This window comes from Pan troglodytes, chromosome 11 (genome assembly GCF_028858775.2).
Source record: "Pan troglodytes isolate AG18354 chromosome 11, NHGRI_mPanTro3-v2.0_pri, whole genome shotgun sequence".
In the NCBI taxonomy this organism is placed as follows: Eukaryota; Metazoa; Chordata; class Mammalia; order Primates; family Hominidae; genus Pan; species Pan troglodytes.
The window spans coordinates 9,912,407-10,051,586 of record NC_072409.2 but is presented as its reverse complement, the minus strand read 5'-3'; the positions used below and the strand labels follow the sequence as shown (position 1 = coordinate 10,051,586).

The window sequence follows — 139,180 nt, the reverse complement described above, 5'->3', positions numbered from 1 at the left end:
CTGGGTTCAAGCAATTCTCCTTGCCTCAACCTCCCGAGTAGCTGGGATTACAAGTGCCCACGACCACGCCCTGCTAATTTTTGTATTTTTCTAGTAGAGATGTAGTTTCACCATGTTGCCCAGGCTGATCTTGAACTCTTGACCTCAGGTGATCAGCCCACCTTGACCTCCCAAAGTCCTGGGATTACAGGTGTGAGCCACCACGTCCAGCCTGAGTATGGGCTTTCTTTTCAAAATAATGAAAATATAAAATGGCTTGTTGTGATGGTTGCACAATTCTTGAATATACTAAAAGCTGTTGAATGATACACTTTAAGTAGGCAAATTGCATGGCATGTGAATTACATCTCAACAATGCTGTTATGGAAAAAAAAGAGACCGGGCGCAGTGGCTCACACCTGTAATCCCAGCACTGGCCGAAGCGGCTCACACCTGTAATCCCAGCACTGGCCGAAGCGAGTGGATCATGAGGTCAGGAGATCGACACCATCCTGGCTAACACGGTGAAATCCCATCTCTACTAAAAATACAAACAATTAGCCGGGCATGGTGGTGGGCACCTGTAGTCCCAGCTACTCCGGAGGCTGAGGCAGGAGAATGGTGTGAACCCGGGAGGCGGAGGTTGCAGTGAGCCAAGATCCCGCCACTCTGCCACTGCACTCCAGCCTGGGTGACAGAGCGAGACTCCATCTCAAAAAAAAAAAAAAAAAAAAAAAAAGATAAAAAGAGAGGGATGGGGCTCAGGAATCCCACCTCTGCCACTTACCTGCTTGGCACATGACTTCATACCTCCCAACCTCAGCTTCCTTAACCAATAAAATAGGAAAAATAAACATCTCCTGGGTCTTTTGTGAGGATTAACTGAGATAATACATATTATTATTCCCATTTTATCAAGGAGGAAACAGGCCCAGAGAAGGGAAGTGACTTGGGTGCAGATGGCACAGCTGGTGGGTGGCAGGTGAGAGACTCAGGCCTGGGTCTCATGGCACCACCCCATCTTTTAGCATTGTGTAGAGTGGACCAGGGTCTGCACACTCCAGCCACCCCTTCACCAACACTCTCTTCCATCTCCCTCCTTCTCTTGGGCTCTGGGGCCCTGTCTCCCCACTGCTCACGCTCAGAACAAGTGGAGGTGGCTGAGTCCCCCCCAGAGCACAGGACGCCCTCTCCCCCAGCCCCCACCCTGCTCCCCTCCTGGGGCCATGATGCTGTCTTGCTTTTGCTTGTAATAAAGAAAATATCTCAGCTACTCTTCCATGGTTGCTTGGCAACCCCGAGGGGGGTTGGGTGGGGGGGACCAAGGGGAGGAGGGATGGGGGAGGATTCTGGAGCCAATCTGGAGACAAAGAGTAGGATTTGGGTGACATGGAGCCTGTTCTTAGTGCTAACCTGGCCTGGCCGGGGCGGCGGGTGGGGGCAGCGGGCTTCCTCCCACCCCAGTGTCTCACACCAATAAATATGGATTAGGGAAATGGGCTGAGTTTTTCCCACGGGCCTGAAAGGCCGCATCTGACCTTTCTACCCCCTTTATGTACCAACGTGACAGTCAGAGACAGCAAAGAGCAGGACCCCCTGAGATGCCTCCCCCATGGCCTTCTGACTTGGGGAAACTTTTCACCCTCCTCCTTCCCCTGGCCCCAGACCAGGTCACAGCTCTGCCTGGGCCCTTGTTCCGGGGATGAGGAGGAGGCTGGTTTTCAGGTGGGCGCCAGGAGCTCCCATCCTCAGTGTCCACTCCGGGCCCTGCTGGCCGTGACCGGTGCAGAGCCAGGCTGTGAGGCCCTGGACTGGTTAATGACGGCCCTGCCTGCCTCCTAGACAGTCCTCTGCTCTGTGGCTCCCCCATCCTGTCCCTGCCCCATCTCTGCCTGGGCCTCCTTCATCAGGAGCCCTGTCGTCCGTGTCCCTTTGCGTCCCTCTCCTCAACTCCTTCCCACCACCCTCTTCTCGACTTGGTTTCCCTCTTTCTCTCCTCCTGCCCGCCCCCCACGCCCCAGTCGTCCATGAAACTAGGAAGCCCTTGTGGCTGAGGTATCTCCTGCAGTGAAGAGGGCAGGAAGGGTTGTGGAGGGGAAGGTGGGGGCCGTGATCTCACTCCCTGGTGCCCTGACTTTCTGGTCGTTGGCCGGGGGTGGGGATTGGCTGCTCTGAATGGAGTCAGTGTAGAGGCAGGAAAAGCAAACACCTCCGTGTGGGCCCTGCTGGCAGTGGATGGGAGCGGTCGGGGGGCAGGGGCCTGGGCTCCTCTCAGCCTCCTTGATCAGACCTCTCCCCACTCCTGAGGCTCCCTGTCTTCCTGGACCCTTGGCCTACAGTGTCCAGAAGGAGAGTGGGGTGAAGGTTTAGGGGCAAGCCCTCTGGGAGACGTCTTTGCTCAAATCTTTCCCTGCTCCTCTGCCCAACCCCCAGCCAGTGCCCTTCCTGCCCAGCAGATGCCAGGAAAATCTGTGCCCAGGAAGGGCGGTCTGGCACCTGAGGGCCCCGCCTGACCAGTCCTTCTCAGCAGCAGGAGCTGGGTGGGAGTCACCTTATGCCAGAGACGCCCCAGCAGTGCCATCCACCTCCTGGGCTGAGGAGTACCCCCAAGAGGCTCTGCCCGGGTGAGTGCTCCTCTGGCCCCACAGCCAGGCAGTGAGGGAGGGAGAGGTTGTCCATGTCGGGGCTCCCCAAGACCCCCACAATCTCCGTGAGTCCTCATGGTTCTGTGGCCTTTTCTGTTGTGACTGTCTCACCCTCTGTCTGGGACTCGTGTGTCACTGATGGTTTGGTGAGGGGAGCTGAAGGGATGGTTAGAGAAGCTGGAGGAGAGGGCTGGGAATGTGAGGAGGTAGGAGGGGCTGGAGTCTAGGGTATAGGACTCCTGGATTCCCAGCCAGGTTTTTGTGTTTTATTTTTATTTGTATGATTTTTAAATTTCTGTTTTAAAAGATGAGGTCTCTCTTGCATGGAATATATCTTTATATTAAAAAAAAAAAAAGATAAGGTCTCACTATGTTGCCCAGGCTGGTCTTGAACTCCTGGGCTCAAGCAATCCTCCCACCTCAGCCTCCCTAAGTGCTGTGATTACAGGCCTGAGCTACCGCACCCAGCCTAGCCAACTTTCTGATTAGATTTGTGAAATCACAGAGGCTGCTGTAATGGTTTCCTTTTAACACTTTGGATTCTAAAAGACCTTTGGAATGAGCTCAGAGAGAGTTAGCAGTTCATCCCGGGTGACACAGCAAACTGGTGGTACTCAAACCCACCAGGCCCCCTCATCACACCGCAGGCTGTTTGTGTTATGGAAGCCATCTTTGACCACCTCTCTCTTTCCCTCTCCACATGCAGTTTCCCCCTGAATTTAAGAGGCTGAGGGGTGGAGGGAGCCGACTCTGCCTAGCACCTCCAGGCCTTTCCTTTCTGTTCTCTCTCCAGGCACCATGCCCAGGGCCCAGCCTAGTAGCAGGAGCAGCCCCTGCCTGGGCCTCAGAGCGCCACAATCTCCTCTGACTATCCCTGGGAAGCCGTGGTTGGCTTTTGCCTTACATCCCCCAGAGAATGGCGTCTTTGTTCTTGGTGTCTAACCATAGTCCCTCATGTTGTCTTTAAAGCCCAACCACTTCCCAAAAAGCAAGGTCAACAGCTGACTGCATACCACAGCACCCCAGTGGTGCCTGCTTTGAGGTGGGACCTGGCTGGGGGGACCCTGCCGAGTAGAAACAGGCATTCCTCACTGGGTCAGGCTCTGTTCTGAGGTCGTCCACGTACCTTGCTGAATGGTGGTCACCACATTCCTGCAGTGTGGAGTCAGTTTTACAGATTGGAAAACTGAGACACAGAGCATTGAAGTGACTCATCTGTGGACACACTGTGAGAAAAAGAGCTGGGATTCAAGCCCATAGCTTGGCTGCAGAGCCCAATCCCTTAAACGTTCTTCCATAGTGCCTCTGATTCCTAGGAGGCCTCCGCTGGAGGTCATTGCATTCAATCCCCTGCATCTGGGTGTCTACCCAGGCCCACCTCTGTTCACAGATAAAAATCAATCAAGCTTTTTTTTAAATAAACTTTATTTTTATTTTTTGAGACACAGTCTCACCCTGTCGCCCAGGCTGGAGTGCATGGCCACCATGCTTGGCTGATTTTTGTATTTTTTGTAGAGATGGAGTTTTGCCATGTTGCCCAGGCTGGTCTTGAGCTCCTGGGCTTAAGTGATCCACCTGCCTCAGCCTCCCAAAGTGCTGGGATTACAGGCGGGAGCCTCCCAAAGTGCTTGTCCAACCTCGTTTTTAAAGGCAACTGCAGCTGGGCACAGTGGTTCACGCCTGTAATCCCAGCACTTTGGGAGGCCAGGGAGGGCTGATCACAAGGTCAGGAGTTGAGAGACCAGCCTGGCCAATATGGTGAAACTCCATCTCTACTAAAAATACAAAAATTAGCCAGGCGTAGTGGCGGGTGCCTGTAGTCCCAGCTACTCAGGAGGCTGAGGCAGGAGAATCGCTTGAACCCGGGAGGTGGAGGTTGCAGTGAGCCAAGTTCGCGCCACTGCACTCCAGCCTGGGCGACAGAGTGAGATTCTGTCTCAAAAAATAAATAAATAAATAAATAAAGGCACCTGCTCCAAGGGTGGAATTTCCCCTGGGGATAAGCAGACATTTCTTTATTCATAGCCTTCTGGCAGGGAGGGAAGACCCTCCCAGCCAGAACTCACCATGTCCAGCTGCCTCGTTGTTCCTCTCTCCTTCCCACTGGAGTATAATTTCAGGAAGGAAGCGGCTCCGCCTTGAGTATTGGCTCCACAACCTCCAGGCTGTGTGGCGCTGGACAAATGACTCAACTTCTCTGAGCCTTAGCTTATCAAGTGTAAAGTGGAGCTAATTATACATCTGCTTTGTGAGTCTGAGAAAGTTTACATGATAAAAGGGTATGAAGGTCTGAAAGGGCTTAGTGAGCACAGTGCATGGCACCTCTGAAGTGCACAGGACCAAGTGGCAAATACTTCTTCTCACTGCATCCTGAGGGGTCGTTCCCAGACCCTGAGATCCCACCCAGCCACAGCCAAGTCACCTTCTGGGTTGTCTTACTTAGCCATAGGATTGTCCCTGTTCCCCTGTCCCCTCCCTAGTCCGGGTTCTGGCCTCAAGAAAGAAGGCCCTAGGGGTAAAGGAGTTGGAGGAGGGGGCCTTGGCAGCACCACCATCACCACTGTCATCATCCTCATTGAAACCCTTCTACCTGCAAGATCAGAGCCTCGTGCTTTTGGCCTTATAGTTTAGCCTTCTTTCTACAGATAGGGAAACTGAGGCCCACAGGGGGGAAGGACTTGCTCAGGGTCACGTAGCAAATTGGTGGTGGAGCAGGAACTAGCTCTCAGGCCTCCACATTCCCGGTTGGTTTCCCCTGTCTCTTCTTGATGACTGCCCACCTCAAGTCCTCCCCTGGTGTGCCTAGGGTGTGGGGCCTGGCACCCAGTCCTGCCTGGCAGAGCCTGGAGAGAAGTGAGCTGCGGTTGGTGGAGTAGTCGCAGCGGCCCGGCGCGTTCTCAGCCCGGCTCTTTGTCTGCTGCTTTGTGATGGTAAGTGCTGCTCCTAAATCAGTTCTGTGACACTGTTATTGTTGCCCAGGGCGCAAAGAGTCTAAACTTTTCCCCTGAGGTCAAGAATGTGGCTGGTCCCCAAGCCGCCCAGAGCAGAGGCCTGGGTGGCTGGGGGTGGGGATGGGGCCTCGCCCCGAGCTGGGGCGAGATGTTGGGGGGAGGGGGTCAGCGGGAACAAAACGCTTTGAAATGCCTCCTCTCCATCACTGCCAACATTGTCCGCTGCCCGCGGGGGGCCTGGCACCGCCTCGCCGGGGCTCCGGCCCCCAGCCCTGGCCAGGCGCGGCCCGACATCTGAAAATGGACAGAAGGTTATTGTCCCTTCCCGCAGCCCTTTGTCTGCCCCAGTTCCAGATGTCTAGGCTGGGACCAGGGAACTGACCCATGGTGGGCAGGGGGGGAGGACAAAAAGGGAGAGCACGGGTCACTGCATCCTGAGGGGTCGTTCCCAGACCCTGAGATCCCACCCAGCCACAGCCAAGTCACCTTCTGGGTTGTCTTAGCCCTGAGATTGTCCCTGTTTCCCTGTCCCCTCCCCACTCCAGGTTCTGGCCTTGAGAGAAGGCCCTAGGGGTACAGGAGTCAGAGCAGGGGACCTTGGCAGACTCACGGACGGGGCTGAACCCAGCTCCACCCGGTAACTGTGTGATCTTGGACAGGTGTGGCCCTCTCCCAGCCTGCTTTCCCCATGTGGGGACCACGGACCAGGTTCATTCACAGGTAATGATGGAGCCCTCCTACGTACCAGCTCTGAGCTGAGCACGGGGGCACGCGGTGGTGGATGGGCCACTTGGATCCTGCCCTTGACCATTGTGGTTAAATAGAAGAGTAACAGGCAGCATTTCCCACCCACTACCACTGGGTCAGGTCCTGGGCTAATCACTTCATCTGCGTCATCTCATCCTTTCCATAACAAAATCAAAGATGCAGAGGCATTTTTCCTGTCTCCATTTTCCAGCTTTGGAGACTGCTAGACTCTGAGAGGTCCTGTCACTTGCCCAAAGCCAGGCAGTCTGGAGGCAGCAGAGCTGGGATTCTAGCCCAGGCCGACCGTAGCCACCAGGAGGAGTAATTCGCTAATAAATACTTGGAAAGAATCGAGCACAGAACCTGACACAGCTCCAGACTCAGAACTGGTGGTGTTTACTCCATGCATAGAGTGTCCCCATTCCACAGGTGGGGCGACTGAGGACAGGGAGAGAAAGCCTGGGGCAAAAAGCTCCAGGGAACTTAAACAGTAACACCAACAGCAGTTCCAGAGTCACCAGGGCTGGCCAGAGTGAGACAGGCAGACTTGGTTTCCAACCCCAAACCCCAACTCTGGATGAGCTTGGCAAGTGATTTATTTAGATTCTCCGTGCCTCAGTTTCAAGGTTTCCTCTTCTGTAAAATAAAAATATTCCCAACTGGCCAGGCATGGTGGCTCACACCTATAATCCCAGCATTTTGGGAGGCCAAGGCGGGCAGATCACTTGAGGTCAGGAGTTCAAAACCAGCCTGGTCAACATGGTGAAACCTCATCTCTACTAAAAATACAAAAATTAGCTGGGCCTGGTGGCACGTGCCTGTCATCCCAGCTACTTGGGAAACTGAGGCAGGACAATTGCTTGAACCAGGGAGGTAGAGGTTACAGTGAGTTAAGATGGTACCACTGCACTCTAGCCTAGGCGGCAGAGCAAGAATCCATCTAAAAAAAAAATTAAAAAAAAAGATTTCCTGACTTCACAGGGTTGTCGTGAAAATCAAGTTATATAATACATTTAAAGCACTTAGCAGGCTGGGCACGGTGGCTCATGCCTGTAATCTGAGCACTTTGGGAGGCCAAGGCAGGTGGATCACCTGAGGTCAGGAATTGGAGACCAGCCTGACCAACATGGTGAAACCCCATCTCTACTAAAAATACAAAAATCAACTGGGCATGGTGGCGGGTAATCCCAGATACTTGGGAGGCTGAGGCAGGAGAATCGCTTGAACCCGGGAGGCAGAGGCTGCAGTGAGCTGAGATCGCGTCATTGCACTCCAGCCTGGGCGACACAGTGAGACTCCATCGCCCACCGCCAAGAAAAGCACTTAGCAGATGCCTGGCGCACAGCAAACGGTTAATGATAGCTATGATTATTATTCTGAATAAGGTTAACATTTATCCCTTTGAGCCTCCTGCTGGGTTCACCTGAGGACAAGGCTCTGTGGAGTGGGGCGGGGGTTAGGAGTTGTTGAGGGGGGTGGGGATAGCAAAACTTGGTCTTCTTGGGGTCCCTAGAAGTCCCGAGATGGGCTAGTTCTGTGGGTCAGGGGGAAGCAGAAGGTATCAGGGCTGAGAGAGGGAAGGGGCTGCCTGGGCCCAGAGGAGTTAACAGCTCCCAGGACCTGGCTCAACAGGGCTGCCACGCTGCAGCCACAGCAACGATTTTAGCGGAGGAGCCAGGACTGCTTCCTGATGGGCAAAACAGCTGGCTGCCCAGAGAAAACAGCTGGCCTGGTCCCAGCCTCCTGAGAACAGAGGCAGAGCCTCAGAGGAGGACAGCTGCACATCTGGGATCCGGGGAGAGGAGGGCATGGCCAAAAGGGAGAGAGAGGGTGGTCCGTGGAAGTGTGTGTGGGTGTTGGGTGGACCCCCAGAATGAGGGGGGCTGAGGGCAGATTCCTAGAGCAGAGACCAGGGTGTGCTAAGTCTAAGCAGAATGGGCAGGGATGCCTCCAGCTGGGCTTTGAGGGTGTCAGTTTTCCCTCAAATAGGAAAGATGAGGGGCAGGGGAGGATATTGGGGACAAGCCTCTGCTCAGCCCTGGGTCCTCTTGGAACCGGGCTTGGAGCCGGAGGTGGGGAGGGTGCCCAAGCTGAGCTCCTGGATTCCCATCTGCCGAACTGCACCCAGAACCAGGAGTGGGGTGCGGTCCCATCCTCTGGCCAGGATCCTGGGCTCCCTTGGCCACAAAGCAGGACAGGGGACCAGAGATCCCCCAACTCAGGAGACATGAAGCTGGCAGCTGGTAAGAGCATGCAAGCATCCTCTCTGCTTTGGGTCCCCATTTCAAGCCTGTTTGACTGCCAGGCCATGAGGACTCCCAATCCGGGGGCCCTACCTGGGCCCTGGGGCACCCCCAGGCTGCCCCTACCCATTGGCAAGGAAGCAGCTCCTGGGACCTCAAATGAGGTGGGGCAGGGTACGCAGAGGGTTAATGGGGGTGTGGCCAGAGTCCACTGGACCAGAGCAGCCTACCAGGGTTCCTGACCCCCAACTCCCAGTGGCCTGATACCCCTAGTTTCTCTTTGACCCAAAGGGGCTCTTGTAGCCCACCTCCCTAACATCTAGGAGTAGGGGTTGGCCCCCAGTTTGAGTCTGCCAGCCTCAGCTCCCCTCTCCCTGGTGGAGCCATGCTACAAAGTCTTTGCCGGGGGCAGGCAGGCCTTGAAACTGAGGCTCCCAGCGGGACGAAGGCGCTGGGGAGGGGGACGGTTCTTGCAGGGTCTCTACTCCAGGAAGCCAGAGTCAAGCCTGAGGCGCTGGCGCCATCACCTGGATTTGGTCAGAACTACAATGGCTGAAGTGGGTGAGGATGCTGCAGGCAGAAACCGGCAGCCCCACCAGGTGTCAACCCCATAGGATCTGGATCGCGCTCAGCCAGATGGGTCCGAGCAATCATTTTTTTCCAGGCATGACCCAGCTAATGAGGTCTTAGGCTCCACAGGACAGCACTTTTTTTTTTTTTTTTTTGAGACAGAGTTTTGCTCTTGTTGCCCAGGCTGGAGTGCAATGGCGAGATCTCGGCATACTGCAACCTCTGCCTCCCAGGTTCAAGCGATTCTCCTGCCTCAGCCTCCCGAGTAGCTGGGATTACAGACACCCGCCATCACGCCCGGCTAATTTTGTATTTTTTAGTAGAGACAGGGTTTCTCCATGTTGGCCAGGCTGGTCCCAACCTCAGGTGATCCACCCGCCCCAGCATCCCAAAGTGCTGGAATTACAGGCGTAAGCCACCGCACCCGGGCTTTTTTTTTTTTTTTTTGATGGAGTCTTGCTCTGGCCCAGGCTGGAGTGCAGTGGTGCGATCTTGGCTCACTGCAACCTCCGCCTGCTGGTTCCCAGTCCAAGAAATTCTCCTGCCTCAGCCTCCCAGGTAGCTGGGATTAGAGGCACGTGCCATCATGTCCAGCTAATTTTTGTACTTTTAGTAGGGATTACACGTCTGTAATCCCTGCACTTTGGGAGGCCGAGGTGGGTGGATCACGAGGTCAGAAGTTCAAGACCAGCCTGGCCAAGATGGTGAAACCCTGTCTCTAGTAAAAATACAAAAATTAGTCGGGCATGGTGGCGAGCGCCTGTAATCCCAACTACTCGGGAGGCTGAGGCAGGAGAATCCCTTGAACCTGGGAGGCGGAGGTTGCAGTGAGCCAAGACCATGCCGTTGCACTCCAGCTTGAGTGACAGAGTGGGACTACATCTCAAAAAAAAAAAAAGAAAGAAAGAAAAGAAGAGAAAAGAAAAAAAGAAAATCCAAAACCTTGCCATATGGCTGGGCGCAGTGGCTCATGCCTGTAATCCTAGCACTTTGGGAGGCTGAGGTGGGCGGATCACCTGAGGTCAGGAATTTGAGACCAGGGTGGTCAGCATTGGCAAAAGCCCGTCTCTACTAAAAATACAAAAGTTAGTCGGGCGTGGTGGCAGTTGCCTGTAATCCCAGCTGCTCAGGAGGCTGAGACAGGAGAATCGCTTGAACCCAGGAGGCAGAGGTTGCAGTGAGCCGAGATCGCACCATTGCACTCCAGCTTGGGTGACAGAGCGAGACTCCTTCTCAAACACAAAACCAAAACCAAAACCCTGCCATAGTTTCAAGGCACTGGGTGACCTGGCCGTTCCTACCTATTTTACCTCACGTCTTACCATATCCTCTTGCTCACCTTGCTCCAATCACACTGGCCGCCTTTCGTGTTCCCACCCCGGGCCTTTGCTCTACCTGTTCCTGCATCTGGAACACTCTTCCCTCAGATCTCCCCTTGATTAACTCTTCCTTTTGTTCCAAAATGTCTTCCCTGACCCCTCTGTCTGAATGTTGCTCGACTCCCAACTACTCTCAGTTCTCTCTCTCTCTTATTTATTTATTTATTTATTTATTTTTGAGCCAGTGTCTGCTCTGTTGCCCTGGCTGGAGTGCAGTGGTGCAATCTCAGCTCACTGCAACCTCTGCTTGCCGGGCTCAAGTGATTCTCCCACCTCAACCTCCTGAGTAGCTGGGACTACAGGTGTGCACCACCATGCTCGGCTGATTTTTGTACTTTTTGTAGAGACAGGGTTTCACCATGTTGGCCAGGCTGGTCTGGAACTCCTGAGCTCAAGCAATGTGCCTGGCTTGGCTTCCCAAAGTGCTGGGATTACAGGTGTGAGCCACTGCCTTCAGCCTACTCTCAGTTCTTGATCATGTATTTCAATTTGTTCATGGCATTTACCATTCCTTGAAATGATCTCTTCATTGATTGTTTTGCTTGTTTCCTGTTTCTCCTCACCAAAATGTAAGGAGCCTAGGAGCAGAGACTGCTTCTGTTTTGTGCATCTCTGTATTCCCAGCCCCTAGCGTTCCACCTGCACATAGCATGTGCTCGGGAAATAGTTGCTGAATGAACGGGATCATACAGAATGACCTGTAGGGATATGTCTCCCAGACATGGCATCAGGGAAATCTTTGCAGAGAGAGGAAGTTTTGGCTGAGACTATAGGACCCAGAGTATAGAAGCTGCCCAGGAAGGGAAAGACCAATCCAGGCAGCGGGACCAAGGGAAAAAATAGAAAAGGATGTGGGAAGGTCCAAAAGCATGGAGTATTCTGGAAACTGTAAATTGTGCAATTTGGCTGGAGCATAAGGTCGGGTCAGGGGGAGGGCTTGCAGACCAGAGGAGGTGCAGAAGATGCAGGCAGGCCATGAAGGGCCTTGTTGCCCCTTGAGGGGTTGAGCTCTGTGCTCAGCGGTGGCAGCTCTGAAGGGAGTTATTGTCAGGCATTTTAGAAAGGCGTGCTGGCCGGACTCAGTAGCTCACACCTGCAATCCCAGCACTTTGGGAGGCCGAGGTGGGAGGATCGCTTAAGTCTAGGAGTTCAAGACCAGCCTGGGCAGCATAGTGAGATCCCCGTCTATACAAAGTAAGTAAATAAATAAATATTAGGTATGCACCTGTAGTCCCAACTACTCAGGAGGCTGAGACGGGAGGATGGCTTGAGTCCAGGAGTTCGAGGCTGCAGTGAGCAATGATCATGCTACTGCACTCCAGCCTGGATGCAGGTATGAGGAGGAAGTGTCCACTCGGGGGAGTGGTTGGAGGACTCTGGTCTCTGCAGGATCCACCTTGATGTGTGTCAAGCAGAGAATGGAAGGAAGTGAAGAGTGAGACAGGGAACAAGGTTCACATTCACCATTCAAGGGGCTTGGAGGAAGAGAGTGAGTTATGGCCACAGCTAGAGGCCACAGGGGTGCCTTGGTGCTTTCTTATCTTTGGTTGTGGGAGATCCAAGTCCTTTGATAAGTGGAAGGAAGGGCCTAGAAGAGAGGGAGGATGGGGATCCAGGAAGGGTGAGGGGACCAGGTGTAACCACCCAATGGGTTCACCTTGCTTGCTGCCTAGACAGAACCGATTTATCAAGACAGGGGAGGCCGGGCGCGGTGGCTCACGCCTGTAATCCCAGCACTTTGGGAGGCCGAGGCGGGCGGATCACGAGGTCAGGAGATCGAGACGACGGTGAAACCCCGTCTCTACTAATAATACAAAAAGTTAGCCGGGAGTGGTGGCGGGCACCTGTAGTCCCAGCTACTCGGGAGGCTGAGGCAGGAGAATGGTGTGAACCCGGGAGGCGGAGCTTGCAGTGAGCCGAGATCACGCCACTGCACTCCAGCCTGGGTGACAGAGCGAGACTCCGTCTCAAAAAAAAAAAAAAAAAAAAAAAGACAGGGGAATTACAAAGGAGAAAGAGTAATTCACACAGAGCCGGCTGTGCAGGAGACCGGAGTTTTATTATTACTTAAATCGGTTCTCCCCAGTCATGTGGGGATCAGAGTTCTTAAATATAATTTGGCAGGTAGGGGCTTGGAAAGTGGAAAATGCTGATTGGTCAGATTGGAGATGGAATCATAGGAGGTGGAAGTTAGGTGTTCTTAATGTCTTCTGTTCCTGGGTGCGATGGTAGAACTGGTTGGGCCAGATTACTGGTCTGGCTGGTGTCAGCTGATCCATCGGGTGCAGGGTCTGCAAAATATCTCAAGCACTGACTTTAGGTTTTACAATAGTGATGTTACCCCAGGAGCAATTTGGGGAGGACCCAAAGGCTGCATGACCCCTAAACTGTAATTTCTAATCTTATAGCTAGTTTGCCAGTCCTGCAAAGGCAGACTGGACCCCAGGCAAGAAGAAGGGTCTTTTTGGGAAAGGGCTGTTATAAATTTTGTTTCAGAGTCAAACCATGAACTGAATTCCTTCCCAAAGTTAGTTCAGCCTACGCCCAGGAGTGAACAAGGACAGCTTAAGGGTTAGAAGCAAAACAGAATCAGTTAGGTCTGATTTGTTCCGCTGTCATAATTTCCTGAGTTACAAATTTGCAAAGGCGGTTTCACAGGGGCCGTTCTGTTGAGGAGGGGTGTGCCTCCTGAGGCTGGCTGAGGGCAGAGGTGGAAGGTTTGGAGGCTGGAAATGAGAGTTCCCAGGTAATGGCTTCTATTTTCTCCAAAAAGTAGTAGAGAGATCTTTGCTGGGGGAGAGGGGCAGTGGAATGGGGGCTTGAGAAGACTGGAGGCTTTGTTTTGTTTTGTTTTGTTTTTTTGAGACAGAATCTCACTCTGTCACCCAGGCTGTAGTGCAGTGGCGTGATCTCGGGTCACTGCAACTCCCACCTCCTAGGTTCAAGTGATTCTTCTGCCTCAGAATCCCAAGTGGCTGGGGCTACAGGCATGTGCCACCACACCTGGCTAATTTTTTTTTGTATTATTACTATTTTTTTTTTTTTTTGAGACGGAGTTTCGCCCTTGTTGCCCAGGCTGGAATGCAATGGCGCGATCTCGGCTCACTGCAACCTCTGCCCCCCCGGGTTCAAGTGATTCTCCTGCCTCAGCCTCCTGAGTAGCTGGGATTACAGACACGCGCCACCATGCCCAGCTAATTTTGTGTTTTTAGTACAGACGGGGTTTCTTCATGTTGGTCAGGCTGGTCTTGAGCTGCCGACCTCAGGTGATCCACTTGCCTCAGCCTCCCAAAGTGCTGGGATTACAGGTGTGAGCCACTGCCCCGGTCTTTTTTTGTATTTTTAATAGAGACAGGGTTTCACTGTGTTTCCTAGGCTGGTCTCGAACTCCTGGCCTCAAGTGATCTGCCCACCTCAGCCTCCCGAAGTCCTGGGATTACAGGCATGAGCCACCGTGCCTCAATGACTGGAAGCATTTGAAATGCCCTGAGGGGAGTGGGCAGGGGACACAGGGAAACAGGATTCTTGGGCTGGGTGAGAGCCCAAGTGAGGGTAGAGACCCTGAGTTTGCAGTTGCCCCAACCTGCCCCAAAACAAGATGGCTATTGGGTTTTCCAGGCAGGTGTGATGGGAAAACTCTGAGGCAAGAAAGTTAGTGACAGGCTGGACTACTGGGGAGGGTGGGAGGACTGGGGGGAAGAGGAGGACTTGAGGCCAGGGAAGAATCAGGAAGCTCCCTGTCTTAGTCCGTTTGGGCTGCTATAACAACATATCTTAGACTGCATAATGTATAAACAACAGAAATTTATCAGCCGGGTGCAGTGGCTCACACCTGTAATCCCAGCATTTTGGGAGGCTGAGGCAGCTGGATCAACTGAGGTCAGGAATTCGAGACCAGCCTGACCAACGTAGTGAAAACCCATCTTTACTAAAAATACAAAAAATTAGCCAAGCATAGTGGTGTGCGGCTGTAATCCCAGCTACTCAGGAGACTGAAGCAGGAGAATTGCTTGAACCACCCCCCAACCCCTGGCCAAAAAAAAAGAAATTTATTGCTAATAGTTCTGGGGGTTGGGAGGTCCAAGGTCAAGGCGTCAGCAGATTTGGTGTCTGGTAAGGGCCCGTTCCTCATACCTGGGGCCTTCTAGCTGTGTCTTCATGTGGCAGAAGGGGTTGACAAGCTCCCCAGGCCTCTTTTTTTCTTTTTGAGATGGAGTCTCGCTCTGTTGCCAGGCTAGAGTACAGTGGCATGATCTTGGCTCACTGCAACCTCCGCCTCCTGGGTTCAAGCGATTCTCTTGCCTCAGCCTCCTGAGTAGCTGGGACTACAGGCACGCGACACCACACCCAGCTGATTTTTGTATTTTTACTAAAGATGGGGTTTCACTATGTTGGCCAGGATGGTCTTGATCTCTTGACCTCATGATCCACCCCCCTCAGCCTCCCAAAGTGTTGGGATTACAGGCGTGAGCCACCGCATCCGGCCCCCAGGCCTCTTTTATAAGGGCACTAGCCGCATTCAGGTGGGGTAGCCCACCCAATCAACTCCCAAAGGCCCCGCCTGTTTTTGGTTTTTTTTTTTTTTTGAGACGGAGCCTGGCTCCATCGCCCAGGCTGGAGTGCAGTGGCGCGATCTCGGCTCACTGCAAGCTCCGCCTCCTGGGTTCACGCCATTCTCCTGCCTCAGCCTCCTGAGTAGCTGGGACTACAGGTGCCCGCCACCACGCCCGGCTATTTTTTTCTATTTTTTACTAGAGACAGGGTTTTGCCGTGTTAGCCAGGATGGTCTTGATCTCCTGACCTCGTGATCCGCCCGCCTCCGCCTCCCAAAGTGCTGGGATTACAAGCGCGAGCCACCGCGCCGGGCCGGCCCCGCCTCTTAATACCCTGACATTAACATTAGGTTTTCTTTTTTCTTTTTTTTTTTTTTTTTTGAGACGGAGTCTCGCTGTCGCCCAGGTTGGAGTGCAGTGGCGCGATCTCGGCTCACTGCAGGCTCCGCCTCCCGGGTTCACGCCATTCTCCTGCCTCAGCCTTTTGAGTAGCTGGGACTACAGGTGCCCGCCACCTCGCCCGGCTAATTTTTTGTATTTTTAGTAGAGATGGGGTTTCACCGTGTTAGCCAGGATGGTCTCGATCTCCTGACCTCGTGATCCGCCCACCTCGGCCTCCCAAAGTGCTGGGATTACAGGCGTGAGCCACCGCGCCCAGCCAACATTAGGTTTTCAACATGTGAGTTTTGAGGGTCACGGACATTCTGACCATAGCACCCTTGGACCAATAGGACAGGGAGAGGCTGTGGAATGACTCTGGGGTGGGTGAAGTAGGGAACACTGCTTTGCTTTAGAAAGGGAATCCCTCTTCTGGGGCTGGGAGTGGCTTCCCGCAGGGGACTACCGTGCAAGGGAGGAGGAATCTGGCATCTCTCCAGAATGCTTCTCATTGCAGGGCCGCTGGCCTAGAAATGGCCTCAAATGGAAGCTGCCACCCGATCCTGGTGGAGGCTTTGGAGCTAGGCTAGAGATCAGGACTCCGGGGTTCAGTGCGCACGTGCTGCCCCTGCACTAGGTAAGTTCCTTCCTCTATGGACCTTCAGCCCTCCCCTTGCAGTGGAGATAGTGTGCACAGCCCTGGCTCCCCTCCCTGACCCTGGGAAAAGGCTGAAGGGAGACCCCGTGCTGTTCCTAGGAAAGGAGATCTTCCCAGCGGTGGGAGGGTGAAGGGGGAGCCTCCCTCTCCTCCAGTCCTGTCTTCCCAGCCCCAGGGCGGAGCTCTACCTGTGTGTCAGGCTCCACGCGGGAAAAGCTGCCAGTGCATTCATTCTCTCGAGGAATCCCTGCAAACCCTCCCAGATGGGTGGCGTTATCAGCCCGATTTTACCCGAGAGGCTCCTGAGGGAAAGGGACCTGTCTGAGGTTGGTGACAGACACCCAGTTCGATCCCATCTGTGGTGCCGCCAGGCCGCTCCCTTTTCTGCTTCTCTCCCGAGAGGCTGCAGAGTCCTTTCCCTCCCAGCAGGGTCCTAAGGACCCCGGCGGTGCTCCAGGGGAGCCAACATCCCCTGCTTTGGAGGACGGACGGGTCGGGTCGCAGTGAGCAGCTCCGTGGTGTCCCCTAGTTCTACACTCAGACCAAGAGAGGGCTGTGAGGGCTGTGCTCTTTTTTTTTTTTTTTCTTTTTGAGACGGAGTCTCGGTCTGTCATCCAGGCTGTAGTGCAGTGGCGCGATCTCGGCTCACTGCAACCTCCGCCTCCCGGGTTCAAGCGATTCTCCTGCCTCAGCCTCCCAAGTAGCTGGGAGTACAGGCACCCGCCACGACGCCCGGCTAATTTTTGTATTTTTAGTACAGATGGGATTTCACCATGTTGGCCAGGCTGGTCTTGAACTGATCTCAGGTGATCCTCCCGCCTCGGTCTCCCAAAGTGCCAGGATTACAGGCGTGAGCTACCACGCCCGGCCTGGCTGTGCTCTCTTAAAGGGCCGAAGCAATGCGGGTGCTGGCGACCGACGCAAGGAGGTGACGCACAGGGGACTTAAGGAGCGGACCGCCGCGGGAGGACGCGCCCAGGTCAGGGGGACTCCCTCTGCGCCCCCTACGCTGGGTCTCCGGCCCACGCGTGGCCCGGCTGGTCTGCGGAGCTAGCGCCAGGGCCGCCAGAGGGCGCCCGGGGCGGAGGATGGGGCGGGAGCTGGGGAAGCCCGGGAGGTGGTGGCCGAGTGGGCGCCGCCCCTCTGGGTCTGCGGCTCAGGTCGAAGGGTCGGCTGCGTGGGCCGGGGAATCCGGATTCCGGGGGTTCAACGCCCAGGGGTTCCATGAGCCGCTACTGTTCTCGGACGCCCGGCCGGCCCCGACGCACTCGTCCTAGCACCCCTCCCCTGTCCGGTCCTCCGGCCCCTCCGCCGTCGCCCCTCCGGGGTCTAGCCGGGCGGGGCTGCTCCAGGGTCGCGGCTGGCGCGGGTCCCCGGGCCCTGGCCCTCCGGTGCCCTGGGCCAAGGACAGAAAACTTGAGCATCCACGCGCAGGGGTGGGGAGCAGGATCCCACTCTGGGGGTGCACTGCCCCGCCCTCTCCGGGTCTGCCTCGGCCCCGCCCGGGCCTCAGGCCCCGCCCCCTCCCCTCCGCCGGCCCGAGAGCCCCGGGGGCCGCTGCAGCCGCCCAAGCGCCCGCCATGCGCGTTGCCCCCGCCGCGCCGCTGCTCCAGCTGCTGCTCCTGCTGGGGCCGTGGCTGGAGGCTGCGGGCGTTGCGGAGTCGCCGCTGCCCGCCGTGGTCCTTGCCATCCTGGCCCGCAATGCCGAACACTCGCTGCCCCACTACCTGGGCGCTCTGGAGCGGCTGGACTACCCCCGGGCCAGGATGGCCCTCTGGTGAGAGACCCGGGCATTGGCACCGAGTGGGCACCTAACCCCCAGCTTCGCAGATGGCCCCAGCCCCCGGCGGCCCTGTCTGCTCGCTCCCTGCCCAGACACCACCTAGACAGGCCCCTCCCCTCACAGACGGCCCTGCCAGCCCGAGCCGCCAGAGAGGACCCCGAGCCCCCTGCTGGGAGACGACAGACCTCTGAGGCCACAGGCCGACGCGGGACACCCACCCCTCCTTCTGGTCCCCTACTCCTTCCTCTTGGGGCCTTCCCTGGGTGTAGGTTGGGCCCAGCCAGCCCTTTTCACCCCAGCCTTCAGGGCCCAGCTCAACCCCAGTGGGACCTGTGGTTGGCTGGATTTGAAGAGGAGCAGACAGGAACCTCTGAAGTCCACTGGGGCCCAACGTGGCAGGGATCGACCACGCTGGAGGCTTCCGGGCACAGGTTGGGGGTGCCATCAGCACTGGGCTCCGGGCTGTGCAGGGGAGTCACACCGGCCCCCCCACCGCCCCCGTGCTGGGGCCAGCTCTCTTGGTAGATCTTGGTAGAGGGGCGGGATCCTGTCAGCCAAGGGCAGTCCCCCTTCCTGGAGCCTCTCCCCTCTGGCATCTCTGTACCCCCAGGGCACTGGGATCGAAGGCCACAACCCCTGGTCTGTAGACACCAGAACAGGGAGGAGTCCCTGGCTGAGGTTGGGGGTAAACTGAGAAAAATGACAAGCCACCCTCTACAACACACCACAGTTGGGCTGGGGGGGGTGGAGCCCTGGCCTGGGGAGGCCGCCCACAATTACCACAGTTTGGGAGTTTGTTAGTTCCCACCCCTGTAAGACTTGACACGTAGTCTTCATTTCTGGGGAATTGGCTTAAAGGGGCAGCATCACCCAAAACCTGGGCACTTGGCTAAACCCCCACCTCTGTTATGGGGGCCCCTTCCCCAGGAGAGGGGAGGCTGTGCCCCATGACAGCAGAGCTTGGACCCATCTGCATTCTTAGGGACGCTTAGAGCATGGTTTGGTCCTTATTACAACCTGGGGGTGGAGGAAAGCAGCAGCTCTTCTGTCTAGTCCCCATTCAGAGAGGGACAGGGGCTGGCCTGTGGTCACACAGCCACAGGTCACATAGGTAGGTATCTGCCCACCTAACGAAGGTAACCAGGGAATGCGCCAGGTGTGATCCTTAAAGTCAAGGTACTTTTCATCTTTCAAAATGCATTCGTTGGCCAGGCATGGTGGCTTACGCCTGTAATTTCAGCACTTTGGGAGGCCGAAGTGGGCAGATCACCTGAGGTGAGGAGTTCAAGACCAGCCTGGCTAACATGGTGAAACCCCATCTCTACTAAACACACAAAAATTAGCCGGGCATGGTGGTGCACACCTGTAATCCCAGGTACTCAGGAGGCTGAGGCAGGAGAATCACTTGAACCCGGGAGGCGGAGGTTGCAGTGAGTCGAGATCATACCACTGCACTACAGCCTGGGCGACAGAGCAAGATTCCATCTCAAAAAAAATGCATTCTTCTTCTCTTATCTTCGTCCATGACATAGGCAGGACAGCTTAAATTATAGAGGGAGGACATGAAGCCCAGAGAAAGATGGGACTTGCCTGAGGTCACACAGCAGGTCACAGAACTGTGGTGGGGACCTGGCTGTGCTGCCTCCAGCCTCTCTGCTGTAGCACACCTACCCTTCACTGTTCCAAGGAGAGCTCGACCTCAAAGGTGTTAGTGCTTTGGGGTCAAGGCTGCCTTGGGGTTCAATCCTGTGGCTGTGCCCCCTCAGCCTTTTTTCTTCCCGTCCCCAGGTGTGCCACGGACCACAATGTGGACAACACCAAAGGTGTTAGTGCTTTGGGGTCAAGGCTGCCTTGGGGTTCAATCCTGTGGCTGTGCCCCCTCAGCCTTTTTTCTTCCCGTCCCCAGGTGTGCCACGGACCACAATGTGGACAACACCACAGAGATGCTGCAGGAGTGGCTGGCGGCTGTGGGCGATGACTATGCTGCTGTGGTCTGGAGGCCTGAGGGCGAGCCCAGGTGGTGATCTGAGGGGAAGGGTGCTGGGGAAGATGGAGAACAGCTGCAGCCCAGAGAGGAAAAGGGACAGCCCAGAGCCACAGGCTCCAAGCCAGGGCTCTGTCCACTGCCCTGCAGAGAGGGAGGGGCATGTACCCCATGGGAACATCTCACCGCTCTATCCCCTCAGGTTCTACCCAGATGAAGAGAGTCCCAAGCACTGGACCAAAGAAAGGCACCAGTTTCTGATGGAGCTGAAGCAGGAAGCCCTCACCTTTGCCAGGAACTGGGGGGCCGACTATATCCTGGTGAGGAAGTCTGGCTAGAATCGGGCTTCTGAAAGGTGGTAGTATCCGTCCCTGATAGAAATCTGGGTATAGGCTGGGCGCAGTGGCTCACGCCTATAATCCTAGCACTTTGGGAGGCCAAGGCAGGTGGATCACCTGAGGTCAGAAGTTCGAGACCAGCCTGGCCAACACGGTGATACCCCATCTCTACTAAAAATACAATAATTAGCTGGGCGTGGTCGCAGGCGCCTGTAATCCTAGCTGCTTGGGAGGCTGAGGCATAAGAATGGCATGAACCTGGGAGGTAGAGGTTGCACTGAGCTGAAATCATGCCACTGCATTCCAGCCTGGGTGACAAGAGTGAAACTCAGTCTCAAAAAAAAAAAAAAAAAAAAAAAGAAATCTGAATGTGACTGACCCACCCGAAGGCTGGATCCTTCAGCAGGCTATCTGGGCCAGAGCCCAGACCAGATGTTCAGATTGGATCCCTATGTTAAAAGCTCAGACTAGGTACTAAGCCTTGACCCCTCAGATAGATCCCGTTGTATATACTTTACTGAGCCTCGATTTCTGGGCTAGAGCCCAGGGTATAAATTGAGCCTGGATCTCTGAACTAGAGCTCAGAGTAGGTGTTTGGATCCATTTTCTAAGCCAGATCCCAGATAAAGGTCTTAGATCAGTAACTCAGGTATAATCTCTGGACCCAGTCCCTGAGTCAGTGCCCCAGACTAGAGCCTTGGTCCAGAAACAGATGTACTGAGTTTGTTAGACCTCTGTAAGAGCATTCCCACTGGATCCTAGGAGCCACGCTGGGTCTCTGGCAGGACCACTCAGTGAACTCCTTGGGGGGCTGCAGCCCAGGCAGGGCTGGAGCCTGTGACGTCCCCTCCTCAAAGTTTGCAGACACAGACAACATTCTGACCAACAATCAGACTCTGCGGCTTCTCATGGGGCAGGGGCTTCCAGTGGTGGCCCCAATGCTGGACTCCCAGACCTACTACTCCAACTTCTGGTGTGGGATCACCCCCCAGGTGAGGCCGGGATGGGGGCCTTGGGTGGATTGAGGTCGTGGAAGGAGGGACGTGGAGAGCAGAGAGCCTGAGGCCTTGGGGTCTGTGGGCAGGGGCAGGGGAGCCCTCTCACAGCCCAAAGCATCCCTTTTCCCCAGGGCTACTACCGCCGCACAGCTGAGTACTTCCCCACCAAGAACCGCCAGCGCCGGGGCTGCTTCCGTGTCCCCATGGTCCACTCCACCTTCCTTGTATCCCTGCGGGCTGAAGGGGCAGACCAGCTTGCTTTCTACCCGCCACATCCCAACTACACTTGGCCTTTCGACGACATCATCGTCTTCGCCTATGCCTGCCAGGCTGCTGGTGAGGACCAGCCCTCCTTTAGCATTCCTTGGAGGCCTCTGCACATTTGCACATGCTATTCCGGCTGCTTACCATGCCCTTCCCTACTCTGCATTTCATCCTGTTAACTTATGAGATACAACTTTGGGTCATGAGTTTTCTTTTCTCTCTCTCTCTCTCTCTTTTTTTTTTTTTTTTTTGGTGTGATCTCGGCTCACTGCAAACTCTGCCTCCCGGGTTCAAATGATTTCCTGCCTCAGCTTCCCGAGTAGCTGGGATTACAGGCACCCGCCACCACACCCAGCTAATTTTTGTATTTTTAGTAGAGACGGGGTTTCGCCATGTTGGTCAGGCTGGTCTCAAAACTCCTGAGCTCAGGTGATCCACCCGCCTTGGCCTCCCAAAGTACTGGCATTACAGGTGTGAGCCACCGCACCCAGCCAGTGGTTACTTTTAAGATGAAAGGTTTGTTGTTGTTGTTGTTGTTGTTGTTGTTTTTGGGACAGAGTCTCACTCTGTTGCCCAGGCTGGAGTGCAGTGGCCAATCTTGGCTCACTGCAAGCTCCGCCTCCCGGGTTCAAGCCATTCTCCTACCTCAGCCTCCAGAGTAGCTGGGACTACAGGCACCTGCCACCACGCCCGGCTAATTTTTGTATTTGTAGAGATGGGGTTTCACCGTGTTAACCAGGATGGTCTCGATCTCCTGACCTCGTGATCTGCCCGCCTCGGCCTCCCAAAGTGCTGGGATTACAGGCGTGAGCTACTGCGCCCAGCCAAGATGAAAGTTACTAGAAAGAGTTTGGGTATGGCCGGGCAAGGTGACTCAGACCCTAATCTCAAAGTCTTGGGAAGCTGAGGCTGGAGGGGAAATCACTTGAGCTCAGGAGTTCGAGACCAGCCTGGACAACATAGCAAGACCTCATCTCTTTTCTGCCCTTTTTTTTTTTTTGAGATGGAGTTTCGCTCTTGTTGCCCAGGCTGGAGTGCAATGGCGTGATCTTGGCTCACTGCAACCTCTGCCTTCCGGGTTCAAGCAGTTATCCTGCCTCGGCCTCCCGAGTAGCTGGGATTACAGGCATGCACCGCCACGCCTGGGTAATTTTGTGTTTTTAGTAGAGACGGGGTTTCTCCGTGTTGGTCAGGCTCTTCTCGAACTCCTGACCTCAGGTGATCTGCCCGCCTCAGCCTCCCAAAGTGCTGAGATTACAGGCATGGGCCACTGAGCCCAGCCCAGCCTTTTTTTTTTTTTTTTTTTTTTGAGACGGAGTCTTGCTCTGTGGCTCCCAGGCTAGAGTGCAGTGGCGCAATCTCAGCTCACTACAATGTTGACCTCCCCCACCTCAGCCTCCCACGTAGCTGGGACCACAGGTGCACACCACCATGCCCAGCTAATTTTTGTATTTTTCGTAGAGATGGGGTTTTGCCGTGTTGCCCAGGCTGGTCTTGAACTCCTGGGCTCAAGTGATCTGCCCCCCCTCAGCCTCCCAAAGTGCTACGATTACAGGCATGAGCCACCGCCCCCGGCTGCGAGATCCCATCTCTACAAAAAAATTTAAAAATTAACTTGGCGTGTTGGCCCACGCCTGTAGTCCCAGCTTCCTGGGAGGCTGAGGTAGGAGGATCGCTTGAGCCCAGGAGGTAGAGACTGCAGTAAACTGTGATCGTGCCACTGTACTCCACCTTGGGCAACACAAGATGAGACCCTGTCTGAAAAAAAACAGAGAGTAAGAAAGTGTTTGGGTTTGGATGGAATAAATCCAGTCCTGGCCAGGTGCGGTGGCTCACGCCTGTAATCTAAGCACTTTGGGAGGCCGAGGCAGGTGGATCACGAGGTCAAGAGATCGAGACCATCCTAAGATGGTGAAACCCCGTCTCTACTAAAAATACGAAAAATTAGCCAGGCATGGTGGCGGGTGCCTATAGTCCCAGCTACTCGGGAGGCTGAGGCAGGAGATTGGTGTGAACGCAGGAGGCAGAGCTTGCAGTGAGCCGAGATCGCGCCACTGCACTCCAGCCTGGGCGACAGAGCGAGACTCTGTCTTAAAAAAAAAAAAAAAAATCCAGTCCTGAGGATGAGAGGGAGGGGTGGAGACACTGATGTTGGAGTGAAGCTCTTGAGAAGGCTGCAGAGAATATGTAATTCCGACCCTGAAGACTATCTGGTGCATGGAGAAGAACTTTGCAGGTGCTCAGGGTAAATTAGAGGTGACGATTTAATCAAGTAATCAGTGGCAGCTGGTAAGGAGGATGTTGTAATTCTTTGTTTTGTGCTGGAGAAGTCTGCAGTGTGCAGACATGCAAGAAGAAATCTTACCAAGTGCAAAAAGTGAGTGAAGGTGAAACAATTGGAGGGGAAAACACAAGAGGAAACAAAAGCATTCTGTTATTTTTCATTTGCTAGCCCTACTTCAAGTGACAGCCGTTGTTAATTGGTCAATGGTTTGAAGGAATTCAGTCTCTAACAGCCAGATACTACATCCCGGCTCTGGGCCAGGCTCTGTGCTCAATGCTGGGAATAGGGTTAGCTTTTATTTGTTTTTTTGTTTGTTTGTTTTTAAGACAGAGCTTTGTTCTGTCGCCTAGGCTGGAGTGCAGTGGCGCGATTTTGGCTCACTGCAACCTCTGCCTCCCGGGTTCAAGTGATTCTCCTGCCTCAGCCTCCTAAGTAGATGGGATTACGGGCGGCCACCACCACACCCGGTTAATTTTTGTATTTTTAGTAGAGATGGGGTTTCACCATGTTGGCCAGGCTGGTCTTGAACTCCTGACCTCAAATGATCTGCCTGCCTGGGCTTCCCAAAGTGCTGGGATTACAGGCGTGAGCTACTGTGCCCCACCTGGGTTAGCTTTTTAATTGGCACTGTGTGCCTGCCCCTGAGGATAATTATAATAAAGGTAACAAATATTGGCCGGGTGTAGTGGCTCACGCCTGTAATCCCAGCACTTTGGATGGCCTAGGGTGGGTGGATCACTTCAGGCCAGGAGTTCGAGACCATCCTGGCCAACATGGCGAAACTCCGTCTCTACTAAAAATACAAAAATCAGCTGGATGTGGTGGTGCACACCTGTATTCCCAGCTACTCAGGAGGCTGAGGCAGGAGAATTGCTCAAACCTGGGAGACAGAGGTTGTAATGAGCCAAGATCGCACCATTGCACTCCAGCCTCGGTGACAGAGCAGGACTCCATCTCAAAAAAAAAAAAAAAAAAAAAAAAGGTAACAAATATTGAAGCCGGGGGAAGGTCACTCTGGCTGCCAGGTGAAAGACATCGTGGAGAGGAGCCCCAGAAGGTGTGAGGTGAAGTGGAGGGGTGTGGGGAAAAGGCGATAGCCCTTGGATCCAGGTGGGGTGGTGGGGATCAGGAGAGGGTGTGAGGTGAAGTGGAGGGGTGTGGGGAAAAGGCGATGGCCCTTGGATCCAGGTGGGGTGGTGGGGATCAGGAGAGGTGGGGGGATTTAGGAGACAGAGCAGTGGGGCTCACTGGCATCCTGTGGCTGTGATGGGTAGGAGTTTGCCTGCTCCTGCCTCACCTTGATACCCTGAGGGCAGGGACTCAGTCTTGCTCACTGCCGTAACCCTGGCTCCCAGCGGGTGCCCTGGACAGGTATATTGAATGAATGAACCATTTCAGTAGAAAGACCCCTTAGATATTGTGTGAGCCAAGCCCTTTCTCCCTCTGGTCCCACAAGTGGGGAAACTGAGTCCCAGAGAAGACTGACATGTTGGGTCACTGGCAGTGCTGGGCCTAGGACCTCTCAGCTGGGTTCTGAGAGCCCCACCCTCCACTGCAGCTCTCACTCAGCCTGTCTCTGCAGGGGTCTCCGTCCACGTGTGCAATGAGCACCGTTATGGGTACATGAATGTGCCGGTGAAATCCCACCAGGGGCTGGAAGACGAGAGGGTCAACTTCATCCACCTGATCTTAGAAGCACTAGGTGAGGGCTGGGGAACTGTTCCACCCACCTGCTGCCGGGGCTCCCTGCCTCCCCACGGTGCCCCTTTCCCTAGGCCCTGGACAGAGCGGGCATTGGCCTTGGGGTTCCAGCTTTGTCCCTAACTCGTTCCATGACTCTGAGAAAGTCCCTTTCCCTGTTGGGCCTTAGTCTAGCCTCCCTACAATGGGGGCAGGTGGATCCTGTGATCTCCGAGGTCCCGTCCTGTGGGGTGTTCTGCCAAAGGGGGCAGGAATGAGGCTGGGGGCTAGGACTTCAGGGTGACTGCTAACAGGAGTCAGTAGGGACTCGTGCTTGGGGTGTGCTTCCCTTTGCAGTGGACGGCCCCCGCATGCAGGCCTCAGCTCATGTGACTCGGCCCTCTAAGAGGCCCAGCAAGATAGGGTTTGACGAGGTAAGTCCCCCAGCCTGTGGGCTCGCTGTTAGGAGGTGGATGGGCCCTCCTCTTCCGCTCCCTTGCACTTACCGCCCACCCCCCTGCCTCCTCCAGGTCTTTGTCATCAGCCTGGCTCGCAGGCCTGACCGTCGGGAACGCATGCTCGCCTCGCTCTGGGAGATGGAGATCTCTGGGCGGGTGGTGGACGCTGTGGATGGCCGGTGAGCCTGCCTGGGAGGGGGCCCTGTGCGCTTGGGGGAGCAGTGTGGTCCATCTCCTAGCCCGCTAGGACTGGGAAAAGCAGACGGGTTGAATGAGTTTCCTGTCCCAGGTAGTATCCAAATAGGGTCTGAGTAATATCCTCTCAGGGAGTTCCGGAGCAGACACACGTGGGAGAAGACGCCCTCCTGCTGCTCACCAGAGGAGGAGAGCACAGTGGCTGAGGCTCCAGGGCCTGGGTTCCAGCTCTACCAGTTACTGAATGAGTGACCTCCAGCCAGCTACCCCCATCTCTCAGCCCGTTTGTATAAACAGCAGATAACTGTGCCATTCTCTTAGGGTTTTGTGAGTTTAGTGAAGTTAGCCAGGGCCGGGCACGTAGTTTTCAAAGGCTTAGGTGTCTCCCTTATTATTACTCTCCATCCTGGACTTGAGCTACTGATGCGTGGGGATTAGGAAAGGCCAGCCATGTTCCCCCGAGGAACCCAGAGGCTAGGCTTCTCCAGCCACCAGGGGTCCTATGGCCCCATATGTCGGCTGCCATTTGCTTCAAGTACTCAGCTCTTTTTATTTTTTTTTTAGAGACAGGGTCTCCGTCTGTTGCCCTCCGTCTGTTGCCCAGGCTGGAGTGCAGTGCCACAAACATGGCTCACTGCTGCCTTAAACTCCTGGGCTCAAGTAATCCTCCCACCTCAGCCTTCTGAGTAACTGGGACTATAGGTGTGCACTATCACATCCAGCTAATTAAAAAGAATTTTTTTTTTTTTTTTTTTTTTTTTTTTTTTGAGGCAGAGTCTCGCTCTGTCGCCCAGGCCTGGAGTGCAGTGGCACAATCTTGGCTCACTGCAACATCCGCCTCCCAGGTTTTAAGTGATTCTCCTCCCTCACCTCCCAAGTAGCTGTGATTACAGGCTTGCATCACCACACCCGGATAAAAAAAATGTTTTGTTTTTTTTTTTTCATAGAGATAGGGTCTCACTCTGTTGCCTAGGCTGGTCTTGAACTCCTGGCCTCAAGTGACTGTCCTGCCTCAGCCTCCTGAATAACTGGGACTACAGGCATGCACCACCATGTCCACCTAATTAAAAAAAATTTTTGACTGGGCACGGTGGCTCATGCCTGTAATCCCAGCACTCTGGGAGGTTGTGGATGGATCACCTGAGGTCAGGAGTTCGAGACCAGCCTGGCCAACCAACATGGTGAAATCCCCTCTCTACTAAAAGTACAAAAATTAGCCAGGCATGGTAGTGGGTGCCTGTAATCTCAGCTACTTGGGAGGCTGAGTCAGGAGAACTGCTGGAACCTGGGAGGCAGAGGTTGCAGTGAGCCGAGATTGTGCCATTGCACTCCAGCCCGGGCCGACAACAGTGAGACTCCGTCTCAAAAAAAAATTTTTTTTTGAGAGATGGGGTTTTTCTCTGTTGCCCAGGCTGGTCTTGAACTCCTGGCCTCAAGCAATCCTCCCACCTTGGCCTCCCAAAGCACTGGGATTACAGGTGTGAGACACCACATCCCCCGAGGTCTCTTGACCATAGGCTATCCATCCTTTGCTTGGGCCTCTGCCCAAGAAGTATCTATCATGTTCCCACATGCTTCCTAGAGTGCCTCCCTCTCAGGCAGCCCCCTACCATCCCACCCTTTCCTCAAGGGTCACCCCTGTCTTATCATATTAGGACATGTCCTAATAGTTATCCTTTCAGAACTCCCGAGGTGGCTGGGCGTGGTGGCTCATGCCTGTAATCCCAGCACTTTGGGAGGCTGAGGTGGGTGGATCACCTGAGGTCAGGAGTTCGAGACCAGCCTGGCCAACATGGTGAAACCCCATCTCTACTAAAAAAAAAAAAAAAAAAAAAAAAAAAATTAGCTGGGCACCTGTAATCTCAGCTACTTGTGGGGCTGAGGCAGGAAAATCACTTGAACCTGGGAGGTAGAGGTTGCAGTGAGCTGAGATGGTGCCACTGCACTCCAGCCTGGGCAACAGGGGCTCCAGTTCCCCAGGTCCAGTCCCTTGACAGCTTCAGGTCACACAAAGGAGTTACAAGGCAGAAACCTTCTTCAAACCCGACTCCAGTGTGACTGTCCCCAACATGCACAGGCCTGGCCCCTCTGGAGGGGTCTCTGGCAGGCACCCCTCACCCCGCCACACCTGTGTCCCTCAGGATGCTCAACAGCAGTGCCATCAGGAGCCTCGGCGTAGACCTGCTCCCGGGCTACCAGGACCCTTACTCGGGCCGCACTCTGACCAAGGGCGAGGTGGGCTGCTTCCTCAGCCATTACTCCATCTGGGAAGAGGTGAGGGTGCCTGCTTCCTCCACCCACAGCCTTCGGGGAGAACGGGGCCAGTTTGTTCTATTCACTGCTCTGTGAACGAGTGCGTGAATGAAGACATTCATCAAAACCTGGCCAGCAGCTTTCAATCTCCTCTGTGTTCAACACCCCAGTGGGCACCACTAAGCGGTGCTTGTTTTCATTCTGCAGTCTCTCTTGAGCATCTACTATGTGCTAGGAGATATTCTGCTCTGAGAACACAGAGGAAGACAGGAACAATGCATGTCTGCTCCTTCCTACAATAAAGGGATCCCCCTGGGGCTCAGGGACCAGAGCGGGATTATGGAAATCAAAACCAAGCTTGCAGTGGAGGGGAGAGGTATGGGCCACTTTGAGAGGTGCCTCGTGTGGGAGGGGGTCAGAATGGACCTCACCATTGAGGGGCCGGGAGAAGAGGCTTCTAGGCAGAAGAGAACAGTGGGTGCCAAGGCCCTGAGGCAGGAAGGTGTTTAGGAGCAGAAAGAAGGAAGCCTGGGGCTTAGCATGTGCTCAGTACTTGGCCAAGAAGCCTCAGCCCAGGGGCTGGGAGTGTGAGCGCAGGAAAGAGGTTGCTGGACACGGCAGGAGAGAATGGGAACTGGACCCTCCAAGGGCAGCCCTTCCAGGAGATGGGACATGGATTCCTTGTTTGTATTCTCTGCTATAGCCAAATATATGTGCACGTGTATGTGAGCTTTATGGGTTTTTGTTTTGTTTTGTTTTCTGAGATGGAGTATTGCTCTGTCACCCAGACTGGAGTGCAGTGGCACAATCTTGGCTCATTGCAACCTCTGCCTCCTGGGTTGAAGCGGTTCTCCTGTCTCAGCCTCCCAAGTATCTGGGATTACAGGCATGTGCCACCACACCTGGCTAATTTTTCTATTTTTAGTAGAGAGGGGGTTTCGCCATATTGGTCAGGCTGGTCTCGAACTTCCAACCTCAGGTGATCTGCCCACCTCGGCCTCCCAAAGTGCTGGAATTACAGGCTTGAGTCACCATGCCCAGCCTATGTTGGCTTTTTTACCGTCCCTGAACAAATTGGAGGATGACGTGGTTCACTACTTTTTTTTTTTTTTTTTTTTTTTTTTGAGACAGGGTATTGCTCTGGCACCCAGGCGGGAGTGCAGTGGCGTGATCTTGGCTCACTGCAGCCTGGACCTCCCGGGCTCAAGCAATTATCCCACCTCAGCACCCCCGAGGAGCTGAAACTACAGGCGCGCACCACCACACCCAGCTAAATTTTGTATTTTTTGTAGAGACAGGGTTTCGCCATGTTGGCCAGGCTGATCTCAAACTCCTGAGCTCAAGTGATTCCACCCACCTCAGCCTCCAAAAGTGCTGGAATTACAGGCATGAGCCACCGCTCCTGGCTTCACTACTTTCTGAACTGATTTCCTTTTCACAGAAGTTATCAAAAGTAGTTTTCCAAAAGTTATTCCAAAGTAACTTTTCCAAAAGTTATCAAAAGTACTTTTTCTTTTGGATATTCGGGGCTGGGGTCTTCCCACCCCCCACCCAGCCCAGCTTCCTTTAGAAAATAGCAGGAGGCCAGGCCAGGTGCGGTGGCTCACGCCTGTAATCCCAGCTGAGGCAGACAGATCACGAGGTCAGGAGTTCAAGACCAGCCTGGCCAACATGGTGAAACCCCGTCTCTACTAAAAATACAAAAATTAGCCTGGCGTTGGCCGGGCGCCGTGGCTCACGCCTGTAATCCCAGCACTTTGGGAGGCCGAGGCGGGTGGATCACGAGGTCAGGAGATCGAGACCATCCTGGCTAACACGGTGAAACCCTGTCTCTACCAAAATTACAAAAAAATTAGCCAGGCGTGGTGGCAGCGCCTGTAGTCCCAGCTACTCGGGAGGCTGAGGCAGGAGAATGGCGTGAACCCAGGAGGTGGAGCTTGCAGTGAGCCGAGATTGCGCCACTGCACTCCAGCCCGGGCGACAGAGCAAGATTCCGTCTCAAAAAAAAAAAAAAAAAAAAATTAGCCCGGTGTGGTGGTGGGCACCTGTAATCCCAGCTACTTGGGAGGCTGAGGCAGGAGAATCACTTGAACCCGGGAGGCAGAGGTTGCAGTGAGCCAAGACCATCTTTTGATGGGAACTGCAAGCCACTTCCCTGCCCCCAGAGAGTCGGGCTTCTGGGCCCAGCCACCGTCTGTCATGCTTGCACTCAGGCAGCTGGAGGAGTGGGAGGGGAGATGGCTCCTGGTCTTGGCCATGGCTGCCTTGGCCTCCACTGTTCCTGCTCCTCTTCCATGCAGCCCCCTGACTTGGGGGGCCATTTCACTCCAGTCTGGGCAACAAGAGTGAAACTTCGTCTCAAAAAAAAAGGAAAATTGCAGGAGGCCAAAGTGACAAGCTGGGCCCTGGTGTTCAGCAGATGCGGGTTCATATCCCAGCTCTGCCACTTCCTGGCTGTGTGTCCTTGGTCAGGCAGTTTCCCATCCCTGCATGTCCACCTCCTTCCTGCGATTGAGGATCATCATCTCCTGCCTCCTGAGGGCCCCTGCAGATACGCAGTGGCACAGCCCTGGGGCACAGTAGCACTCAGGGAATGTAGCAAGGGCCACGGTTACCATCATGATTCTATCTGGAGATCCTCAAATGCCAGAGCGAGGTTGGGATTTCCAGTCCCAGGCAGTGGGGCCCCCAGCAGGCTTTGGGGCAACTGCATGATGTGGCCAGGCCAACTGAGGCCAGGCAGAGGCTGTGAGCTTCAGCGTGGAGGGAGGGGGATAGTTTAACTCTGAAGAGCCATCTCCCACCCCATTGTGTGCCACAGGTGGTTGCCAGGGGCCTGGCCCGGGTCCTGGTGTTTGAGGATGACGTGCGCTTTGAGAGCAACTTCAGGGGGCGGCTGGAGCGGCTGATGGAGGATGTGGAGGCAGAGAAACTGTCTTGGGACCTGATGTAGGCAGCCTGCACCCTCAGGGACAAGGGGGCAGGGTGGGCCTCCGGAGTCTGCCTTTTCCTGCTTGGGACCCTGGCCGGCCCATCCCCTGAGAGCCTGGCCCTGTAGGAGCGGGTGTGGGAGGGTCCCATGACACCCAGGACCTAAGTGACTCCTGGGCCCCTTGGTGTCACTTACAGCTACCTCGGACGGAAGCAGGTGAACCCTGAGAAGGAGACGGCCGTGGAGGGGCTGCCGGGCCTGGTGGTGGCTGGGTACTCCTACTGGACGCTGGCCTATGCCCTGAGCCTGGCGGGTGCCCGCAAGCTGCTGGCCTCACAGCCTCTGCGCCGCATGCTGCCCGTGGACGAGTTCCTGCCCATCATGTTCGACCAGCACCCCAAGTGAGGCTCTGATGGGGGCCGGGCATGGCAGGGCAGAGGCGTCCCCTCCAGGAACTCACCTCAGTCAGCAGGAAGTCCCCTCACCTGGCAGATGGGGAGACTGGGACTGGCAAGGCCAAGCCACTTAGCCCAGGTCACCAAGGAGTGGCTCAGCCTAGCCTTAGAGTCAGACCAATCTCGGTGTGTATTTTGCACAGTGCATGCAGGCTTTTTTTTGAAATGGAGTCTTGCTCTGTTGCCCAGGCTAGAATGCAGTGGCATGATTTTGACTCACTGCACCTTCTGCCTCCCAGGTTCAAGCAATTCTGCTGCCTCAGCCTCCTGAGTAGCTGGGATTACAGGGAAGTGCCACCACACCCTGCTAATTTTTATTTATTTATTTATTTATTTATTTATTTATTTATTTATTTATTTTTGAGATGGAGTTTCGCACCGTCACCCAGTGCAGTGCAGTGGCGCGCTCTTGGCTCACTGCAACCTCCGCCTCCCAGGTTCAACTGATTTTCCTGCCTCAGCCTCCTGAGTAGCTGGGATTACAGGTGCCTGCCACCACACCAAGCTAACTTTTTTGTATTTTTAGTAGAGACAGGGTTTCTGCATGTTGGCCAGGCTGGTGTCGAACTCCTTGACCTCAAGTGATCTGCCTGCCTGGGCCTCCCAAAGTGCCGGGATTACAGGCATGAGCCACTGTGCCCAGCCTCAATTTTTGTGTTTTTAGTAGAGATGGGGTTTTGCCATGTTGGTCAGGCTAGTCTTGAACTCCCGACTTCAGGTGATCCACCCGTCTCGGCTTCCCAAAGTGCTGGGATTATAGGCATGAGCCACTGCACTCGGCTGCATGCAGTTTTTAATCAAATGACTTTCTTGTTCTCAGCCTCTGTTTCCTCATCTGGAAAATGGAGGTAGTAGAAGTCCCACTGCTCAGGGCCGCTGTGAGGACTAGATGGCGGGGAGTGAGGTGCTTTGGGCAGGCAAGGTGCCTGGCTCCGGGCAGGCGTGTGTCCGGGGAGTAGGGGCCCGCCTCAATCCCCCTGAGCTATCCTCTCACCTTACAGCGAGCAGTACAAGGCACACTTCTGGCCACGGGACCTGGTGGCCTTCTCCGCCCAGCCCCTGCTCGCTGCCCCTACCCACTATGCCGGGGACGCCGAGTGGCTCAGTGACACGGAGACATCCTCTCCATGGGATGACGACAGCGGCCGCCTCATCAGCTGGAGCGGCTCCCAAAAGACCCTGCGCAGCCCCCGCCTGGACCTGACTGGCAGCAGCGGGCACAGCCTCCAACCCCAGCCCCGAGATGAGCTCTAGGTGAGGCCGGGGCGGGAAGAGGCCCCAGCCCCATAGACCTTGGCTTGCTCTCCCCTTTGATGGCATAACTGTGTCTGAGGCTGTTTTCCCCTTCTCAGCCTTCTCTCTCCCTCTCCATCTCTAGCTTTGCCTTTATGTTTGTTGTTGTTGTTGTTTGTTTTTTTTTTTAGACGGAGTCTCGCTCTGTCGCCCAGGCTGGAGTGCAGTGGCGTGATTTTGGCTCACTGCAACCTCTGCCTCTCGGGCTCAAGAGATTCTCCTGCCTCAGCCTCCCCAGTAACTGGGATGACAGGCACCCACCACAAGGCCTGGCTAATTTTTCTATTTTTATTTATATTAATTTATTTATTTTGAGATGGACTCTTGCTCTTTTGCCCAGGCTGGAGTGCAGTGGCATGATCTCAGCTCACTGCAACCTCTGCCTCCCGCGTCCCGGGTTCAAGCAATTCTCCTGTCTCAGCCTCCCGAGTAGCTGGGACTACAGGCGCCCACCACCACGTCCGGCTAAATTTTGTATTTTTAGTAGAGACAGGGTTTCACCATGTTGGCCAGGCTGGTCTTGAACTCCTGACCTGAGGTGATCTGCCCGCCTCAGCTTCCCAATGTGCTGGGATTACAGGCGTGAGCCACGGCGCCTGGCCTTTTGTATTTTTAGTAGAGACAGGGTTTCATCATGTTGGCCAGGCTGGTTTTCAACTCCTGACCTCAAATGATCCAGCCGTCTCGGTCTCCCAAAGTGCTGGGGATTACAGGCGTGAGCCACTGTGCCTGGCCTCTGTGTCTGTCTATAATTGTACCTTCAGCTGTCTCCGCATCCCTCTCTAGCTTTTTCCCTCTCTGCCTGTCTCTGCCCCTGTTTTCCTATATCTGTCAGTGTCTGTCTGATTCTGTCTGACTTTAATTCTCTTTCTCTTCCTGCTCCTCCTGTCCCACCAGGTCCAGGTGATGACTGCAAAGCAGTGTCCAGGAGCAGGCCACTACTGCCCAGAGAGCAGAGGAGGAGGTTGTTGGCAGGGACTGCAGATCCTGTCAGACCTGGCCACCACCTTGGGCATGGCCACTCTGCCCTCTGGACCTGTCTTTCATCGGGAGAAACCACTCAGAGATGGATCCCATTCCCTAAAGGTCTCACAGCAAAGGAGCAGGACTCCCAGGCCCCTGTATCCTGCCTGGCCTGATTCAGGGCCTCGTGGCCCCCAGCTTCTGTTTCAAGCTGGGCAGACCCCAGGATCCCTTCCCTCCCTAAGGACTCAGCTGAGGGGCCCCTCTGCCCCCTTCTACCTCCACCTCAGCACCCTCCCCCAGCTTGATGTTTGGGTCTCCCCAGCACCCTCCTCCCTGGCCGGTGCAAAGTACAGGGAGGTAAAGGAGGACCCTTGCAGACCTGTTGCCCAGCACACAGTAGGCCCTCAATAAAAGCCATTTGCACTTTAAATATATATATATATATATATACACATGTATGTATGTATATATATATACATGTATATATATATATATACATACATGTGTATATATATATATATACATACATGTATGTATATATATATTTTTTGACACAGGGTCTCCCTCTGTTGCCCAGGCTGAAGTGCGATGGCACAAACCCAGCTCACTGCAGCCTCAACCTCCTGGGCTCAGGCAATCTTCCTGCTTCAGCCTCCCACGTAGCTGGACCACAGGCACATGCCACCATGCCTGGCTACATTTTTTTTTGTATTTTTTTTGTAGAGACTGGGTTTTGCATGTTGCCCAGGCTGGTCTCAAACTCCTGGGCTCAAACAATCTATCCACCTCGGCCTCCCACAGTGCTGGGATGAGAGGCGTGAGCCACTGCACCCTGCCACTTTATATATATACATATATATACACGTATATACGTATATATACACGTGTATATACGTATATATACACGTGTATATACGTATATATATACACGTGTATATACGTATATATATACACGTGTATATACGTATATACACGTGTATATACGTATATATACACGTGTATATACGTGTATACGTGTATATATACGTGTATACGTGTATATGTACGTGTATACGTGTATATGTACGTGTATACGTGTATATGTACGTGTATACACGTATATATACATATATACATGTATACATAGATACATGTGTATAAACATATACATGTATACATATATACATGTATATATACGTATATATACATGTATATACGTATATATACATGTATATATACGTATATACACGATACGTATATGTACATGTATATACATGTATATATATTTGTTTGTTTTTAAGACGGAGTCTCGCTCTGTCACCCAGGCTGGAGTGCAGTGGTGTGATCTCAGCTCACTGCAGCCTCCGCCTCTTGGGTTGAAGCGATTCTCCTTCCTCAGCCTCCCTAGTAGCTGGGATTACAGGCATGCGCCACCACGCCCAGCTAATTTTTGTATTTTTACTTTATATTTTTTAACTCATGGCTGAGCCTCTGCATCTCAGCTGGCCTGGGAGGAGGCTTCCTGATCTATGGTTGAGCAATTGGAGGGACAGAGAGGGGAGGACAGGTGAGGAGTCAGGCCGATCCAGCATCACCTCTGTGCTGGGTGATCTTGGGTGGGTGCCATCCCTTCCCTGGGCCTTAGTCTACTCTTCGGTCATTGTGGCTGGTTGGGTATAGAGTGGCCTGGCCTGAGCCCGGCTCACAGTGAGTGCTCACCTGTTGGGGCTGATGTGGTCATCCCCGAAGTCATTACCAGCCTCACCTTGCTGGTCAGGGTGGGCCCAGCCAGTCCAAGGGCTGCTGATGTCCCCCAGCCCTTTGGATCATCTCTTGTGCAGCTGAAACCCTGGCTTAGGGGAAGAGGAACCGCCTGGGAGGGGCTGGGGGAGATCCTGGGTTCCCCTCTGGCACTAACCAATGTGGCCACCAGAGGGCGCGAGGTGGCAGAGCCTGGACTTGGCCAGGACGCTCTCTGCTGGGTTGGGGCCAACACCAGGAAGGAAGCATGGGCCATAGGGAAGCTCCTGTTGGTGCTGGGGCAACCCGCAGCAGCTCTGCGTCTTCTGCTCTTCTGATGGGAACTGCAGGCCTCTCCCCTGCCCCCAGAGAGTCGGGCTTCTGGGCCCAGCCGCTGTCTGTCATGCCTGCACTCAGGCAGCTGGAGGGGTGGGAGGGGAGATGGCTCCTGGCCTTGGCCATGGCTGCTTTGGCTTCCACCCTTCCTGCTCCTCTTCCATGTGGCCCCCTGACTTGGTCGTGTGAGCACTCCAGTCCTGGCAGAGCCTGACAGGCACTCCCTGAGGTTGGGGTATCCCTTGGCTCTGTCCTGGGGTTGAGGTCCAGGACCTGGCACGGCTGTGAGAAGGACCTTGGGCTGGAGCTGTGGACTCGGTGCTTTATTCGTTCTAAGATGAAAGTCATTCATTCTGGATGGCTATGACCTTGAGCGACTCAATTCTCTCCAGGCTCCAGGTGTCCCCTTCATTCATTTGTTAACCTTTATTAAGCACCTCCCATGGGCCGCAGTCAGGCCCTGGGGATTCAGCAGTGAATGAAACTGACAAAACCCCTGACCTCATTAAGCTGACATTCTTTTTTTTCTTTTTTTTTTTGTGGCGGAGTCTCACTCTATCACCTTCTGTCACCACACCCGGCCAAAACTGACATCCTAATGAGGGATGCAGACAAAAACAAGGAAAGATTAGAGGGTGTGAATTGCTATAGAGAAAAATGAGAAGCGGGGAGATACAAAGTAAGATCTGAGAAGTTAACACCTGAACAAAGACGCAGGAGTGGGCCAGGCATAGTTGCTCACGCCTGTAATCCTAGCACTTTGGAAGGCCTAAGCAGATGGATCACTGGAGGCCAGGAGTTTGAGACCAGCCTGGCCAACACAGGGAAATCCCATCTCTATTAAAAATACAAAAATTAGCCAGGTGTGCTAGCGGGCACCTGTAATGCCAGCTACTCGGGAGACTGAAGCAGGAGAATCACTTGAACCTGGGAGGTGGAGGTTGCAGTGAGCTGAGCTTGCACCACTGCACTCCAGCTTGGGCGACAGAGTGAGACTCCATCTCAAAAACAAAAGACTTCGCCAGGCAGGGTGGCTCACACCTGTAATCCCACCACTTTGGGAGGGCGAGGCAGGTGGATCACGAGGTCAGGAGTTCAAGACCAGCCTGGCCAAGAGGGTGAAACCCCGTCTCTACTAAAAATACAAAAATTAGCCAGGTGTGGTGGTGGGCGCCTGTAGTCCCAGCTACGTGGGAGGCTGAGGAAGAGAATTGCTTGAACCTGGGAGGCGGAGGTTGCAGTGAGCCGAGATCAAACCACTGCACTCCAGCCTGGGTGACAGAGTGAGACTCTGTCTCAAAAAAAAAAAAAAAAAAAAAAAAAAAAAAGACTTTAAGGAGGGGAGGGGCTGAGCCTTGGGGATAGCAAAAGGAAGAGCTTCCAAGCAGAAGGAACAGCATATGCAAAGGTCCTGAGGCAGAAGCAGGACTGACAGTGCAGAAGAGAGGAGGACCAGTGTCTAGAGTTGATAGAGCCAAGGTTGGGGCCAGAGCAGGGATGGCCATGAAGGCCATTTTGGCTTTTACTCTGAGATGGAGCCCCCAGAGAGATGGAGGCAAAGAAGTAACCATCTAACTTACATTTTTACATGATCACCCTGGCAGAGATGTGGTGTGATCTCATGTAGTGTTATAAGATCACACCAGCTACTGTGCTGAGAATAAACTGTAGGCAAGTCCATGGAAGAAACAGTGAGACCAGTTAGGAACCCACTGTAATAATTCAAGCATGGCTGGGTGTGGTGGCTCACGCGTATAATCCTAGCACTTTGGGAGGCCGAGACGGGTGGATCACCTGAGGTCAGGAGTTCGAGACCAGCCTGGCCAACATGGTGAAACCTCATCTCTACTAAAAATACAAAAAAGTCGGGCGTGGTGGTGGGTGCCTGTAATCCCAGCTACTCAGGAGGCTGAGGCAGGAGAATTGCTTGAACCCGGGAGGTGGAGGCTGCAGGGGGCCTAGATCGCACCATTGCACTCCAGCCTGGGCAACAAGAGTGAAACTTAGTTTCAAAAAAAAAATTAGCTGGGTGTGGTGGTGGGCACCTGTAGTCTCAGCTGCTCAGTAGGCTGAGGTAGGAGAATCTCTTGAAGCCGGGGGCGGAGGTTGCAGTAAGCTGCAATCATGCGATTGTACTCCAGCCTGGGTGACAGAGACTGTCTCAAAAAAAAAAAAATTGAGATCCAAAAGGGTATGTCAAGTAAGTAGCTGGATACACAAGTCTGGAATTCGGGGCCCCAGTCTAGGCTGGAGATAGAAGCTTGGAACCCCTCAAGCTGTATACTCCTCCACCACAGGAACCTGTTAAAAGGCATATTCCTGCCCGCTCCCAATTCTCTGAAGGTTCTGATTTAGTAGGCTATGGGTGAGGCCTGACTTTTTTTACTCTCTCTCTCTCTTTTTTTTTTTTTGGTAGAGACACAGTTCTCACTATGTTGCCCAGGCTGGTCTCAAACTCCTGAGCTCAAGTGATCCTCCTGCCTTGGCCTCCTAAACTGCTGGGATTACAGGCATGAGCCACTGCACTTGGCCTTTTTTATTTTTGTTTATTTATTTTTGAGACAGGGTCTCACTCTGTCTTACTCTGTCACCCAGGCAGTGATGTACTCGCCAGAGTACAGTGGTGCAACCACAGCTCATTGCAGCCTTGACCTCCTGGGCTCCACTGATCCTCCTGCCTCAGCCTCCCAAGTAGCTGGATCTCTAGGACCGTGCTACCACCCCTGGCTAATTTTTAAATTTTCTGCAGAGGTCAGATCTCGGTATATTACCCAGGCTGGTCTTGAATCCTGAGCTCAAACAATCCTCCTGCCTCAGCCTCCTAAAGTTCTGGGATTACAGGTGTGAGCCACCAGGCCAAGGCTGGTGTTTTGTTTTGTTTTGAGACGAGTCTCCCTCTGTCGCCCAGGCTGGAGTGCAGTGGCGGGATCTCAGCTTACTGCAACCTCCACCTCCTGGGTTCAAGTGATTCTCCCGCCTCAGTGTCCCAGGTAGTTGGGATTACAGGCGTGAGACACCACGTCCGGCTAATTTTTGTATTTTTATTAGAGACTGGGTTTCACCATGTTGGCCAGGCTGGTCTTGAACTCCCGAGCTCAAGCAATTCCCCCCACCTTGGCCTCCCAAAGTGCTGGGATTACTGGTGTGAGCCACCACGCCTTACCAAGGTGATGGCTTTTATAGAAATCTGTTCCCTGACTTTTTAAGTAGCGAGTGGTACCTTCTCTTGTAAACTCGAATTGTAAGTGCTTCTGGTTCCGTCTGCTGAAGTCAGGGGCTATCGGCCCCTTTGCTGAGTGCCCCAAACTGCAGAGTTTCCTGAGCTCCTTTGTCTGCTTTTAAAGTTCTTTTGCTTCCTCCTTTGCTGGCATGTTGCCAGGATAAAGAACGTGGAATCTGGAGTGGGTCCCACGTGGGCTATAGTCCTGACATGGCGTGGGGAATGTGTGACCTTGGGCATGTTACTTAGCCTCTCTGAACCTTCATTTCTCCATCTGCAAGTGAGGGCAATACTACCTTGTAGAATGCGGGTAAGGCACAGTGAATGGTATTTGATTATCTGGTCTTCTGATTATCCCAGAGCTGTGAGTAAGGATGCTTTTTGCTGTAAGGGACCAACTCAAACTGACTTAAGAAGACCATGTACAGGCTGACATAACACAGAGTGCAAAGCTGTAATCCCAGCACTTTGGGAGGCCGAGGTGGATGGATCACTGGAGGTCAGGAGTTTGAGACCAGCCTGGCCAACACAGGGAAACCCTATCTCTACTAAAAATACCAAAATTAGCTGGGTGTGGTGGCAGGCACCTGTAATCTCAGCTACTCAGGAGGCTGAGGCAGGAGAATCACTTGAACCCGAGAGGCAGAGGTTGCAGTGAGCCAAGATTGCACCACTGCACTCCAGTTTGGGTGACAGAGCGAGACTCCATCTCAAAAAAAAGAGTCACTTCTAGGCTGGGCATGGTGGCTCACGCCTGTAATCCCAGCACTTTGGGAGGCCGAGGCGGGCGGATCACAAGGTCAGGAGATCAAGATCATCCTGGCCAACCCAGTGAAACCCCATCTCTACTAAAAATACAAAAGCAAAATTAGCTAGGTGTGGTGGTGGGCATCTGTAGTTCCAGCTACTCGGGAGGCTGAGGTGGGAGAATGGCGTGAACTCGGGAGGCGAAGCTTGCAGTGAGCTGAGATGGTGCCACTGCACTCCAGCCTGGGCGACAGAGCAAGACTCTGTCTCAAAAAAAAAAAAAAAAAAAAGTCACTTCTAGATGCTTTTGAAGAAAGAACCCCAGCCAGCCTCTCCACATTGGCCCAAATAGAGTCACGTGTCCATTTCTGAACGAATTGTTGACAATCACTGACAAGGAGGTGGGATTATCAACAGGCCAAGCAGACTCATCCTCAGAGCCAGGCTGGGCTCAGCCTCCTCTGCAGCAGTGTGCCATGGGCACTCAGTGTGATTTATTGGCAAGTGAGCCAATAAATGTTGATCAGCACCCTCTTTGGGGCAGCTGGGCAGGGCCTATGGTGGCCTGTGTGGGGCAGGATTCTATTTTATGTCCATGGTTCCTGTGGAAAGTGAACATGTTCTGATGAGCTAGCTCGGCCAAGGTGGGGGTCCACACCCCAGACATCCACTTAAGCAGTCAGCTGCATAGGACGCCACTGCTTGTCTTGGACAGGGGACCCATGGACCTCCTGCTAGTGGAGTTCTGGTCCCGTGTGCCCAAGGTGCAGCTGGCCCAGGAAGGAGGAGGCTGGTGTGCATCGCTCCTGGGGGTGGCTCCCCAGCTCCATCTTCACAAATTTCAATACTTCCCATCTGTTTGCAACTAACCTGTTCTCCTACTGGCATCTGTGACAGCTTTTTTTTGAGATGGAGCCTTGCTCAGTCGCCCAGGCTGGAGTGCAGTGGTGCAATTTCGGCTCACTGCAACCCCTGCCTCCCGGTTCAAGTGATCCTCCCACCTCAGCCTCCCAAGTAGCTGGGAATACAGGCGTGTGCCACCATGGCTGGCTTTTTTTTTTTTTTTTTTTTGGTATTTTTTGTAGAGACGGGGTTTCACCATGTTGACCAGGCTGGTCTCAAACTTCTGACCTCAAGTGATATACCCACCTTGGCCTCCCACAGTGCTGGGATTACAGGCATGAGCCATCACGCCCAGCCCAAGTCTTTTTTTTTTTTTTTGAGACAGAGTCTTGCTTTGTCACTCAGGCTGGAGTGCAGTGCCGAGATTTCAGCTCACTGCAACCTCCGCCTCCTGGGTTCAAGCAATTCTCCTGCCTCAGCCTCTGGAGTAGCTGGGATTACAGGTGTGTGCCACCACGCCCGGCTAATTTTTTTATTTTTAGTAGAGAAAGGGTTTCACCATGTTGGCCAGGCTGGTCTTGAACTCCTGACCTCAGATGATCCTCCCACCTCGGCCTCCCAAAGTGCTGGGATTACAGGCATGAGCCACCCTGCCCGGCTGGCCTAAGTCTTTAAATGTAATTGCAACTGGGCGTATGGCAGCAGCCAGGGGTCCCAAGTCGGTGGAGGACCCGAGCCCGGGGAGTCAGTGCTTCTTCCCTCCCTTCCCTACTCTTCTCCCCACTCCCTCCCTCCCTCCCCAAGAATCTTTGGAGGATTGTCCTGTGGATGAAGTTGAAGATGCATTTCAGGGCCTGGGAAAAGAAGATGAGGAAATTGAACAATTCAGTGATAAGACATTCGGGTCAGGTGCAATTGATGATGACTGGCGGGAAGCACATGAGTGCCTGGCTGAACTGGAAGAAAAGCAACCAGTGGCAGTTATTGAACAAATAGGCAATGGAGAGAGGGATGAAATGGACTTGTTGGGTGACCATGAGGAGAATCTGGCAGAAAGGCTCAGTAAGATGGTGATTGAAAATGAACTAGAAGATCCAGCTATCATGAGGGCAGTGCAAACCAGGCCAGTTTTATAACCCCAACCAGGAAGTCTGAATTCCAGTATCTGGGATGGATCTGAAGTTCTGAGGGGAATCCAAAGACTACTGTTCAGGAAATGCCTACAGTGTCTGTATTAAAGTGTGCCTTGCCTCAGAGGCCCCCAGGTTCCAGAAGATGATCGGGACCTTTCTGAACATGCATTACCAAGGCGGCCAACTTCACCTATCATTGGCAGTCCTCCTGTTAGAGCTGTCCCCATAGGCACCTCACCTAAGCAGATGGCTGTATCCAGTCTCACCCAACACTTTCTGTGTCTGACGCCTGTCCATGTTCAGCCCCCAATGCCACCACAATATCCTGCTCCCTATAGTGACAGGACATCTCCAAGCCAGCTCTGCTGTGTCCCGCTACAGTCTGGATGTATGTCTCCCAGCCAGTTCGCCTGGGTCCCTGGATTTGTTGGTAGTCTACTTGCTGCTATGAATCCCAAGTTACTACAAGGGCCAGTTGGGCAGATGCTTCCCCCAGCACCAGGCTTCTGTGCCTTCTTTAGTGCTCCACCCCTGCTGCACCACCTCCACAGCAGCACCCTCCTGGCCCAGGACTTCACCTGCAAAACCTAAGATCTCAGGCCCCAATGTTTATATCAGACGCAACTCACTTTCATCCACAGCACTGTCGACTCTTGCATCAGAGACAGCAACAGAATAGAAATCAGCATCAGAGTCTCAATGGTGCAGGAGATAGAGGAAGTCAATGGAACAGTCATCAAGATCTTCTCTGAAAGGATCCATATGCCAATCTCATGTTGCAGTGGGAAAAGGATTGGGTCCCTAAATTCCAGATGATGCAACTGCAAAGCACTGATCCCTGGATTATTTTTATTACCAGAATTACTTGGAAAAACTGTCAGCTGCTGAAGAAATATAAGGTGATGGCCCGAAAAAGGAGCACACCAAGCTCATCACCCCTCAGGTGGCCAAACTGGAGCGCGCCTATAATCCAGTGCAATTTGCGGGCTCTTTGGGAAAGCTGACTGTTTCTAGTGTAAATAATCAGCAAAAAATGATTGATGCTGTTGTGACATCTTGGAGTGAGGATGATGAAACAAAAGTTTGAGACAAGAGGAGAAAAACCCTTGTTATGGCCGAGCGCAGTGGCTCAAATCTGTAATCTCAACACTTTGGGAGGCCGAGGCAGGCAGATCATGAGGTCGAGAGACTGAGACCATCCTGGCTAACACGGTGAAACCCCGTCTCTACTAAAAATACAAAAATTAGCCGGACGTGGTGGCGGGCGCCTGTAGTCTCAGCTAGTTAGGAGGCTGAGGCAGGAGAATCGCTTGAACCTGGGAGGTGGAGGTTGCAGTGAGCTGAGATCATGCCACTGCACTCCAGGCCTGGCGACAGAGGGAGACTCCATCTCAAACAAACAAAACCCTTATCATAATTGAGAAAACCTACAGATTACTCCTTGATGTGGAGGACTATGAAAGAAGTTATTGCCTAAAGCTAGAATGGATGACGGAAAGCACAAAATTTGTAGCATGTATGACAACTTAAGGGGGAAATTGCCTGGACGAGAGAGGCCTAGTGATGACCACTTTGTACAGATCATGTATATCCAAAAAGAGAAGAGAATGGTTGCCTGTATTCTTCCTTTGCTCTCCACAGAGCAAGCAGCTGACATTCTCCTGATAACAGCCAGGAACCTCCCTTTCTTTATCAAGAAGGATGCACAAGGGCCAGGCGCCCTGGCTCACTCTTGAAATGCCAGCACTTTGGGAGGCCAAGGCGGGCAGATCACTTGAGGTCAGAAGTTCGAGACCAGCCTGGCCAACATGGTGAAACCCCATCTCCACTAAAAATACAAAAATTAGCCAGACATGGTGGCGCACAACATGTAATCCCAGCTACTTGGGAGGCTGAGGCAGGAGAATCACTTGAACCTGGGAGGTGGAGGTTGCAGTGAGTTGAGATTGCGCCAATGCACTCCAGCCTGGGTGACAGAGCGAGACTCCATCTCAAAATAAATAAATAAGTTAAAAATAGCCGAGTGTGGTGGTGTGCACCTGCAGTCCCAGCTACTTGGGAGGCTGAGGTGGGAGGATCATTTTAACCCAGGAGTTCAAGGCTGCAATGGGCTATGATCACAGCACTGCACTCCAGCCTAGGTGACAGAACGAGACACTGTAGCTAAATAAATACATGTGAAATGTGAGCTTGCCTCTATGAAAATAACTTTTTATGTCAGGTTTCATGTTTGAAACAGCTACACACAATTTCTGATAACTTTTTATCAGGAGAAATAGGCTTTGTAATGGTAGTCTCTTAAGAAATTCTTGATGGCTACTAATAGTGAGAACCTTTATTCACAGCTGCAGGTGATATAAAATTTGGACCTTTTTAGGCCAGGCGTGGTGGCTCATGCCTATAATCCCAGCACCTTGGGAGGCCAAGGTGGGCGGATCACCTGAGGTCGGGAGTTTGAGACCAACCAGTCTGACCAACATGGAGAAACCCTGTTTCTACTAAAAATACAAAATTAGCTGGGCGTGGTGGCACATGCCTGTAACACCAGCCACTTGGGAGGCTGAGGTAGGAGAATCACTTGAACCTGGGAGGTGGTGGTTGTGGTGAGCTGAGATCGCACGCGCCATTGCACTCCAGCCTGGGCAACAAGAGCGAAACTCTGTCTCAAAAAGAAAAAAAAAAAATTAGACTTTTTTTTTTTTTCTTTTTGAGACAGTAACATTCTATCGCCCAGGCAGGAGTGCAGTGGCTTGATCACAGCTCACTGTAGCTTCCACCTCCCCAGTCTCAGGTGATCTTCCCACCTCAGCCTCCCAAGTAGCTGGGACCACAGGCACACACTGTGATGGCTGGGTTTTTTATTTTATTTTTTTGTAGAGACGAAGTCTCAGTATGCTGCCTAGACTGGTCTTGAACTCCTGGGCTCAAGTGATCTGCCCTCCTTGGCTCCCAAAGTGCTAAGATTATAGGTGTGTGCCACCACATCCAGCCTGAAATGATTTTTTAATCCTTTCCTTTCCTTTTTTTTTCTTTTTTTAGACAAAATCTCTCTGTGTCACCCAGGCTGGAGTGCAGTGGTGCCATCTAGGCTTACTGCAACTTCTGCCTCCTGGATTCAAGAGATTCTCCTGCCTCAGCCTCCCGAGTAGCTGGGATTACAGGCATGTGCCACCATGCTCAGCTAATTTTTGTATTTTTTTAGTAGAGATGGGGTTTCACCATGTTGGCCAGGCTGGTCTTGAACTCCTGAACTCAAGTGATCTGCCCTCCTTGACCTCCCAAAGTGCTGGGATTACAGGCCTGAGCCACTGTGCCCAGCCTCTTTTCTTTCTTAAGCTGCGTCCTGGGTATGTTAGTGTTTATTTTATTATAATCCTTAAACTAAACTTATACATTCTGTTATGGGTTGAATTGCATCCTCCCTGAATTCGTGTGTTGAAGTTTTTACCCCCAGTACCTCAGAATGTGACCTTATTTTGTTTTGTTTTGTTTTTTTGAGACAAAGTCTAGCTCTATTGCCCAGGCTGGAGTGCAGTGGCACGATCTCAGCTCACTGCAACCTCCACCTCCTGGTTCAAGCAATTCTCCTGCCTCAGCCTCCCCGAGTAGCTGGGACTACAGGTGCATGCCACCATGCCCGGCTAATTTTTGTATTTTTAGTAGAGACGGGGTTTCGCCATGTTGGCCAGGCTGGTCTTGAACTCCTGACCTCATGATCTGCCCGCCTCCACCTCCCAAAGTGCTGGGATTACAGGCATGAGCCACTGCACCCAGCCGCTCATTTGGATATAGGGTCATCATAAATGTAATCCATTAAGATGGGGCCCTGCTGAAGTAGAGTGGATCCCTAATCCAGTATATCTGATGTCCTTACAAAAAGGGGAAATTTGGACACAGGCACACACACAGAATACCAGATGGAGGTTGGAGTTATGCTGCCAAGGAACCACCAGAAGTTAGAACAAGGTTGGGAATACATCCTTTCCTGGCACCTTCAGAAGGAGCACAGCCCTGCAGACACCTTGATCTTGAACTCCAGCCTCCAGAACTGCCAGACAATACATTTCCTTTTTTTTTTTTTTTTCTTTCTGAGGGAGAGTCTTGCTCTGTCACCCAGGCTGGAGTACAGTGATGCCATTTCAGCTCATTGTAACCTCCGCCTCCCAGGTTCTAGCAATTCTCCTATCTACCTTGGGTGAAAAAGCCAGACCCTGTCTCAAACAAAACAAAACAAAACAAAACAAAAATCTCTTAGAATTGAGAGACTTTCAGTTTTCTGCATGCGGGGATAGTTTGTATAGCAGAGGGCATATTCGTTGCTTGTAAGACTGGCAAAATCCCTCCTGTTGTTTATAACACAGTAAACACTGGGTGAGTTTATGCATTCTCAGAAACTGTTGGTTGGGGCTCCAACACAGAAAGACAGCTGTACCTGTGCCATGTTAAATCAGAGAAAAAGGTTGTTGAATAGTAAGTGTAATATGAGTTGATTTAAGTGAAAAATATTTTCATTTGCCTTGAAAAGTCTGTAAGGTACACATTAAAAGGTCAACAGCAGTAAATAGGCCAGTGCAGTGGCTCATGTCTGTAATCCTAGCATTTTGGGAGACTGAAGCAGGAGGATCACATGAGCTCAGGAGTTCGTGACCAGCCTGGGCAACATAGCAAGACCCCATCTCTAATTAATAAATAATAACAATAATAAAACAGCAGTTAACATATATTTTAAAAAAAAGAAACTGTTGGTTGGGTATAAACTGGCCTAACCCTTTTGACAAGATTTCCTGTCTTTTTTTTTTTGTTTGAAACAGAGTGTCACTCTCTTGCCTAGGCTAGAGTGCAGTGGTGATCTTGGATCACTGCAACCTCTACCTCCCGCGTTCAAGCAATTCTCATGCTTCAGCCTCCCCAGTAGCTGAGATCACAGGTGTGTGCCACCACACCCAGCTAATTTTTGTATTTCTAGGAGAGACAGAGTTTCACCATGTTGGCCAGGCTGGTCTCAAACTTCTGGCCTCAAGTGATCCTCCCACCTAGGCCTCCCAAAGTATTAGGATTACAGGCATGAGTCACCATGCCTGGCTCCTACAGTTTATGTTTTAGCATACGTAGGATCATATGGTATGTCTTGGGGATCTTCTCCTATTATTACTTATGGATGTACCTAATGCTTTTAAACTGGTATACAGATAACATAGATGTACTATGTTAATTGATTCCTCTGTTGATGCATATTTAGGTTGCTCCCAAATTTTTAACATTACTTTTAGACCCAAAAGTCTAAAAGTTTTAGAAGTTTTTTTTTTGTTGTTGTTGTTGTTTTTGAGATGAGGTCTCACTCTGTTACCCAGGCTGGAGCACAGTGGCACAATCACTACTCACTGCAGCCTCAACCTCCCCAGGCTCGGGTGATCCTCCTAACTCAGCCTCCCAAATAGCTTGGACTACAGGTTAGTGTCACCACGTCTAGCTAAGTTTTGTATTTTTTTTTTTTTTGAGACAGAGTCTTGCTCTGTCGCCCAGGCTGAAGTGCAGTGGCGCAATCTCGGCTTGCTGCAAGCTCTGCCTCCCGGGTTCATACCATTCTCTTGCCTCAGCCTCCCGAGTAGCTGGGACTACAGGTGCCCACCACCACACCCGGCTAATTTTTTTGTATTTTTAGTAGAGATGGTGTTTCACCGTGTTAGCCAGGATGGTCTCGATCTCCTGACTTCGTGATCTGCCCACCTCAGCCTCCCAAAGTGCTGAGATTACAGGCGTGAGCCACTGGACCCGGCTTTAAGTTTTGTATTTTTTTGTAGAGACACAATGTTGCCCAGGCTGGTCTTGAACTCCTGGGCTCAAGCCCGCCTCAGTCTCCCAAAGTGCTGGGATTACAGGCATGAGCCACACTGTGCCTGGCCCCCCAAAAGAAGTCTTTAAAGTTTATTTGATCCTTCATTGGACTTCTAAAGTGAAACTCTCAGAGCATCTATTTTGTGCTGGTTTCCGTGGGACATGAAGAAGTGGCCTTTGCCTTAAGAGAGCACCCAGTAGGAGGTGGCACAAGATTTCCGTACACACACGAGTGCTCACAGCAGGGATATTGGGACCCATACCCAGGAGGGAGCCATCAGTGCATCCTGAGAAGTGGGAGCCACTACAGGCCTCATGGAGGAGGGAGCATCTGAACTTGGCCTGGAGGGTTCCCACAGTTGCAGGGGCTGGAGATCCTGGCCCAGGCCCAGCCCCTGCGCTCCTGAAGTGGACACTCTAGAGACGAGTGGAGGATGAACACTGTTTCTGGTTTGGGTGGTTTGTGTGTTTGGGGCAAGGGAATTTCTCAGGTTGCCCTTATTTTCTGAAATGCACATACTCCTGGATGTTTCTGTGTAAACCATCAGCTCCATTTTGGCCAGAGCAGGAGTTCCTCTCAACTCTCCATGGGGACTGGGGAGGTGGAGGATGCAGAGATCAGACAGACTTATAGCCTCTGAGCTTCGGGGTGGCCTGTGGGTCTGGAGAATACTTCTGTGGTTCTCCAAATGTGATCCTTGGCCAGTAGCACCAGCATCACCTGGACATTTATTAGAAATGCAAATTTTTGGCCAAGCGCAGTGGCTCACTCTTGTAATCCCTGGGCTTTGGGAGGCCGAGGCAGGTGGATCATCTGAGGTCAGGAGTTCGAAACCAGCCTGGCCAATATGATGAAACCTCGTCTCTTCTAAAAATACAAAAAATTAGCCAGGCGTGGTGGCAGGCGCCTGTAATCCCAGCTATTCAGGAGGCTGAGGCAGGAGAATCGATTGAACCCGGAGGTGCGGAGGTTGCAGTGAGCCGAGATCAATGCCACTGCCCTCCAGCCTGGGCAACAAGCGCGAAACTCTGTCTCAACAACAACAACAACAACAAAGAAATGCAAAATTTCCGGCCCCATCTCAAACCTATCGAATCAGGAACTTTTAGAGAATTGGTTCCTGTAATCTGTGTTTTAACAAGCCTGTGACTCTGGTTTGAGAACCACTGATAGCGATATTTACTCCAGGTGACCCAGGGAAGCGGGGCCCAGCCTGGGCTCCCCCGACCCCTGTCCACCATCCCCGACTGCTCCATGCTCACCTCTAAGAAGCTGAAGCTGTTCCTGACTGATGGCTCGCAGGAGGATTGGGAGCTGTGATGCTGCTTGGCTAACGTCCTCTCCTGCAGGGAGCGGGTGAGGTCTACAAGGGGTACCCAGGGCATTCTCTGGAATGCTACCTCCCTTCCCGTGAATACTACCTCCCTCCCACTTAATGTACTAGGTGGCATTATTAATAGTATTATTAATCCATACATTCATTCAACTTTTTTTTTGTTGATTGTCTACCGTTTACAGGTTGGTTTGGCTACTGGAGATACAGAAATGACTGTGATGTCACCCTAGTCCACAAGGAATCCATGGTCCAGTGGCGACACTGGGGTGGCCAGCAGGCAGTGACAGAGCAATCTCATACAAGTTTATATTACAACCAGGTGCAGTGGTTTGTCCTTGTAATCCCAGCTACTTGGGAGACTGATGCACCTCCTCGGGAGGTGGGAGAATCACTTGAGACCAGGAGTTAGAGACCAGCCTGGGAAACATAGTGAGACGGTCTCAAAAAAAAAAAAAAAAAAAAAAAAATTAGTCGGGCTTGGTGACCCGCACCAGCAGTCTTAGCTACTCAAGAGGCTGAGGAGGGAGGATCGTTGGAGCTCAGGAGCTTGAGGTTGCGGTGAGCTGTAATCATGCCACTGCACTCTAGCCTGGGTATATTATATATAATATGTATGTATAAAAATGTGTATATTTATTTATGTTTATTTATTTATGTTTATTTTTTGAGATAGAGTCTCACTATTTCACCCAGGCTTGAGTACAGTGGCACAATCATGGCTCACTGCAGTCTCGAACTCCCAGGCTCAAGCGACCCTCCCACCTCAGCCTCCTAAGTAGCTGGAACTACAGGCATGTGCCACCATGCCCGGCTAACTTTTAAAAATGTTTTGTAGAGATGGTGTCCCTTATGTCGCCCAGGCTGGTTTGAAACTCCAGGTTCCAAGCAATCCTCCCACCTCAGCCTCCAAAAGTGCTGAGATTACAGGCATGAGCCACCATGCCCGGTGATTTTTTTTTTTTTTTTTTTTGAGACGGAGTCTCACTGTGTCGTCCGGACTGGAGTGCAGTGGCGGGATCCCTGCTCACTGCAACCTCTGCCTTCCGGGTTCGCGCAATTCTGTCTCAGCCTCCCGAGTAGCTGGGATTACAGGTGCCTGCCACCACGCCTGGCTAATTTTTTTGTATTTTTAGTAGAGATGGGGTTTCGCCCGTTGGCCAGGCTGGTCTGGAACTCCTGACCTCAAGTCATCTGCCTGCCTCAGCCTCCCAAAGTGCTGGGATTACAGACGTGAGACACCGTGCCCAGCCCCCCACCTTTTTTTTTTTTTAAGAGATGGGGCCTCCCCATGTTGCTCAGGCTGGTCTCAAACTCCTGAGCTCAGGTAATCCTCCCACCTCAGTCTCCCAAAGTGCTGGGATTACAGGCATGAGCCACCACGTCTGCCACCCCCCACCCCCAAATTTTGTTTACAGTTAATATTGCAAAGGCCTCCTCTCTCTACATGCTTTCTTGTCTTTCCAATCCATGCTCCGCATTTTTGGAGTTGGAGTCTCGCTCTATCCTCCAGGGTGGAGTGCAGTGTTGCAATCTTGGCTCATGGCAACCTCTGCCTTCCAGGTTCATGCAATTCTCATGCCTCAGCCTCCTGAGTAGCTGGGATTACAGGCATGCACCACCACGCCCGGATAATTTTTGTATTTTTAGTAGAGATGAGGTTTCCACATGTCTGCCAGGCTGGTCTGGAACTCCTGACCTCAGGTGATCTGCCTGCCTCGACCTCTCAAAGTGCTGGTATTACAGGCGTGAGCCACTTTGCGCTTGGCCACTATTTTTTTTTTTTTTTTTTTTTTTGAGATGGCGTTGCGCTCTGTCGCCCAGGCTGGAGTGCAGTGGTGCAATCTTGGCTCACTGTAACCTCTACCTCCTGGGTTTAAGTGATTCTCCTGCCTCAGCCTCCTGAGTAGCTGGGACTATAGTCGCTGGCTGCCATGCCCAGCTAATTTTTGTATTTTTAGTAGAGATGGGGTTTCACCACGTTGGCCAGGCTGGTCTCAAATTCTTGACCTCAAGTGATCAACCTGCCTTGGCCTCCCAAAGTGCTGGGATTACAGGTGTGAGCCACAGCGCCCAGCCTAGAGTGAAATACTGAAAACCCTCTCATGGTTTTCCAGGCTTCTGAGGGATGAAGTCCAACACCTTAGGCTGGCTTATCAGACGCTGCATAGTCTGGTCCTGCTGACTTTGGCAGGGTTTCTCTCATCACTGGCCCTGTAACACTTCAAGGGACTGCAGTGATGATGCTTCATAGAATATGCAGTATTCTCTTGTACCTGCATGTGGTACCTGTGTACCTACTGCACTCTGTTTAGAATTCCCTTTGCTGCTTGTTTGGCGAACTTCCACTCATCTTTCATGGCTCAGTTCCAATACCATCACCTCTGGGAACCATCTCCTGCCTGCCCCAGGAGGACTGGGACCTCCTTTTCCTGTCCTCTTTTCCTTGAACCTGTATATACTTTTTTTTTTTTTTTTTTTTTGAGACAAGAGTCTCACTCTGTCACCCAGGCTGAAGTGTAGTGGTGATTTTGGCTCACTGCAACCTCCGCCTTCCAGGTTCAAGCAATTCTCCCTGCCTCCTCCTCCCTAGTAGCTGGGATTACAGGCACACACCACCATACTCGGTTAATTTTTGTATTTTTAGTAGAGACGGGGTTTCGCTATGTTGGGCAGTCTGGTCTTGAACTTCTGACCTTAGGTGATCCGCCTGCCTCAGCCTCCCAAAGTGCTGGGATTACAGGCGTGAGCCACCGCAGAGTCTTAAATGGTTGGGTTACAATGAGGATTAGGAAATCTATCAATTATTCAACAGAGAGACAATGAATGGATCAAGGGATTGGGGAGCTCCCTGACATTACAGAACAAATTCAGTATGCAGTATACTGTGAAAGCGAGGCGGAAAAGCAGGTTTTGTTTGCGAGTCTGACTTTAGGATTGCAGGTGAAACACTTGTGTGACCCTGGAGCTGTGTGGCTAAGGTGCTGCGGGGTCACTGGAGAAAGGTCAAGGGACCGTGGCCCAGTTGGCCCGGAGGTGGTTCAGGTCTCCCAGATTCCAGGGCGGCATTATGAGCCACGTGACAGACCTCCCCTGACTGGCTGACAGTGAAGCATAATTGAGAAGATGGCGGACCAGCAAGGACCTCATCAGAATAGGTCTGTACACAGAGCGGCATAGAGAGTGCAGGAGGGTAGTAGACCGGGCGCGGAGGCTCAAACCTGTAATATAAGCACTTTGGAAGGCCGAGGCGGGTGGATCATGAGGTCAGGGGATGGAGACTATCCTGCCCAACACGGCGAAACCCCGTCTCTACTAAAAATACAAAAAAAAATTAGCCGGGCGTTGTGGCGGGCGCCAGTAGTCCCAGCTACTCGGGAGGCTGAGGCAGGAGAATGGCGTGAACCCGGGAGGCGGAGGTTGCAGTGAGCCGAGATCGCGCCACTGCACTCCAGCCTGGGCAACAGAGCAAGAATCTGTCTCAAAAAAAAAAAAAAAAAAAAAGTGCAGGAAGGTAGTGAACAGCAAGGGGAATGCCGACCCTTTCTCCTGTTGGGGCCAAGACAGAGGCGATGTGGGCAGGGGAGAGAGGCCGGGGAATGCGCAGAAGCCGACTCCATCTCTGCATTAATAGTGGACTAGGGGCAGGGCTGGATTTTCGGATGCAGTGTGCAGCTCCCAATAACTAGTTCCATGGGTCCTCTGTGAGCCTAGTTTCCTGGTGGGTACCGAGGGGAGCGCGTCGGAACCGTACGCTCCTTTGAGTGAGGGGAATCCGGGAGGATCCAAGACAGGGGAAACAGGGCCGAGCGGGAAAGGCCTTGAATGGGGGTCGAGACCCGGCCAGGCCCGCTGGACGCGTAGCACGTCTCCTTGGTGACGGGACGCGTAGCCCGGAAGTGGGCGGCCCTTCTGGCGGGGCGGGGCATCTCTGTGACGCTAGGGGCTGGGCCTCGATGGCGAAACCCAAGCGGCTCCCGGGGGGGTTTGAACTGGCCAATGGGCGAGCTGCCGACCGGGTGTCGGAAAAGGAGGCGGAAGCGGGGAGGAGCCGCCGCCAGAGCCAGACTGCATCCGCCGCGGCGTCTCCATGGCACAACCCTGGCCTCCGACTTCAAAGACTACATAAGGCGGCGTTTCTGGGCGCAGCCGTGTCGCTCCTGGTGAGAGGCCGCCGGCAGGCGGGATCCAGCGCCCTCCGGGGCACCGCGGGCGAGACCGTCGTCTTCGCACCTCCGGCGCGGTCGACCCCGCGGGGCCGTCGGGTCCTGGGTTCCCCGCCGCGTCGCGCTCGTCCCCCTCCTGTCAGAACCTGGGCCCCCGCCCCGCCCACCGGCGCGGGGCCTCTCCTCCTCCCGCTAACGGGCGGTCGGCCGCCTCCTTCCTCTCCTGGCTACCACGGTGCTCTGCCCCTCTGCCGCCCGCGGGCAGGGCTTCGCCTTTCTCTCTGTGAGCAGAAACCGGTACCCTCCTGCCTGCTGGTGGGTGGCCGTCCCTTCTCTGCGCCGACAGAGGCTCTCCCTCGCTCTGCTGCCCGTCGGCGGCATCGCCCCGACCGCCTCCTCCTCTCCTCGGGCTTCCACATGGCAGTCACTTGTCCGCCCTCCGTAGGCAGCGCTGTCCCCCGGGTACCGTCTCCGTGTCGCCAGGGCCCTCGCCCGGGGGGGGGGTCCCGCCCGCCCCCTCCCAGCCCGGCGTCTATCCTGCTCAGAACTCTGTTCGGTTTTCCCTCGCGGCGGGGCGCCCGGGGCCCGTGCAACCTCCGCACCTCCCTCCTTTAAACACTATTGGTCCTCTCGGGCACCTGTTCTTCCGGGAACGCCCCTTCTCCTAGGAGACAGTTGTCCGGCCCCGCCCCAGCATCCCCGCGGCTCCCTGCGCGGTTCCGGCCCTCTGGGGCCCACTTGGGGCCGAGCGGTTCTCACCCGCCCTCTCCGCACGTCTGCCGGCGCCTCAGGTTTCCCCCGGTAGCCACCGGCAGTCCTCCGCGTGGGACCCGGGCGCGGTGGTCCTTTCCCTCGCCGTTCTGCCCCATCCCCTCCCCTTCCTCCCCTCTGCCCCCAGGTCGCTCAGCCTCTACTATTTCCCCCTACCTTGGCAGGACAGTTGCTGTGCGACTTGGACAGTAGAGGAGCGCCTCCCAAGTTTTCATCCAACTGCCAACCCCAAAGCTTCCACCCTTCTCCCCTCAGAGAGCACGTTTGATGCCGGGCCCCTTGAGAGGCTCATTGACAAGCCCGCCCCTCTGGGTCCCCCTGAGCAGAGCCTGCTGACCCAATTGCCCACCTTTGCGGCTTTGATGCCTAGCCATGTCTGCCTCATCCTCAGGCGGCTCCCCCAGGTATTGCCGATGTGGGAGGCGCCTGCGCCGGAGGGCAGGGAAAGGTGGCCAGGGGTCCCCAGGGCAGGCTCGCCTGAGGCTTCCAGCTTCCTCATTGTGTTTGCTGAAAGTCTGGACCAAAACGTTTAAAAATCGTTTTTAAAGGGAAGGGGGAACGAAATATATACACAATCCTAGCTCTACCTCCCTCGCTCCTTCCCTCCCCAGATGTCACAGCTTCCTGGAAGCAAACAGGGTCGCTCTTGTTGTCTTTATATAATAGAGTACTAGGGTCAGAGCCTTTTTGAAGGGAGTCGAGGTGTAAATAAATAACATGTAGGAGGTGGATGTGGCAGTTAGCAAGATAATGGAATCCAGGAGGTTTGACAAGAAACCCACTGAGAGATTTCCCAAAGCTATTGGCTTTACATGAACAATGTTCTAAATGATTAGGGAAAAAAGCCTGTCTTCTCAGTTTTGGTATTCCTTGGCTAAAGGATCAGTAGAGGTCTATATATATGTATATATTTTTTCCCCCTCTTTTTAAAATCACGATGTAATACACATACAGCAAAACGCATACCAAAGTGCTCAAGTATTTTTTTCCTTGCATTTTGATGTTGCATTATTTTCCCCAAGTGTTTGTAAAGAGGGCAAGATGATAATTTGGGACCTCCTTGTCTCTGCCCCACCCTCCCTGCCACCCCCTGGTCGCTCAGCCTCTCTGATCTCCCCCCACTTTGGGGGGCCAGGTGCGGTGGCTCATGCCTGTGCAATCCTAGCACTTTGAGAGGCCAAGGTGGGTGGATCACCTGAGGTCAGGAGTTTGAGACCAGCCTGACCAACGTGGTGAAACCCCGTCTTTACTAGAAACATAAAAAATTAGCTGGGCATGGTGGCACACGCCTGTAATCCCAGCTACTCAGGAGGCTGGGGCAGGAGAATTGGAGAATTGCTTGAACCCAGGAGGCAGAGGTTGCAGTGAGCCAAGATTAGGCCACTGCACTCCAGCCTGGGCGACAGAGCGAGACTCTATCTCAAAAAAAAAAAAAAAAAAAAAAAAAAAAAAAAGCAATGAGGTAGATCAGATGGTTATTCCAAGACCCTTCCCATCCTGGAGTTCTTGGATATACTGCTGAAAGATTTTGGAGCAAATAAACTTTTGCTCTCTCTCTCTTTTTTTTTTTTATTTGGCTGTCTTTGCAGATCTGGTGATGGAGCTGTACAGTATATGTGTAAGCAAAGTGAATTACACATGGCATTAAAAAAAAAATCCCCTGCTGCTTAAGAGCTTAAAGGATAGCAAGTGGAATATTTTGGGAAATAGATACTTTTTTATTCTCTTAGGGGAATATTTGAGCCTTAATTTGATGAGTGTGCGTCACAGTGACCTCTCGTGCCTGAGCCTAATGCTCTTTGAAAAATTTTTTTTTCTTTTTTGTTGTTGTTTTGAAACGGGGTCTCCCTCTGCCACCTAGGCTGGAGTGCAGTGGCGTGGTTACGGCTCACTGCAGCCTCCACCTCCCAGGCTTAATTGATTCTCCCACCTCAGGCTCCCGAGTAGCTGGGACTACAGACAAACACCACCACGCCCAGCTAATTTTTGTACGTTTTGTAGAGATGGGGTCTTGCCATGTTGCCCAGGCTGGTCTCAAACTCCTGGGCTCAAGCAATCTGCCTGCCTTGGCCTCCAAAAGTGCTGGGATTATAGGCATGAGACATGGCTTGTGGCCACTAATGCTCTATTTTTGTCATTCACTCACTGCATCTTTCTCCAGGGCCGTCTCTGCTCCAGGCACTGTCCTGGGTGCTTCTACCCTTGGCCAAACCAGCGCCTTGGCTGCTGTTCATGTGCTGCTTGCTTTTTGTCATCTGGCAGGATGTCAGCTAGGCTTTTCAGCAAGGGTCATAATACATGTGATGTGACGATATGTTAAAAGTCCAGCCTGCAAATGCCTGTCACCCTATGTCCATCCCACTGCTGGGCACACCACGCACATCTGGTGCTCATCTCAGGGGAGTGAAGGAATTCCAGGCTGGTTTTCCTAGCCATGAACATGTTAGCTACCGTAGTCAGTGTGTAATTTCATGAGATCTGAAATATAAGATTGTCCTAGTTTTCTGCTTACAATCTGGTTCTTGTGCCTGGGTGCAGGTTTCCATCGTGTGGGAAGAACGGAGTAACGAGTCTCACGCAGAAAAAGGTCTTGAGAGCACCTTGTGGCGCACCCAGTGTAACTGTGACGGTAGGTGATGCACTCACGTAGCAGCCCTCTTTGGTCACCTTGCTAAAAATGCTTTTGCACACCGTTTCTAGGAGGTGCCTTACCCTGCTGGGCACCATCGCCGCCCAGTTGCTCTGCTAGGTGCTGTTGTGCATACCCTGCTGATTTTTAATTATGATCATCATTTTTGCCTGTGGTAAGGCTGCCGGGTGTGAGGAAATTGTCTTAGACTTATTCTTCCAGCCAAATCCTAAAATCTTGAGATTTTTAAAATAAAGGAAAAGAAAAAGAAGAGAAAAAAAAAGTTTAAAGAATGAGGGGAAGGATAAGAGCTGGTGGTGGTTGAGGGGTTTGTAGCTGCGGTTCTGCCTTGCTCATGTTTTCTTTAGAATCTAGACAACCTTCTCATCCTTAGGATTTCCTCCAGCTTTCTGTTTTCCTGTTCTTTGATCTGCCTGCTCTCTGATTTATTCTGCACCCTGAGCATTTTGTGTTTCCCATGCCAATCTGCATGCCCAGTTGAGATCACTGTGTAGAAGGATCCGCCTGCTTTCCGCTGTGCTTCACTAAATCCAAGGAGGAGCTGTGCATTCCAGCAGGTTTAGAGGAGATCCAGCCCTAAGGACCCTGGGGCCGGCGTCTGGGATCTGTTCTAGAACGGGTGGGTCTTGCAGACCCTCTCTTGAGTGGACCAGAATCTCCCTTGTGGTCTTCTGCTGGGATCTCTGCAGGAGCCTGCTGAATGATACTCCCGCCTTACTCCCTGCCTGCATGCCAGTAGTTGGTAGCTGTCCTGCTCGCTTGGTGGCTAGGCTTTTTGGTGGCCCCCAGAGGCTGTGAGCTCTGTTTTTATGCCGTTTGCTCATCCACAGATCAACCATTTTTGTGTTGTCCTCCCCCACCTGCCAGAAGCCAACCATGAAGGACCGCTCTTCAACTCCCCCCTTACATGTTCACGTGGATGAGAACACCCCTGTCCACGTCCACATAAAAAAACTCCCGAAACCATCAGCGACCAGCAGCCAGGTAGGAGCATGCCAGTGGGGCGAGGTAGTAGCTGTGGATCTGAGTGATCCTGCTAAGCCCAGCCTCCTCGCACTCTGACTCCAAAGGTTTGGGAGACAAACACACTCTTTCGGAGGCCGGTTTCCTGGTTAGAAGGTAGGCAGGCCTGTCATCCAGGAGCAGCAGCAGTAACATTAGTCAGAAGAGGCACTCTGCCAGTCGGAGAGGGATGTCGCTAGCGTGGCACCGTGGCCAGCTGGGTGTGGAAGTGACCCTGGGTTTGTCCCTTTCCACAGAAATCTCACAAGCGAGGAATGAAAGGGGACACTGTGAATGTGCGGCGGAGTGTCCGGGTGAAAACCAAGGTACCTTGGATGCCCCCTGGAAAATCATCTGCCCGGCCTGTGGGATGCAAGTGGGAGGTAGGCTCACCCTTGCCCAGGCTTTTCTTCTCGGACTGCTCAGATCCTAGCAGGCCTCAGCCTCGGTATGATTCAGGGTCAGCTATAGCTACTGGAATGTCCTAACAGACCCCATTTACTGAGGGCCTTGCTAAACCCTGAAACTGTGTGAATCTTCTTGAGTTCTTATGATACTGCTGTGTGGAAAGTCCTGCTGTCCAAAGGCAGAGATTAGGAACCAGACCTCAGAGAGAAGTGATTTTCCCAGAGTCACAGAGAAGGTAGCAGAGCTGGAGTTAAGATTCATTCTAGAGGCAGTACTCTTAGCCTCTCTGCTTTGCTTTTGAGGAGCCACATCACATGTATTTTCTTTTCTTTTCTTTTCTTTCTTTTATTTTTGAGACAGAGCCTTGCTCTGTTGCCCAGGCTGGAGTGCAGTGGCATGATCTTGGCTCACTGCAACCTCTACCTCCCAGGTTCAAGTGATTCTCCTGCCTCAGCCTCCCTGGCAGCTGGGACTACAGGCGCCCGCCACCACTTCCGTCTGATTTTTTTATTTTTAGTAGAGATGGGGTTTCACCGTGTTGGCCAGGCTGGTCTCGAACTCCTGACCTCAGGTGATCCGCCCGCCTCGGCCTCCCAAAGTGTTGGGATTACAGGCGTGAGCCACCGCAGCCAGCCTATTTTTCTTATAGTTTATTACATTAGAAATCTTTCATACCAGCAGTGAAAAGAAAAAAAAAATAGAAATGAAAAACAAAAGTAACTCCTTGAAGTTTATAGTCATACCTCATAAAACTATGTCAAAACTGACTCATTGATTTACCAGACAAAGGAGACTCCTTTCCCTTAGAGACAAAGGGAGTATGGGGCCTTCTTAGGATTAAATGGAAACTGCTCTGACCAGTACAATAAATTACAAGGATTGAAATTAGAATGCTGCCTTACATTTTTTACTACATATACTTCACTAATAATCAGTGAAATGTGAATTAAAAGCCGCAGTATTTTTTTTTTTAAACAAAAAGAGCTTTTTTCTTGAATGGAAAAAGTTTAAAAAATGACAACTATCTCCTGCCATCAAGCATATGGGATACCAATGAATCTTTTTTTTTTTTTTTTTTTCCCGAAATGGAGTTTCGCTCTTGTTGCCCTTGCCCAGACTGGAGTGCAGTGGTGCGATCTCGGCTCACCACAACCTCCGCCTCCTGGGTCAAGCGATTCTCCTGCCTCAGCCTGCTGAGTAGCTAGGATTACAGGCATGCACCACCATCCCGGCTAGTTTTGTATTTTTAGTAGAGATGGGGTTTGTCCATGTTGGTCAGGCTGGTCTCGAACTCCCGACCTCAGGCGATCAGCCCACCTCAGCCTCCCAAAGTGCTGGGATTACAGGTGTGAGCCACTGCACCCGGCCCGAATCTTTTAAAACGTTTTTTATAGGACTGTGAACCTGATTCAGCTGTTCTGGAGTCAGTTTGGCAGCACTTGTCTAAACATTGATTCTGTAATTTTTCGTCTAGGAAGTTGTCCTAAAAACATCATAGAAGAGTTCAGGGATTTTTTTTTTTTTTTTTTTTATTGAGACGGAGTCTCGCTCTGTCACCCAGGCTAGAGTGCAGTGGTGCAATCTCGGCCCACTGCAAGCTCCGCCTCCCGGGTTCACACCATTCTTCTGCCTCAGCCTCCCGAGTAGCTGGGACTATAGGTGCCCGCCACCACGCCCGGCTAATTTTTTATGGTAGAGACGGGGTTTCACCGTGTTAGCCAGGATGGTCTTGATCTCCTGACCTCATGATCCGCCCACCTCAGCCTCCCAAAGTGCTGGGATTTTTTGTAGATTTTTTGCTATAGCATTGTTTGTAACAGAAAAATTGGAAGCAACCTAAATGTCCATCAGGAGAGTGTTGGTTAAATTATAATACATCTGGCTGGGCGTGGTGGGCTCACACCTGTAATCCCAACACTTTTAGGAGGCCCAGGAGGGAGGATCGCTTGGGCCCAGGAGTTTGAGATCAGCCTGGGCAACATAGTGAGATCCTATCTCTACAAAAAATAAAAAACTAGTTGGGCGTGGTGGCATGCGCTTGTAGTTCCAGCTACTCAGAAGGCTGAGGTGGGAGGATCGCTTGAGCCAGGGAGGTTAAGGCTGCAGTGAGCCATGATCATGCCACTGCATAGCCTGTGTGACACAGTGAGACCCTGTCTCAAACAAAACAAAACAAAAGAGAAATATGATACATCCATACAATGGAATACCATGCAGCCTTGCAAAGACTGAGGTAGAGGCTGGTTGCCGTGGCTTATACCTGTGATCCCAGCACTTTGGGAGGCCAAGGCAGGAGGATCACTTGAGCCCAGGAGTTCAAGACCAGCCTGGGCAACACGACGAGACCCTGCCTCTACAAAAGATAAAAAATTAGCTGGGTGCAGTGGTACGCACTTGTAGTCCTAGTTACTTGGAGGGGAGGTTGAGATTTCAGTAAGCTGTGATTATGTCACTGCACTGCAGCCTGGGTTACAGAAAAGGACTCTGTCTCAAAAACAAAAAGATTGAGACAGATATTTATGCATGATAATGAAGCATGGAGATGCACAACATATAACATTTGGCTGGCCCTATTTGTGCAGAAAATGGGCATCTGTGTCCATGTATAAATGCATATGTTTGTATGTGCAGAACGTTTTCTGGGAGAATATGTTTATATCTACAGAACGTTTTCTAGGAGAATATGCAAGTAGTGGTAAGCAGTGATTGCCTCTGAGGTATGGCAAGGTTTAATGCTTTATTTTTATTTATTTATTTACTTTTTGAGAAAGAGTCTCGTTTTGTCACCCAAGCTGGAGTGCAGTGACGCAATCTCGGCTCACTGCAACCTCCACCTCCTGGGTACAAGCGATTTTCCTGCCTCAGCCTCCCGAGTAGCTGGGATTACAGGCATGCACCACCACACCTGGCTAATTTTTGTATTTTTAGTAGAGACGGGGTTTTGCTATGTTGGCCAGGCTGGTCTCGAACTCCTGACCTCAAGTAACCCGCCCACCTCAGCCTCCCAAAGTGCTGGGATAACAGGTGTGAGCCACCACCACGCACAGCCAAAAATGCCTTTTTTTTTTTTTTTTTTTTGACACGGAGTCTTGCTCTGTCATCTAGTCTGGAGTGCAATGGTGCAATCTCAGCTCACTGCAACCTCCACTTCCCGGGTTCAAGCAATTCTTCTGCCTCAGCCTCCCGAGTAACTGGGACTACAGGTGTGCACCACCACGCCTGGCTAATTTTTGTATTTTTAATAGAGACGGGGTTTCACCATATTGGCCAGGCTGGTCTCGAACTCTTGATCTCGTGATCCGCCCGCCTTGGCCTCCCAAAGTGCTGGGATTACAGGCGTGAGCCACTGTGCCCAGCCCAAAAATGCCTTTTAAAAAAATAAAAAGCCTTGGTAGTTTTGGTTTTTTTGTTTTTGGTTTTTTGAGACGGTGTCTTGTTCTGTTGCCCAGGCTAGAGTTCAGTGGCATGATCTCGGCTCACTGCAACCTCCACCTCGCAGGTTCAAGTGATCCTCCTGCCTCAGCCTCTGAGTTAGCTGGGACTCAGGCATGCACCACCACACCTAGCTAGTTTTTGTATTTTTAATAGAGATGGAGTTTCACCATGTTTGCCAGGCTGGTCTTGAACTCCTGACCTCAAGTGATCTGCTCGCCTCGGCCTCCCAAAGTGCTGGTATTACAGGCGTGAGCCACTGTGCCTGGCCTCCTTGGTAGTTTTCAAAGTACACATCACAGAGATGCTGCTATGAAAAATTTTCCTGTTGACATGGGTTGCTAGGGGTAATAATCCCCTCTGGAAAGCATAATGCCACTTCCAGCCCCATTGCCAAATCCTAGAGATGGAAGGTCCCAGAGAGGTGATCTGCCCAGGTTCTCTCAGCACCTGAAACAGTAGCTGTCTTTTCTGCTTTCATTCTTGTGTCTGCCCCTTTCCACTTGCCAGTGGCTTCCTGTGGCCCTGAGAGGCCCTAACTCAACCCTGTCCTTCATGGACGGAAGGGGAACAGCCCCTGGAGGTGGAAGTTTGAGGAAGATATGGAAATGAAGACCAAAAGCTGCTGTATGCATGTGGGGTTCTTGTTTGATATCTTACAACTCCTGGAATATAAGATCAGCTTTGGGAGAAAGAAGGTCTAGGTTTTTTTCTTGCCTCTATTGCTAAAAGTGATCAGCCGGGCGCGGTGGCTCACGCCTGTAATCTCAGCACGTTGGGAGGCCAAGGCAGGTGGATCATGAGGTCAAGAGATTGAGACCATCCTGGCCAACGTGGTGAAACCCCATCTCAACTAAAAATACAAAAATTAGCTGGGCATGGTGGCACGCTCCTGTAGTCCCAGCCATTTGGGAGGCTGAGGCAGGAGAATTGCTTGAACCCTGGAGGCGGAGGTTGCAGTGAGCTGAGATTGCGCCACTGCACTCCAGCCTGGTGACAGAGCGAGACTCCGTCTCAAAAAAAAAAAAAAAAAAGTGATCTATTTTTATTTAGGGAAATTTGAAAATACAGAAAAATAATCAGCTACTCAATTCTGGCTTCTATTAAGTTTCAAAATTTCTTGTTGAAAAGTACAGGCCCAGGAGCAATGGCTCACTCCTGTAATCCCAGCACTTTGGGAGGCCGAGGCAGGCAAATCAACTGAGGTCAGGAGTTTGAGACCAGCCTAGCCAACATGGCGAAACCCCGTCTCTACTAAAAATACAAAAATTACCCTGGCGTGGTGGTCGCGCCACTAATATCAGCTACACAGAAGGCTGAGACAGGAGAATTGCTTAAGCCCATGAGGCGGAGGTTGCAGGGAGCCAAGATCGCGCCCCTGCACTGCAGCCTGGGCAACAAAGCGAGTCTCCATCTCAAAAAAAAACAAAAAACAAAAAAAACGGAAAAGAAAAACGAAAAGAGGACTGGCCGGGCCTGGTGTCTCACGCCTGTAATCCCAGCACTTTGGGAGGCTAAGGCAGGCGGTTCACCTGAGCTCAGGAGTTGGAGACCAGCTTGGACAATGTGACGAAACCGTATCTCTACCAAAAATACAAAAAATTAGCCCAGTGTGGTGGTGTGCACTTGTGGTCCCAGCTACTTGGGAGGCTGAGGTGTAAGGATCGGTTGAGCCTGGGAGGCAGAGGTTGCAGTGAACCAAAGTTGTGCTACTGCACTCCAGGCTGCTTGACAGAGACCCCATCTCAAAAAAAAAAAAAAATGGAAAAGTGCAGGGATGTACACCCATCAGAAGTGTATTGCTCCATGAATTTTCACAAGCTGAAGGTACCTGTGTAACGATCACCCAGCATCCTAGAAGCTGCCCCTGGCTTTTGTCTATGTCACTCCCTCCCCATCACAAGGAGTAACTAGTCACACTTTCTCATATATATATATATATATATTTGTCATTTTAAAAAATATATAGTCATGTGGCCGGGCGTGGTGGCTCACGCCTGTAATCCCAACACTTTGGGAGGCCGAGGCAGGCGGATCACAAGGTCAGGAGATCGAGACCATCCTGGCTAACACGGTGAAACCCCGTCTCTACTAAAAGTACAAAAAATTAGCCGGGCATGGTGGCGGGCACCTGTAGTCTCAGCTACTCGGGAGGCTGAGGCAGGAGAATGGCGTGAACCTGGGAGGCGGAGCTTGCAGTGAGCCGAGATTGCACCACTGCACTCCAGCCTGGGTGACAGAGCGAGACTCCATCTCAATTAAAAAAAAAAAAAAAAAAAAAAAAATATATATATATATATATATATATATATGTAGTCATGTATCAATTAACAATGGGGATATATTCTGAGAAACATGTTGTTAGGCACTTTCATCACTGTGCAAACATCATGGAGTGTACTTACACAAACCGAGATTGGTAGAGCCTGCTACACACCTGGGCTGTATGGTATAGCCTATTGCTCCTAGTCTACAGACCTCTACAGCATGATGCCGTACAGAATACTGTAGGCAACTAACACAATGGTAAGTATTTGCATATTGAAACGTAGTAAATATAGAAAAGGTACGGTAAAAATACAGTGTTTTGGGACCACTGTCATATATGCAGTCCATTGCTGACTGAAATGTTACGTGGCACATGACTGTTTATACATTTTCCTATTTTTGTCATTTTAAGTATTAAAAGTAACTTCTTTTCTTCTAAAAGTAATATATATACCTGGATGTGGTGGCTCATACCTGAAATCCCAGCACTTTGGGAGGCCAAGGCGGGCTTATCACCTGAGGTCAGGAGTTCAAGACCAGCCTGGCCAACATGGTGAAACCCCGCCTCTACTAAAAATACAAAAATCAGCTGGGCATGGTGGTAGGTGCCTGTTATCCCAGCTAGTCGGGAGGCTGAGGCAGGAGAATTGCTTGAACCTGGGAGGCTGAGGTTGCAGTGAGCTGAGATGGCACTACTGCACTCCAGCCTAGGCGATGGAGTGAGACCCTGTCTCAAAAAAAAAAAAAAAAAAGCAAAGTGTTTACAGCTTTGCATAAAGTTTCCTGAAGCATATATGCATTTTAAAATATTTAAAAAAAAATTAAAAAGCTGAGACTACAGGCACCTGCTACCACGCCCGGCTAATTTTTTTGTATTTTTAGTAGACACGGGGTTTCACTGTCTCGATCTCCTGACCTCGTGATCCGCCCGCCTTGGCCTCCCAAAGTGCTGGGATTACAGGCATGAGCCACCGCTCCTGGCCCTAAAATATTTTTTATACTGACGTATTTAAAAAGTATTGTATTTTTTTAATACAATACTTTCCAGGTATTGTACCATGTGCATTTATAATATTTTTCTACATCATCAAAATAACTGATTACTCCTAAGAGCATTTCTTAATATCATACAATATCTGGTCCTTTTTCAAATTTACCCACTTGTTTCTACAATACCTTTTCAGCAGATTCATCTACCTTTGTAACTAATCCACTATCAGCTATTCATATTCATTTAAAAGACTTTTGACATATTTCATTTCTACCCTAGGTATAAAAAAATGTACTGCCCTAAACTTTTGCCAACTTTGGGTATTATTAATGTTTTTGCTGATTTGTTATATTATTTCTTTATGAGTATTGTTATTTTTAGACACAGGGTTTCACTCTGTCACCCAGGCTGGCATGCAGTGGTGCTGTCATAGCTCACTGCAGCCTTGAACTCCTGGACTCAAGGAATCCCCTGCCTCAGCCTCCTGATTAGTTGAGATCACAGGCATGTGCCACTACACCCACCTGATTTTTTTTTTTTAGAAGGAGTTTCGTCCTCTTGCCCAGGCTGGAGTGCAATGGCGCGATCTTGGCTCACTGCAACCTCCACCTCCCGGGTTCAAGCGATCCTCCAGCCTTAGCCTCCTGAATAGCTGAGATTACAGGCATGCACCACCATGTCCAGCTAATTTTGTATTTTTAGTAGAGACGGGGTTTCACCGTGTTGGTCAGGCTGGTCTCAAACTCCTGACCTCTGGTCATCCACCCGCCTCGGCCTCCCAAAGCGCTGGGATTGCAGGTGTGAGCCACCGTGCCCAGTGCTAGCTAATTCTTTTACTTTTATAGAGACAAGGTCTCGCTATGTTGCTGAGGTTGGTTTTGACTTCCCGCCTCGGCCTCCCAATATACTGGTTTTACAGGGTATCCAGCCTATGTTCTTTATTTTAAACTTAACATTGTAGCCCAAGCTTTTAATTTTGATGTTGGGAATTCTCCAAAACCATCGTTTAAACATGGATAGGTAATGTTCCATCACGAGGGTTCAGAGTATGTTCTTCCTGGGGTCCCCGAGTTAGCTGTTACAGCTTTTCCCGTCTAATCAGTAAATAAGCCTCCAGTGGTGGAACTTGTGGTCAAGGTTCTGCCTTCTGAGTTCATGTGTTTCTCCCTCCTCTACATCAGAATCCACCTCATTGCCTGGAGATCACGCCACCATCTTCAGAAAAGCTGGTCTCAGTGTTGCGGTTAAGTGACCTCTCTACAGAAGATGATGACTCAGGTCACTGTAAAATGAACCGTTATGATAAGAAGATTGATAGTCTAATGAATGCGGTTGGTTGTCTGAAGTCTGAGGTGAGGGAGGTAGGGGGCTGGGATAGCTACTACCCTGAGGATGTGCAGGAGCACCCAGGTGGATTTCCTGCCTGGTCCCTCAGCCTGCGTCTGTAGGCCTTCAGGCCTCCTCTGCAGGGTTGCCCCGGGCTTCAGTTGCCTGCCCCGGGAGGTAGCTGGGGCAGCATGGGATCCCATCCCACCAACAAGGGCCCTCTCTATTGAGCACGTAGCTGTCCTGGTGCTCCACATGGTAGTCCAATTTGAATTTTTACAACAGCATGTGAAGCCAGTGGTGTTACTGTCCTCATTACAGAGATGAAATACCTAGGAAACTAGGGTCTATGCCTTCCGCTTTATATAAGGTTTAACAAAAACAGGCCGGGCATGGTGGCTCACGCCTGTAATCCCAGCACTTTGGGAGGCGGATCCCCTGAGGTCAGGAGTTCGAGACCAGCCTGACCAACACGGTGAAACCCTGTCTCTACTAAAAAACAAAAATTAGCCATGCGTGGTGGCGTGCACCTGTAGTCTCAGCTGCTCAGGAGGCTGAGGTGGTAGAATTGCTTGAACCCAGGAGCCAGAGGTTGCAGTGAGCTGAGATTGTGCCATTGCACTGTAGCCTGGGCGACAGAGAGAGACTCTGTCTCAAAAAAAAAAAAAAAAAAAAAAAAAAAAAAAAAAAAAAAATTATATATATATATATATATATATATATATAAATAAATAAATTAACAAAAACAAAGCCCCAAAGAGCCCAAGGAAGTTTGTCCTCAGTTGCTGTGCTGTCTCTTGGGGTGGGATGTGACAATGGAATTGGAAATAGAACCTGGAAGTCCAAGGTCCCCAACTAGGAAATTGGCAGAGTTGTCATTAAAATCCAGGCCTCAGGCTTGGATTGCTATGTCAGCCTATGTCTTCACTGCTAACACGACCTGTGTCTTTAATCCTCCACCCTGTACTCGAGGTCCAGGGAACCTCCTGGAGAACCTAGGGCTGGCTGCCTAGAATAGGCCCTTCTTGGCCAGGCGCAGTGGCTCATGCCTATAATCCTAGCACTTTGGGAGACTGAGGAGGGCAGATCACTTGAGGTCAGGAGTTCAAGACCAGCCTGGCCAACATGGTGAAACCCCATCTCTACTAAAAATACAAAAATTTGCCAGGCACACGCCTGTAATCCCAGCTACTTGGGAGGCTGAGGCAGAAAAATCACTTGAACCCAGGAGGCAGAGGTTGCAGTGAGCTGAGATCGTACCGCTGCACTCCAGCCTGGATGACAGAGTGAGACCCTGTTTCAAAAGAAAAAAAAAAAAAGCCCTTCTTCCCCTATAACTCAAAGTGCAAGAGCCTTTTTGTGACATCTCTCCTCCTATGGTGTGCCAGCCAAACCACGGTTTGCAACCTGGCTTCGTTCCCAACCCACAAGTCACTGGGGCTCTCTGTACTGAGTTTCCTCATCTACAAAAAGAGAATCAGCATCTCCCAGGAGAGTCAGTCTTCATGGCAGTTAACTGAGATTGCACCCATAAGGCCCTGGCATGCAGCCTGTGTAGTTCTCAATTGGAAGGCCCCTTATTTTTTTGTTTTTTTTTTTTTTTTTGAGATGGAGTCTTGCTCTTGTCGCCCAGGCTGGAGTGCAGTGGGCACGATCTCGGCTCACTGCAACCTCTGGCTCCTGGGTTCAGGCGATTCTCTCCTGCTTCAGCTTCCAGAGTAGCTGGGATCACAGGCATGTGCCACCACATCTGGCTAATTTTTGTATTTTCAGTAGAGATGGGGTTTCACCATGTTGGTCAGGCTGGTCTCGAACTCCTGACCTCAAGTGACCTACCCACCTTGGCCTCCCAAAGTGCTGGGATTACAGGCGTGAGCCACCACGCCTGGCCGGGGCCTTATTTTGGTTCAAAGCATTGAGCCTAGCAATGTGGCATAGAGGAAGGACCTCCCTTCAGTGGCCCCTGCCTGGGTCCTCCTGCACAGGTCAAGATGCAAAAAGGTGAGCGCCAGATGGCCAAAAGGTTCCTGGAGGAACGGAAGGAAGAGCTGGAGGAGGTGGCCCACGAACTGGCCGAGACTGAGCACGAGAACACGGTGTTGAGGCACAACATTGAGCGCATGAAGGAGGAGAAGGACTTCACCATGTAAGGTGGCTCCTGCCCTGTCCCCGCTGATCTATTCCTCCCTGCCAGGCTGCCCTGAGCCCTGGGCAATAATGGAAAGCAATGTAGGAGGTGGGCACAGGCACTGTGCCTGTGCCCTGGAGCCTGTTCAACAGTCACACAATTAATTACAGTTAATTACCTGGTTGTGCTTATGATTTGTACTATGAGGGAAAGGGAGGACCCCGTGGATTGTGGTGTGGGACTGGGTAGCAGGGAACTGTTTCTGGAACAAGTGATATTTAAGGGGTGTCCTGCAGGATGGTTAAGCATTCGGCAGGTGGGTGCTAGGGAAGAAAGCACGCTACTCAGTGGGAACATCTTATGCGAAGGCCCCAAGGTGGGAAGGTGTTTGTAGCTGAGAAATGGAAGGCAGGCCAGAGTGGGTGGGCAGAGGATAAGGGGGCCACATAGGTTGGCAGGGGGCTGGCTTTCAGCAGCCACTTTGAGGCATTTGCATTGAGGGCATTTGGAAGCCATGGAAAGGATTTATTTTATTTAATTAATTTATTTGGCCGGGCGTGGTGGCTCACGCCTGTAATACCAGCCCTTTGGGAGGCCAAGGTGGGCAAATCACAAGGTCAGGAGTTCGAGACCAGCCTGGCCAACATGGTGAAACCCTGTCTCTACTAAAAATACAAAAACTAAGCCGGGCGTCGTGGCGGGCGCCTATAATCCTAGCTACTCTGGAGGCTGAGGCAGGAGAACTGCTTGATCCTGGGAGGCATCTCAAACTTTTTGAGATGGAGTCTCGCTCTGTCATCCAGGCTGGAGTGCAGTGGCGTGATCCTGGCTCACTGCAATCTCCGCCTCCTTGACTAAAGTAATCCTCCTGCCTCAGCCTCCCAAGTAGCTGGAATTACAGGTGCCCACTACCATGCCCGGCTAACTTTTGTATTTTTAGTAGAGATGGGGTTTTACCTGTTGGCCAGGCTGCTCTCGATAACACCTGATCTCAAGTGATCTGCCCGCCTCGGCTTCCCAAAGTGCTGGGATTACAGGCATTAGCCACTGTATCCAGCCTACAGCCATGGAAAAGTTTTAAAAGCAGGGAGGTGGCCTGACTAGCCTTGGCTGCAGCGTAGAGAAGAGGTAGAAGGGCTCAAAATCGTATCTGAAGATGGTGGGTAGGAGGGCGTGACAGTGGAGGGGGGCAGTGCAGATATGACAATGGTGGCTGTTTGAGAGAAACAGGGCCACAGGTAGCTAATGTCTCCTGGTGTGGAGGCCCTGGTCTGGTGCCCAGGCAGATGTAACTTCTGGCCCTGGTCCTTTCTGAAGGCCACCCAGGCCAGAAGGGCTGTCCCTGCCCCCTCCCCCACTTTCCCTGACCAGAGGTGAGCCCCCTAGGGCATTGTGAGGCAAGCCTTGGATCTCTGGGATGCGGGGGCCTGGGAGGGCTCACAGAGCCCTGTCTTTCTGGCCCCAGACTTCAGAAGAAACACCTACAACAGGAGAAGGAGTGCCTCATGTCCAAGCTGGTGGAGGCGGAAATGGATGGGGCTGCGGCTGCCAAGCAGGTCATGGCCTTGAAGGATACCATCGGGAAGCTGAAAACGGTAGGTGGCAGGTGGCAGGACCCCAGCCATGGAACTGGCCCAGGGAGGGGGCAGCTGCAGGCTGGGCAGGGTCTTTACGCGTCATCAGGCAGACTTTATGACATCTTCAGGCTGGGGGAGGGCATGCTTAACTAGGCCCCCACCCACCACTCTCTCTTCCCAGTCCTTGACCCTTGAAGATGACCTCTGGTCACCAGGGCCTATGAGGAGACCTCATCATGGGTCACCTGGGATCACAGTGAGTCAAGGCATGTGGTTGATTCCTGCAAGTATCAGCCACCAGGTCTTGTCATCCTCCTTTGCTTCCTCCAGGAAGTCTGCCCTGACTGTGCTCACCCACACTGAGCCTTCCCACCCCTTTCTCCACCTTTGCTCGGAGCAGGCTTAGCTCCTGCTTGTCCCTTTAGGTCCACCGCTTCCAGGAAACCTGCCCTTGATCACCTTGGCACTGTACACAGCCTGGTTCTCCTTGTCTGGGCTTTCTGGCACCAGACCTCTTGAGTGCCCATGGGGCCTGCTTCTTCCCTTCTCCCCCTGCATCTGTAAGACTGGCTACTTGTCTTCCAGGAGAAACAAATGACCTGCACGGACATCAACACCCTGACAAGGCAGAAGGAACTTCTCCTGCAGAAGCTGAGCACATTTGAGGAGACCAACCGCACCCTCCGAGACCTCCTGAGGGAACAGCACTGCAAAGAGGTGAGCTTGGGGCCTGGCTCTTTCCCTCCAGCTCTGCATGCCCATCCTCTCTGAGCCTTTCTCCTTGTCTGTAAAAAGAAAATAAGATTGGTGCCCGACCTGAGAGGGCCTTAGAGAGATGTAATGAAATTGTTCACATGAAGTGCTCAGCATCCAGTAGACAAGTACCATCTTAGATGCTGTTGAATCCAAGCCAGGCAGCACCGGAACGACCTTGAAAGTCAGGAGAGGGGCAGTGGGGAGTCAGGGAGGGGTTCAGCCCAGGGCAAAGAAAAGAGAGTTCCAGACCTGAGCTTTTTGTTCAGTAAGAGAATGATTAATGGCTGGCAGACACAAATCGTGTGGTCTCATTTTGTTTTCTTAAAATATGTTCTCTGAGGGTGGGCATGGTGGATCACTTGAGGTCAGGAGTTCGAGAACAGCCTGGCCAACATAGTGAAACTCCGTCTCTACTAAAAATACAAAAATTAGGCTGAGCGCGGTGGATCATGCCTGTAATCCCAGCACTTTGGGAGGCCGAGGAGGGTGGATCACGAGGTCAGAAGTTCGAGACCAGCCTCGCCAACAGAGTGAAACTCCATCTACTAAAAAAATACAAAAATTAGCCAGGTGTGGTGGCGTGCGCCTGTAATCCCAGCTACTCTGGAGGTTGAGGCAGGAGAATTGCTTGAACCTGGGAGGCGGAGGTTGCAGTGAGCTGAGATCGCGCCACTGCACTCCAGCCTGGGTGACAGAGCGAGATTCCATCTTGGGGAAAAAAAAAAATTAGTCAGCCAGGTGTGGTGGCAGGCACCAGTAATCTCAGCTCCTCAGGAGGCTGAGGCAGGGGAATTGTTTGAACCCAGGAGGCAGAGGTTGCGGTGAGCTGAGATTGTGCCACTGCACTCCAGCCTGAGCGACAGAGTGAGACTCCATCTAAAAAAAAAAAAAAAACATGTCTGGGCCGGATGCGGTGGCTCATGCCTGTAATCCCAGCCTTTGGGAGGCCGAGGTGGGCGGATCACCTGAGGTCAGGAGTTCGAGACCTGCTTGGCCAACGTGGTGAAACCCCATCTCTACTTGAAAAATACAAAAATGAGCCTGGCCTGGTGGCAGGTGCCTGTAATCCCAGCTACTCAGGAGGCTAAGGCAGGAGAATCACTTGAACCTGGGAGGCGGAGGTTGTAGTGAGCCGAGATTGTGCCATTGCACTCCAGCCTGGGGAACAAGAGCGAGACTTCGTCTGGAAAAAAAAAAAAAAGTTGTCTGAACTTTATATGTTAGCAAATATAGTCGACCCTCTGTATCTGTGGGTTCTGCATTCGTGGATTCAGCCAACCTTGGATTGAAGATATTTGGAAAAAATTACATATTTACTGAACACGTATAGACTGTTTTTCTTGATATTATCCCCTGAATCATATAACAACTATTTACATAGCATTTACCTTGTATGAGGTATTATAAATAATCTAGAGATGATTTAAAGTATATGGGAGGAGGTACATAAGTATATACAAATACTGTGCCATTTTATATCAGGGACTTGAGCATCTTTGGATTTTGGTATCCACAGAATGTCCTGGAACCAGTCCTCCATGAATACCAAGGGATGACTGTATTTCTTTTTTTATTTTGATAGTCAAATAAAAATTAATGATGTACAACATGTTTTGACATACGTACACAATGTAGAATGGCTAAGTCAAGTTAATCAACATATGCATTGCCTCACATACTAAGATATTTGTGGTGAAAACACTTAAAATTATCTCTTAGCAATTTTCAAGTATACACATCAGTAACTATAGTCACCATGTTGAACAGTTTCTCCTTGTCTAACTGAAATCTTATATCCTTGACCAATATTTCCCCAATGCCCCCCAGTTCCATCTCTGGCAACCAGCATTCTGCTTCTGTGAGTTCGACTTCTTTTTTTTTCTTTTTTGAGATGGAGTCTTGCTCTGTCGCCCAGGCTGGAGTACAGTGGCGTGATCTCTGTTCACTGCAACCTCTGCCTCCCGGTTTCAAGTGATTCTCCTGCCTCAGCCTCCTGAGTAGCTGGGACTACAAGCGTGCACCACCATGCCTGGCTAATTTTTGTATTTTTAGTAGACACAGGGTTTCACCATGTTGGCCAGGATGGTCTCGATCTCTTGACCTTGTGATCCGCTCACCTCAGCCTCCCAAAGTGCTGGGATTACAGGGGTAAGCCACTGCGCCCGGCTGAGTTCAACTTCTTTAGGTTCCACATATAAATGAAGTCATGTGGTCTTTCTGTGCCTAGCTTATTTCACTGAGTATAATATCCTCTAGTTTTGTGCATGTTGTGAAAGGATTTCCTTTTTGAAGGCTCAGTAGTATTCCATTGTGTATCTCTACTGCGTTTTCTTCATTCATCTGTTGATGGACACTTAGGTTGATTCCGTATCTTGGCTATTGTGAATGATGATATATTAGCAAATATTGCAGAAAAGACTGACAGTATAAATGGTTGTCTCCTGCTTGGTTCTAAGCAAAGAGATGACAATAGTCTCAAAATGCCAGTGCTAATGAAATGGTGACATTCTTCTTATTTTTGCTTTTTTATTTGAGACTGAGTTTCACTCTTGCCCAGGCTGGAGTGCAATGGCACAATCTTGGCTCACTGTAACCTCCACCTCCTGGGTTCAAGTGATTTTCCTGTCCCAGCCTGCCTAGTAGCTGGGATTACAGGTGCATGCCACCACACCGGGCTACTTTTTGTAGTTTTAGTAGAGACGGGGTTTCATCATATTGGTCAGGCTGGTCTCGAACTCCTGACCTCAGGTGATCCACCTGCCTTGGCCTCCCAAAGTGCTGTAATTACAGGCGTGAGCCACCACACCAAGCCCTGTTTTTTTGTTTGTTTCGTTTTGTTTTAACATTGTCAACCTTGTTTTTATCTTTTTTTTTTTTTTTTTCTTGAGACAGAGTCTTGCTCTGTCGCCCAGGCTAGAGTGCAGTGGCACGATATCGGCTCACTGAAACTTCTGGTCTCCCGAGTTCAAGTGATTCTTCTGCCTCAGCCTCCTGAGTAGCTGGGATTACAGGTGCGTGCCACCATGCCCAGCTAATTTTTGTATTTTTAGTAGAGACGAGGTTTCACTGTGTTGCTCAGGCTGGTCTCGAACTCCTAAACTCAGGCAATCTGCCCGCCTCGGCCTCCCAAAATGCTGGGATTACAGGCATGAGCCACCGTGCCCGGCCTTATCTTTAAAAATTAATATATTGGCCAGGTGCAGTGGCTCATGCCTGTAATCCCAGCACTTTGAGAGGCCAAGGCAGGTGGAACACTTGAGGTCAGGAGTTTGAGACCAGCCTGGCCAACATGGTGACACCCCACCTCTACTGAAAATACAAAAATGTGATGGGTACCCGTAATATCAACTACTCAGGAGGCTGAGGCAGGAGAATTGCTTGAACCCAGGAGGGGGGAAGTTGCAGTGAGCCTAGATTGCACCACTATACTCCAGCCTGGGTGACAGAGCGAGACTCTGTCTCAAAAAAAAAAAAAAAAAACCTGTTAATATATAAAATAAGGCCAAGTGTGGTGGCTCACACCTGTAATTCCCACACTCTGGGAGGCCGAGGTGGGAGAATTGCTTGAGGCCAGGAGTTTGAGACCAGCCTGGGCAACACAGTGAGACTTCATCTGTACAAAACATTTTAAATTTAGCCAGGTGTGGTGGCACACACCTATAGTCCTAGCTACTCGGGAGGCTGAGGTGGGAGGATTGCTTGAGCCTTGGAGGTCAAGGCTACAGTGAGCTGAGATTGTGTCACTCACTCAGGCTGAATGACAGAGTTAGACTGTCCCCCCCAAAAATTATATATATATATAACAAGTAATGTAAAGTGGTATACTCACTGCCCAGCTTTTTTTTTTTTTTTTTTTTTGAGACAGAGTCTCGCTCTGTCGCCCAGGCTGGAGTGCAGTGGCGCAATCTCAGCTCACTGCAACCTTCCCCTCACGGGTTCAAGAGATTCTCCTGCCTCAGTGTCCCGAGCAGCTGGGATTACAGGTGCCACTCCCGGCTAATTTTTGTATTTTTAGTTGAGACGGGGTTTCACCATGTTGTCCAGCCTGGTCTCAAACTCCTGACCTCAGGTGATCCACCCGCCTCAGCCTCCCAAAGTGCTGGGATTACAGGCGTGAGCCATTGCGCCCGGCCACTCACCGCCCAGCTTTTAAAATAAGTGTCTACATAGTTGAATCCCTTTTGTGTGTCATTTTGCAATAACCTTGTCTCCCTCCCCTCAGAGGGAAGCTTTATTAATTTTTTTGTTTGTTTTGATACAGAGTCTCACTCTGTCACCCAGGCTGAAGTGGCACAATCTCAGCTCACTGCAGCCTCTACCTCCTGGGTTCAAGCGATTCTCCTGCCTCAACTTCCTGAGTAGCTGGGATTACAGGTGTGCATCACCACACCTGGCTAATTTTTTGTATTTTTAGTAAAGATAGGGTTTTGCTGTGTTGGCCAGGCTGGTCTTGAACTCCTGACCTCAGGTGATCTGTCTGCCTTGGCTTCTGAAATTGTTGCACTCCAGCCTGGATGACAGAGCCAGACACTATCTCAAAAAGGAAAGAAAGCCAGGTGTGGTGGCTCACGCCTGTGATCCTAGCACTTTGGGAGGCCGAGGTGGGCAGATTGCCTGAGCTCAGGAATATGAGACCAGCCTGGGCAACACGGTGAAATCCCATCTCTACTAAAATACAAAAAAATTAGCTGGCATGGCGGTACGCTCCTGTAGTCCCAGTTACTCAGGAGGCTGAGGCAGGAGAATCGCTTGAACCCGGGAGGCAGAGGTTACAGTGAGCCAAGATCACGCCACTGCACTCCAGCCTGGGTGACAGAGTGAGACTCCATCTCAAAAAGGAAAAAAAAAACCTCTTGCTCTAGCCAGTTTTCTCCTTTTTTGGTTTCTTAGCTTCTGTCATCCTGGAGTCCCATCTTCAATTGGAGATGAAGGGTCAGCTAATTTGAATTCCCACCCAAAAGTGGTGTTTTGTGCTTAGTCCGGGCTCAGCTCCTTGGTGCCCATCTGTGCTCAGGGCTCCCTCACCATCTCGGTGCTTGCTGGGTAGTGCTCAGTGTGGTGGGGAACTGCTCTGGTTCTGGAGTCCGAGTCGGCTCCAGGGCCCAGTACTACCCCTTCCAGCTGTGTGGCCTCACTTGCCTTCACTTCTCCCAGCCTTAGTCTCCTCCTCTGTGAGATGGGGGTGGTGATAGTGCATGGCTCTTAGAGTAGGGGGTTTGGTGAGTTCATGCACATAGGATGGCAGAAGAGTTGGTCAGTGGTTTCAGTGCCCCAGGGGAGGCCTGGAGGGCAGTGAGAACAGCCTCAGGTTCTGCATCCGTGGCCAAGCCTTCTGTCCCAGGTTCTTTGCCTCTTGTTGCCAGAGAAACCATAATACTGTCTTTTATCAGTTCCTAGGTGCCCAGGAAACTTTGGGAACCAGAGAGCCCTTTTCTCTGGGCTTATGAAGGGGATCTGTGGGTCTGAGAGGGAAAGAGGGTGAACAAGATGTCCCTCCCTCAAGGGATACTTTGTTCAGGTGCCAAAGAAAAATAGGGACAGTCACAAAGACATAGCCCAGTGAGAAAATGGGCCAGGGCGGGAGCAGGAAGTTCAGGCAAGAGGAAACCCAAATGGCTCATATGAGAGGATGCTAATCCTCACTGGTAATTAGAGAAGTGCAAATGAAACCAGCAGGAGTGCTGTTGGCAGATACTGGCAACAGAGGCAGAGGTTGGCTGCTGCCTGGTACTGGTGAGTGCAGGGAAGTGAGTCCTCCCACATCCTGCTTGTAGCCCAGTGAATTGGTGCAGGCATTTAGCAGGGTATTTCAGCCACAAATCTCAGACCTTCCGACCTGGCCATTCCTCTTCTTGGTATCATCCCTAGGGAGGCACTTTGTATATGCCCAGCAACGTCTATTGCTGCAGTGTTTGTAGTTGCAAAACATGGGAACAGCCTCATTGTCCAGAGGTTGTGGGGAGAGGTTAAAAATGGCAGTGGCATATTAGAGACACGGAGAGGTTCCACATGCCATGGCATATTAGAGACAGAAAGCAGATCAGTGGTTGCTAGGGGCAGGAGTGGGAGGGAATGGGAATGGCTGCTTAATGGTACAGGGTTTCTTTTTTGGGTGATGAAAATGTTGTGGAGCTAGATAATGGTGATGGTTGTACAGTATTATGAATATACTAAATGCCACTGAATTTTACACTTAAAAATGGTTAGCCAGGTGTGGTGGCACACACCTGTGGTCCCAGCTACTGAGGAGGCTGAGGTTGGGAGGATCACTTGAGTCCAGGATATCAAGGTTGCAGTGAGCTATGATCCATGATTACAACATGCACTCCAGCTTGGGTGACAGAGCTAGACTGTGTCTCTAAAAGAAATAAAAAGGTTAAAACGACAAGTTTTATGTTACATATATTTTACCACAATTTTTAAAAGTTAATAATGGAATATACCAAAGCCATTTAATTGTATACTTTATTTTTTCTTCTAGCTTTATTGAGGTATATTTGACACACAGAAGTAGTATACATTTTAAGATGTTCATCGTGATGATTTGATACCCATATACATTGTAAAGTGACCACCTCAATCAAGCTGATTAACACATCCATCACGTCACATGGTTACCTTTTTTTGTGTGTGTGGTGACAACACTTAAGATCTCCTAGCAGATTTCAAGTATATAATACATCATTAATTATAGTCACCATGCTGTACACTTTAAATGGTGTTCAAATTTATATCTCAATAAAGCTGTTTTTAAAAATCAAGTAACAGCTGGGCATGGTGGCTCACGCCTGTAATCCCAGCACTTTGGGAGGCCAAGGCAGGCGGATCACCTGAGGTCAGGAGTTTGAGAGCAGCCTGGCCAACATGGTGAAACCCTGTCTCTGCTAAAAATACAAAAATTAGCTGGGCGTGGTGGCAGTTATCTGTAATCCCAGCTACTCGGGAGGCTGAGGCAGGAGAATTGCTTGAACCTGGGAGGCGGAGGTTGCAGTGAGCCGAGATCGTGCCATCGCACTCCAGCCTGGGGGACAAGAGCGAGACTTCCTCTCTAAAAAATAAAAAAAATTAAAAAAAATTAACACATAAATACAATATGATATTATTTTCGTAAAGTTACACATGAATCCCTTTCCCCTTCCCCCAGAGACAAACAGTATTTCTCTTGATGCAGCAAAATGCTGTTTCATTACAGAGAAACAGTATTTCAATACAGTATTGAATTCTGTACAGTATTTTCAATACAGAGAAATACAGTATTTCTCTGTAGATGCAGAGAAAAAGGATGGGAAGGATACTCCTCAAACTAATAGCAGTAGGGTAGGGTTTGGAGGTGGGTACAGGAGGAACTGTAGCTTTATTAGCATTCACTATTTTATAGTGAGAATATGTTCACATTACTTTTCAAATTAGAACTACAGTTTTTGCGCCAGGTGTGGTGGCTCACACCTGTAATCCCAGCACTTGGGGAGGCCAAAGCAGGCAGATTGTTTGAACCCAGGAGTTCAAGAGCAGCCTGGGCAAACAGGGAGACCCTCCAACTCTACAAATAATAATAATGTTTAAAAAGTCGGGCATGGTAGTGCATGCTTGTGGTTCCAGCTACTTGGGAGGCTGAGATGGGAAGATGGCTTGAGCCCAGAAGGACCAGGCTGCAGTGAGCCATGATTGCACCACTGCACTCCAGCCTGGGCAACAGAGTAAGACTCTAAAAAAAAAAAAATACAATTGTTGGAAAAGGTAAAGAATCAATAAAATGTAGACATCTGGGTTTATTGCTTAATGACTTGACTTTTTCCTTTGCCTTTCTTTGAAGGATTCTGAAAGACTAATGGAGCAACAAGGAGCACTGCTGAAACGGCTGGCGGAGGCTGACTCAGAGAAAGCGGTAACTAAGGCTGCCCTTGTCTACTCTAGTGGGTACAGGTGGCAAGAGTGTCATTCCACTACAAAGTGTAGAGGTGCTTGGATCAAGGCAGGAGGGCTGGATCATTTCGCTAGGTCTTAGTTTCACGATCTGTAAAATGGGCTGATGTCCTCCTGTCACGCTTGTTCTGATAGGCTTGTCTAGTTAGTTACTTGAGACCTTGAGCCACAAAGCTGGACACCAACATAGAGAGGGTAATGATGATGTTGGATTTGTAAATCATCCGTGTCTGTTAAAGCTGGATTTCCATCAAATTTGTATTATGGATTCAAAGCCATCAAAAAGTACACACCTTTGGACTCAGTAATCCTAATTCTAGGACTCTCTCCCAAAGCAGCATGTTCCAAAGTCTGTTCATGGAACCCTAAGTTCCTCAAGATGTTAATGAGTGCAAGAAACCGAAGGGGAGGTTCCATAGCCAGTTAAATTTGGGAAACCATAGGCTGGCCTGAACATGAAGTTCGACAGCTTCTTTCAAGACTTTTTTGGAGTGTCTGCTGTATTAATGCTTTTGTAAGTCTTCAAGAGAGGGGAGGGAGACGGAGGCCCAGTTTCCCAAGGTGTGGCCTGTGGCCTCTGATGCTTAGTTGAGGAAGGAGTGGAGATGCAGCAAGCTCGGCGATAATGCCTAAACGTGCATTCCCAGCTCAAGAACCCTTGTTAAGTTATGATATACATCAGTAACTTGAACCGTCAAGCAACTCTTTCAAAAGACACAGAAGATTTAATCACATTATGGTAAACATGAGATTTTAGGCTGTGGAACGAAGTAGGCATATGACTTTTTTTTTTTTAACGGTGCTGAGCATATGAGTTTTAATGTGCATTAACTGGTTATCTCTGCATGGGGGGTTATGGGGTTTCTTTGGAGGATTTTTTTGGTGTGTTCTTAATGTTTTCTACAGTTAACATTGCTGTTCTTAAATTGCAAAATAAATACATGTTCATTGTTTTAAAAAAATGTTTTAATGCATATGTTAGGTGCTTCCTACCAGAATCTCTGACATGGGCCAATGTATGTAGGACCTTGGGCCCCAGTGGCCAGGTACTCACAAAACTCTCTCCTTCCTGGGCCGGGCCTCTTTGCCCTTCCCAGGGGCACCTGACAGCCTGTGTTCTCTCCCAGCGCCTGCTGTTACTGCTGCAAGACAAGGACAAGGAGGTGGAAGAGCTCCTTCAGGAAATACAATGTGAGAAGGTAGTGTGCTTTTTTTTTTTTTTTTTTTTTAGACGGAGTCTCGCTCTGTCGCCAGGCTGGAGTGCAATGGTGCGATCTCAGCTCGCTGCAACCTCTGCCTCCCGGATTTGAGTGATTCTCCTGCCTCAGCCTCCCGAGTAGTAGCTGGGACTACAGGCGTGCGCCACCACGCCCAGCTAATTTTTGTATTTTTAGTAGATACGGGGTTTCACCATGTTGGCCAGGATGGTCTTGATCTCTTGACCTCGTGATCTGCCTGCCTCGGCCTCCCAAAGTGCTGGGATTACAGGCATGAGCCACTGCGCCCAGCCGCAGTTGTGCATTTTTATGAGCCAGTAGAATATAATGGATATGCAGAGAGCTGGGTTCAAATCCTGTCTTTGGGCCAGGTGCAGTAGCTCTTGTCTGGCACTTTTTCGAGACCAGCCTAGGCCACTCCCTAGCACTTTGGGAGGCCAATGCAGGAGGACTGATTGAGGCCAGGAGTTTGAGACTGTCCTGGGCAACACAGGGAGACCCCATCTCTACAAAATAAAAATAAAAATTAAAAAATCAGCCAGGTGTGGTGGCATGCACCTGTAGTTCCAGCTACTCTGGATGCTGAGATGGGAGGATCACTTGAGCCTGGGAGACTGAGGCTGCAATGAGTCATGGTCACGCCATTGCACTCCAGCCTTGGCAACAGAGTGATACCCTGTCTCAAAAAAAAAAAAAAAAAAAAAATTATTGACTGCGCGCGGTGGCTCACGCCTGTAATCCCAGCACTTTGGGAGGCCGAGGCAGGTGGATCACTTGAGGTCAGGAGATCGAGACCAGTCTGGCCAACATGGTGAAACCCTGTCTCTACTAAAAATACAAAAAACTAGCCGGTTTTGATGGCACGTGACTGTAACCCCAGCTACTCAGGAGGCTGAGGCGGGAGAATTGCTGGAGCCCAAGAGGTGGAGGTTGCAGTGAGCTGAGATTGCGCCACTGCACTCCAGCCTGGGAAACGGAGCGAGACTCCGTATGAAAAAAACAAACAAAAAATTGTGCCTCCATCACTTTTTCCGTCTCCCCACAGGCTCAAGCAAAGACAGCCTCTGAGCTTTCTAAATCCATGGAGTCCATGCGTGGGCATTTGCAGGCACAGCTTCGGTCCAAAGAGGCTGAGAACAGTCGCCTGTGCATGCAGATTAAGGTACCTATTGGCCCCACAAGTGGGGAAAGAGGAGGCAAGGGCCTGCCAATTTGATGGTAGTGGCCTGGCCCAGATATCACACTCAGGAAGTGTGCCTCCAAAGGTTTCTGAGGCAGCTGATGACAAAATACTCAGGCCTCAGAGACATTCCAGGACAGTGGCAAGAGCAATGGACAGAGACCCAGGAGGTGTTGGGCATCCTTCCCAACAGTGACGGGGTTGCGTGCCATGCCCCCAGGCCTATCACTTAATCCCCTAGGCCCTCAGTTCTCCTCATTACCCAAGGGAAAGGGATGGTCTCTTTGTAGCCCAGGGGTCCTCTGAGGTCATACTCTGCTGAGTGACCAAGGAACTATCTCTGACCACAAGGCTGGGAGTTCAGGGAAGGATTCCAGAGCAGTTCTGACCTAATATCAAGACCCCATGGGCTGAGAGATCCAGGGAGGTGTCGTGGGATGCTGGGAGGGACTGTGTCTCTGGTCCGAGTTAGGGGAGCCTCTCACACAGCTAAGCACTTTTTTCTGTCTTCCTCGTTTCCTCTTTGCTCTTGCCTTTTCCTCCCTTTCTCCTTCACCCTCTGCTTTGCCTTCCCACAACCTCCTTGTCTCTCTTCTCCCTCTCTGTCTCACCCCTTCCCCCTTCCAGAATCTGGAGCGCAGCGGGAATCAGCATAAGGCAGAAGTGGAGGCCATCATGGAGCAGCTGAAGGAGTTGAAGCAGAAGGGAGACCGAGACAAAGAGAGCTTGAAGAAGGCCATCCGAGCCCAGAAGGAGCGAGCCGAGAAGAGCGAGGAATATGCTGAGCAGCTGCACGTGCAACTCGCCGACAAGGTCGCAGGCCTGCGGTGCCCAGCTCCTCACCTGCCCTGAGGAGGGCTGGGTGATGGCAGAGGGGTGGTCAGCCAGATGGGTAGTAGGGAGGGGTGGGTGGATGAGGGATGGTAGTGGTGGAAAGGATAGATGGCTGGGGAGGAGGGAGAGGGAGTTAAGGGGATCAAATGGGTAAAAGCTGGAGGGATGGGTGGCTGGAGATGATTGGAGGCTTTGTAGGAGAGTTCAGCCACATCAGCTTTGTGGGTGAGAATAATGGTTAAGGAAGGATTTACAAACAGGATGCATTTGATTGCTAGAAATCTGGGGAGCACTAGCTGGGCTCCCACTGTCGCTTCCAGCGCCCTCTAGAAAGGTGAATTCCAGAATGAGGTTTAGGTTACCAGGGTGAGAAACCACCTAGGATGAGCCCGCTCCCAGCTCCTGGCAGCCTCACCACTGACACTAGGCTAACAGGCCCTTTTGTCCCGTGTTCCCAGGATCTTTATGTCGCAGAAGCTTTATCCACTCTGGAGTCCTGGAGGAGCCGCTACAACCAAGTTGTAAAAGAAAAGGGAGACCTCGAGCTGGAAATTATTGTCCTGAATGAGTACGTCTTAGAGTAGGAGAGGGAACGTGGCGCTGTTGAGGGACTTGGGTGTGCAGGTGGGAGGGGCCTAGTGGCTCAGGGAAGGCCACGTGGCTGCTATTTGTACTCTCCGGGTTGGGGGCTGCACTGGGCTGTGATGTGGGCAGCCCTGAGCTGGGCTTTCTGGTTGGAGCTGGGGTGCAAGCTCTGGCCCTAGTCCTGGGGTCCTACCCTTCTGTCAGGCACTGGCTAGGGGCCGGGTCTTTCTGGTCAGAGGTGTGGGTCTGACTTCATCACCTGGGCCTGATCCTGTCCTTAGTCTACACAGCATTTGAAATGGGCACCGTGGTGTCCTCATTCCTTTTGGGGAATGGGGCAGATGGTGACCCAAGTGTCTTCTCTCTGTTGTCTGTCCAGGGACAGCAGCTGTTTGCCAGTGCCTGCCAGTCAGTAGGTCAGTGGTATGGCATGGGAGTAGGGGGCAAAAGTGGCCTCAAGTTGCAAGTGACTGAGCTGACACCTTTCTTGCCACTGGCGAACTGTGAATAGTGACCATTGCGTCATTCTCCTTTTTTCCTTCATTTATTGGAAAAACATATATTGAGCATCTACCATATACCAAGCTGCTGTGTGCTGGCCATCAGGGTTACAGCAGTAAGAAGACAAATGCATTCCCTGCCCTCTACTCTGTAGAGGAGATAGGGCTACAAGAGGCATGGACTCCCTGGACTAAGGATAGGTCATGGGGGAGCTCATTTAATCTCCCAGGTCAGGAAAGTCTCTTACTGTATTCAACTCAACTTAGCAAACATGTTCTGAGAACTCACTATGTGCCAGGCTCTATGCCAGCTGCTGTCCTTAGGGAGTTCTCTGTCTAGTGGGAGAACATAGATACCTAAGACAGAAGCATACATGGTACAGGGGAGGGGTCAGGGACAAGATGTCTTGAAGTCTGAACTGGGTTTTTAAGTGTGAGTAGGAGTTTGCCAGGTAAACTGGAGTTGCCAGCAAACTGATGTGTTTGCTTGGGCCTAGTCAGTGTTCAGTGGTGGACTGTAATTGGTCAATACTGAGAGCACATATTGTGCAAAGGGTTTTTGATGGGTCTGTGGTCAAGATAGAGGAGTAAGCACCTGTGAGCCCCAGGGCTCCTCTTGAGGCCACAGTCTCTGTTCTTTGACTGATGATAGCCTTGCTGAGTGACTGAGGCAGCAGCAGGGAGCAGAAGGGACTGGGGGTGGGGCAGGCAGCTGACTTCTAAGTTGGCGTCTTTCTCTCTATTTGTGCCTTTTACCCACACCACACTCATTGCCGTTCCTGCCTGTGTTAGGTGAGTGTTCATATGTGAATGAGCAATCATGGCACCAGCCCCCTGCTGGGGGTACAAAAGCCCAGGGTGCTCAGGGCCCTGCTGGAGAGGAATGCCTGGGTGATAATCCCTGACCACCAGCCTGGGAGTCCAAGAAGGGATTCCAGAAGCATCTGTCCTAACACCAAGACCTGATAGGCAGAGAGATTCCAGGAGGTGTCATAGGGAGTTGGGAAGGGATCATGTCTCTGGTCCTTGCCTTCAAAGGGTATCTTGGCCTTATGAGAGGATCAAGATGGGTACACATCCCTCTCTCTCTCTCTCTTTTTTTTCTTAATGGAGACAAGGTCTTGCTCCTTCACCCAGGCTATAGTGCAGTGGCACCAGCATAGCTCACTGCAACCTTCAACTGCTGGGCTCAAGCAATCCTCCCGCCTTGGCCTCCCAAAGCACTGGGATTACAGGTGTGAGCTGCCATACCCAGCCCACACTTCTCTTAATAAGTCATTGCTTATTGTTGAATTGTAGATGGTTTCTTGGAGGGGGAGGTATGGGAGACACATCTTAACGGACATTGTTCAGAGGTGGGACAGGCATGGGAGTACCACAGCAGCAATGCCAAGGCAGGGCAGCAGAGTTGCTTCTCAGTGTGGAGATTGGGGAGCAGGCAGGCAGTATATCGAGTGATGAGAACGCTTGGTCCCACACCACACAAAGACCTGGGTTCTTCAGAACCTGTGTAATTGGCCGGGTGCGGTGGCTCACACCTGTAATCCCAGCATTTTGGGAGGCCGAGGCGGGCAGATCACGAGGTCAGGAGATCGAGACCATCCTGGCTAACACGGTGAAACCCCGTCTCTACTAAAAATACAAGAACTTAGCCGGGCGTGGCGGTGGGCGCCTGTAGTCCCAGCTACTCGGGAGGCTGAGGCAGGAGAATGGCATGAACACGGGAGGCGGAGCTTGCAGTGAGCCGAGATCGCGCCACTGCACTCCAGCCTAGGTGACAGAGCGAGACTCCATCTAAAAAAAAAAAAAAACAAAACAAAAAAACACACACATACACACAAACAAACAAACCTGTGTAATTGATTCTCTCTGTCTGCTTTCACTTTGTGATCTTCCAGCCGGGTAACAGATCTTGTAAACCAACAACAAACCCTGGAGGAGAAGATGCGGGAAGACCGGGATAGCCTGGTGGAGAGACTACACCGTCAGACTGCTGAGTATTCTGCATTCAAGCTGGAGAATGAGAGGCTGAAGGTTCGCAGTGAGAGCTGGGGACCAGGCAGCTGGGTGGGGCCCAGCGAGCTGATGAGGGGTCTTGTCTTACGTGGGCCTGGGGGCATCTTGTCTAAGAGGGAGTCAGAAAAGCCTGGATTTGACCAGGCATGGTGGCTTAGGCCTGTAATCCCAACACTTTGGGAGGCCAAGGCAGGTGGATCACTTGAGCCTAGTTCGAGACCAGCCTGGGCAACATGGCAAAATCCTGTCTCTGCAAAACATACAAAAAGTAGCCAGGCGTGGAGGCATGCGCCTGTAGTCCCAGCTACTCGGGAGGCTGAGTTGGGAGAATCGCTTGAGCCTGGGAGGTTGAGGCTGTGGTGAGCCGAGATTGTCCCACTGCACTCCAGCCTGGAAAACAGAGAGAGACTCTGTGTCAAAAAAGAAAAGAAAGCCTGGATTCAAGTTCTTACTCTGCCGCTTCCTGGCTGTAGGACCTGAGTGAAAAACATTCCATGCCTCTTCCTTAGGTAGAGGAAATGAGGTCCTTGTGAGAATGTGGTAACGCATGTGAAATGCTTAACATGGTGCACTCAGCCTGCGCACATGAGATAGAACTCATTTGAGGTTAACGTGGGCTCTCCTGGGGGCCTGCTGGGCCCCTTCACAGGCATTAATTCTCACTTAAACTGTCCAACCTGCCAGTAACATGATGATTATCTCCATTTGAAATGAGAATAAGGGGCCGGGCTCACGTATGTAATCCCAGCACTTTGGGAGGCTGAGGCAGGCGGATCACCTGAGGTCAGGAGTTCAAGACCAGCCTGGCCAACATAGCGAAACCCTGTCTGTACTAAAAATACAAAAAAAATTATCTGGGCATGGTGGTGTGTGCCTGTAATCCCAGCTACTCAGGAGGCTGAGGCAGGAGAATTGCTTGAGCCCGGGAAGTGGAGGTTGCAGTGAGCCGAGATTGTGCCACTGCACTCCAGCCTGGGCAACAGAGCGAGACTCCGTCTCAAAAGAAAATAAAAGAAATGAGAATAAGGAAACTGAGGCTGAGAGAGAAGTCAAGTGTCTTGCCAAGATTTTGCCCTAGGAAGTATCAGAGTTGAGATTTGAACCCGAGTCTGACTCGAGCCCTAGCTCTTAAACTCACCATACCCACTTCCAGCCTGCCAGGAGTGAGAGGCACCTGAGCAGAGGTTGACATTTCAGAGACAGGTTTTATCTTGCTCTTTTGTTGATCTGGGCAATAACATCTAGCTTTATTTTTTTCACTGATTTTGTTTTTTCTTGTTAAGATTGATTTTAAGGAAGAATAACATATGGAAAAGTACACAGATCCTAGAATTTTCATAAAGTGAATATATTTTGTCCATCACTCACTCTGATTGAACCTTGCCTGCACCCTAGTGACCTTTCTTGTTACTAATACCCCTGTAAAGGTAACTGCTAGCCCATCTCCTGTCACCACAAATTAGTTGCCTGCTTTTAACTTTAGAGATTTGAATAGTTTGAATATCCTTGGGCCTGGCTTCTACTCCGCAAGTTTGTTGAGTCAGCCCCATTGTTTGGAGCAGTTTATTCATCCTCAGCGCTCTAGGGTATGCCGTTATATGAACACACCACAGTATATTTGTCCATTCTACTGTCAGTGGACATTTGGGTTTCCATAGTGTTGCTGTGAACATCTTTGTATGTCTTTAGGTGTACACATTTGGTGCGTCTTTATTGTTTATATACCTTGAAGTAGAATTGCCAGGTCATCATGGGGTGTGCATTAAGTCCATATTTGGTAGATGTCACTGAATAGTAAAGTGTGTCACTGAGTAGTAAAGTAGTTACTGGTAGATGTTACTGAATAGTAAAGTAGTTGAACAAATCTCCACACCTGTCAGTGGTGAGTAAAAGGATAACAGTTGCTCCTTGCCTCCTTGGCAACGCTTGGTAGCTTGGTATTGAGTGTCTATTTTATGTTAGCTACTCCGGTGGGAGTGTAGTAGTATCTCATTTGTATAGTGTAATTGTCGGATAAATTAAAAATAACATGCATGTCTTAACAGTTATTTAGGAGGCCAGCCATGGAGGCTCACACCTGTAATCTCAATGTGAGAGGACTGCTTGAGGCCAGGACTTCTAGACCAGCCTGGGCAACCCCAGCAAGACCCCATCTCTGCAAAAAAATTTTAAAAGCCAACAACTATTTAGGGGATTAGTTATAGTATGGTGCATCTGGATAGTGTATTACAGTGTGGTCATTCAAAATGATGTTTGTAGAAGTATATTTTCCTAGTATAATTTTTTTTTTTTTGAGACAGAGTCTTGCTCTGTTGCCCAGGCTGGAGTGAAGTGGCATGATCTCAGCTCACTGCAACTTCCACCTCCCAGGATCAAGTGATTCTCCTGCCTCAGCCTCCCAAGTAGCTGGGATTACAGGCATCTGCCACCATGCCCAGCTAATTTTTTGTATTTTTAGTAAGAGACAGGGTTTCACCACGTTGGCCAGGCTGGTCTCGAACTTCTGACCTCAGGTGATCAACCTGCCATGGCTTCCCAAAGTGTTGGGTTTACAGGTGTAAGCCACCACGCCTGGCCTTTCCTAGTATAATTATAAAAGTTAAATATGCTCATAGTAAAAATTCAAAACATTACAGAAATGTGATGTAGACATGAAGATCTTCGCTAGCCATTAACATATATTTTTCTAGATTTTCCCCCAGTACTAACATATCAAGCACACACACATCCACTCATCCATCCATTATTCTGTCACTTGCTTTTCTGATTTAACTATATTTACAGACATCTGTTAAGGTTGGTTTTTTGAGCTTTATCTCTCTTTTAAGTGACTACTAGTTACTTTATTCATTTGATACACCATGATTTATATTGTCCCATTTAAGATGAATATTTGGGTTATAGGAAGACATTTATTTATTTATTTATTTATTTTTTTTTAATTTCCCACCTGCATTACAAGTTGAGAGGACATTCATTGACTTGAGAGAAGTTCACAACATAATTTTTTTTTTAAATATATTTTTGGTAGAGATGGCGTTTTACCATGTTGGCCAGGCTGATCTCAAACTCCAGACCTCCAGGCTGGAGTGCAGTGGTGCAATCTCAGCTCGCTGCAACCTCCACCTCCCTGGTTCAAGTGATTCTTCTGCCTCAGCCTCCCAAGTAACTGGGACTACAGGCACACGCCAGCACGTCCAGCTGATTTTTGTATTTTTAGTAGAGATGAGGTTTCACCATATTGGCCAGGCTGGTCTCGAACTCCTGACCTCGTGGTCCGCCCAACCTTGGCCTCCCAAAGTGCTGGGATTACAGGTGTGAGCCACCACATCCGGCCCACAACATATTGTTAATTTTAAAAGTGTGTTACAGCTAGATGTGGTGGCTGACGCCTATAATCCCAGCACTTTGGGCGGCCGAGGTGGGCGGATCACTTGAGGTCTGGAGTTTGAGATCAGCCTGGCCAACATGGTAAAACCCCATCTCTACCAAAAATATAAAAAATTAGCCGGAGGGCGGGTGGTGGTGTGTGCCTGTAATCCCAGCTACTCTGGAGGCTGAGGCAGGAGAATAGCTTGAACCTGGGAGGTGGAGGTTGCATTGAGCCAAGGTTGTGCCTTTGCACTCCAGCCTGGGTGACAGAGCGAGACTCCATCTCAAAAAAAAAATAAACAAATAAAAAGTATGTTACATACAACCTGGCAGATCCCATGGTGGGGAAAAAGTATGTTACATAGCAGTAAGTATAGTATAGTCTCATTCTTTTTGACAGAAACGAAAAAGTTATGCAGCTATAGATATATAGCCATATCCAAGTCGTTAAGCATTAGGATTAGTGTGTCTTGGTTTTATCCCCATTTTCTTTTTTTTTTTTTTTGAGACGGAGTCTTGCTCTGTCGCCCAGGCTGGAGTGCAGTGGCACGATCTCGGCTTACTGCAAGCTCCGCTTTCGGGTTCATGCCATCCTCCTGGCCTCAGCCTCCCGAGTAGCTGGGACTACAGGCGCCCGCCACCGCGCCCGGCTAATTTTTTGTACCTTTAGTAGAGACAGGGTTTCACTGTGTTAGCCAGGATGGTCTTGATCTCCTAACCTTGTGATCCGCCCACCTCGGCCTCCCAAAGTGCTGGGATTATAGGCGTGAGCCACCGCGCCCGGCCTGGTTTTATCTCCATTTTCTTTAATGATTATATATTGCTTTTGGATTAAGAAAAAACAGAAGTCATTTATTTGCATCTCTATTCACTTGAGGTGGTAACATTAGGAGTCTTACCTGCTTCTCGGTGCTTCTCTCAGGGAAAGTGCTTTGTGGGTTAGAGTAGGGGGCCTTTCCTTTTCTGGTTCTTTGGATAGAGTTGAGGGTAGGAGGTCCACCTGAAGCAGAACCTTCCTGTGGGTTACTCATGAGCCATCCCTTCCAGGCCAGCTTTGCTCCAATGGAGGACAAACTCAACCAGGCACACCTCGAGGTCCAGCAGCTGAAGGCCTCAGTGAAGAACTATGAGGGGATGATTGACAACTATAAGAGTCAGGTAGGCCTCACTGGGGCCCTGGCCCTTCTGAGCAGTGCCCACCCTGCCCCCATCAGACTGGGGGCTCCCTACTAGGCCACTCCCAGGAAGGGTTGGGTATGGAAGATGGTTTTCACCAAAACGTGGCTCTACCTAAGATGAACCACAGTGTTGTTGGTCCCTAGGTGATGAAGACCAGATTGGAGGCTGATGAAGTAGCTGCCCAGCTAGAACGCTGTGACAAAGAGAACAAGATCCTTAAAGATGAGATGAACAAAGAGATTGAGGCGGTACTGCTTTCCTTCCTTGCTTTCTTCTCCTACCCAATTCCATATCTAACTCAATGACTGTGAATCTGTTCCCCTTGTTTGCCTTTGACCCTACCTGATTTGGGCAACAAAGGTGAGCTCATTTTCTCATTGGTGGGCTCATCCACTCTACCCTGTGCCTCTCTCTCCTTTGTCTCTTTCTTGTTTCCTCTCTTCTCTCTCTCATGCTGCTGCTTTGTCTTTTTTTTTTTTTCTCGGTTTTCTTCTACCTCCTTTTCAATTTTCTTAAAATAACAACAACAAAAAAACTCTCCTGGCTGGGCACGGTCTCTCACACCTGTAATCCCAGCACTTTGGGAGACTGAGGCAGGCAGACTGAGGTTGGGAGTTCGAGACCAGCCTGACCAACATGGTGAAACCCCTGTCTCTACTAAAAATACAAAATTAGCCGGGTCTGGTGGCGCATGCCTGTAATCCCAGCTACTCGGAAGGCTGAGGCAGGAGAATCGCTTGAACCCAGGAGATGGAGGTAGCAGTGAGCCGTCATTGTGCCACTACGCTCTAGCCTGGGCAACAAGAGTAAAACTCTGTCTCAAAACAAACAAACAAACAAACAAACAAAAAACCTCATGCTTGGAGCATCCAAGTAGACAGAAATCTACAGTTATGCCAGGTCTTTGGCATGCCTATTTCATTCTCTATGGTGTCCTTATTTTGTACCAGCCAGAAAATATGTCTCCCATCCTCTTCCCAAAGAGCCTTATTCTTCTACAGATGGTTTGGCTGATTAGAGCAGCGGGATTATCTTAATGGTTACCTTGGAGATGGGCTGAGTCCAGGCTCAGCCACTAATTTGTTTCATAACCTTGGGCAAGTCAAGCCCCTCTCTGGTCCTCAGTCTCCATGTTAAGTGCAAGGATGGACTTAGACCAGATATTTCTCCCTTTCCCTCTGACCTGTAGCATTGTGACTGCTTTCCTAGGGGCTTTAGAGTTAGACTTTTTAAATTTATTTTATTTTTTTTGAGACAGAGTCTTGCTGTGTCACCCAGGCTGGAATGCAGTGGTGTGATCTCAGCTCACTGCAACCTCCACCTCCCGGGTTCAAGCGATTCTCCTGCCTCAGCGTCCCAAGTAGCTGGGACTACAGGCGTGTGCCACCATTCCCAGCTAATTTTTGTATTTTTAGTAGAGACGGGGTTTCACCTTGTTGGCCAGGGTGGTGTCGAACTCCTGACCTCAAATAATCTGCGCCCCTTGGCTTTCCAGAGTGCTAAGATTACAGGTGTGAGCCACTGCACCTGGCTTGGAGTTAGACTAGACTTTAATCCTGTGTTTACCAGTTTTTAGCTGAATGACCTTGGGCAAATGACTTAGCTCTCTTGATGCTTACTATACTTATATGGGGACAGCATCACCTGTTTTACAGATTGTCTGAATTAAATGAGCAAGTGTGCAGAGAGCCCCTGGTACAATGCCTGGGTCTTGGTGTTTACTGTGTGGTTGCCATTGTTACGGGATAACTAAATGAATGGCAAGCCACCTGCTCAATGGCCAGCGGGGAGTGTAGGCCACACTTCTGCTGTGGATTTTGCGGGATCCTCCACTGGGGACTGTGTCAGCCCTGCCCTAACTCTAAAGGACTCTGCCTGGCTCCACTAGGAGCCAGGCCTTTCCTAACTGTGGGTCTTTCCTTCCTGCTTCAGGCACGAAGGCAGTTCCAGTCTCAGCTGGCTGACCTGCAGCAGCTCCCTGACATCCTGAAGATCACGGAGGCGAAGCTGGCTGAGTGCCAAGACCAACTGCAGGGCTATGAGCGGAAGAACATCGACCTCACAGCCATCATATCAGACCTGCGCAGCCGGGTAAGGGACTGGCAGAAAGGGTCCCACGAACTGACCCGAGCAGGGGCCCGCATACCAAGATGAGCTGCACGCCCCCCAAGGGAGGACTACTTCCTTTTTCTTGGCTGCTGCTTTTTAAAAGGAGTGAGCTATCATCAGTGCTGTGAAATAAAAGTCTGGTGTGCCAAATGCCATGTGTTTGCACAAAGTGATTGTAGTTATAGGAGCCGTCACTTGTGTGGAGTCACTGGGCCCTCCTGCTGTTGCCCCCACCCAAGACTGCTGCCTCTGCCTGTGTGCTCCGCAGCTGTCCTCAGCTCCACACCCACAGCTGGGAGATGCCAGCAGACACCGAGCCGTAGAATTTCTTTTTTTCTCTTGCTTTAGCTGCTTCTCCTGACTCTTTAATAGATTCACTGCCTGAGATTCTGTCCTGAAAGAAGCAAGCAGTCCCTTTCTCCCAGAAGCAGTCTGTCTCTGGGTTACTGGAACCATGCCTACGGCCTACAGTGTCCAAGAAATTATATACCACTCATTTGCAGCGTGACCTTGGGCAAGGCCCTTTCCCCACTCTTGACGTGTGTACTTGTGATAATTAGAAAAGGGGCTACCATTTTTTGAGCACCTCTTCTGTGTTCCTGCATTCTCTCATTTAATTCCATCAGGAACTCTGTGAGGTGCATGTATTATTTTCCCCATTTTACAGAAAGCAGCCCAAGGCATAGAGAGGAGAAGTAATTCCCTACCATCACAGAGCTAGTACTTAGTAAGCAGGGATTGGAACCCAGCCAGCTCTGTCTGGTTCCCAAGCCCACATTCTCAGTACTGTAACCTTACATTGCCTGCCTTCTCCGTTGAACCTGAGCATTCTCAGGGACTTTGAGCCTTGATAGCTGAGGCTTCTGCATAAAACAGCCCTCTGGGTAAATTCTCAAACTTGCCAACTCGAAAGGATTGACAGATTTCCTGTTGTCTTGCCTGCACTTGTCCCCAGTTAAGAGGAGGTTGAGATCAATAGTACCAGCAACATAACAGGTAAAGCTCTGTGGTTGGTTTGTATGGGCCAGTTAGCCCTGCCAGCTGTTTCTGCCTTCTCATTTCTGTCCTGGATCCTAGTTGGGCCTCTCTGAGTGGCCTCCCCTGATCGAGAAAGCATCTTTGTCATTCTTTAGCATCAAACCTGGTTTCTCCCAGTGTGGGGAGAGCCTTTTGTCTTTGGAGTTGGGCCTAACCTGTCCCTGCTGTCCTTTCTCCTCTAGGTTGTGCAATGAGACTTGGACACCTGCTGAGGGCACTGTGCCCCTTTCCTGGGTGTGGACAACAGGTCATAGGGAAAGGGGAGGGCTCTAGCGGGAAATTCCTTTGTAAACCAGTCTGTGTTCCTGTCATTTTAGATCGAACACCAGGGGGACAAGCTGGAGATGGCAAGAGAGAAACATCAGGCTTCCCAGAAGGAAAATAAACAGCTGAGTCTGAAGGTGGATGAACTGGAGAGGTTAGAGGCACTTGGTCCCATCTCTGTCCTCTTCCTAGGACCTGAGACTTTCAGCCACTTAGCTGTTTTTTGCTTAGTGTGCGGAAGTGTTTGAGGGACTCGAGGCCCTGGAAGGTACTAGGCAGACCTCAGAGGAAAAGCTGCTTCCATTTCAGTGGTAAGCATTGTGGGAGAGAGCAAGGGGGCCTCTCAGCCTGGGGAGACACTCCATGACAGCATGATCAGGATCTGCCCACCTGTAGGCACCACCTGTCCCAAAAGGCATGCCTGGTCCAGGCCTGCCAGGAGGGCCCAGTTTGAATGGAGCAGCCAGTATACTGTGGTGGGGGCACTTCCCCACTCTTTTCTGCCCTTTCTTGCCAGTCACCCTTCCCAAGACCTTTCTGATCTGACCCTTCTCTGTTATTTACGGATTGTTGGAGGCAGTCAGAGGTGAAGGGTACAGCTTTGGGAATCAGAAGCCCTGGCCTTGGGGCCCAGCTCTGCCACTTACCAGCATTGTGATCTTGAGCAAATCATTTAATTCCTTTGAAGCTCAATTTCCTCCTTTTGAGGAAAGGGTCAAGGTAGAGTTTATCTATCTATCTATCTATCTATCTATCATCTATCTATCATGTCACTCTGTCACCCAGGCTGGAGTGCAGTGGTGCAATCTCAGCTCACTGCAACCTCGACCTCCTGGGCTCAAGCAATTCTCCTGCCACAGCCTCCCAAGTAGCTGGGACTACAGGCGTATGCCACCACGCCTGGCTAATTTTTATATTTTTTGTAGAGATGGGGTTTCGCCGTGTTGCCCAGGCTGGTCCTGAACTCCTGGGTTCAAGTGATCCACCCACCTAGGCCTCCTAGAGTGCTGGGAGTACAGGCGGGAGCCACCACACCTGGCTGATAATAATCTTTTCATGGTGGTGGTGTGAGTCTTCAATGATATAATCCTGGTAAAGGTCCTAGCATGTTACCTGGCATAGAGAAGCGCTCAGTATAGCTTAGAACATGTTATTAGTTAGCTGGTATTATCCCAGTTTTAAATATGAGGAAACTGAGCTTGGGGAGGAGTTAAGTGACTTTCCCAGCATCACACTGTTGGTACCTGGCAAAGCATGACTTAGACCCGTGACTGTCTTCCTCGAGAGCTTCTATGAGCATCTCTAAGAGGTAGGCAAGAGACTGGGCGTGGTGTCTCACGCCTGTAATCCCAGCATTTTGGGAGGCCGAGGCGGGCGGATCATGAGGTCAGGAGATCGAGGCCATCCTGGCTAACACGGTGAAATCCCATCTCTACTAAAAAAAAAAATATATATATATATATATATGTATAAAATTAGCCGGGCGCAGTGGCGGGCACCTGTAGTCCCAGCTACTCGGAAGGCTGAGGCAGGAGAATGGCATGAACCCGGGAGGCGGAACTTGCATTGAGCCGAGATAGCGCCACTGCACTCCAGCCTGGGCGAAAGAGCAAGACTCCATCTCAAAAAAAAAGAGGTGGGCAAGAGTCCTCCAGCCCTGGTCCCAGCCTTAGTTTCAGAGGTGAAGGTGCCTGACATCCTAGGAGGCCCTAAGTGCCTCAGGTGGCCAGTGCACTTGCAAGGAGGCTACAACCAAGTGGGCTCCTTCCAGGCTCCACCTCTGCTCTGCCCTGCCAGCCTTGGAAATGGCAGCTAGATCCCCCAGGCCCCGCAGAGCTCCTTAAATTGGAAGGCATCCTGGAAGTGCACTGAGGACAGCATGTGTATATCGGGATGGCCATATTTGCCCTATGGCTGGTCACACAAGATGTTGAGTGGTGTAGCTGAAGTCCCTTTGCTGTGGGAGGCAGCAGTGAACAGCAGAAGTTGTGGGCTTAGGTTTTGGTTACAGACTTGCCAGCTGTGCTGACTTCAGGCCAATGAATTCCCCTCTCTGAGGCTCAGTTTCTTCATTTCTAAAGTGAGGATAATAATGGTACCATTTTTCTGAGCTGCAAGTTGCTGTGTTCCATGTGATGCTATCCACACTTAACAAAGCCCATGGTCAGTCTCTGCTTGCGTTCCCACCCTTCACTCTTGTTCTCTAACCAGTTGCTCCAGCTGCACAGTTCTTTGGTCGCCTTGCTGATCTGCAGATTTCTTTGGCTTATTCCTGTGGCTCCTTGGAGATTCTTGGCATGATGAGATCCCCAGTCCAGGAGAGGCTGGCAGCCCCCTGGCGGGGTGGAACATGACAGGTTGGGGTATGCCCAGGATCTGATTGAGTGCTTTCACCTAGGAAACTGGAGGCGACCAGTGCCCAGAATATCGAGTTCCTACAGGTGATTGCCAAGAGGGAGGAGGCAATCCACCAGTCCCAGCTGCGGCTGGAGGAGAAAACACGGGAATGTGGGACCCTGGCAAGGCAGTTGGAGAGCGCCATTGAAGATGCGAGGAGGCAGGTCAGTCCCGATTTCATGAGTGACTAGCTCTGTGACCTTGGGCAAATCACCTAACCTCTCAGCTTATTTCTCCATCTGAAAAATGGGCACACAGTAGTACCCGCTTCATGAATTAGTTGTAAGGATCACATTTTCATTGTAGAGGGCTCAGCACTCGATATCTGATGATTGCTCATTTACTCACTACCCTCTTGAGCCTCACATAGGCTTACCACATCTTAGGTGGTGACTCCTGGAGCACTGGGAAAGGGCAGGCAAAGCTGGGTGGCAGGCATAGTCCCCATAGTTAGTTCCTGCCCCAGCGTTCTAGAGAACACAGTCCACAATGATGTGCAAGTGCTGTCTGCAAGACCAGATAGTGGGCCCAGCCTTCTCTTTGCCAAGTGTTCCGCATGTCCGGTAAACCAGTCTCATGTCTGGGCCTTTGAATGTGCAGGTGGAACAAACCAAGGAGCACGCACTCTCCAAGGAGCGAGCAGCCCAGAACAAAATCCTGGACCTTGAGACCCAGCTGAGCAGAACCAAAACGGAACTGAGCCAGCTGCGGCGGAGCCGTGATGATGTGAGTCAGGCTGGTGGGCCGGGCTAGGAGAGTGGGCAGCAGACCTAGCTTCTGTGGGGCCTGTGGGCCAAGGTGTTTTGTTGTTACTGTTTTTGTGAATATGACATGGTTTTATTTTTCTCCAATCACTTTCCTATCCCTTAAGGATATCCTGGGTAGATATTTATTTATTTATTTAGAGACGGAGTCTCCCTGTGTCACCCAGGCTGGAACGCAGTGGTACAATCTCAGCTCACTGCAACCTCTGCCTCCTGGTTTCATATGATCCCCACCCCACCCTCAGCCTCCCAAGTAGCTGGGATTACAAGTATGTGCCACCATCCCTGGCTACTTTTTTGTGTGTATTTTTAGTAGAGATGGGGTTTCGCCATGTTGGCCAGGCTGGTCTTCAACTCGTGATCTCAAATGATCTGCCCATCATGGCCTCCCAAAGTGCTGGGATTACAGGCGTGAGCCACTGCACCCAGACTCATGTTTTGTTTTGTTTTGTTTTGTTTTAGACAGAGTTTCACTCTGTCACCCAGGCTACAGTGCAGTGGTGCTGTCATAGCTCACTGCAGCTTCAAACTCCTGGGGTCAAGTAGTCCTCCCACCCCAGCCTCCTGAGCAGCTAGGACTACAGGTGCACACCATCACACCCAGCTAATTTTTGTATTTTTTGTAGAGATAGAGTCTCACTATGTTGCCCATGCTGGTCTTGAACTCCTAGGCTCAAGTGATCATTCCGTCCTGGCCTCCCGAAGTGTTGGGATTATAGGCATGAGCCACTGTGCCTGGCCTTAGAATATTTTCAGAAAGAAACCCCATACCCATTAGAAGTCACTCCACACTCGCCTCCCCAAACCTCCTGGCAACTCCTAAGAAAGTCCCTATGTCTCTATGGATTTCTATTTTGGACACTGCACAGCGGGCCCATGCTCTGTTTCTCCTCGTTAGGCGGACCGCCGCTACCAGAGCCGGCTGCAAGACCTGAAAGATCGCCTGGAGCAGTCCGAGAGCACCAACCGCAGCATGCAGAACTACGTCCAGTTCCTCAAATCATCATACGCCAACGTGTTTGGGGATGGTCCCTATTCCACCTTCCTGACCAGCTCTCCCATCCGCTCCCGATCTCCTCCTGCCTGAGGCCACCTATCGGGGCCTGGAGCCCTGATGGAAGCCATAGGAACTCCAGAGTTGCCAAGCCATAGCTGAGAAGCCTGGTGGTTTTCCTCTCCCAGTGATAAAATGGGTTCAGGGTCTTGTCCTTAGCTACTAGCTCTAGAAAAGTCCCAAAAGCAGCAGAAGGTGAAGCAGGAAGCACTTGGTTTTCTCCTTCCTGATATAGTCACCTGTTGGAAGTGTTAAAATTTCCTCGACAGGCCTTAAATTTACTACTACATTAGGGTACCACATTTTAACTTACCATGACTTCGCTCCTTCCTTTCCTGAGAAAATATTTCCACTGGATTTTTTCCACCAGTCCCCTTACAGCCCTCATTGTTTTAGGAATCTCTCTCAGGTTTTTTCTGACCTAAACCAGCAGGAAGTCGTCCTGGGCTGTAAGCACCATCACTTGCTTTTTTTTTTTCTGATTTCACAAGTGTGGTGTTTTCCCAAGGCTCCCTTCCCAAGCTCAGTGCAAACCTCTCACTCCCAAGTTTCTTTGAGGCCACTTGCCCCCAAGCACTTCACAATAGACCCTCGAGGGCTTGTGTCCATTTGGCCTTTTACAAGTGTAATGCCAATTTCATTGATTTTTGTTTCTTTTTGCCTGATTTGTATCTCCGGAATGCATTTATTCTTGAAATATTTGTGTGATTTTACGAAAAGCTTTTGTAATCAGTTATTTAAGGCTCCATTTGATGATTTCCTTTACCCAACCACTCCTCATCCCTCCTCTAAAAAATGATTAAGTAAAATGCTGCAGGACAGCCAGTAGACATTTTTAAAGTACTTGGTGCCTGAAACATCAGGCTTCTCATTTCATTTTAGCTCAGGTTGGTGCTTTCACATTGTAATCAGTGAACTGTCAGGAGGGAACAAACTGTAAGAAGGATTGCTTGGTGTTTTAGGGTAGATCACTTTAGCTGTTAGGAAGAGGATGGGGTAGTGTACAGTATATATTTTTAAAATGTGAATTAGTTTCTGAATAAGAATCTGGGCCATTTTTGTTCACAATTTTTGTTCATACTGTGCTAACCTCTGCCCTTCTGATTCTAGCTAGTATTGGCCTGGGTGGTCCAGTCTTCTCACCTCTCAGCCACTCTAACTCAACTCTAGAGAATTTCTTCTCTGTTCTTTTTTCTTCTGGAGACAGGTCTCTGTCACCCACACTGAGTGCAATGGCGGGAACATGGCTCACTGCAGCCTTGACTTCCCTAGCTCAAGCAATCCTCCCACCTCAGCCTCCACAGTAGCTGAGAGCACAAGTGTATGCCACCATGCCCATCTAATTTTATTATTTTTTGTAGAGACAGATCTCACCACATTGCCCAGGTTGGTCTTGAATTCCTGGGCCCAAGTGAACCTCTCATTTTGTCCCCCCAGAGTGCTGGGATTACAGCGGTGAGCCACCACGCCCAGCCTTCTCTGTGTTCTTGAATCCACCTAGGCATCTGGATTTCAAAGACCAGAAATCTCTTTTCTCTACCAAATTTTGAGGATATTTATAGTTTCCAGCTTTCAGTTTTTCCAACGAAGGTAATTCCAGCTACCATTGCCAAAAAAACTAAGCCCATTTTCATACTCTTAACGTAAATAGACATGAACTTATAATAGGTGAAAGACCTTCCCGAGAAAGGACAATTGACAAACTTCCACCAGCATGTATATATATCTGTATAACTCATTATTATTTTTGCCAAACTAGAGAAAACCTCAGTGCAGGGCACTGCTATGTAACTGTGGTGTGAGCAACACCTCTCTTGGAGTCCCTTGCTGGGACTCTGGGGACTCTTCCAACAATTTTTCTTTTTAAAATATTTTTATTACAAGAAGTCCAGGGAATTTTTAAAAACTCAGAAAATGAAAAATGTTCACATTGCTCATACTCCAGAGAGAATTCTTCCTACCTCAAACTGAGATCTCACGAGGTGGTGGACAATGGAAGGGTCAGAAAGTCTGGGGTCCCAGTTAGAGCCGTCTCTGGACAATTGTGACATTCTATTTTTATTGAGATGTAATTCACATAAAATTCACTCTTTTTATTTTTTTGAAACAGGGTCTCCCTCTGTCATCCAAGCTGGTGAGCAGTGGCACAATGATGGCTCACTACAGCCTCAGCCTCCTGGGTTTAAGGGATCTCCTGCCTCAGCCTTCTGAGTAGCTGGGAGCACAGGTGCATGCCACCATGCCTGGCTAATTTTTGGATTTTTTTTTTTGGTAGAGGCAGGTCTCATCATGTTGTCCAGGTTGGTCTCAAACTCCTGGGCTCAAGCAATCCTCCTACCTTGGCCTCCCAAAGTGCTGGGATTACAAGCATGAGCCACCATACCTGGCCTAGAAGTCACCCTTTTAAAGTGTAAATATAGGCCAGGCGTGGTCACTCACACCTGTAATCCCAGCACTTTGGGAGGCCGAGGCGGGTGGATCACCTGAGGTCAGGAGTTCGAGACCAGCCTGACCAACATGGTGAAACCCTGTCTCTACTAAAAATACAAAAATTAGCCGGGAGTGGTGGTGGACGCCTGTAGTCCCAGCTACTTGGTAGGCTGAGGCAGGAGAATCACTTGAACCCAGGAGGTGGAGGTTGCAGTGATCCAAGATCACACCACTGCACTCCTGCTTGGGCAACACGGTGAGATTCTGTCTCGAAAAGATAAAGTGTATATATCATTCAATGGTTTGTAGTATATTCACCAAGTTGTGTAGCCATCACCATTATCTAATTCTAGACCTAGTTTTTTTCTTTTTTCGAAATGGAGTCTCTCTCTGTCACCCAGGCTACAGTGCAGTGGCACCATCTCGGCTCACTGCAGCCTCTGCCTCCAGAGTTCAAGGGATCCTCCTGCATCAGCCTGTGGGGACTATAGGTGCATGGCACTTTGCCTGGCTAATTTTTGTATTTTTTGTAGAGACAGGGTTTTGCCATGTTGCCCAGGCTTGTCTGAAACTCATGACCTCAGGTGATCCGCCCACCTTGGCCTTCCAAAGTGCTGGGATTACAGGCGTGAGCCACGCGCCCAGCCAACCGATTGCATCACTCCCAAAAAAGAAACGCCATACCCATTAGCAGTCACTCCCCATTCCCCTCCCCCAGCCCCTGGCAACTAGTCATAAAGTTTCTCTGGCTCTATAGATTTGTCTCTTCTGGATATTTCACATAAGTGGAATTGTCCAACATGTGGCCATTCATGACTGGCTTCTCTCAGCATAATGCTTTCAAGATTGATGTTGCAGCGTATCATCAGCACTTTATTTTTATGGCCCCATAACATTCCATTATATAGATTTGGTGTTTCCTCCTGCCAAACAGGGCTGGTTGGGATTCCAAAGAAGCACTATGGCCGGGCGCAGTGGCTCATGCCTGTAATCCCAACGCTTTGGGAGGTCGAGGTGGGTGGATCAACTGAGGTCAGGAGTTCGAGACCAGCCTGACCAACATGGTGAAACCCCGCCTCTGCTAAAAATACAAAATAGCTGGGCGTGGTGGCAGGCGCGTGTAGTCCCAGCTACACGGGGAGCTGAGGCAGGAGAATCGCTTGAACCCGGGAGGCGGAGGTTGCAGTGAGCCGAGATCGAGCTACTGTACTCCAGGCTGGGGGACAGAGCAAGATTCTGTCTCAAAAAAGCAGCATTAAACCCAAAACATTTATTAGGGAAGCTTACAGAGTGGGCTGCAGCAATTCTCGCGACAGAGAGAAGCGGTGTTTCACCTAGGTACATCCCCAGCGAGGGGTCAGGGTATGGAGTTTATATGAGGGTTTATGGAATTTGGCTAAAGGCAGGGGTCAGTTTCAGCGTTTTGGGCAATAACCTAGATATCCTTAGTGCCTAGGGATATGCAAGGCCCGTGTTTGGTTGCAAGTCTGCAGGAAAAAACTTGCAGCTGGCTGGGTCACAGGGCGGTCAAGGCACTCTGATACTTGGTCAGTGCACAGAAAGCGGGGGAACTCGGGAACCACGCACATAGTACTATATTTTATTTATCCATTCACCAATGGATGGACGTTTGGGTTGCTTTCACTTTTTGGCTATTATGAATAACACTGCTGTGAACATTCATGGACAAGTTTTTATATATACATAGGTTTCATTTCTTTGGCGTATTTTATATATATATATATATATATATATATATATATATATATATATATATATATATATATTTACCTAGGAGAATTGCTGGGTCAAATGGTAATTGTTTAACCTTTTGAGGAACTGCCAGACTGTCTTCCACAGCAGGTGCTTCATTTTACAGTCCCATGAGCAGTGTATGAGGGTTCCAGTTTCTGCACAGTCTCAAGGCACAGACAAATTTTCAGCAGCCCCGGGGACTGGGAGCGGTGGTTACCTCTGCGGAACGTTCCCCGACAGCCAAGCGCTGTGCGCAGGCGCACTGGTGGGAGGGCGGGAGCGCGGGAGCGTCGCCGGAGGTGGGGCGCGCAGGCGTTAGGGGCGGGGCTGTGCTGCGCGCGCGCCCCGGAAGCAGAATCCTGTGTGGCCTTGCCGGCGGCTGATTCGAGGGATTGTTTGGTCAGAAGGGGGACGTCAGAGAAGCTGCCCCTTAGCCAACCATGCCGTCTGAGGGTCGCTGCTGGGAGACCTTGCAGGCCCTACGCAGTTCCGACAAAGGTCGCCTTTGCTACTACCGCGACTGGCTGCTGCGGCGCGAGGTGAGCGGTGGCCCCGGAGGACGTAGGCCCTTCCGGCCCCTCGCGACCGAAACCTTCTCCCTAGCCCTTGGCACGTTCTGCTCCCGGGAACCCGTGCAGTTTAACAACCTGCATTTATTTCTTGACTTCTGTGTGTACATCCCTCTGTCCTGGGGTTTCTGTCCTCTTCAGCCTATTTTAGCGTTTCGGGGAGCTCCCCTGACTTCACAGGTGCCCCGCGCTCTGAAGGCTTCATTGCTACACTCCGCCAGTTGGGCGCCTTCTCCGTTCTGCTGTTGTCAAAGCAATCTTGGCCCCAGGTTCAGTTAACTTACTGTATGTCTCATGTGCTGGGAGCTCTAGATTTTGCGACGAACGATTGACACGACCTAATCCATTGCTACTAGTGAAATGACCAAATTTTTAGATTGATTTGGCAGACCTGGAAAGTGAATGGGGGCGTGGTCACCGTACCTAGCATTTGCAAAGCTCTGCGCGAGAAGTGGAGGGATGTGGAGAGTTAAGGCTGAGCTCCCATTCCCGAGTCGCTGCTAGTTAGCTACAGATAAGGCGTTGTCCTGCATCCTCAGACTTCTTGGGAAACAATCCTAAAGTATTTCCCTGTCTTTTATGTTGTTGACAGTTTTGAAAAATACAGACCTTACATTCTGTAGGTTGACTGCCAGCATATGTGCTTTCAAACCACCAGACCAAGGTTAAGCATTCTTGGCAGGAATACCACAGAAATGATGCCATGGCTTTCTCAGTAAGTCACATGAGGAGGCACACAGATGTCAACCCATCCCAACACTGGTGATGCTAATCTTGATCACCTGGTTACGTTATTATCTGCCTGGTCTCTCCGTTTAAAATTCGTCATTTTTCCCTTAGTAATTGTTGGGAAGTAATAATACCAGTATCCTTTTTTCTGGGCAAACCTTAATCCTCCATGGCTTTAGCATTCATTGATGTTTTCCACATGAATCGATCACCTCTATGACGTTGCCAGATCCTGTTTCTTTATATCCGCTATTCCTTCTGCATTTGTTAGTTGGCATTCTACTGTAAGGAGGTGCTTTATATTTTATTCAGTGAGTTGTAATCCATTACTTTTATTATTTATTTATTTTATTTTAAATGTCCCAGATTTTGTAAGCTTGTATCAAAATAATCACATGCAAGGCTAGGCGTGGTGGCTCAGGCCCGTAATCCCAGCACTTTGGGAGGCCGAGGGGGACGGATCACTTGAGGTCAAGAGTTCGCGACCAGCCTGGCCAACATGGTGAAACCGCATCTCTACTAAAAATACAAAATTAGCCGAGCATGGTGGTGCATGCCTGTAATCCCAGCTACTCGGGAGACTGAGGCATGAGAATTGCTTGAACCCTGGAAGCAGAGGTTGCAGTGAGCCGAGATTGCGCTGCTGCACTCAAGCCTGGGTGACAGAGTGAGACTGTGTCTCAAAAAAAAAAAAAAAAAAATGTAGCCTTGTAAATATGTACAACAATTATGTATTCATAAGAATTAAAAAGAAAAATGTCCCAGATTTGGCTACTGGGCACCTCATTAAGTTGGTTCCTGTGTTCCTGTGACATATTTCCATCTTTCATTGACATTTCTTTACTTTTTGACACAAAAAGGTGTCCCAGGTGCAAGTTTCCCTGTCTTAATCCTGGAATCAGCTATTTCTCCAAAGAGGCTGACTCTTTTGAAGTGGAGGATGGTGCTGTATTGACAAACCAAGATCTGGGAGTTTAGTGTGTTGAGATTCTTGATTGGGTACCATTGCTTCTAGGCCTTCTCAGTAGACAGAGCTAGGAAATAATACATATCTAAATATGTACACACATCACCACACACATATTTATGTACTGTCTATAACTATTTGTGTGTACATATATATTATAAAACCATGACTTCATACTGATAAATGCCACTTCCAACCTAGCACTTCACTTTTCTTTCTAATCTTACCCCATCCATGTTTGTAAATATGTTACCTAGCAGTGAGAAGTTTGGCTCCTGTTATTCTCAATATGTTTACTTATTTGCTCAATCAGTTTACTTTAGCTCATTGTAGCAATCTCCGAACTACTCTAGTTTTTTCATTTATTTATTATATCATAGGTAATCAGTACTTATTTTCTCATACAAAGATGTTCCACGCTCATCTTATATTTTTCTGCCTCCAGCTCTGGAACTTACCTTTTCTGCAGAGACCCCTGGTTTCCTTTGATTTAAAATTATATTTACAAACCAAGATCTGGTACTAGATATGCTCATTATTACTACTAAGGGTGTATACATACAAATCCATATCTATTTCTATTTTTTAAAATATTATTAGGCTGGTTGTGGTGACTCATGCCCATAATCCCAACACTTTGCGAGGCTGAGGCAGGACGATTGCTTGAGGCCAGTTCAAGCTGGGAGCCAGGCTTGGTGTCTCACACCTGCAATCCCAGCACTTTGGTAAGCCAAGGTGGGCAGATCACTTGAGCCCAGAAGTTCGAGACCAGCCTGGGCAACATGGAGAAACCTCACCTCTACAAAAAATACAAAAAAATTAACCAGGTGTGGTGGTGCGTGCCTGTAGTCCCTGCTCCTTGAGAGGCTGAGGTGGGAGTATTACCTGAGCATGAAAAGTTGAGGCTGCAGTGAGCCGTGATCACGCCACTGCACTCCAGCCTGGGGAACAGAATGAGACCCTGTCTCTCAAAAAAAAAAAAAAAAAAAATAGTCGGGCGTGGTGGCTCACGCCTGTAATCCCAACACTTTGGGAGGCTGAGGTGGGTGGATCACCTGAGGTCAGGAGTTTGAGACCAGCCTGGCCAACATGGTGAAACCCTGTCTCTAGTAATAATACAAAAATTAGCCGGGTGTGGTGGTCGACACCTGTAATCCCAGCTGCTTGGGAGGCTGAAGCAGGAGAATTGCTTGAACCCGGGAGGTGGAGGTTGCAGTGAGCTGAGATCGTGCCACTGCACTCCAGCCTGGGTAACAGAGTGAGACCCTGTCTCAAAAATAATTAATTTTAAAAATGAAAAAATATATACATCTAGGTTTGTGTAAGGATGCTTTACGATACTCGCACAATGACAAGATCACCTAACCCTGTGTTTCTCAGAACTTACCCCCATTGTTAAGTGACTGAAATTCTACTGATTGTGTATACAGTAGCTTACTTCAGAATTCCTCGTGTTCTGTTCAGTGCTTTAGATTGCTTTCACATATGCTTTAATGGGAATCTTTGTGCATTGTCCCTTTTTCTGTAGTTAGGGTTATTTAGTCTGATTTTCATTAGAAGGATAGTAGTCTAGGTCATTATCAAGAAACCACTGTACTTTGTTTTCATCTGATTGTTAATACATTACTTTGGGTCTTTGATGTTTATTTATTTAGGCCTTCTTAGATGTTCAGTAAGGCATATAGTGGATTATACTGAGATCAGTTGACATGTAAGTTGAGCTTAACCCTATTCTTCTCTCTAGGATGTTTTAGAAGAATGTATGTCTCTTCCCAAGCTATCTTCTTATTCTGGATGGGTGGTAGAGCACGTCCTATCCCATATGCAGGAGAACCAACCTCTCTCTGAGACTTCGCCATCCTCTACGTCAGCTTCAGCCCTAGATCAACCCTCATTTGTTCCCAAATCTCCTGACGCAAGCTCTGCCTTTTCCCCAGCCTCCCCTGCAACACCAAATGGAACCAAGGTAAGGTTGTGATCAGCTTAAGACAAAAGACATGGTGGCTGCAAAGTCAAAATGTTTAATATTGTCATATGACAGTGACCGTACCCTAGGGGAAATAATGATTGCTCATTGTTGTAGCTGTTTGTAGAGACAATGTTGACAGCACCATTCAGTGTTCTCTTTAGACAGATCCAGAGGGAGAAAAATCCCCTCTATTCTTAGTACCGAGAATAGCATAACTAATTTCATGAGCAATTGGATTTTTTTTTTTCTGATGAACGCTGCATCTGTTTAACTGATATGGTCTCCCTTTTTGTGTTATCTGCTGGAAGAAGGCTTAGAGTGAAATGTATACCTTCTCTTTAAGTTTACATGCCTTCTCTCATTGGTTCTATGGGAGATTTTACCCTATTCCTGGCTCTGTTTTGTCCCTGCCTCTGTTTTTTTGTTATTTCTCCCACTTAAAAATGCTAAACTGGGGCCATTTCCTCTCAGAAGACCCCTCTCTCTCACTAGAGAGAGAGCTATTTTCCTTTCTCTTTCTCTTGCCTATTAAACCTCCACTCCTAAACTCAAAAAAAAAAAAAAAAAAAGTTAAATTGGACCCAACACAGTGGCTCATGTCCATAATTCCAGTGCTTTGGAAGGCCAAGACGAGGATTGCTTGAGCCCAGGAGTTCAAGACCAGCCTGGGCAACATAGTGAGACCTTGTCTCTCCAAAACACTTAAAAATTGGCTAGGCATGGTGGCTCGAGCTTGTAGTCCTAGCTACTTGGGACGTTGAGATGGGAGGATCACTTGAGCCCAGAAGTTTGAGACTACAGTGAGCTGTGATCAAGCCATTAACATTCCAGCCTAGGCAACAGAGTGAGTCCCTATCTCAAAAAAAAGTTAAATTTTGGAAGTTTTTTAAAATTACTTTTTATATACTTCTAGAGGTAGTTTGTGTATATACAAATATACGTGAACATATCTTCTTCTTCACCCTCCCTTTTTTTTGAGCTGAGGTCTGTCTCTGTCAACCAGGATGGACTGCAGTGGCATGAATATGGCTCACTGCAGCCTCCACCTCCCAGGCTCAATCCACCCTCCTGTCTCAGCCTCCCGAATAGCTGGGACTGCGTGTGGACACCACCATACTTGGCTATTTTCTTTTTCTTTTTTTTTTTTTGAGACGGAGTCTTGCTCTGTCCCCCAGGCTGGAGTGCAGTGACGCAATTTCAGCTCACTGCAACCTCCGCCTCCCGGCTTCAAGCGATTCTCCCACCTCAGCCTCCTGAGTGGCTGGGATTACAGGCACCCACTATCACGCCCAGCTTATGTTTGTATTTTTAGTGGAGATGGTGTTTCACCATATTGGCCTGGCTGTTCTCAAACTCTGATCTTATGATCTGCCCACCTCGGCCTCCCAAAGTGCTGGGATTACAGGTGTGAACCACCACACCCAGGCTTTTTTTTTTTTTTTTTTTTTAAGATGGAGTCTAGCTCTGTCACCCAGGCTGGAGTACAGTGGCATGGTCTCGGCTTACTGCAACCTTTGCCTTCTGGGTTCAAGCGGTTCTTCTGCCTCAGCCTCCCAAGTAGCTGGGATTACAGGTGTGTGCCACCATGCCTGGCTAATTTTTGTATTCTTAGTAGAGACAGGATTTTGCCATGTTGTCCAGTCTGGTCTCAAACTACTGACCTCAGATGATCTACCCACCTCGGCCTCCAAAAGTGCTGGGATTACAGTTGTGAGCCACTGTGCCTGGCCAGTTTTGTTTTTTTTTTTTTTTTTTTTTTACATAGAAAGTGTATTTTTTTTCTATCTAGTAGTTCATCTTTTAAAATATTAGTCTTTAAAAAATATTCTTTGTGGCCAGGTGTGGTGGCTCACACGTGTAATTCCAGCACTTTGGGAGGCTGAGGCAGGTGGATCACTTGAGATCAGTAGTTCGAGAGCAGCTTGACCACGGTGAAACCCTGTCTCTACTAAAAATACAAAATTAGCTGGGCGTCGTGGCGCACGCCTGTAATCCCATCTACTTGGGAGGCTGAGGCACTAGAATTGCTTGAACCCGGGAGACGGAGGTTGCAGTGAGCTGAGATCATGCCTTTGCACTCTAGCCTGGGTAACGGAGCAAGACTCAGTCTCAAAATATATGTATATATAGAGACTGAGTAAATAATAACAACAAAATAAATAATATATATATTATAAATATAAATAAATATATATATACTTATGTTTATTTTGTTGTTGTTGTTGTTGTTGCCAGAAAAGGTCTGGGTACTTTAAAATATATATTTTTAGCAACTGAACATCTTAAGGAAAAAAATGAACCTCCACCTAAATGTCATACCTTATATAAAAATTAACTTGGCTGGGCGCAGTGGCTCACGCCTGTAATCCCAGCACTTTGGGAGGCCAAGGCGGGTGGATCACTAGGTCAGGAGATCGAGACCATTCTGGCTAACATGGTCAAACCCCTTCTCTACTAAAAATAAAAAAAAAAAATTAGGCAGGTGAGTTGGCGGGCACCTGTAGTCCCAGCTACTCAGGAGGCTGAGGCAGCAGAATGATGTGAACGCGGGAGGCAGAGCTTGCAGTGAGCTGAGATTGCGCCACTGCACACCAGCCTGGGCGACAGAGCAAGACTCCATCTCAAAAAAAAAAAAAAAATTAAAAATTACATTAAGTCATGGACTTAAATGTAAAAAAAAAACTGTAAGCCTTTTAGAACTAAAACATAACCAGAATCTAGGGCTGGGTGAAGATTTATTTCTTTATTTATTTTTGAGACGAAGTCTCGTTCTTGTCCCCCAGGCTGGAGTGCAATGGTGCAATCTCGGCTTAATGCAGCCTCCGCCTCCCGGGTTCAAGTGATTCTCCTGCCTCAGCCTCCCGAGTAGCTGGGATTATAGGCACCTGCCACCACGCCCGGCTAATTTTTGTACTTTCAGTAGAGACGGGGTTTCACCATGTTGACCAGGCTGGTCTCGAACTCCTGTTCTCAGGTGATCTGCCCGACTTGGCCTCCCAAAGTTCTGGGATTACAGGCGTGAGCCACCGGGCCCGGCCTGGGTGAAGATTTATTTATTTAACATTCCTGAATTAGCAGAACTGTAGAGAAGAATAGCTTAGAGATGAGGGATGGGGGAGGAAGTGGTGAGGCTATAAATATAGGTGTGACATGGGGGGGTTGGTGGTGATAGAACAGCTTTGTATCTTGAGTGTGGTGGTGTTTACATGAATCTACATGTGATAAAATTACATAGAACTATGCATAAGCACAAATGAATGCCTTTAAAACTGGTGAAATCTGAATAAGCTCTGTGGATTGTACCAATATCAATTTACTGGTTTTGTTATTTTATTGTATTTGTGAAATCTGAATAAGCTCTGTGGATTGTACCAATATCAATTTACTGGTTTTGTTATTTTATTGTATTTATGAAAGACATTACTATTGGGGGAAACTGGGTGAAAAGTACATGCGACCTTCCTGTATGTATTTTTGCAACTTTCTGTGAACATTAATTATTTAAAAATTAAAAATTTTAAAAAGTATTTTTATGAGCAGCTTCTTGGCAACAGATTCTGATCTGATCCTGCCAATATTGTGGCGTGCCCTCAGGTGGGCCTCTTTTCCTCAGTGGACTTCAGTGTCTTTATCTGTAAAACTCATTCTGGACCAAATTGCTGAGGTCTTTTTTTTTTTTAATATGGAGTTTCGCTTTTGTCGCCCAGGCTGGAGTGCAATGGTGTGATCTCGACTCACTGCAACCCCAGGTTCAAGTGATTCTCCTGCCTCAGCCTCTTGAGTAGCTGGGATTACAGGCACGCACCACCATGCCTGGCTAATTTTGTATTTTTGGTAGAGACGGGGTTTCACCATGTTGGTCAGGCTAGGCGACCTCAGGTGATCCACCCGCCTTGGCCTCCCAACATGCTGGGATTACAGGCATGAGCCACCGTGCCCAGCCCGAGGTTATTTTCACGTATAAAATTCCGTAATTTTTGGAGCCACTGCGCCTGGCCTAATAAATTATTAAATGGTTTTATGTAATGGATTGTCACATTATTTAGGAATTTTTGGTATTTACGTAAGAAAAACCCAGTTTGGCTTAAGGGACTGAGGGAAGTATTAATTAGTTCATATAACTAGGAAGTCTAGGAGTGCATTTGGAATCACTTAGATCTAGGAACATCTACATTCTGCATCTTTCTGCTTGACATTATTTATTATTATTTTTCAAACATCTCCCCCACATAGGATTGATTATTTTTGACTCAATCTAGTGTCCCAAACATGGGGCTTTGCCTCTCCATTTCTCAGTTATTGGTTTCATTGTTGAGATAGACTAGGCGGCAAGATGGCTACTGGTAGCCCTGGACTCAACATCTTAGGTTAGCATTCCCAGATAGCTTCATCAGAAAAGTTCAAAGATATCCATGTCAGGTGTATTAATGAAAATAAAAAAGCTGGGTGTGGAATCCCAGCACTTTGGGAGGCCAAGGCAGGTGGAACATTTGAGCTCAGGCATTCGAGACTAGCCTGCGCAACATGGGGAAACTCCATATTTACAAAAAAATTACCTGAACATGATGGCTCATGCCTACGGTCCCAGCTACTCAGAAGGCTGAGGTAGGAGGATCCTTGATCCTGGAAGGTCACGGCTGCAGTGAGCCTAGATAGCACAACTGTATGCCAGCACGGGTGATAGAGTAAGACCCTGTCTCAAAAAAAAAAAAAAGAAAGAAAAAAGGCGGGGTGCGGTGGCTCACGCCTGTAATCCCAGCACTTTGGAAGGCCAAGGCGGCTGGATCACGAGGTCAAGAGATCAAGACCATCCTGGCTAACATGGTGAAACACCATCTCTACTAAAAATACAAAAAAAATTATCCTGGCGTGGTGGAGGGTTCCTGTAGTCCCAGCTACTTGGGAGGCTGAGGCAGGAGAATGGCGTGAACCCGGGAGGCAGAGCTTGCAGTGAGCCGAGATTGCGCTACTGCACTCCAGCCTGGGCAACAGAGTGAGACTCCATCTCAAAAAAAAAAAAGAAAAAGAAAAAAAATAGGCCAGGTACAGTGGCTCATGCCTGTAACTATAGCACTTTGGGAGGCTGAGGTAGGAGGCTTGCCTGAGACTAGGAGTTTGGGACCAGCCTGGGCAACATGACAAAACCCTGTCTCTACAAAAAAATACAAAAATTAGCCAGGTGTGGTGGCGTGCGCCAGTGGTCCCAGCTACTTGTGAGACTGAGGCAGGAGGATCAGTTGAAGCTGGAAGTCCAGGCTGTAATGATCCGTGATCACGCCACTATACTCCAGCCTGGGAAACAGAGCGAGATCTTGTTTCAAAAAAAAAAAAAAACTTAGAAAAGTTCCAAGATGAACTCTGGCCTTCAGGTCATATTTTTCATTCCTCAAGTCCATACTGGGTGTAGGAGGATAGAAGACTTTTTTTTTTTTTTTTTTTTTTTTGAGACAGAGTCTCTGTAGCCCAGGCTAGAGTGCAGTCATACGATCTCTGTGCACTGCAAGCTTCACCTCCCGGGTTCACGCCATTCTCCCGCCTCAGCCTCCCGAGTAGCTGGGACTACAGGCGCCCGCCACCATGCCTAGGCACGTGCCACCATGCCCGGCTAACTTGTGTATGTTTGGTAGAGACAGAGTATGTCTTGTGTATGTTTAGTAGAGACAGGTTTTAGTAGAGACAGGGTATGTCTTGTGTATGTTTAGTAGAGACAGGGTTTCACCATGTTGGTCAGGATAGTCTCAAACTCCAGACCTCGTGATCCGCCTACCACAGCCTCCCAAAGTGCTGGGGAAAAAGGTGCCTGGCCTTTTTTTTGAGATAGAGTCTTGCTCTGTCGCCCAGGCTGGAGTGCAGTGGCGCGATCTCAGCTCACTACAGCCTCTGCCTCCTGGGTTCAAGGGATTCTCCTGCCTTAGCCTCCTTAGTAGCTGGGATTATAGGTGCGTGCCACCACGCCTGGCTAATTTTTGTATTTTTAGTAGGGACGGGGTTTCACCATGTTGGTCAGGATGGTCTCGAACTCCTGACTTTGTGATCCGCCCACCTCTGCCTCCCAAAGTACTGGGATTACAGGCGTGAGCCACCACACCCGGCCTGAGTATAGAGTACTTTGATAGCCAGCTTTCTCCTGAAGCCAGGAGGGTGGAGGCTTAGGGATGTAGGTTGGGGATACTCCATCCAAAGCATCCCAGGACAAATGGACACTGATCCGAAGAAAGGGGAAACATTTTCTAGGCAGAGTAAAACAAACAAGTCAAAAAAAAACATAGAAAAACCCAAAAAATCACCCAAAGTAACAAACATCAATTTATTAAAGAAAACAATTAGAACAAAGTCAATGTCATTCATGAAAAGCACACTAGTTCTGACCTAAATTTTTTTTTTGCTCTTGTTATTGGTGGTTGTTCATAAGTTGGGATGTGGTCTTTGTCTAGAAGAGATAACACCAACTTTACCATATTAAAAACTTAATTATTTTTCCATTTTCTGCTCATATAGGGCAAAGATGAGTCCCAGCACACAGAATCTATGGTACTTCCGTCCTCACGGGGGATCAAAGTGGAAGGCTGCGTCCGAATGTACGAACTGGTACACAGAATGAAAGGAACAGTAAGTGAACCCATGAAGGAAGGCAGCCTTGATCCTGTGAGCCACATTTAACTGCAGTTCCCCAGGGCGTAGGAATGGGCACTGTATGCTACTCATCCTTCCCACCTACTGTTTAGTTTGGGGGGTAGTGTAATAGAGGTCAGGAGTGAGTGCTCTGAAGTGAAGTCTGGTTTCAGATCCTGGCTGTTACATTTTACATGTGACTTTGGGAAAATTACTTAGCCTTTTCTGGCTTCCATTTACTTCTCCAAAATTTGGAAATGGTCTGGGATTGTTAGATAAGCTTATTCTGAGAAGATGGGTCCTTAGCCTCTTTTTTTTTTTTTTTTTTTTTGAGATGGAGTTTTTGCTCTTGTTGCCCAGGCTGGACTGGACTACAATGGCGTAATCTTGGCTCACTGCAACCTCCACCTCCCAGGTTCAAGTGATTCTCCTGCCTCAGCCTCCCAAGTAACTAGGATTACAGGCTCGTGCCACCACACCCAGCTACTTTATTTTCTATTTACTAGAGACGGGGTTTCACTATGTTGGTCAGGCTGGTCTCGAACTCCTGACCTCAGGTGATCCACCTGCCTCAGCCTCCCAAAGTGCTGGGATTACAGGCATGAGCCACCATGCCCAGTCAGGACCTTAGCCTCTTGAAAAAATAGCAGCACTATTTTAATTAATTTATTTGATTGTATTTTGTTTTTGTTTTTGAGACGGAGTCTTGCTCTGTTGCCGAGGCTGTAGTACAGTGGCACCATCTCGGCTCACCGCAAGCTCCGCCTCCCAGGTTCATGCTATTCTCCTGCCTCAGCCTCCCAAGTAGCTGGGACTACAGGTGCCTGTCACCACGCCCAGCTAATTTTTTGTATTTTTAGTGGAGACAGGGTTTCGCCGTGTTAGCCAGGATGGTCTTGATCTTCTGACCTCGTGATCTGCCCACCTCGGCCTCCCAGAGTGCTGGGATTACAGGCATGAGCTACCGTGCCTGGCCTGTTTTTTGTTTTTGTTTTTTTGAGACAGAGTCTTGCTGTTGTCAGCCCGGGCTGGAGTGCAGTGGTGCAATCTTGGCTCACTGCAACCTCCGCCTCCTGGGTTCCAGCAATTCTCCTGCCTGAGCCTCCCAAGTAGCTGAGATTACAGGCGCCTGCCACCACGCCCGGCTAATTTTTAGTAGAGACAGGGTCTAATTTTAGTAGAGACAGGGTTTCACCGTGTTGGCCAGGCTGGTCTCAAACTCCTGACCTCAGGTGATCCACCCACCTCAGCCTCCCAAAGTGCTGGGATTACAGGCATAAGCCACTGCGCCCAGCATGTATTTTTTTTTAATTAGGAAAGCAATGCATGATCTTGTAAAAATGTTTCAGAGTACAGGAATTTAGAAAATGAAAGTCTTGGCCAGGCGCGGAGGCTCATGCCCGTAATCCCAGCACTTTGGGAGGGTGAGGCAGGTGGATCACCTGAGATAAGGAGTTCCAGACTGGCCTGGCCAACATGGCGAAACCCCATCTCTACTAAAAATACAAAAATTAGCCGGGCGTGGTGGCGCATGCCTATAATACCAGTTACTCGGGAGGCTGAGGCAGGAGAATCACTTGAACCCGGGAGGCAGAGGTGGCAGTGAGCCAAGATTGTGCCACTGCACTCCAGCCTGGGCAGCAGAGCAATACTTTATCTCAAAAAAAAAAAAGAAAAAGAAAATGAAAGTCTTCTAGCATCTTGCCTTATTGGTCATTGAGTCAATAAATATTCGCTGAGCACCTATGTGCTAGATGCTGTTCTAGGTCTAGATAAAACAGTAAACATTATAGACATAGAGCTTATATTGTGGTGGGAAGAGACAGAAGTAAACAAGAGAAATAAGTAAAATATTTGGAACATTGTTGTAATCTGGGTGAAAGATGGTGGTTGCTTAGAGTAGGGTGGTAGCAATGGAGATGGTGAGAAACAACTAATTCTGCATATCAGAGTTGTTTTAATTCAAAGATTTATTTCCTGCATCTTTGGAAATTTTTCCCCTTGATTAGTTCACCTCTCCATTGCCTAAGTTAATCCTCTATATGTCCTATTCTTTCTTTCATTTTCCTTTTGTCTTATTGTTTTGTTTTCTAGAAGATTTCTATATTTTATTCTCCACCTGTTGATTGAAAAAATACATATGTATTTATTATGTCTAATTTTCATGAGTTTTTTTGTATTCTCCACTTCTTCCTTTTTCAGAGCATCTTATTCTCATTTCTTATCATATTCAGAGCTCTTTTTCAGATTCACTTGTGTTCCTTGATATACATGTTCTTCTGGATTCATTATTTTTTATTTGTTCATCTTGATCCCTTTTAGGATATAGAGATTCCTCAGTTATCTAAAGATCCTTATTGCTAGTAATCAGATCAGAGATTCAAGGGGAATAATCAGAAACAAGGTTATTAAGCTTTAGGACTTCCTAAGTGCCAGCATATTGTTTTGGAATACTAGTTCCCATACTGATTAGCTGTTTCTGGACAGTTTATTCATTTTCTTAAAAAAGAGCCACGTGCCTGGCCTATTTTTTTTTTTTCCATATTCTATTAGTCACGGTAGTCATAAAGTCCACTCAGGTTGAAGTAGAGGGTATGGAAGGACTGTCAGACAATTTGCAGATCTGTTTTAAAATCATTACAGCACAGGGCCGGGCCTGTTGGCTCACACCTGTAATCCCAGCACTTTCCGAGGCCGAGGCAGGCAGATCACTTGAGGTCAGGAGTTTGACACCAGCCTGGCCAACACAGTAAAACCCTGTCTCTACTAAAAATACAAAAATTAGGCAGGCATAGTGGTGCACGCCTGTAATCCCAGCTACTCAGGAGGCTGAGGCTGGACAATCACTCGAACCTGGGAGGTGGAGGTTGCAGTGAGCCAAAATCGCACCACTGTACTCCAGCCTGGGCGACAGAGTTGAGACTCCGTCTCTAAAAAATAAAAAATAAAAATAAGATAGCTGGACATGGTGGCTTGCACTGGTAATCCCAGCACTTTAGGAGGCCGTGGTGGATGGATCACGAGGTCGGGAGTTCAAGACCAGCCTGGCCAATATAGTGAAACCCCATCTCTACTAAAAATACAAAAATTAGCCAGGCATGGTGGCAGGCACCTGTAGTCCCAGCTACTTGGGAGGCTGAGGGAGGAGAATCGCTTGAACCCAGGAGGCGGAGTTTGCAGTGAGCCAAGATTGCACCACTACACTCCAGCCTGGGCGACAGAGCGAGACTCCAAAAAAAAAAAAAAAGCCAGGCACTGTTGCGGGAAGTCAGGGACCCCAAACGGAGGGACTGGCTGAAGCCATGGCAGAAGAACATGGATTGTGAAGATTTCATGGACATTTATTAGTTCCCCAAATTAATACTTTTATAATTTCTTATGCCTGTCTTTACTGAATCTCTAAACATAAATTGTGAAGATTTCCTGGACACTTATCACTTCCCCAGTCAATACCCTTGTGATTTCCTATGCCTGTCTTTACTTTAATCTCTTAATCCTGTCAGCTGAGGAGGATGTATGTCGCCTCAGGACCCTGTGATAATTGCATTAACTGCACAAATTGTAGAGCATGTGTGTTTGAACAATATGAAATCTGGGCACCTTGAAAAAAGAACAGGATAACAGCAATGTTTAGGAAACAAGAGAGATAACCTTAAACTCTGACCGCCGGTGAGCTGGGCAGAACAAAGCCATATTTCTCTTCTTTCAAAAGCAAATGGGAGAAATATCGCTGAATTCTTTTTCTCAGCAAGGAACATCCCTGGGAAGGAGAATACGCACCTAGGGGTAGGTCTATAGATGGCCCCCTGCATGTGGCCGTCTTTTATGGTCTGTAGACTGTAGGGGTGACATAGACCCCAGTCTCCCATAGCGCTCCCAGGCTTATTAGGAAGAAGAAATTCCTGCCTAATAAATTTTGGTCAGTCCAGTTGCTCTCAAAACCCTGTCTCCTGATAAGATGTTATCAATGACAATGGTGCCTGAAACTTCATTAGCAATTTTAATTTTGCCCTGGTCCTGTGGTCCTGTGATCTTGCCCTGCCTCCATTTGCCTTGTGATATTCTATTACCTTGTGAAGTACTTGATGTCTGTGACTCACACCCTATTCGTATACTCCCTCCCCATTTGAAACTCCCTAATAAAAACTTGCTGGTTTTACGGCTTGTGGGGCATCACAGAACCTACCGACATGTGATGTCTCCCCCGGATGCCCAGCTTTAAAATTTCTCTCTTTTGTACTCTGTCCCTTTATTTTTCAAGCTGGCCAATGCTTAGGGAAAATAGAAAAGAACCTACATGACTATTGGGACAGGTTCCCCAATAGGGCACCCGTGGCTTACACCTGTAATCCCAGCACTTTGGGAGGCTGAGGCGGGAGGATCACAAGGTCAAGAGATCGAGACCATCCTGGCCAACACTATGAAACCCCGTCTCTACTAAAAATACAAAAATTAGCTGGGCGTGGTGGCACATGCCTGTAATCCCAGCTACTTGGGAGGCTGAGGCAGGAGAATCGCTTGAACCCGGGAGGCGGAGGTTGCAGTGAGCCGAGATCGTGCCAGTGCACTCCAGCCTGGGTGACAGTGCGAGACTGTGTCGCCAAAAAAAAAAAAAAAAATATATATATATATATATATACACACACACACACACACACACGTATATATATATGTGTGTGTATATATATGTATATATGTGTATATGTATGTATATATGTGTATATATGTATATATGTGTATATATGTATATATGTGTATATATGTGTATATATGTATATATATGTATATATATAAAAAATACAATAAAATCATTATAGCACAAATGCTTGGCTCTTGGCTGTTTTGATCTAATGACTAGGGGAAGACAGCAAGAGTTGACTGTTTTGTCTACAAACATTCAGCCAGTAGCTCCGTTTTCAGCCCGATGAGGCCCACCTATATGAGTCGTGGCATTTCCCAGTCTTGAGACTCTGCAGTTTGGCTGGTAGATTGGCTTTCTGCTCCCGTGAGGCATCGTCTGCTTCCCACACACATCGTGTGTGTGTGTGTGTGTGTATCCTTGGGTTTTCTCAGCTCTGCTCTATCATTTATTGCTTCTCCACTATTTTTTTTTTTTAAAGACAGGGTCTCGCTCCGTTGCTCGGGCTGGAATACAGTGGTGCAATCACCGCTCCTTGCAGCCTTGACCTCCTGGGTTCAGGCATTCCTCCTACCTCAGCTCTTTCTGCTTTCTAAATAACTGGGACTGCAGGTGTGCACCACCACAGCCAGATAATTTTTAAATTTTTGATAGAGACGGGGGTCTCTCTGTTGCCCAGGCTGGTCTCGAACTCCTGGGCTCAAGTGATCCTCCCGCTTTGGCCTCCTCAAGTGCTGGGATTACAGATCTCAGCCAGTTCACCTGGCTACTTCTCCACTGACTGTTTTCCAGAAGTATGTAGAAGATTTTTCCCTGCTGGTGACGTCTCTCATGCTCTATGTGGTGTTATGTCTTTTTTTTCTTTCCAATTCTCACTTTAACAGAGTCCCAGAGGAGAGGACATATATGCTTGTTTAGTTTGCCTTCTTTCGCTGGAAGCTTTAAAATAAGTTTTAAGACTGGGTACAGTTGGCTCATGCCTATAATCCCAGCAGTTTGGGAGGCCAAAGTGGGAGGATAGCTTGAGATCGGGAGCTCTAGACCATCCTGGGCAATATAGTGAGACCCTGACTCTATAAAAAATTTAAAAATTAGCCCCGTGTGGTAGTGGACACCTTTAGTCCCAGCTACTCAGGTGGCTGCGTTGGGATGATCCCTTGAGCTCAGGAGTTCAAGGCTGCCGTGAGCTATAATTGTGCCACTGCACTCTAGCCTACATGACAGGGTGAGACCCTGTCTCAAAAATAAACAAACAAAATAAAATATAATTATGTTTTAAAATAAAATAACATAATGTCTTAACAATAGATTTTGACATATCTCCATGCTAGCTGGCATCTCGTCATCTTTAAGGGCTGCATAGTATTCTGCAGTATGACTGTACTATAATACGTGTCGTCATTCCCTAGTTAAGTGGTTTTAAATGTATTGCTGTTATCAACAGGGCTCCAGTGAGCATTCTTGTATGTATATCTTTGCACACACATACAAGCATTTCCTCAGGATAAATTCCTGAAATGGAACAAGCGTCAAAGGATATAGACACCTCAAATTTTGATAGTTAAAATGTCAAATTGCCTTTAACCATATGTGAGTACTCTCATGAAATGATAAATTCAATATCTGATACCCTTAGGTACTAAGGAAAAGGACTTTCCTTAGTGGAGGTCCAGGAGAAAATCTTCGAGGCAGAGATTAACAAAATCAGTGAGATAGGAATGTGTATAGCTTGTTTGTGGAATTAGAATGAGGATTTCCATAAATTACCAATGAACCCCATAAGACTACACAGGATGGAAGCTTAATAGTGCATGGCTGTTTGATGTCATGTTGCTAAATTCCTGTCCGTTCCCAGCTTGTACTGGAGTGACATAAACCATATGGGGCAATTGGAAGAGCTTTCCAAAACAGCTGAGCTTAAAGATCAAGCAAAAGGAGAAAGGATATTCCTGCAAAGGTTCTGATTCCATGCCCTTAAGTATCTCTGATGGTGTTAGGGGCCGATGGGCAGGTAGCCCACAGGGGTAAATGATCAAGGTGTTGAAGGAGCTCCAGAGAGCAGGTGTTAAACCTTTTCGGCCGGGCGCGGTGGCTCACGCCTGTAATCCGAGCACTTAGGGAGGCCAAGGCAGGCGGATCACAAGGTCAAGAGATCAAGACCATCCTGGCCAACATGGTGAAACCGTCTCTACTAAAAATACAAAAATTAGCTGGGCATGGTGGCGGGCACCTGTAGTCCGAGCTACTTGGGGAGCTGAGACAAGAATCGCTTGAACCCGGGGAGTTGGAGGTTGCAGTGAGCTGCACTCCAGCCTGGCGACAGAGAGAGATTCCATCTAAAAAAAAAAAAACCTTTTCAGGAGGGCCTGAGGCAGTGGCAGGAGGAGCAGGAGAGGAAGGTGCAAGCCCTCTCGGAGATGGCATCTGAACAACTGAAGCGGTTTGATGAATGGAAGGAACTGAAGCAGCATAAAGAATTCCAGGACTTGCGGGAAGTAATGGAGAAGAGGTGAGTCTCCCTGAATTATGACTGGGAATGTTGATGTGTTCAACTGGAACTCTTTCCCAAGAGGAATTCCAAGGGGAAAGAGTTGAACAACTTCTGAGTCCTTAAATATCAAGGTAAAATAGGCAGAGAATTTTATAACCTGGAAAAAAGACCAAACTTGGAAAGACAACCAAAGGAACACAAAGAGGGAGGCTTTTAGGAGAGGTAAAACAATTTTACGGGCGTGGTGGAACACAGCTGTAGTCTCAATTACTAGAGAGGCTGAGGCAGGAGGATTGCTTGAGTCCAGGAGTTTGAGGCTGTGGTGAGCTATGCTCTGCAGCCTGGGCAACATAACGAGACCCCATCTCTAAGAAAAAGGGAAGGAAGGGAAGGGAGGGCAGGGAGAGGGAGAGAAAAGAAAGAAAAACAATTTCAGGAAGTATCCCTGACTATTCCTCCCTGCCATTTTTCATGCAGCTCCAGAGAAGCCTTGGGACACCAAGAGAAGCTAAAAGCTGAGCACCGTCACAGAGCAAAGGTCAGAGCCTGGCAGAATTGGTGTGGGTGTTTTGGTGTCTGTCTGTAACCTGCCTGGAGAGCCAGGTGTTGGCAGATGGCCACCATGGAGGATCTGGGCCGTATTATGCCTGTGTGTGACTAACCTTGGGATGTCCTCTTCCTGCTCTGAGCCCATCTGTGAAAATATGTAGCCCACTTAGAATTTGAGGACTGTAGAAAGAAGAAGCCCAGGAACCCCTCAGAGAGAAGTCACTCAGCCCTTTTCTACAGATTCTCAACCTGAAGCTGCGGGAGGCAGAGCAGCAGCGCGTGAAGCAAGCAGAACAGGAGCGGCTTCGGAAGGAAGAAGGCCAGGTCCGCCTGCGGGCCCTCTATGCTCTGCAGGAGGAGATGCTGCAGCTCAGCCAGCAGCTGGATGCCTCTGAGCAGCACAAAGCCCTGCTTAAGGTCGACCTGGCTGCCTTCCAGACCCGAGGCAACCAGCTGTGCAGCCTCATCTCAGGGATCATCCGGGCCTCTTCAGAGGTGAGGGGGGCTTCAGAGTGACTCTTTGCTGTCTTTGAAATGGAAGACTTTAAAAGCAAAACTGTTTTCTGACTTAAAAAGTAATACCTGCTATCTGCTTATTGGGGGAAATACCAAACATTACTTGTTATCTCCATATCTCTTTACCTAGAAGTAACCACTGTTAACATTTTATTTTGTTTCTTTTATTTATTTCTTTATTTTTATACCTGCTTATTCTGGAGTCTTTTTTTTTTTTTTTTTTTTTTTTTTTTTTTTTGCGATGGGGTCCCCCTTTGTCACCCAGGCTGGAGTGCAGTAACACAGTCTCAGCTCATGCAACCTCTGCCTCCCGGGCTCAAGTGATCCTCCCACCTCAGTCTCCTGAGTAGCTGGGACTACAGGCGCATACCACCATGCCCTGCTAATTTTTGTATTTTTTTGTAGAGACAGGGTTTTGCCATGTTGCTCAGGCTGGTCTCGAACTCCTGGGCTGAAGTGATCCCCCTACTTCGGCCTCCCAAACTGCTGAGATTACAGGTGTGAGCCACGGTGCCAAACTTTTTTTGTTTTGTTTTGTTTTTAAATTAGCAACAGAGATCTCACTATGTTTCCCAGGCTGGTCTTGAACTCCTGGGCTGAAGTGATCCTCCCACCTTAGCCTCTCGAAGTATTGGGGTTACAGGCACGAGCCATTGTACCTGCCCTGTTTCTTTGCTTTGCTTTTTTTTTTTTTTTTCTTTTTTGAGACAGGGTCTCGCACTCTTGCCCCGGCTGGAGTGCAGTGGTGTGATCATGGCTCACTTCAACCTCCGGCTTCCAGGTTCAAGCGATTCTCGGATTACTTGAGGCTAGGAGTTCGAGACTGGTAGGTTTCAGCCAACATGGTGAAACCCGGTCTCTACTAAAAATACAAAAATTAGCTGGGTGTGGTGACGCACACCTGTAATCCCAGCTACTTGGGAAGCTGAGGCACGAGCAGCACTTGAACCTGGGAGGCAAAGGTTGCAATGACCGAGATCTTGCCACTGCACTCCAACCTGGGCAACGGAGATTCTGTCTCAAAAAATAATTATTATTATAATAAAACAGTATTATTTTTGTCTAACATATTGTCACAAACTTTTTAAAAAATTACGCTGGCCCTTGTTGCTGAGAATACAGACCAATTTATACTTAGAAACTATGGATGTGACAGTAAGTTGGAATTATTAATACCTTTAAGAGAACAGGGAAAGAAGTATCAATTTGTTGAATGTGGATACTCCATTGGTGCAACAATTCCAATTGCAGGAAATTTATTGACTTGTATGAGGTATGATTTACCTAGGGAATGACCACTAAGCACCATCTCCGTCACTCTGACAGAGCAGCTATCCCACAGCAGAGAGTCAAGCTGAGGCTGAGCGAGCTCTGCAGGAAATGCGGGACCTCCTGATGAACTTGGGGCAGGAGATCACCAGAGCCTGCGAAGACAAGAGGAGGCAGGATGAAGAGGCCCAGGTAAAGCTGCAAGAGGCACAGATGCAGCAGGGACCAGAGGCCCACAAAGAGCCCCCAGCTCCCAGCCAGGGCCCAGGAGGGAAACAGAATGAAGGTGGGTTTCAGTATGGATGTGGTCCTTTAACTCGTAAGTTTCAAATGTGAAGAGAAACGAGCATGTTTTGAATGTTGTGTTAAACTGTAGGACAGTTAACCAGAATTTTATGTAATGTATTTCATTCAGTTTTGGTTGATGTAGAGTCTGATTTACGATTCCAACACTTTGCGTGAGGACTTGAAATTCTGTATAACTCTAGCAGATACATTATTTCAATTATTGCTGCTGCTGAGTATTTTAAATAAATGCGCACAGATATGTGTTTGTGTAATACGTATAAGGGGTCAGGAGTTCGAGACCAGCTTGGCCAACATGACGAAACTCCCATCTCTACCAAAAATACAAAAATTAGCTGGCCATGGTGGCACGCACCTGTAGTCCCAGCTACTCGGGAGGCTAAGGCAGGAGAATTGCTTGACCCAGGAGCTGGAGGTTGCAGTGAGCTGAGGTGGTGCCACTGCACTACAACCTGGTGACAGAGTGAGACTCCGTCTCAAAAAAAGAAAAAGAATCAGTGTACCATAGTGTTTGAGAGTGCTGACTCTGGAGCCAGATCAGTGGGAGTCTAGTTTTTGTTGTTGTTGTTTTTTTTTTTTTTTTTTTTTTTTTTTGCGGGGAGGGGATGGAGATTTGCTCTGTTGCCCAGGCTGGATTGCAGTGGCGCGATCTCAGCTCTCTGCAACCTCTGCCTCCCGGGTTCAAACAATTCTCCTGCCTCAGCCTCCCGAGTAGCTGGGATTACAGGTGCCTGCCACCGTGCCTGGCTAATTTTTGTATTTTTAGTAAAGATGGGATTTCACCATGTTGGCCAGGCTGGTCTCAAACTCCTGACCTCATGATCCACCCGCCTCAGCCTCCCAAAATGCTAGGATTACAGGTGTGAGCCACCGCACCCAGCCTGGGAGTCTAATTTTTCTTTTTTGGTGTGTTTTGTTTTTGTTTTTGTTTTTTTTGAGACAGAGTTTTGCTCTTGTTGCCCAGGCTGGAGTGTAATGGCACGATCTCGGCTCACTACAACCTCCGCCTCACAGGTTCAAGCAATTCTCCTGCCTCAGCCTCCTCAGTAGCTGAGATTACAGGCATGCGCCACCACACCTGGCTAATTTTTTTGTATTTTTAGTGGAGACGGGGTTTCTCCATGTTGGTCAGGCCGGTTTCAAACTCCCGACCTCAGGTGATCTGCCAGCATCGGCCTCCCAAAGTGCTGGGATTATAGGCATGAGCCACTGCGCCCAGCGTTTTTTGTTTTTTGTTTTTGAGATAGGAGTCTCACTCTTGTTACCCAGGCTGGAGGAGTACGGTGGTATGATCATGGCTCACTATAGCCTCACCCTCCCAGGCTCAAGTGATCCTCCCCACTCAGCCTCCCAAGTAACTGGGACTACAGGCATGCGCCATCCTGCCTGGCTAATTTGTGTATTTTTTGTAGAGATGGGATTTCACCATGTTGCGCAAGCTGGTCTCAAGCTCCTGGGCCTGTCTTGGCCTCCTAGAGTACTGGAATTATAGGCGTGGGTCACCACACCCAGCCTTAGATTTTCTACTTTGTAGTAATGTGACCATGGCAAATCACTTAACCTTTTCGTGCCTGTTTCCTTTTCTATAAAATGGAGATAATAATAGTATCTATTTCATAGTTATGGTGACAGTTAAAGCAGTCAGTACATACATAAAGTGATTATAACAGTGCCTGCCTCATATTACATGTTCAGTAAATACTAGCTATTACTAAAACCTCTCTTTTATTTCTCAGACCTCCAGGTGAAGGTACAAGACATTACAATGCAGTGGTACCAGCAGCTGCAGGATGCTTCCATGCAGTGTGTGTTGACCTTTGAGGGCCTGACCAACAGCAAGGACAGTCAGGTAGGGGAGAGGTATATGGCAGTAATTTTGTGGACTTGATGGTTCTCAGAGAATGAGCACTTCGTGTCCCAAATGAATGTAGCTGGCATGTCACTTTACCTGATTCTAAGTGACATCTACTCAGCTCTTCAGAACACTGCCTTCTCACTGTTCTCTTCTGGCAGGCCAAAAAGATAAAGATGGACCTCCAGAAGGCTGCTACCATCCCAGTGAGCCAAATCTCTACCATTGCAGGTTGGTCAGCGGGGTTAAGAACATGACCTTTCATTTCATTGTATTATTTTTCAGACTCCAAATCTAAGTATGTATCTGTAAGGTTCCTATAAAAGTATATTCAAACAAATGTTTACAGTTGGATCGGGTACATATAAGTGACATACATCTTGTTTCCCTGGTTTCCTCTTTAACTCATCAAAGATAATCATGGCCGGGCTCACGCCTGTAATCCCAGGACTTTGGGAGGCCGAGGTGGGCGGATCACGAGGTCAGGAGTTCGAGAGCAGCCTAACCAACATAGTGAAACCCTGTCTCTACTAAAAATACAAATACTAGCTGGGTGTGGTGGCTCTCGCCTATAATGCCAGTTACTCAGGAGGCTGAGGCAGGACAATTGCTTGAACCCAGGAGGCGGAGATTGCAGTGAGCCGAGATCACACCACTTCACTCCAGCCTGGGTGACAGAGCGAGACTCTGTCTCAAAAACAAAAACAAAAACAAAAAAAGAAGACTCTTTTTTTTTTTCTTTTTTTCTTTTTTTTTTTTTTTTTGAGACAGAGTCTTGCTCTGTCGCCCAGGCTGGAGTGAAGTGGGGTGATCTCGGCTCACTGCAAGCTCCGCCTACTGGCTTCCCGCTGTTCTATTCTCCTCCCTCAGCCTCCCGAGTAGCTGGGACTACAAGCGCCCACCACCACATCCGGCTAATTTTTTGTATTTTTAGTAGAGACGGGGTTTCACTGTGTTAGCCAGGATGTTCTTAATCTCCTGACCTCGTGATCCACCTGCCTCGGCCTCCCAAAGGGCTGGGATTACAGGCGTGAGCCACTGTGCCCAGCCCCTTTTTTTATTTTATTTATTTTATTTATTTTTATTTATTTTTTTGAGATGTAGTCTCGCTCTGTCACCCAGACTGGAGTGCAGTGGCGCAATCTCGGCTCACTGCAAGCTCTGTCTCCCGGGTTCACGCCATTCTCCTGCCTCAGCCTCCCAAGTAGCTGGGACTACAGGTGCCCGCCACCACGCCCAGCTAATTTTTTGTATTTTTAGTAGAGACGGGGTTTCACTGTGTTAACCAGGATGGTCTCGACCTCCTGACCTTGTGATCCGCCCGCCTCAGCTTCCCAAAGCGCTGGGATTACAGGCGTGACTCACTGCACCCGGCCTTTTTGACTCATTTTTAACAAGCTACCTTTTATGGCAAATTATTAGGATGGCTCTTAGCTTTGAAGTTGCAGTTTACTGCTGAAAACATCACTCAGGGAACCTAGGCTGTGACTTGCAGGCTTTGCTTCTGTCCTACAACATTAGCTTTTCCGAATTACTCCAAGCTCGCCTTGTTCATCCTCCAGGACTCCTTCTTTTCTCTCCAGAGACTGAGGTTTAGAAAGTGAGAACCAGACAAGGAAAAAACTTCTTTAGAACCAGAGGTTCATTTGTATGGAGCTGTAGATGTGGAAGCCTCCAGATTATAGACTGAGCTGCCAGGTGGCTGGGGAGTGTGTGTGCAACTGGAACACTCCTCTGACGCATCGTGGGTTCCGTTCCCCGACTCACTTCTCATTGCCTGGAAAGCATAGGAAAATTTCAGTTCCTGCCCTTGATAGGCAGTCCGACAAAACTTACATATGACTTTGCTGCCTGAAATTCTTTCTGGAACAGGGCAAGGTATAAATAAATAAATAACATATCACTTTTTGGAATTTAAAGTGCTGTGTCCTTTGATAGCAACAGCAAAGCAGGAGAGGTTGACGGGACAGCCACTCCACACCTCGATGGCCATTCCCAGTTCCCCTCTGTTGACCGCAGACAGGGTCAGTACCTCCTTCATCAGGAAAATGGAGACATCCAGTGTGAGCTCCTCAGAGCCCCTCCACCACTGCACAGTGACATTTACCTCTTAGTCTCCTGTGTCACTGGATGAGGCGTCCTTGCTGCTGGGCTTACCCTTCCACCTCTGCCCTTGTTCCCTTTCCTTCCTGTCTCCTGTCAGACTGCCTCATCGTTTATTGCCTTTCCTGTTTTCTGTGATTACTCCTTTTTATAGGCTCCTCTCTCTCAGCCTGTAAATATATGTGAGCCCCTCACATCCTAACATGAGTCTCCCTTGATCCTATGTCTTCTAAGTGTTTGCTGATCTTCCTGAGGTTTCTGTTCGGCACTGTTGCTGCTTTCTCTGTGCAACTCTATTCCTTTGGCCTCCATGGTGCCATTACTTTCCAGGTTCTTCTCCTCCCTCCCTCACTACCCTTTCCTCTCTCTCTCTCTCCCTCCCTCTCTCTCTCTCCCTCTCTCTCTCTCCCCTTTGTTGGTTTCTTAGTCTTCTACCCCACTCTAATTGTAGGTGATTCCTAGGGATCTACTCTTTTTTTTTTTGAGAGTCTCGCTCTTTCGCCCAGGCTGGAGTGCAGTGGCACTATATCGGCTCAGTGCAAGCTCCACCTCCCGGGTTCACGCCATTCTCCTGCCTCAGCCTCCCGAGTAGCTGGGACTGCAGGCGCCTGCCACCACGCCCAGCTAATTTTTTGTATTTTTAGTAGAGACCAGGTTTCAACGTGTTAGCCAGGATTTCAACGTGTTAGCCAGGATGGTCTCGATCTTCTGACGTCATGATCCGCCCACCTTGGCCTCCCAAAGTGCTGGGATTACAGGCGTGAGCCACTGCGCCCGGCTGGGATCTACTCTTATCCTGCAGTTCTTTTCGTTCTCTCTACTTACAGGGCTTCAAACATTACCTGAATGCTGATGACTCCGAAACCTACCTCTGGTTTATTCCTTTCTTCTGAGCTTCAGATTCTCCAGCTTCAGCTACCTGAGGGACATCTCTGCTTATATGTCTCTTAGCTGCCTCAAGTTTAATGTGTTCAAATCCAAACCCATCATCTTCCTTAGCCCTCTTTGTCTACTGTTTTCTCTTGAGTAATCAGTAGCACCATTATCTACTCAGTAATCTTAGCTGGAAACCTGGGAGTCATCTTTATGACTGCTGCCTCTCTTTCACTCACCACATCGAATTAGTCTATAACTTTGCCTTTTTAAATTTTTCTACACATTTCCTGACTCTCCCTTTGTCTCCATCATGACTTTAAGCCCTTTAAGGTCTTGTAGTCCAGCCAGACACAGAACATGCTCTAGAGTTAGTGCTCAGTAAGCGTTTAATGAATAGGAGGGAAGGATCACCTAATTCCTCTCTTTTTTAAAAAGGTGGGCTGGGGCCGGGCGCGGTGGTTCACGCCTGTAATCCCGGCACTTTGGGAGGCCGAGCCTGGCGGGTCACCAGGTCAGGAGATTGAGACCATCCTGGCTAACACGGTGAAACCCTGTCTCTACTAAAAATACAAAAAATTAGCTGGGCGTGGTGGCAGGCACCTGTAGTCCTAGCTACTCGGGAGGCTGAGGCAGGAAAATGGCATGAACCCGGGAGGCGGAGCTTGCAGTGAGCTGAGATAGCACCACTGCACTCCGTCCTGGGCGAAAGAGCGAGATTCCGTCTCAAAAAAAAAAAAAAAAAAGGTGGGCCGGGCACAGTGGCTCACACCTGTAATCCTGTAATCCCAGCACTTTGGGAGGCTGAGGCGGGTGGATCACAAGGTCAGGAGTTCGAGATCAGCCTGACCAACATGGAGAAACCCTATGTCTACTAAAAATACAAAATTAGCTGGACATGGTGGTGCATGCCTGTAATCCCAGCTACTCAGGAGGCTGAGGCAGGAGGATCTCTTGAACCCGGGAGGCAGAAGTTGTGGTGATCTGACATCATGCCATTGCACTCCAGTCTGGGCAAAAAGAGCAAAACTCCATCTCAAAAAAAAAAAAAAAAAAAAGGTGGATGTCAGCTGGGCCCAGTGGCTCACACTTGTAGTCCCAGCACTTTAGGCGGCTGAGGTGGGTGAATCATAGGAGGTCAGGAGTTCGAGACCAGCCTGGCCAATGTGGTGAAATCCCATCTCTACTAAAATACAAATATTAGCCAGATGTGGTGGCAGGCGCCTGTAATCCCAGCTACTCAGGAGGCTAAGGCAGGAAAATCACTTCAACCCAGGAGCGGAGGTTGCAGTTAGCCAAGATCGTGCCATTGTACTCCAGCCTGGGTGACAGAGTGAGACTTCATCTCAAAAAAAAAAAAAAAAAGTGGATGTCGCCGGGTGTGGTGGCTCACACCTGTAATCCCAGCATTTTGGGAGGATGAGGCGGACAGATCACTTGAGGTCAGGAGTTTGAGATCAGGCTGGCCAACATGGTGAAACCCCGTGTCTACTAAAAATACAAAAATTAGCTGGGCATGGTGGCACACACCTGTAGTCCCAGCTACTTGGGAGGCTGAGGTGGAAGAATCGCTTGAACCCGGAAGGCGGAGGTTGCAGTGAGGTGACATCGAACCACTGCACTCTAGCCTGGGTGACAGAGTGAGACTCCATCTCAAAAAAAAAAAAAAAAAAAAAAAAAGATGGATGTCCATGAGTGGTTAGAATTAGAAGAAATCTTAAATAAGGACATGATGTTGCTGTGGCATGGGGAGGCCACGTCAGTCTAGGGTTGGAAGCTAACTAACTTTCCTCCTACCTAGAGAGGTATGGAGAGGGGCTAGATGCTAGATAGGGCATTCAGCCAGTGGGGTCCACATGGTTGGCTTTTTTTTTTTTTTTTTTTTTTTGATAAGAGAACTGAATGACAGGATATTTCTGAAACTTTTGTGACATTTCTTGAAGTGATTAGGAACTTGACAGGGTATTTCTCAACTGGAGATGCTGTATTAATTAAAACATTGACTTCAGGACTTCAGGTAATGGAAAGTAAATCAGATCTGCTTTGCTTTTTTTTTTTTAGTGGGGAGATGGAGTCTTGCTTTGTCACCCAGGCTGGAGTGCAGTGGCACAATCTCGGCTCACTGTAACCTGCGCTTCCTGGGTTCAAACGATTCTCCTGCCTCAGCCTCCCTGAGTAGCTGGGATTACAGGCACCCGCCACCACACCTGGCTAATTTTTGCATTTTTAGTAGAGACGAGGTATCACCATGTTGGTCAGGCTGGTCTCGAACTCCTGACCACAAGTGATCTGCCTGCCTTGGCCTCCCAAAGTGCTGGCCCAGATCTGCTTAAGCAAAAAAAAAAAAAAAGCATTTATTGGAAAGATAAAGAAATATTCTACAGAACCCAGTGGCAGGAATGAGGTGAGGTCTCAGGAGCTAGAAACTTTAGTTCTTTTTTCCTCTCTCATCTCATCTGTCCTCTACATCTCCATTCTTATTTTATAGATTGCCGTTCTTTGGTCTTCATGGCAGGTACACAGCCCCCACTGCTTGTGAGTGTATGTGACACGGGGCCAGCTACCTCAAGGAAGTGACTCTTACTTGACTGACTGGCTCAGCTTGACTGCCTCTAATCTAACTGTAGCTAGTGTGGGGGTGGAGCACACAAAATCTTTGGTACAAATATAGCTGTTACGAATCCACTTCTGTGTCTCTGAGGACGGAAGAAGGCAAGTCCTGAGAAGGGGGCATATCATCATGAGCTGGGTAGATCCTTTAGAAGGTTTTTCCTAGAGATGTGGCTAACTCCTCTAGAGATACCAACCACAGTCCATGGGGTCTGTAACAAAATGTAACACCTCTTTCTATACTGTTTATCCCTTCATCTTATGTGTACAGTAAGGGATACTGTTTATCCCTTCATTTCAGTAGGGCAGCACAGCTGGGTTTTTGTAGATGCTTTGTAATTACAATGATGAAACAGGCTGGGCATGGTGGCTCACGCCTGTAATCCCAGCACTGTGGGAGGCCAAAGCGGGCGGATCACTTGAGGTCAGCAGTTAGAGACAAGCCTGGCCAACATGGTGAAATCCCATCTCTACAAAAAAAAAAAAATACAAAACTTAGCCCAGTGTGGTGGCGGGCGTCTGTGATCCCAGCTACTCGGAGGCTGAGGCAGAGAATTGCTTCAACTCGGGAGACGGAGGTTGCAGTGAGCCAAGATTGTGCCACTGCACTCCAGCCTGGGCAATAGAGTGAGACTGTCTCAAAAAAAAAAAAAGAAAAGAAAAAGAGATTGATCTGTGGTTGTATCTTTTAATTTCTCTCTATCATGCTCAGGCTCAAAACTGAAGGAGATCTTTGACAAGATCCACAGCCTGCTCTCTGGAAAACCTGTTCAATCTGGTGGGCGCTCTGTGTCTGTCACACTTAACCCACAGGGGCTGGACTTTGTTCAATACAAACTGGCAGAGAAATTTGTGGTGAGAAACCTTGTTGCTAGAGGTATGGGAAGCAGAGGCTGGTGTACAAGATTTCAGCCTTTTTCTGGTATTAAGTTAAAATTGTACCCACCTCTATGTTCTCAGAAACAAGGCGAGGAGGAAGTGGCCTCTCACCATGAAGCAGCATTCCCCATTGCAGTTGTGGCATCTGGGATCTGGGAGCTCCACCCCAGAGTGGGGGACCTCATTCTTGCTCATCTACATAAGAAGTGTCCTTACTCTGTTCCTTTCTATCCCACTTTCAAGGAGGGAATGGCTTTGGAAGACTATCAGAGGTAAAGTTGTTTTTCTGCCTACTCACTATCCCTAGAGTGATTAATGAAATATAAATAGAATTGGAATTTGTTTTTCCCTCCTCACAGCTCCTATTACGTACCTTGAATGTTCTATCAGAAATATAATGTCTTTCGACCGGGTGCAGTGGCTCATGCCTGTAATCCCAACACTTTGGGAGGCCAAGGTGGGCGGATTGCCTGAGCTCAGGAGTTTGAGACCAGCCTGGGCAACACGGAGAAACGCCATCTCTACTAAAAATACCAAAATTTAGCAAGGTGTGATGGTGCACACCTGTAGTCCCAGCTACTCGGGAGGCTGAGGCACGAGAATTGCTTGAACCCGGAAGGTGGAGGTCGCAATGAGCCAAGATCGCACCAGTATACTCCAGCCTGGGTGACACAGCAAGACTGTGTCTCAAAAAAGAAAGAAAAATTATATATACATAGTCTTTTATGTAAACTGGAGAGCCTTTGGGATTTGTGAACTTAGGTGCCAATAGTCAGTGTAGTTTAGTGGAAAGGATACTGGGGTCTTAGAATTTTATCCCTGCTTTGTCATTTAATACCTTTGCAAAAATGGACAAATCATTTAGTCTTTTTGAGCATCTTTTCCTGATTTTTAAATGAGGGTAATGACATCTATTACCTCCTGTGAATTTACCTCATGGCTTACATGAAGCTCAGATTTGATGATGGATATGAGTGCTTGGTAAACAAAGTATTCTACAGATGTAATAATATGTAATAATATATATATATATATATATATTTTTTTTTTTTTTTTGAGACGGCGTCTCGCTTTGTCACCCAGGCTGGAGTGCAGTGGCGTGATCTCGGCTCACTGCAACCTCCGCCTCCCGGGTTCAAGTGATTCTCCTGCCTCAGCCTCCCGAGTAGCTGGGGACTACAGGCGCCCACCACCACGCCCAGCTAATTTTTATACTTTTAATAGAGATGGGGTTTCACCATGTTGGCCAGGATGGTCTCGATCTCTTGACCTTGTGATCTGCCCGCCTCGGCCTCCCAAAGTGCTGGGATTACAGGCGTGAGCCACCACGCCCGGCCTGTAATAATATATTAATAGTAATGCTGAGTGTAATAATATATTGTTATTTTTTAGCCATAAAAAGTAATCTCTGGGCCAGGTGCAGTGCCTCATGCCTGTAATTACTTTAACAATTTGGGAGGCTGAAGCAGAAGGATCGCTTGAGCCCAGGAGTTCAAGACCAGCCTGGGTAACATAGTGAGACCCTGTCTCTACAAAATTAGCCAGGTGTTGGCTGGGCGCGGTGGCTCACGCCTGTAATCCCAGCACTTTGGGAAGCCAAGGCCGCGAAAGTGGGCGGATCACCTGAGGCCAAGAGTTCGAGACCAGCCTGGCCAACATGGGGAAAACCCGTTTCTACTAAAAATACAAAAAATTAGCTGGGCATGGTGGCAGGCACCTGTAATCCCAGCCACTCAGGAGGTTGAGGCAGGAAAATCACTTGTACCCAGGAGGTAGAGGTTGCACTGAGCTGAGATCATGCCATTGCACTCCAGCCTGGGCAACAAGAGTGAAACTCTGTCTCAAAAAAAAAAAAAGGCCAGGCACGGTGGCTCACATTTGTAATCCCAGCACTTTGGGAGGCTGAGGTGGGCGGATCACCTGAGGTCAGTAGTTCAAGACCAGCCTGGCCAACATGGTGAAACCCTGTCTGTACTAAAAATACAAAAAATTAGCCAGGTGTGGTGGCAGGTGCCTTAATCACAGCTACTCGGGAGGCAGAGGCAGAAGAATTGCTTGAACCCGAGAGGCGAAGATTGCGGTGAGCTGAGATCATGCTATTGCTTTCTAGCCTGGGTGACAAGATGGAAATTCCATCTCAAAAAAAAAAAAATTAGCCGGCTATGGTGGCATGTGCCTGTGGTCCTAGCTACTCAGGAGGCTGAGGCGGGAGGATCACTTGAATCTGGGTGGTGAAGTTTGCAGTGAGCCTTGATCATACCACTGTACTCCAGCCTGGGCGACAGAGACTCTTTGTTTCCAAAAAAAAGCAATTTATCTCTAATTTGTCACCCTTATTTTGGCCTTGTCCCAGTGAATTTTTTCTTATTTCTTTTTTTTGAGACACAGTCTCACTGTTACCCAGGCTGGAGTGCAGTGATGTAATCTTGACTCACTGCAACCTCCACCTCCCAGGTTCAAGCAATTCTCATGCCTCAGCCTCCCAATTAGCTGGGACAAACAGGCATGCACCACCATACCCAGTTAATTTTTGTATTTTTAGTAGAGTTGGGGTTTCACCACATTGGCCAGGCTAGTCTTGAACTCCTGGCCTCAAGTGATCTGCCCACCTTGGCCTCCCAAAGTGCTGGGATTACAGGCGTGAGCCACCACGCCTGGCCAAATTTTTTCTTCCCGTATAGGATGCTTGGCTACCAAGTAAAGGATTCCAAAGTGGAGCAGCAAGACAACTTTCTAAAACGCATGTCAGGGATGATCCGTCTCTACGCTGCTATCATCCAGCTCCGGTGGCCATATGGAAACCGACAGGAGGTAGGTAAAAGAGGCTTACTGTCAATAATGAGAGGTTAGACCACAGTCCATGTGTATTCCTCCCACAGGAAATGTTGGCCTTCTTTCAGAGAGCCAGTCTAGTTAAAGGATAAACTATATGGCAGTTTCATGGGTATTATGTAGAGGACTGAATGTTGATTATTAGGGAACTTTCTTGGATCACCTGGTACTTTAAAGAGCTGGTTTTGTAACAGAGTCTACCAGAGGAGAGTCTGTTATAAATCAGTCATTAAGGTTAGAAGATTTTCTTACAAGAGGAATGAGCAAGAAATTGTCATCTTAGAACTAGTTGAGACCTTAGAAGCCATCTAGATCACATACCTTACTTCACAGATGGACAGATCAAGCTCAGAAAGCTGCAGCTGGGGTTCAGGGCTTTGACTTGCCAGCCCAATTAATTTCTCAGGGAATACAGATTAGAAGGACAGAGAAGTTAATAGTTATGGAGACCTAAAGAGAAAAAATAGAAGTTGATTAAATCCAAGTTTTTATTGTATGCCTGCTGTGTCCCAGGTTCTGTGCTAAAGGTACCAAGAATAATAAATAAAATGTCAATAAGGCTAATTGTTGGCCTATGGAATGCCTGAAACTGAAGCTGACACATGCATATTGAAGGGAGCCTATAAAGAATGTGTGGGAACCAATGTATTGAAACATTAAAAAATAGAAGGCGAGGTAGCTTTACACCTGATATCCCAGCACTTTGGGAGGCTGAGGTGGGTGGATCACCTAAGGTCAGGAGTTCAAGACCAGCCTGGCCAACATGGTGAAACCCCGTCTCTACTAAAAATAAAAAATTAGCTGGGCATGGTGGTGGGCACCTGTAATTCCAGCTACTTGGGAGGCTGAGGCACGAGAATCCCTTTAACCCAGGAGGCAGAGGTTGCAATGAGCCGAGATCACGCCATTGCGCTCCAGCCTGGGCAACAAGAGCAAAACTCTCCCTCAAAAAAAAAAAAAAAAAAAAAGAATGTGTGGGAACCAATGTATTGAAACATTTAAATGCAGAAGGCTGGGTGAGGTGGATTCATGCCTGTAATCCCAGCCCTTTGGGAAGCCGAGACAGGTGGGTCATTTGACTCCAGGAGTTTGAGACCAGCCTGGGCAACAAGGTGAAACCATGTCTCTAAATAAAAGACAAAAAAATTAGCTGAGCACGGTGGCATGTGCATGCCTGTAGTCCCAGCTACTTGGGAGACTGAAGTGGAAGAATCACTTGAGCCCAAGAGGTGAAGGCTGCAGTGATCCATGATCGCACTACAGCACTCCAACCTGGACAACAAAGTGAGACCCTGTCTCAAAAAAATAAAAGAAAAACAGAATTTGTTTAGTTTGTGTTATTTCTGCCCTGTGGCAGGTGCTAGGGCTGGATGATGTGGGGTTCATTTCCACTTGGTAATGGCTGGATGATACATTGGGAGTTTAGATTTCTAAACAAAATGAGATCAATGATAACCAAGCTTCTCTCCTCCCAGATTCACCCTCATGGCTTAAATCATGGATGGCGCTGGTTGGCACAGATCTTAAACATGGAGCCCTTGTCAGATGTGACAGCCACCCTCCTCTTTGACTTCCTGGAGGTACGTAACTCAGTTATCACACAAGAGAAGGCCAGTGGTTGAGGTAGCCTTGATCCACTGGGTGACATGAATGGGGAAACAGCATAGCACTTGGGCCTGATAGTAAAACAGCATGAGGTTCCAGTGTCATACATTTTTCCCAAGCTGTAGACCAACATTGCTTTCACTTTTACTCCATACTATATTTACTTGGCTTCTCTGGATTTTTTTCATTATAAAGAACAGAAAATTGTACATTCTAGCAAAAGTGAAAAGAGGAATTTGTTTTAGGGATATAGAAGGGACTCCCAGGCCGGGTGCGGTGGATCACACCTGTAATCCCAGCACTTTGGGAGGCCAAGGTGGGCGGATGACATGGGGTCAGGAGTTTGAGCCCAGCCTGGTCAGTATATTGAAACCCTGTCTGTACTAAAAATACAAATAAAGGCCGGGCACGGTGGCACACGCCTGTAATCCCAGCACTTTGGGAGGCCGAGGCGGTTGGATTACCTGAAGTCATGAGTTCAAGACGAGCCTGTCCAACATGGTAAAACCCCGTCTCTACTAAAAATAAAAAATCAGCCGGGTGTGATGGCGCACACCTGTAATCCCAGCTACCAAGGAGGCTGAGGCAGGAGAATCGCTTGAAAAGGATCTCACTCTGTCAGCCAGGCTGGAGTGCATTAGTGTGATCATAGCTCACTGTAGCCTCAAACTCTTGGGCTCAAGCGATCCTCCCACCTAACCCTGCCAAAGTGTTGAGATTACAGGAGTGAGCCATTGCACTCAGCCAAGAAGACACTTCTTATAGAAGAAAGCCTTGGGGTACATGCCATAACAAATCTGGAACCATTTGATCTATAGTGCCAATAGTTCCTAGTTACCTTAATAGCTCCTGACGTCAGCCAGGTGCAGTGGCTGACAGCCTTTGGGAGGCCAAGGCAGGCAGATCACTTGAGCTCTGGAGTTCAAGACCAGCCAGGGCAATATGGTGAAACCCTATATCTACCAAAAAAATACAGAAATTAGTGGTGTGTGCCTGTGGTCCCAGTTACTGAGGAGGCTGAGGTTGGAGGATCACCTGAGCCCAGGGAGGTTGAGGCTGCAGTGAGCTGTGATCATGCCAGTGTCCTCTAGCCTGGGCGACAGAGTGAGACCCTATTTCAAAAATAAAAAATAAAAAGCTCCTGAAGTCACCATACATGAACAATGATCCTGTATCATTTGAGAACACAAGTGGTATTCTGTATACTCTCCTTACTAAGTTTGGGAGGTATACCATACCTTTAGGAAGGCTTCCATTCATTAGAGGAAAAGAAGAGTAGTTCATTAAGACCTGATTGGTTAAATGGAGGTATTGCCGTATAAAGAGAAATGCTTTAGAAGAAAGTTGGGTGTTTCCATTTATTCCCTTGTTAGCAAGTTCAGTGGCATTGTGGTTGAAATTTTTGATAGGTGTGAAAGATGAAGGGCTGATTGTGCTTTATGAATCTGTCCTGTGAGTGTGAATTTTCATTCTCTGCTCTGACAGTGCCTGTCTTTCCCTCTAGGTGTGTGGGAATGCCCTCATGAAGCAATACCAGGTTCAGTTCTGGAAGATGCTAATACTCATCAAAGAGGACTACTTTCCCAGGTATCAGGCTTGTTGAGCAGACAGCAGGGGATTAAGTAACTCATAACAAGGCCTCAGATACCCAAGGGTGCTATTACCTGCTGGTTTTGATTCAAGTTAAAAACACCTGTACTAAGTATGACATCTTTCCTACTCCAGTCCCTCTCGTTGATATTTGAATAAATGCTTTTGAACCTTAATGAGAGTCTGTCTTAAATATCATTGCCCAAACAAAAACACAAATTAGGGACTGGGCACAGTGGCTTATGCCTATAATTATGCCTATAATTGCAGCTCTTTGGGAGGCCACAGGAGGAGGATCACTTGAGCCCAGGTGTTCAAAACCAGCCTGGGCAATATAGCGAGACCCCATCTCTACAAAAAAAAAATTAGCCAGGCATGGTGGCATGCATCTATAGTCCCAGCTACTAGGGAAGCTGAGACAGGAGGATCGCTTGAGCCCAAGAGTTCAAGGCCTCAGTGAGCTATGATCGCACCACCGCGCTGCACTCCAGCCTAGGTGACAGAGTGAGACACCGTTTCCAAAAGATAGGTGTATATCATAGGTGTGATTCATGTGTCTTTCTCTCCCTGTAGAATTGAAGCTATCACAAGCTCAGGACAGATGGGTTCCTTCATACGCCTCAAGCAGTTCTTGGAGGTAAGATGCCCTTAGACCAACATATCCCACACTGTTGTTGGGCTGGAATGCACCTGTGTCTGACAAGTCTTGGACCTTCAGATGCTCTGATTGCACTCTCTTAGTTCTTCCAAACCCTTCTTTTTGTTCCTAATTCCCTCTTAACCTTTGGAGTAAGGGCTGCCATTTCCTCTTCTTTATATGTATCATTCTCTATACTGCCTGTGAGAAAGCTATGCTGAGATGAGTAAAATATAGTTAGTGTATCTCCTCTCATTAATATATATATTTTTTTGCATGTTGGCCAAGGTTATTTTCTTAGTCTCAGGTCTGGGGAATTGGTAAGTGTCATCACTTTTCTCCATGAGAACAAACTGCACTTTCAGTTGGACTCTTCCCCTACTTCCAAGTGCCAAGAAATTGTAAAAGGTTAATTTTGACAAAGAATTTAGAACACTATAGTGGGTTTGCCAAGATAGCCTGCTGACTTTTCAGCTTCTCAAAGCTCGATTGTGAAAATAGTGATTGTGAAAGATGAGGTTAGCCTGTAGGGAGACAAGAGTGGGACAGGAATAATAAGAGCATTTCATTTGTTGTCTGGAGCAGTTCATGCAGAAGTGGACATCTTATACAGAACCATCAGTCTACTGGCTTTTTCCTTTTTGTTCACTGTTCCATAGGGCTGAAATATGGTGTTCTTCAAAGCTTCTTTTAACCATTAAGTGTTGGGAACACTGTTATCAGAAACTCATTCTGTTTTCTTCATCTTTCCCTGACCAGAAATGTTTGCAACACAAGGACATTCCTGTCCCCAAGGGCTTTCTGACTTCCTCCTTCTGGCGCTCCTGATGTCACTCCATCACCCACCATCACGATTATGCTGCAAAGAGGCAATAATAAAGGAACTGAAGACAGCTGTATTTGGGAGAAGTCATGTCAGATTCAGAAATTTGCCATTATGTATTTTTATGTATTTATGCCTTGTGACTAGGAGAGGAGATTTTCCTGGGTCACAAAATTCTTGGAGGTCCCTTAGTAGATTTGGTAGTTCCTTAAGAGATCCACGTGATAAAATAAATGGAGTTGGCCTTTCTTGTTTTTTGCAAAAGTGATAAAAGGTCTTTAGCACTTGGTCTCCTCCCTTGTCTCTAGTGTCTTTCAGAAAGTTGGCAATACCTTAACAAATGCACTCTGAGCTGGAGGGAGCCCACCATTTGCACCCACCTACCCACCCTCACCCCTGTTCAGATGAATTTCCAGAAAGAGCTAAGGCTCATAAGGTTCCCTTTTAAGTATTATTTAATAGTTGAGGCCAGATACTTACACGCAAGTCTGGGTTATGGTTGTTTTGCCTTTCTCAGCTTGTGAAGTCATTCTAAAGCTAGAGGAAGTATGTGATATACACATGGACTAAGGCTCAGGTGACACTATGGCTAGATTAACATCTGGGATTAGGACTGGAAACACATGTCATTTTGAACTAAGGGGCACTCTTTGTCGTCCTAATTTGGAATTTGGTCCCTGGATGGCTAGGGATCCATGAACCAGGCAGGTACCTTTTTTGTTTTTGTTTTGTTTCTTTTCTGTTTGAATTAAGATGGGCTAAGATGGGGCTTGCAACATTAAACATGAGCTGAGCATCCATAAGCATTGAATTGGGATTAAATAAAGATGTTGGGCAGGAACTGAACACTGCTAATATGATGATAAATATGCCTGACTAAAGCCAGTACAGAAATCCAGAGATTGGCTGTTAAAATTTGTTTTGTGGAAAGACTAATTCTCTTTGATACTGCAGAGGCAGTGGCCATGGATCTGTTCCTCTGTGCTAAATGTCTTGTGGCAGGGTGTGTTTGTGGGGGAGTGTTCACTGGTACTCTTGAGTGGCCTGAAGTGACCCATTCTATGAATTGTTAATTAAGGTGCCAAAAAAAATAAATAATAAAGCTTGGTTTTTTAAAAAACCCATTGCTGATATATTGGTTCAATATGATCAATTTCCTCTGCCTTGAGCTATGTAAATCATGGTAGTATACAAGTCCAGGTATACAGCAGTATGCATTTATTCCTTTTGGTCTTCTTGACCTACACCTTGGGAATATTACTTCTTTTTCTGTCATTTCCTTTTTTGGAATTATGTACTAATAACTGACCCTATTTTATCTAGCAAGAGATGTGAAAGTATATTAAAATCTTTGAAAGACACAATAGGCCGTGCTTAGTGGCTCATGCCTGCAGTCCCAACACTTTGGGAGGCTGAGGTGAGAGGATTGTTTAAGTCCAGGAGTTCAAGACCAGCCTGGGCAACATAGTGAGACCCCCCATGTCTAAAACAAATTTTTTTGGCCGGGCATGGTGG

The 139,180-nt window shown here is 49.3% G+C and overlaps 3 protein-coding genes and 1 pseudogene across 10 annotated transcripts; all 4 read left to right on the top strand.

Moving 5' to 3' along the window:
- Positions 1–1,323: 1,323 nt before the first annotated feature.
- CERCAM (cerebral endothelial cell adhesion molecule) lies at positions 1,324–34,416 on the top strand. Of its 8 annotated transcripts, XM_063787503.1 has the most exons (18): positions 1,324–1,352; positions 2,510–2,603; positions 5,431–5,554; positions 6,121–6,295; positions 15,963–16,082; positions 16,993–17,082; positions 19,793–19,903; positions 20,073–20,190; positions 21,066–21,200; positions 21,338–21,542; positions 25,337–25,456; positions 25,792–25,868; positions 25,965–26,071; positions 28,229–28,361; positions 31,162–31,289; positions 31,470–31,673; positions 32,729–32,981; positions 33,918–34,416. In XM_063787503.1, the coding sequence occupies exons 7-17, from the start codon at positions 19,830–19,832 to the stop codon at positions 32,979–32,981; spliced, it is 1,554 nt and encodes a 517-aa protein (XP_063643573.1). In that variant the 5' UTR covers positions 1,324–1,352; positions 2,510–2,603; positions 5,431–5,554; positions 6,121–6,295; positions 15,963–16,082; positions 16,993–17,082; positions 19,793–19,829; the 3' UTR covers positions 33,918–34,416. The 8 variants fall into 8 exon arrangements, 7 of the variants coding, with proteins under 7 accessions (XP_063643573.1, XP_063643572.1, XP_063643574.1 ...); XM_063787502.1 differs by lacking the exon at positions 1,324–1,352 and having other exon boundaries at positions 2,413–2,603; XM_063787504.1 differs by lacking the exons at positions 1,324–1,352; positions 2,510–2,603; positions 5,431–5,554; positions 6,121–6,295 and adding an exon at positions 15,615–15,746.
- A 632-nt stretch (positions 34,417–35,048) lies between these two features.
- LOC129136058 (protein PAT1 homolog 1-like) lies at positions 35,049–43,561 on the top strand (annotated as a pseudogene).
- A 9,519-nt stretch (positions 43,562–53,080) lies between these two features.
- On the top strand, positions 53,081–97,796 carry ODF2 (outer dense fiber of sperm tails 2). The gene is given in 22 exon segments (XM_024345906.2): positions 53,081–53,316; positions 56,629–56,719; positions 57,608–57,724; positions 58,000–58,068; positions 66,023–66,193; positions 68,153–68,313; positions 69,761–69,890; positions 70,458–70,589; positions 78,442–78,513; positions 79,679–79,750; positions 80,814–80,930; positions 81,576–81,761; positions 82,241–82,350; positions 84,766–84,901; positions 89,303–89,413; positions 89,578–89,682; positions 91,367–91,525; positions 92,899–93,090; positions 93,092–93,156; positions 95,244–95,406; positions 95,843–95,968; positions 96,905–97,796. Coding segments are annotated over 22 exon segments (2,838 nt in total). The 5' UTR covers positions 53,081–53,152; the 3' UTR covers positions 97,094–97,796.
- A 3,704-nt stretch (positions 97,797–101,500) lies between these two features.
- On the top strand, positions 101,501–138,785 carry GLE1 (GLE1 RNA export mediator). Its single transcript, XM_001159347.6, has 16 exons — positions 101,501–101,784; positions 105,255–105,476; positions 111,978–112,088; positions 119,091–119,239; positions 119,699–119,759; positions 120,011–120,265; positions 121,613–121,841; positions 123,598–123,710; positions 123,875–123,944; positions 130,012–130,154; positions 130,260–130,450; positions 132,860–132,989; positions 134,486–134,590; positions 136,120–136,202; positions 136,779–136,842; positions 137,602–138,785. The coding sequence occupies exons 1-16, from the start codon at positions 101,686–101,688 to the stop codon at positions 137,668–137,670; spliced, it is 2,094 nt and encodes a 697-aa protein (XP_001159347.1). The 5' UTR covers positions 101,501–101,685; the 3' UTR covers positions 137,671–138,785.
- The last annotated feature ends 395 nt before the right edge of the window (positions 138,786–139,180 follow it).

What these genes read in the sequence shown, in the direction of transcription:
- CERCAM (XM_009457384.5), top strand. Translation starts at nt 17,328, where the DNA reads ATGAGCCGCTACTGTTCTCGGACGCCCGGCCGGCCCCGACGCACTCGT. An exon ending in CTATGCCTGCCAGGCTGCTG is followed by an intron (nt 21,543 to 25,336) that starts GTGAGGACCAGC and finishes CTGTCTCTGCAG; the next exon opens with GGGTCTCCGTCCACGTGTGC. An exon ending in GCAAGATAGGGTTTGACGAG is followed by an intron (nt 25,869 to 25,964) that starts GTAAGTCCCCCA and finishes TGCCTCCTCCAG; the next exon opens with GTCTTTGTCATCAGCCTGGC.
- GLE1 (XM_001159347.6), top strand. Translation starts at nt 101,686, where the DNA reads ATGCCGTCTGAGGGTCGCTGCTGGGAGACCTTGCAGGCCCTACGCAGT. An exon ending in ACTGGCTGCTGCGGCGCGAG is followed by an intron (nt 101,785 to 105,254) that starts GTGAGCGGTGGC and finishes TCTTCTCTCTAG; the next exon opens with GATGTTTTAGAAGAATGTAT. An exon ending in AAAGAGGACTACTTTCCCAG is followed by an intron (nt 136,203 to 136,778) that starts GTATCAGGCTTG and finishes CTCTCCCTGTAG; the next exon opens with AATTGAAGCTATCACAAGCT.